Below are 144179 nucleotides of genomic sequence, written 5' to 3' on the forward strand. Positions count from 1 at the left end.
TCTAAGAAAGAACAATACAATAGAGTAGTTTGAAAACAAAGTCCTGTCTGTGAGAAAAGTCTGGTGATTTTTAAGCATCAACCATCAGCGTGTTGGTTAGTGGCTAGGGATGAAGAGAGCGATTTAAAAGAATATTGCTCTTATCATTTTATGTCATTACAAATTTTTTCCTATTGTTTTCCTTTACAAGCAAAACTTTGCAAAGCTTGAGATAGGAAAAAATAAGAGGTTATGTGAGAAGCTAAGAAAAAGTTTTTAGACATTTTCAACAATTATTATCTTTTATTAATGTACATGGATTCTCTCCTTGGCCAAGCTCTGGTCAGGCTCTCTGAACTTTCTTCTCAAGGAGACCCTGACTTTGAGTTTCCATGTTCATTTCTGCGTCTTCCAATTTTAGCAAGAATTCTGCTAAGGCAGTTTTTAGCTAGAATCCCACATCCTCCATATCTAATCACCCTTGAAATCTACTCGGGTTCCTCGTCATCTATTACCCCTAGTCCCTCCACCCCATTTGTTCCCATCTGCCTGCTTTTAACAAGAACGCTGTCAGGTTAATTGGCCAGAATTTTTCATGGCTCCTAACATTTCCTTTTAGTAATTTACTTATCCTCTGGTCCTTGGCTATACATTCCCATTTTTCCTTGCTGCATCTTGAGTTGAATCCATCTTCTCTGTCCCACTATAAGACCCCAGGGCAGTGGTCCCTCCACCTAACCAATGGTCCACCTTAAATGAAGTCTGCCTTACCATTTTTTAACAAATATCATGAATACTTTTTCTTTAATGTGATAGAATTCTTTGTATCTCTATGGCATATGTTGAGTTCAAATATAATGGTACTAATTAGAATCAACCTCCTTTTCATATTTCCTCTATTTTATTGGAAAAATATTATCTTCACTCCCTCCCACATTGACAAACATGATATATATTAAATGAAATTATTTTGTCATAAACGTATAGATACCATGGTCACAGAAACTATGGCAATTTGGCTTTAAGAAAGGAGATTAAAAGCATATGCTCTCCCACAGAGTTTACAGAGAATGAATTATAAGATTAATCTGGCTTGAGAAATAAAGTGAAATATTTGGGAATAACTATTTTCATTCTATCTATATTTTTAGGTATATAAAATCATTTATTTTTCTAACACAAAACTTTCAAATCTACAGCTTAAAATAAGCACATAGATCACACATGGCATTTTCAGAGATACTTTCAAAGAGATTGTGAAAAGCTCTCTTCCATTTGCTTATGTGATTGAAATGGAAATGGGACTTACTTTTTTTTTTTGAATACCAGAAAGAAGAAAAAAAAAAAATACCAGAAAGAGCAACTTAGTCTCCATGAACCAGCAGAAAGGAAGCATTCTTGCTTTTCTTCCCTTCTTCCAATTCTACTCTGACTCCATTCCCCAAAACCTAAGCCACAGACATAAACACCATTTGGCCAGCTATGGCACTGGGCCATTTTGATTCCCAAAGAGGCAGTAGATACATCTCACCTTGAAAGTAGCACACGTTTACCCCACTGGAAAGCATACATGAGCCGGACAGTCCCTTGGAAGAACAACCATAGTTATTTATCAGCCACCTCTTATTTAATTTATTTCTTTAAGTATGGCATTAAATCAGTCATTGTTTTCTTGAGCTTACTTTTTTCTCTATCTAGGCTGTATAATAGTGATTTCTGCTTATTGAAGTCTTTCTCATTCTTCAATGCCCCCCTCCATGAAAATTTATTGAAAATAATCTTCAAAAATCCATATAGTTATGATCAGAGAAATGTTTACATTGCACATTGGGATATGAAATTTTTAAAAGGGAAAATACAGAGACCATTATGTCGAAGTTGGCTTCTATTTTCTGAAGTCTGCAGGCTCTCCACATCCATGTTCATTACTTAAAAAAGAGAGCTTGCTATTAACAGCTGGATACCTCTCTGTTATGAAGCAACACAAAGATGCTAAAAGCAAGCCAGTGAAATCCTTGCCAGACACCCTCAGTGTGAATTAATCTCCTGCTCTCCTGTGACTTGAGAGTGTCTTAGCTTAATCCCTGGTTCATGACGATCCCACATGCCAAGGGGTAACTAAGCCCATGCACTGCACTACTGAGCCTGTGCTCTAGAGCCACAACTACCGAAGCCCACATGCCCTAGAGCCCATTCATAGGAACAACAGAAGCCGCCACAATGAGAAGCCCGTGTACCACAATGAACAGTAGCCCCCACTCACAACTAGAGAACGCCCGCATGCAGCAACAAAGACTGAGCACAATCAAAAATAAAATTAGAAAATAAACAGAAACAAGAAAGAAAAGAAAATAACATGCTAGGGATTAAGGCTGCACACAAGAAGTTATTAGTTGAAAGAAACACAGAAAAAGAAAGAATAAAGTGGTGATGCAAGTGAAAGTCAAGGCCCTGGTTAATATTTATTAAAAAAAGGATTGAATGAATGAATGAGTGCAACCATGACCTCTTTTTTGCAATCTGGACTTGTCTTTAAGAGCCTAGCAGACACCACTGTAGAAATGTCTTACTTCAAAGGCAGCAGGTCTCAAACTGAACTCATTGATTTTTTTCCTTTTCTGTTTTTTGATTTGGTTGTAAGTATCTCTTAGACTGGCTTCCCTGATGGCTTGACACTTAGAAAAATGCATCTGCAATGCAGGAGACACAGGTTGGATCCCTAGAGATCCAACAGTATCCCAGAGGAAGATCTCCTGGAGAAGGGAGGTGGCAACCCACTCCAGTATTCTTGCCTGGGAAATCCCATGAACAGAGGGCCCTGTGGGCCAAAATCCATGGGGCCACAAGGAGTCGGACATGACTGAGCACACAATACACATCTCTTAGACTGGAGATCACACACCATTTTGGCTTCTGCTCAACCTAACTTTGAGTCGTATTTGCCAAAGTCCTGCGGCGCCACCTGTCCCGTTCTGCTCCATCCCACAGACAGAGGCTTTTCAAAGCTTGGTCACATTGCTGGAGGGTCTTCATTGCTTCCTCTAAGTTTCCGGGCTCTTTGTGATTCATCGTCACCACCGTAACCAAAGTTAGAGTTCTCAACCCTACCTCATCAATTGTCCTTCTCATCTTCAGTGGCTGAATCTTCGTTCATGCTGCTGCTGCTGGTGCTGCTGTGCCCAGCCATGTCTGACCCTTGGCAATCCCATGGACTGTGGCCTGTTAGGCTCCTCTGTCCATGGGATTTCCTAGGCAAGAATATTGGAGTGGGTTGCCATTTCCTCCTCCAGGGTATCTTCCCAACCTAGGGATTGAACCCATGTCTCTTGCATCTCTTGTTTGGCAAGTGGATTCTTTACCATTGAGTCACCTGGGAAGCCCTTTCCTTCATAATCCCAAACAGATTGTCAGTCTCAATTCATCTCCTGCCTACCTTCTATCATCTGCATTCAGGCCAAGACTTTACACAGAATCAAAACAATCTGAGGCACTAGTTCTTGGACCCCGTTCCTACTCCCCTGGTCAGACTCTCTAGAGAAAATCTGGAAACTGCATTTGTAATAAGCTCTCAGGCACACAGAGGTTAGACTAGATTAGGTAAGAGTAGATTCTTTTAAATCAGAGTATAGTTGCTTTACAATGCCATGTTAGTTTCTGTTGTACATCAGTGTGAATCAGCTATATGTATACATATATGCCTTCCATTTTGAGCTTCCCTCCCACCCCCCCCCAACTCAATCCCACCCCTCTAGGTCACCACAGGGCACCAAGTTGAGCTCTCTGTCGCACTAGATGTTAAACTGCTCAAAGGAGCTGTCTGCTATTTCACTCTCCCTGATCACACTTTCTTTCTGCCTAGAATGCCTCCCCAGCTCCACAGATCAAGATTAGTGTGTTTCTTTTTCCATTTCCATGACTTTCAGTTACAAAACAGACTCACAAACACAGAGAACAGATAGGAAGCAGACTTGGTTGGTCCTGTTTATTGGTGAGAATATTGAGGCACAGGAGAAGAAGCAGCTTAACCGACTCTAGTTTATGCTATGCTATGCTATGCTAAGTCGCTTCAGTCGTGTCCGACTCTGTGCGACCCCATAGACGGCAGCCCACCAGGCTCCGCCATCCCTGGGATTCTCCAGGCAAGAATACTGGAGTGGGTTGCCATTTCCTTCTCCAATGCATGAAAGAGAAAAGTGAAAGTGAAGTCACTCAGTCGTGTCTGACTTTTAGTGACCCTATGGACTGCAGCCTACCAGGCTCCTCCATCCATGGGATTTTCCAGGCAACAGTACTGGAGTGGGGTGCCATTGCCTTCCCCAAACTCTAGTTTACTTTGGGGCAATTTAGTAAAAGCGCCCCTCTCTCTTATTTGGGTATTTCATACTCAAGGCCTCACAATTAGACCATTAGAACATCTGAGTAACAGCATGAATTGATTGTTTTTGTCATTGTTGTTCAGTCTTTAAGTCGTATCTGACTCTTTGCGACCCCATGGACTGCAGTACACCAGACTTTCCCTGTCCTTCACTATCTCCCTTAGTTTGCTCAAACTCATATCCATTGAGTCGATGGTGCCATCCAACCGTCTCACCCTACAAAGCCCCCTTCTCCTCCTGCCCTCAATCTTTCCTGGCATCAGGGTCTTTTCAAATCTTTCAGCTCTTCATCAGATGGCCAAAGTATTAGAACTTCAGCTTCAGTATCAGTCCTTCCAGTGAATATTCAGGGTTGATTTCCTTTAGGATTGACTGGTTTCATCTCTTTGCTCTCCCAGGGAATCTCAAGAATCTTCACCAGCATCACAGTTCAAACGCATGAGCTTTTCAGTGCTCAACCTTCTTTATGGTTCAACTCTCACATCTGTACATGACTACTGGAAAAACCTTGGTTTTGACTATATGATCTTTGTCAGCAAAGTGATGCCTCTGCTTTTTAATACACTGTCTAGATTTGTCTTTTCTTCCAAAGAGCAAGCGCCTTTTAATTTCATGGCTGCAGTCACCATTCACAGTGATTTTGGAGCCCAAGAAAAATAAAATCTGTCACTATTTCTATGTTTTCCCGATCTGTTCACCATGAAGTGTAATATTAAATATTATAAATGAAAAAGAAACTCCAAAGAATTTATTGAAACTTATAGGACATGTTGATCAAACTATGAAGAATAATTTTCACTCTAAGTTTGACTCAGTTTAAGCTACTTCTGCTGCCTGTAAACTTTGAAAATAGCTTTGCTTGTCATTTAGAGACTAAAACACATAGCAAATTTTTCAGTCCATTTTCCATCTTTTAAATTCTTCAGGAAAAATAGTCAACATTATTCCACTCTGTCACATCAGTGGCATTGGAGTAGAAGGAAATTTATGTTTATAGGATGATTTCATGCTCGGTGTATCTCAAAGTATGATTCAAAGTCATAAATTAAGTAGAAATTATACTCAATTTAAATAAAAGTAATCTTGTTTCTTCTAGAGAGAGCAATGAGTGAGAAGATTTTATTCCTTGAAGGATTTTGCATTTTACAATCATCGTGTTATCAGTTCTTAATTTGTTAAATTTATAGCACTGAGGAAGTTGACACTCTTAATAGTCAGAAACGTGTGCTTATTCAAGGAGCTTTATGCAGACCTGGTAATTTTTTTCAATTTACTCGTATTGAGTAAATTTAATATTTATTAGTCTAATAAATAATTATTTCTGTCACTATATAAATGTATATTTATCTACCTTTATATGTGTATGACACATCTTTAATATTTGTTTCAACAGGATGAAGCAATTGCCATTGCATAATTATTTAACTCATTGTATACTAACATCTACATAAATTATCAAGATGCCAACCTGGATTAATATATAGGAAGAATGAATCCTGAAATGACCAAAGGTCATTTCACAGAAAGGTATCCACCAACTGGCAAAGCTTTGCCATCCTTAAAAATGCAGAACCGTTTTTGAGATGTTCAGGGTAGTTACTAGTGCAGGTATTTTTGTACTGATGTGCACCATTCCATCACCCAACCGTGGTTCCTCTGACACAATGAATAACCCATGTAGAACACTGTGCTGTTTACAGAATGCTTTTACAATTCAAGATGCCAATCCTGTGAGCTAGGTAACACTACCAGTCTCTTTCACATGAGGAGTTTGATGTACAGAGAGAGATTGACAGATACATCTAGGGACCCATTCACGCTCCTAAGTCATAAACTGACATTGGCACCTGGGACCTCTGGCATCTGTGCTCTTTGCAAAGATTTTGCTGTTTATAAATGCTCTGTAACTGTACTGCCTTACATGTGTACCCAAACTAATGCTTGGCTTCAGGAGGAATAGTTCATAATATGAAAGTCTCCTAGTTGATTGCCTACAAATGGAGGCAGAGAGGAGCAAAGAACCTGGGATAAAGCAATATAGTGAAACTTGGAAATCTTTCAACAATGAGTAATTAAACAGTTTTTTCTTGCACAATTTCAGAATTGCTCACATGGTATTTTTGGCTAAAAAGATTAGCTGCAGACAAAGGGAATGCATATCATCAATGACTCAGAAAAATAAACTGCTCCAAAAATCTTTCCATTTTTACAGACCAGAGCTTATTGAATCAGCTTTTGTGGTCATTGATATCCATGCAATTACTTTCAGTTCTTCATCTTTCATAAGACTTCCTGTTTTCAGAACATTTACAGGATGTTCTTAAAGCATTCATGGCAGGAAAGACCCTGGGTTTAATTTCTTGTGGAGTCTTCAAGCTACAGTTGGCTTAAGTAGCTTGTTCTGGATGGTAAATTTCCAAATCATGAAACATCTTTGGGTGAAACAAGAATTGAAAACTTTTAAATGAACATCTTCTGGTCAAGGGAATTTCCCCGGTACTGTCAGAAAGAGTTAGCTCCCCACCAGTCTGATACCAGAAGAGCTCTTCTCATTTATTTTCTATCATCTAGCCAGTGTCATATTCATTTGGCTCTTAGCGATAAGTGTGAATTAGCACTAGGTCCTCCACCTGTCTGACTATTCTGAAGTGTCAAATCTTATTTTATCATTTGGATAGGTGTTAGAGACCAGTTCAATTATGTTATACATTTGGCAGTCTTGTCATGTCCTTTCCCATTCCCTTGTGTAAAATTACTGAGAATAAAGCATTGCATACGAATATGGCTTTGTATGTACAGTTAATTTTGATAGTGCTCTGTTCTTGTGACTCACCCGTGGATACTGACCTGTAATTGTTAGTAGTGAGTTACAGACTACACTGCCATGCTTTATATATGACAGAAACATAACTTTTTCTAACTGAAAAATGCCATTTGACCATTAGGCCAGTGAATGGCCATTCCTGTAGAAGCACAAGTGACAACAATGATAGAAAATCATTAACAATGACATTTGGGTCTCAAACTGTGTACTTTCTGAAATGTTCCCCTCAATTGAATAATTTCCTTCAAACAGAAAAAGACCAACTAGGATGAACAGCCTTTAAATTTTCCTATTGTAGACTTAAAAATACGCACAGCCTAAAAGCTGAGAGTTCTGCTTTACTCCTTGGCAGTTTCTAGCACTTCAAGCATGCTGCTGCTGCTAAATCGCTTCAGTCGTGTCCAACTCTGTGCGACCCCATAGACGGCAGCCCACCAGGCTCCCCCGTCCCTGGGATTCTCCAGGCAAGAACACTGGGATGGGTTGCCATTTCCTTCTCCAGTGCATGAAAGTGAAAAGTGAAAGTGAAGTTGCTCAGTTGTGTCCGACTCCTAGCGACCCCATGGACTGCAGCCCACCAGGCTCCTCCATCCATGGGATTTTCCAGGCAAGAGTACTGGAGTGGGGTGCCATTGCCTTCTCCGACTTCAAGCCTAGGAGGCAGTATCTCAAGTGACCCTGTGGAAATTATCTGAAGATGCTAAGTAGCACCCATGCATGGAGCTGCTTCTTCCAATTTTAAGGTCTTTTAGGTATGACGTAGAGATCTTTACCTGCATTTGAAACATATCTTTGCCATTCCTAGAACATAATGGGGCCATGATGGCTTAGTCATCCAATAAACAGAACTCTAAAAAAAGTGGAAGGTGTTGGAGGAAACCACAGACAGTATCTTCAGATGGCTCCTGAAAACAGTAATTCCCAGGTCTCACGGTTTGTTAAGGTCCAGGACCACACTCTTCAATTTGGCTTTCTTTTTTTAAAGCGTATTTTTTTTTTTAATTTATTTTAGGCTGCATTGGGTCTTACTTGTGGCTCTTCATTTCGGCGCTTGGGCTTCTCTCCAGTTGCTATGGAAAGGTTTAATGGCTCTGAGGCATGTGGGACCGTAGTTCCCCAACCAGGATCAAACCTGCATCCCCTGCACTAGGAGGAAGATTCTTAACCACTGGGCCACCACAGAAGTCCTTTGTGACTTAGCATGCATGCACACAGGATACAGTTAGCACATGGAAGCTGGTCAGCTGTCTCTCGCCAGCAGACTGACCTACCTTGAACCCAGAGCCCAAGTCGTGAGTGTTTGAGGGAATCACAGAGGATGGTGGCTCAACTGTGCTGCCAGGACAAAGCAGGGACACTTGTCATGTCTCTACCCCTTAACGCCCCCCCCCCAAATATTAATTAAACAGGAAAACATAAATCAAACCAGTCTTTAACACAACTATTATCCATATATTTCCAGCTAAACCTCTACTAATAGACCACTAGGGTCAGCCAAATTGTACATTAAACAACCACCTGTAGATGAGAAGACTGTTCAGGATGGAAGATCATTCTTAGGCTCAGAAATGGAGCCACTAAAGGAGTCACTTTAATGCCCTAGTCATCCTGTCTCTCTTCATGCCTTTCAATTTGGTGATGCCTCTCTACTTGTTATATGCTTTCTGTCTATCTTGCAGGCTTAATGAGTCATCATACAATTATTTAAACAGACTCTATTCTGATTTTCTCTCTAAATATAGGAGAACACATCTCTCTCAGTGACACAGTATTGCTCTGTCTTTACCATCTGCCAAAACCATTATTCAAATGATTCATTGCTTTATTCATTGCTCATTTATAGGGTGTCATTAGTAATAATAAATATCATTTTACCTAATCAGTCTTTAATTATGGCCATGTCTATCCTAGAAATGAAGTAATATTCACAAACCCCTCAAAATTTATCTAGAACATTCACAAAAAGCCATTTTCTATGTTTTAACACAAATTTTAAAAAAGTAACAGACTAAATGATGCCATCTTGCAGATGAAATCCTCAACTATGTGCATTTTGTTTACTGAGGTAAACAGGAGATCAAACCAGTCAATCCTAAAGGAAATCAACCCTGAATATTCATTGGAAGGACTGATGTAGAAGGTCCAATTTGTTGGTCATCTGATGCAAAGAGCCAAGCCATTGGGAAAAACCCTGATGCTGGGAAAGATTTTGTTCAGTTTGGTTGTTCAGTTGTGTCTGACTCTTTGCAAACCCACAGACTGCAGTACACCAGGCTTCCCTGTCCATCACCAACTCCCAGAGCTTGCTCAAACTCATGTCCATTGAGTTGGTGATACCATCCAGCCATCTCATCCTCTGTCATGCCCTTCTCCTCCTGCCTTCAATCTTTCCCAGCATCAGGGTTTTTTCCCAGTGAGTCAGTGGCCAAAGTATTGGAGCTTCATCTTCAGCATTAGTCCTTCCAATGAATATTCAGGACTGATTTCCTTTAGGCTTAACTGGTTTGATCTCCTTGCAATCCAAGGGACTCTCAGGAGTCTTCTTCTCCAACGCCCCAGTTCAAAAGCATCAGTTCTTCAGCCTTCTTTATGGGCCAACTTTCACATCCACACATGACTACTGGAAAAACCATAGCTTTGACTAGATGGACCTTTGTTGGCAAAGTGTCTCTGCTTTTCAATATGCTGTCTAGGTTGGTCATAACTTTTTTCCAAGGAGCAAACATCTTAATTTCATGGCTGTAGTCACCATCTGCAGGGATTTTGGAGCCCAAGAAAATAAAGTCTGTCACTGTCTTCATTGTTTCCCCATCTATTTGCCATGAAGTGATGGGACCAGATGCCATGATGCTTGTTTTTTGAATGTTGAGTTTTAAGTGGGCTATTTCACTCTCCCCTTTCACTTTCAACAAGAGACTCTTTTAAGGCAGGAGGAAAAGGGGGCAACAGAGAATGAAATGGTTGGATGGTATCACTGACTCAATGGACATGAGTTTGAGCAAACTCCAGGAAATAGTGAAGGGCAGGGGAAGCCTGACATGCTGCAGTCCATGGTGGTACAGAGTTAGACCTGACTGAGCATGTAGTCGGACATGACTGAGAGACTGAACTGAACTAAACTGAGCATGTGTTCATGCACTGAGGTGAGTGAGACAGGAGTTATCCCACCACCCCCATCTTCTAGATGAGAAGAGGAAAGAATGCAGCCTGGCCAATGTCACACAGATGTGATGTGTCTGCCCCCATCTTATCCTGCTAAACTGAGACATCACCCACTTTAACAAGGCCTCAGATTCTGAAATTGCTGTTCTCCACCCTTTACCCACTGCTCAGAGTCTCATGCTTGTTCTAATTCTGCTTTGGACTAGAAGAAAACACAGAATATCTCCTCTGAAAGCACTGTACTTATTTTCCATAAACTGTTTTTCGTGATGGCCTCAACATTTTCTGCCAGTTTCCACTTTGTCATTGAGATCATTTCACTGGTCTACATGCTGCATGGTGCGTCTCTGTCTTCAACAGCTCGTGAGATCCCTGTGCCTATTGCGAGAAAAATAGAGTAGTCAAATTTCCTCACTGAAAATCCATAATTAAACCAGAAGATTTAATTTCCTGCTCATGATCAGTTGCCCTTGAGGTGACATTCTTTTGCAAAGGAAGGTCAGTGTCTGTTTCTGCACACTCCTGCTTCCATCAAATCTTTATTGCCCTCCTGTTAGACAAAGTACTGGCCACAAGTCAATATGTCCCAAGGTAGAGTTCAAGTAGGATAAAACTACTGCTTAAGTCTTCAGGCTTGAATAACTCCAAAAGCAAGTTTCATCTGATTTCATAATCCCCAAGTATATTTTATCTACTGGACTTGGACTTACTGATAGAGGGAGAAAAAAATTAACACACTCAAGGAATGTAATAAAGACCAATTTTGGCAACTCTGAGTAAAGAAAACACCATTAGTCATTGGTTTTCTGGAACAAAAGTTTGATTTATTTTATTTTTAAAAAGTCCATCTACATTCCACACGAGGCTTAGAACTCTTTTTCTATGAAACATGGGAAAAGCTATCTTGATTACAAAGGTGCTCTTTCTCAATGCTCCCAGGTCATAAAATTGTCACTCAAGTGAAAGCCATGTCATTGTATATATTTATATAAATATGTCATATACATAGAATGTCCCATATATATATATATATATGACATTGGACTTCCCTGGTGGTTAAAATGGTAAAGAATCTGCCTGCAATGCAGGAGACTTGGGTTCAATCCCTGGATTGGGAAGATCTCCTGGAGAGGGGAATGGCTACCCACTCCAATATTCTTGCCAGGAGAATTCCATGGACAGAGAAGTCTGGGGACTACAGTCCATGGGGCCCCATAATGCAGGAGACACAGGTTTGATCCCTGAGTTGGGAAGATCCCCTGGAGAAGGAAATGACAACCCACTCCAGTATTCTTACCTGGAGAATCCCATGGACAGATGAACCTGGCAGTTCCTACAGTCCATGGGTTCGCAAGGAGTTGGACACGACTGAGTGACTGAACAACAGCTACCCTCAGTTAGGCATACATGAGGATCAATAAAACACTACAAGGCTTTCACAGCTCTACAAGGCCATGATAATATTTTCCATTCACTTTCTTTTTGTTCCTCAGACAGTAAAGTCTCAATTGTCCTATCTTCAAGTTCACTGATACTTTTCTTCTGACAGTTTAAATCTGCTGTTGCGCTCCTCTATTTTTTTTATTTCAGTTACTTTACTTTCCAACTTCAAGATTTTATTAGTTCTTTTATGTCATTTCTATCTCTTTATTGATAGTCTCTATTTGGTGAGAAATTCTCATACTTTCCTTTAAATTTCTAGATGTGGTTTTCTTGATTTCACTGAATGTATTTATGATGGCTGAATTAAAGTCTTTGTTTAATAAATCAAATATCTGAGTTTCTGTTTTTTCTTTCCAGTTATGATCCATACCTTTCTGTTTCTTTTCACATCTTCCAGGTTTTATTTTTTTGCTAAAAATTGAATATTTTAAGAAAAGAATATGTCAAATCTGTACATTGGTTTTCCCCTCCTTCCTAGGATTCAGTGTTGCTGTTGTTGCTGTATATTTGCTTAGTAGTTTTTCTGGACTAATTTTTATAAAGTCTGCATTTTTTGTTGTGTGCAGCCACTGGGGTCTCTGCTTGGTCTGTGGTCAGCTAAGTACTTCCCTGGTGGCTTAGCCATTGAACAATCTTCCTGCAATGCGGGAGACCTGGGTTCAATCCTTGGGTTGGGAAGATTGCCTGGAAAAGGGAACGGCTACCCACTCCAGTATTCTTGCCTGGAGAATTCCATGGACAGAGGTACCTGGCAGGCTATAGTCCATGCAGTTGCAAACAGTCAGACATGACTGAGTGACTTTCACTCACTCAATGATTGAACAGAGATTTGCTTAAATGCCTTGTGCCAACAAGTCCTTCAGTCTTTGTCAAAGACACCTTCAAGGCGCCAGCTGTTTATAACCCTGTCTAAACCTTCCTTTCCTGCTTGCCCAGAGTCTCACAGTTAATCGGAGTCAAGAACATAGGGCTCTCTCAGGCCTTTCCTGGGCGTGCACTAACCTTGCTCATGTGCACGGACATCTAGATAGAATTCCAGGAATACGTCAACTTAAAAAAAAAAGCCTTATAAACACTTCATTTCCTAGGTTTTCCTTTTACAGTTTTTATCCAGTCTCTTGTTTGCTACAACTGGGACTGCTGCCTGGAATAGCTGCTCTGTTCAACAACTGCTGTTGATTATTTTAAACTAACGCCCTGGGGCTAGGACTGTTCACCCTGCTTGAACCCTGAATTAAATCAAATAAAATCAAGCTTAGAATGGGCCTTTCCCAGTGATTTGCCAGACAGTATGAATAGTGGCAATTCTCTGGGGATGGAGATTTGGGACAGCACCAAACCCATTTTTACCCTCTCTAGGAGCTTCCAGGCTGCTGGTTTTCATAGCTACCATCTTTGCAAGGCAGTTGGTTTCAAGACTATTGCAGAGAGGGAGAGGGAGATTGGAATAGGGCAAATAAGAATTGGACCATACAGATGAGCGCCAAAGAATTGATGCTTCTGAACTGTGGTGCTGGAGAAGACTCCGGAGAGTCCCAGGGACAGCAAGGAGATCCAACCAATCCATCCTAAAGGAAACCAACTCTGAATATTCATTGGAAGGCTGATGTTGAAGCTGAAGCTCCAATACTTTGCCCACCTGATGCGAAGAGCCAACTCACTAGAAAAGACCTTGATGCTGGGAAATGTTGAGGGCAGGAGGAGAAGGGAGTGACAGAGGATCGGATAATTGGATGACATCATCACCGACTGAATGGACATGAGTTTGAGTAAAGTCCAGGAGAAAGTGGAGGAGGAGAAAGTCTCCAAAAGAGACTGGCCTGCTGCAGTCCATGGGGTCCCAAAGAGTCAGACACAGCTTAGCCACTGAACAACAATAGCAACTCACTTTCAGCTATATACATTGCTTATTTTCCCAAACAGGTTGTTGTAATGAGAAATCCTGAGGCCAGGAGTCACTGTTAGCCAGGGAAGGTAGCCCAGTGCTGCTCTGCCAGGAAAGATCCTCTTGTATACACATCACCCATCTTCAGATAAATCAGGGAAGTGGTCCTCTCATTGAGAGAAACAAGGAAATGGAAAGCGAGATGAAAGAATTTAATCTCAGGCTCAACCCATAGAGACTAAGTAGCTGAATAGGGAACTAAAGCTAATGTTTCCTCAAGTTCTCAAGAGTTCTTGGCCATAGACAGTTGAGAAGAAAGAAGATGAGGGGCAGACAGAATTCTGCAGCAACCAGCAGGACACTGTGGTCCCCATACCTTTGTGAGAGAATGGGGAAATGGAGGAGGAAGGAAGAGAAGAGAACTTCCTTCAAGAGTTCAGTTGAATACTTGATGTTTGCCCACAGAAAGCCACTTCCACCTAAGGGACACGGTTGGGTTGATTTTGTGTATGAAATTCTCCCACTAATTATCTTCAGACTTACTTTTCTTTTAATTCAATATATTTTTAAGATTTATTTTTAATTGGAGAATTATTGCTTTACAATGTTGTGTTGGTTTTTGCTGTTAAACAATGTGAATCAGCATAAGTATACACATATCGCCTTCCTCTTGAACCTCCCTCCCACCCACCTCCCACTCCACCCCTCTAGGTCATCACAGAGTACCTGGTTGAGCTCCCTGTGCTATATAGCAGCTTCCCACTAGTGATCTATTTTACACACAGTAATGTATATATTTCAATCCTACTCTCTCAATTCATCCCACTGTCTCCTTCCCCCACTGTGTGTGTGTGAGAGAGAGGGAGAGAGAGAGAGAGATGTGGACCATTTTTAAAGACTTTATTGAATTTTTTACAATGGTTTTTTGGCCAGGAGACACGTGAGATGAAACCCACATCCTCTGCACTGAAAGGTGAAGTCTCAACTACTGGAACACCAGCTCAGTTCAGTCGCTCAGTCATGTCAAACTGTGACCCCATGAATTGCAGCACGCCAGACCTCCCTGTCCATCACCAACTCCCAGAGTTCATTCAAACTCACGTCCATCGAGTCGGTGATGCCATCCAGCCATCTCGTCCTCTGTCATCCCCTTTTCCTCCTGCCCCCAATCCCTCCCAGCATCACAGTCTTTTCCAATGAGTCAACTCTTCGCATGAGGTGGCCAAAGTACTGGAGTTTCAGCTTTAGCATCATTCCTTCTAAAGAACACCCAAGACTGATCTCCTTTAGAAAGAACTGGTTGGATCTCCTTGCAGTCCAAGGGACTCTCAAGAGTCTTCTCCAACACCACAGTTGAAAAGCATCAATTCTTTGGTGCTCAGCTTTCTTCACAGTCCAACGCTCACATCCATACATGACTACTGGTAAAACAATAGCCTTGACTAGACAGACCTTTGTTGCCAAAGTAATATCTCTGCTTTTGAATATGCTACCTAGGTTGGTCATAACTTTCCTTCCAAGGAGTAAGAGTCTTTTAATTTCATGGCTGCAATCACCATCTGGAGTGATTTTGGAACCCAGAAAAATAAAGTTTGACACTGTTTCCACTGTTTCCCCATCTATTTGCCATGAAGTGATGGGACCAGATGCCACAATCTTTGTTTTCTGAATGTTGAGCTTTAAGCCAACTTTTTCACTCTCCACTTTCACTTTCATCAAGAGGCTTTTTAGTTCCTCTTCACTTTCTGCCATAAGGGTGGTGTCATCTGCATATCTGAGGTTATTGATATTTCTCATGGCAATCTTGACTCAGCTTGTGCTTCTTCCAGTCCAGCGTTTCTCATGATGTACTCTGCATAGAAGTTAAATAAACAGGGTGACAATATACAGCCTTGACGTACTCCTTTTCCTATTTGGAACCAGTCTGTTGTTCCATTTCCAGTTAACTGTTGCTTCCTGACCTGCATATAGGTTTCTCAAGAGGCAGGTCAGGTGGTCTGCTATTCCCACCTCTTTCAGAATTTTCCACAGTTTATTGTGATCCACACAGTCAAAGGCTTTGGCATAGTCAATAAATCAGAAATAGATGCTTTTCAGCGGATGTTGGCAATTTGATCTCTGGTTCCTCTGCCTTTTCTAAAACCAGCTTGAACATCAGGAAGTTCACAGTTCACGTATTGCTGAAGCCCAGCTTGGAGAATTTTGAGCATTGCTTTACTAGCATGTGAGATGAGTACAATTGTGCAGTAGTTTGAGCATTCTTTGGCATTGCCTTTCTTTGGGATTGGAATGAAAACTGACCTTTTCCAGTCCTGTGGCCACTGCTGAGTTTTCCAAATTTGCTGGCATATTGAGTGCAGCACTTTCACAGCATCATCTTTCAGGATTTGAAATAACTCAACTGGAATTCCATCACCTTCACTAGCTTTGTTCATAGTGATGCTTTCTAAGGCCCACTTGACTTAACATTCCAGGATGTCTGGCTCTAGGTGAGTGATCACACTATCGTGATTATCTTGGTCGTGCAGATCTTTTTTGTACAGTTCTTCTGTGTATTCTTGCCACCTCTTCTTAATATCTTCTGCTTCTGTTAGGTCCATACTATTTCTGTCTTTTATCGAGCCCGTCTTTGCATGAAATATTCCCTTGGTATCTCTAATTTTCTTGAAGAGATCTGTAGTCTTTCCCATTCTGTTGTTTTCCTCTATTTCTTTGCATTGATTGCTTGCTTATATCTTTCCTTTGCTCCTTTGCTTTTTGCTTCTCTTCTTTTCACAGCTATTTGTAAGGCCTCCCCAGACAGCCATTTTGCTTTTTTGCATTTCTTTTCCATGGGGATGGTCTTGATCCCTGTCTTCTGTACAATGTCATGAACCTCCATCCATAGTTCATCAGGCTAGTTCACACTGTCTATCAGATCTAGTCCCTTAAATCTATTTCTCACTTCCATTGTATAATCATAAGGGATTTGATTTAAGTCATACCTGAATGGTTTAGTGGTTTTCCCTACTTTCTTCAATTTAAGTCTGAATTTGGCAATAAGGAGTTCATGATCTGAGCCACAGTCAGCTCCCAGTCTTGTTTTTGCTGACTGTATAGAGCTTCTCCATCTTTGGCTGCAAAGAATATAATCAATCTGATTTCAGTATTGACCATCTGGTGATGTCCATGTGTAGAGTCTTCTCTTGTGTTGTTGGAAGAGGGTGTTTGCTATGACCAGTGTGTTCTCTTGGCAAAACTCTATTAGCCTTTGCCCTGCTTCATTCTGTATTCCAAGGCCAAATTTGCCTGTTACTCCAGGTGTTTCTTACACCAGAGAAGTCCAAATTATTTCTTTTTATATGCAACTTTATCAGCATCATTTTCAAATGTCCAGTTGTCCATGTGAATTGAGAAAAAAAAAAATCTCTGGAAACTTGAATAATGCAACAGATACCTCCTTAAGTTATATTATTATAACTCAGAAATAGGTGAGCAAAACAGAGAATATTTCTCCAGTGTCAGAGTTGATTTAACTAACAGTTAACTAACACTTTACAAATGGGGTGTGATTGCTTTTCATCCTTTAGTACACACTTCAAAGGGACTCCTGATGTTGATGTTGGTATAATTGTTGACTTTGTCCTGTGCAATTGATTTTCATGTGGATTTAAGCTGGCTGACAAGTGACATGACAAGATATACGGCTCACTTCATAAGAACTACTGATTAATGAGACTGATTAATGTTTGAATTTGATTTGTTTCAAAAAATTGGATCAGCAAGGGGTGACCAAAGACTTCTTAGTGTCAAGTATTTAATTTTACAGCACCCTGGAAATGAATGTATTTTATTTTGAGACTCTTGGTAAATATATCTACTGTAACCATAAGATAGAATACAGTTAATATTACTAAAGTCAAAGTGGAATGCAGGAAAGAGGGAGATGGATTTAAATTTTAAAGTTGTTTGTATCACTCAGATATAATGGGTAAAACATCTGTGACTGAAAAATGCTTGAGGATGAAATTCCTTTGGAAGATTCGTCCTCTTAAGACAGTCCCTCAGAGTCTGAGATTTATGCCAAAATCCATTCAGCCTGGAGTAAGGCAGTGAAAGAAATTTCACAGGAAACAGAGATACAAAAGCATTCTCTGATTTGGAAATAAGGAATTTTTTCAAAGAGATCAATTTTGCACATTCTTTAAGGAAATGTCTTTAGGGAAGAGGAGTACAAATTTTCACCCAAAGACAAGGCATTTTGCCAAAGTATGGGAAGAAGCCTCTAATTTATAGAAACTTAAGATCCCAAGGGGTTTCTTAGATGAAAAGAAGGGCCAGCTTCAAAATGGTAACTAAATGCAGAACATGAAGGTAACTATCTTTGTAGCCAGACCTAAGACCTATATACCTGGAGGAGGAATCGGGACAATTAGCAAATGTATATATTTTATTATAATTCTAAAAATTATATATTTATAATTTTATATATTATATACAGTATAATTTTATACTACAAAATTATAATATAATTATAAAATTACATAGATATAATTTTATTTTAAGGAATATAATTTTTTTTAATCTGGAGAGGTATTTTGCAACTATGTCAATATCTTATTTCTCATGACATTTTCAAGTTATTCCTTTATGATTTAGAGTTATATGAACTCAAGTTTTCCTATTTTATTTAATGAGTTTGAATCCATTATTATCATTACTTATTTCTATACCTAACTGTCCCTGATTTGGACAATGGAACATTGTTCTTTGAGTACTTCCTGGCATATGATATTCCAGGTTCGTCTTGTACTGTCTCCACCCCAGCTTTGGGTTCAACCATTTCTCCAAGGTGTCCTGTTTTCCTGGACTCATTAAGAAAATGTTGTATTGGAGTACAGCCAATTAACAATGTTGTGGTAGTTTCAAGTGAACAATGAAGGGACTCAGTCATACATTTACATGTATCCATTCTCCCCCAAGCTTCCCTCCCATCCAGGCTGGCACATAACAATGAGCAGAGCAGTGCTGTACAATAGATCTTTGCTAATTATCCATTTTAAATATAACAGTATGTCCATGACCTTTCCAAACTCCCTAACCATTTTTATATATTATATACAATATAATTTTATATTATAAAATTATATGGATATAATTTTATTATAAGGAATGTAATTTTATTGTAAGGAATTGGCTTGCATGATAATGCAGGCCGAGAAGTCCCACCACCTGCCATCTGCAAGCTGGAGAGAAGGCAGTTGCATGGTTGGACCACTCAAGGTAGCTGTCCTCTTGCTCTCTGACCTTCCCCTGCCCAACCAGTCTCTGCTTCACCCATGCCCCATGCACAGGACTCACCTTCCAACATACTTGCTCCTGCGATGCGCCACTCTGCTGGTTTCCCTGGTAACTATTAGGCCAGCCTGACATCAGTTCCCCCTATTTAAGGCAGGCTCCCCTCCCTCTTGGGATCGAGGACAGCCACCATGTCCTGCCAGTCTCTCCAGGACCCTGCTTCAGACGTGTAGGCTTCCCAGTCTATTAAACCATTGATGTCTCTTGCTGACTCCGGGCTGTTTCTTCAGTCTTCAGGCTGGGCGAATGCAGGTTTCTAGGGCCTGTGGGGTGCAGGTCAACAGCAGTGGTGTGGTCTCAGCCAGTTCTAAGGCCGGAGAACCAAGAGGGCCGTGGTGTAAGTCCCAGCCTGAGGGCAAGAGAAAATCAGTGTCCCAGCTTACTGGCATGGAAGAGAGAGAATTCTCCCTTCTGGTCCCCTCTTTGCTCTACGCAGATGCTCAATGGATTGGATGATAGCTACCCACATGAGGAGGAGGAGAAGGGGATGTTGGCTCATGACAGGAAGGGTGCATACTCTAAGCTGTGTGAGAGGCCTTGAGAATGATAATAGTAGTTAATAATCATTGCTAATTCATTGTTTATTGTTTAATCCACTGTTTGAGGGTAGTTTTTTGTGCAGCAGCACATTCTATCACCAGGTAGCCCAGTGGGAAAGAATCTGCCTGCCAGTGTAGATATGGGTTTGATCCTTGGGTCAGGAAGATCCCCTGAGAGATCTCTCCTCCCCTGAGAAGAGAGAATGGCAACCCACTCCAGTATTCTTGCCTGGAAAAATCCCATGGATGGAGGAGCCTGGTGGGCCACAGTCCATCTGATCACAGAGTCAGACACGACTGAGCAACTGAGCAAGGGTGATACACACAGACTAAGAACAATGAATTAGAGCAGGCTTGACATACAGAGAAGGAAAGGAGTCTTTGTCAAATGATACTGAAGGATACTTCTCTGCCTTAGATTTTGTTTCATCCACACAGCTCCTTGCCAGAAACACAGTAACAATGTAATATAACTTTAAACTAATGTGTCCAGGTTGTTGTTTAGTACTGAAATCTTTTGCTTTTTGATTCTTTGTTCTATAGGTTACAGCTGTGGCTTCCCAGGTAGCGCTGGTGGTAAAGGATCCGTCTGGCGATGCAGGAGACGCAAGAGACCCAGACTGGATCCCTGGGTCAGGAAGATGTCCTGGAGAAGGGAACGGCTACCCACTCCAGTACTCTTGCCTGGAGCATCCCATGGACAGAGGAGCCTGGCAGGCAACAGTCCATGAGGCCACAGAGAGTCAGACATGACTGAGCAACTAATACTTTCACTTCCGCTTTCCATTGTTTCCGTCTACACTGCAAGCTTTAATTGAGCACCAAATCCCCGGGATACCACCTCAAGGCTGGGAGTCCCTTGCCTTGAAAACATCTCTCCTTTTCTTTCTATCTTCATATACAATGTCTTTTTCTGAAAGTCACTTACTATCCAAGTCAAGATGCAGTGCAGATACCTAAATTCTTTATTCTCCTTAACACCTACAAATCTGAGGGCCGTTGGCTCTCCTGTGCTTCATGCAAATCTGGAGTGAGTCAGCATTATGAATTGAGCGAGTCCAGGGCCTGGTCCCACATGTCCCACCTGAGCTGGAACACCCAGAGGAGGAAGCGGGGAAGACAGCCTCCTGTTTCACTGTGATGCCACCTCGAAGCCAACCATCCCCTCCTGAGATACAGATTTCTTTGTGCTCTGATGACTAGCAAATATTGTGTTCCATGAGGCTGATGCATTTCTCAAACTCTGAATACCTCCCACTCTCCCAGGAATGACCATCCAGACTCTTCATTAAGGACCTTATTTATATGTGCTCTGACAATATTGTTGATTCCTTTTTTAAATGAGTTTAAGTAGACAACTCGAGATGAAGTATTTGCCTTAGCAATGCATATGCCTGTGAGCCTCCTACACACCTTATAATGCATGCAGTTTTCCATGTGTGGGTATCTGAAATTAAAGCTTTCTGTCTGTTATTTTATTGAAATCTTCATTAACTTAAAATTTCTGTGGCCTCTTCACTCAAGAAATATTCATCAAAATACTAGAATGACAGAACATAATTCTATTGACACCTGTGTTTGCCTGATGAGATGTTCCTGGGACGACTGTCCAACTGGTTCTCTGCCTTCAGCTGGACCTACACAACTCTCCCTCCAGCCTTCTGCCCTGTGTTCTTGACCATGTGACATGCAAAGTCCCTTCCTGACACTATCACACACACTCTCTCTTAGCTTGGAATGTGCTTTACTGACACCTCCCTTAGCAATGTTGTTTAAAGTCATTTTAAAAATATTCACTTTTTGGCTGCATTGGGTCTTTGGTTGCAGCTTGTGGAATCTTTCACTGTGGCACACGGACTCTAGTTGTGGTCTCATGAGCTAAGTAGTTGTGGAGTGTGGGCTTAGTTGCTCTGCAGCATGCGGGAACTTAGTTTCCTAACCAGGGATCAAACCCCTGTCCCCTGTGTTGGAAAGCAGATTCTTAACCACTAGACCACCAGGGAAGTCCTGCTCAAAATCATTTTGATTATTATCTTACACCCCTCAGAAAACAAAATGAATGTGCATTCCAGACACTGAACTTTCAAATCCAGAGGTGGACATATGCCTACTTTAAGTACATCCTATAAGACCAAAGAGAGACCTTGGAGTTAGTGAAGGCTTTGTGATTTGGATCTCTTCTTCAGGATGGATAAGTATCATGGGAAATTTACAGTTTCATCAGAGATATGACTACAATGATATGAACACATGAAAGCTTATCTAAACTCTGCCCAAATTAAGGTCACTGGGTCATAGAAACTTTAAAAATTTGTAAATAAGCTTTATTTCTACTCATTTGGTTGCACAGTATTCAAGTAATATTAGATAAGTACCTCTCTGACTTAAATGGTTAAAGACGCAATCGTTTGAATGAGTGCAAATCAAAAAACAATTAAAACTGCTCTGCTAAATGATCTAATTCAAAACTTAATAAAGTGTGGCTGCTGTTTTGATTTTTAAAATTACATGAGTAATTAAGAACAGTGCGTACTTGTCGCACACACAGACATACACACAAACCACAGGGGTGATGCATTCCTCAAACATAAATAATTCTCTCTTAAGACTGGTAACCAACCACATATTCTTGTAGTAACTAAACCCTCTGCTTGGTGGCAGAGGGTGTCATTGGAGAAAGCAAACCACTGAACAGATCCTCAGTCTGGTGAGAACTTGTCCAAGAGTGGACTGATTTTACCAAATCAGTAAAGAGGACTGGACACTGAACAAAAACGTATGTCTTACAAAGTCAGAAGCCTTCATTGCAGACAAATGGAAGGCTCAGATGATTTCAGGTGAAAGTGAGATTGGGAAGGAGTGCGATGCTGGAAAAGTAGGGTGATATGATAAGGATTTATGAGGCAGAATATGTGAATAGATGAATAGCTACCACCAAGAACTTGAAGGGAGATGTCTCAGAGACACTGGGCGAGGTGGCATAAGTTCATAAGCGCTCCTTGGTGTGGTACATCAGGAACTCAGGCCTCCGGGTTTGGCTTTAGTGGCATCTCAGTCAGAGATCAGTATCTAGTAATTCAGCTCCTGTTCCTTTCACAGCCTTTCTTTTCAGAACTCAACTGGTTCACATTCTAATTATGAAACTATTGAGACTATTGATAGGGGTGTCATTTTTATGAACTATGGAAAATAATAATAATTCCTGCCTTCAGCCTGTTACATCCCATCTGGAATTGCCTCCTGAAAACCGCTCAAGACTGGCGACCAGAATCTCATAAATTTACCCCGGAGGAGGCAGGCTTCATTATTCCTAATTTAAAATGGTAAGATTTTACACATTTGCAATTCTTATTCCACTAATCTTCACAGAAATTGGCAACAAACTCAACTGCAGCCTCCAAGAAATCTAAATGCATGTGACTTCTGTAGTTGTTGTGAATAAGAGTGTGGTGGAGCCTTGCTGACACAGTCCTGGGATGCACACTGAGGTCACATAAGCCAGTAATCAGCAAGAACAGTACTGACAAAGATGCGCTTGACTCTCATAACTTCAGAACTGTTATGTCTTGATGAGCAACTTCTGAGAAATCAGGTTTATGAACTAATACTAATTCAGAAAAAAAAAGTAAAAAGAAAAAAAAAAAAAACGAAACTTATTCAGGAGTCTTCGTTTATCAGCTGTGTACCCAGACTATGATTTGGAGCTTCAAAATCATTAATTGGAAAAAAAGAAAGAAAGAATGGATGAAGGAGAGAAAAAGAAGTCTGTTGTTTTCTAATCATCATCATTATCATCATTGGGGAAAATAATTGCTAGTATTTGAGATTTAGATACAAATACATTTAGATAGGGGCTTCCCAGGTGGCGCTATTGGTAAAGAACCTGCCTGCCAATGCAGAAGATGTTAGAGACCTGGGTTCGATCCCTGGGTCGGGAAGATTGTTCTGGAAGAGGACATGGCAACCCCATGTATTCTTGCCTGGAGAATTCCATGGACAAGGGAGCCTGGCAGGTATAGTCCACAGGGTCGCAAAGAGTTAGACACGACTGAATTGACTGAGCACACACACACTCACATTAAGATACAGAGGGGAAAATTAAGGCATAGAACACCGCCACTGAATGGTCTGGGACTCCATGTTTAGGAGGAGTGTGGACCTCCAGGGACGCTAGGAAGCCATCCAGGCAGAAGTGAACGAGGGCCCAGTAGTACATCACTGACTGTTGCAAAGAAGAGCGCTCTCCCTCTGGCATCAGAAAAGAAGTCCTTGGAAGTTTACTTACCCTGTGTTCTGATGCTGCCCCCTAAAAAGAATGATGTCTTTTGAGTCAAGGAGAAGGAAATGCAAATTCTATTGCTAAGAAATGAGATGATACACTTAACATGTTGACTCTTCATCACCTCATTGGGAAGAGCAATGCCATCCTAACAGGACTGCAGTGAAGACTGACTCAGATAAGGATTAAGAAGCATCTTCCAATTCCCTGGCTCACAGCCAATACTCAGTGCATGTGTTTCCTCCGCAAAAGTAATCTACTTAAGGGCAAATGCTTCTCATTAGCTATACCATTACTTTAGAGATAAAGGGTATCTCGATAAGTAATACTGATGATTATATAAATCCAGATCTTAAAAACTCTGAAGGTGAGGTTTAAAAAATTACTCAGATAAGAATATTAGATCATCTCTGAAAACAGTCTTCACTGTGCTATTGTTGTTGGTGTTCAGTTGCCAGTCATGTCCGACTCTTTGCGATCCCTTGGACTGCAGCAGGCCAGGCCTCCCTGTACCTCACCATCTCCCAGAGTTTGCCCAAGTTCATGATCACTGCATCAGTGATGCCATCCAGCCGTCTCATCCTCTGATGCCCTCTTCTCTCTCTGCCCTTGATCTTTCCCAGCATCAGGGACTTTTTCAATGAGTCATCTGTTCACATCAGATGACCAACACACTATGCTATACTTCCTGCTTAATTAAGATATTGCTGTTGTTGGGTTTTAAGATTGCTTTACTTCCAGGAATAAGATATTTGGCATAAACTTTGTTTTCATAATGTGAGAGATCCTGCCTGGCACACAGACAGACTCTGAATTTTTAAAAGTCATCCTAGCAAATGCTTCAACCGTTGAAACAAACTTGAAATTCTCCAGACTATTAATATCTTAATTCTGTGTGTATGTGTTATTTGCTAAGTCATGTCCAACTCTTTGCAACCGCATGGACTGCAGCATGCCAGGCTCCCCTGTCCCTCACTATCTCCTGGAGTTTGCTCAAACTCATGTCCATTGAGTTGGTGATGCCATCCAACTTCTCATCCTCTGTTGTCCCCTTCTCCCCCTGCCTTCAATCTTTCCCAGCACCAACATCAACAGAAATGCCACTGGAACCAGGGCTACTGTTGTTTTTAATACAGGTCCTAGAAAATGACCTGACACAGAAATGCAAGCATCTCACAAAATAGAATGGATGACCACAGATACAGATACTGTCATGATAGCTACTGTTTTTAATAGCAACAGGGTTTAACTGTTGTGTACATCTGAGGGTGTGCCTCTGTGTCCACACGAGATTATTGGAATAAATCCAGAGACCAACATATTTACCTGAGGGCACAGGGTTTGTAATGCATGCCATCTCAACCCCAGAGATTCCTTGGTATATTGATCTTGGCTCCTTTCCTCTACTCACTATTGATGCAAACCAAAACTAGAGAATTAAAGATGGAAGGAGCCATGGTGTCCTCCCCATCCCTTCTCTAATTGTTGGAGGTTGAATACATGTTTTGGCTGAGGTCACGAAAGGTTTTCCAGCACTCAGTCTCCCAGGACTTCTATGCCCATGAGTGAGTTACCTGCTGGGCAGTGAGATCTTCCCAGTCTCCAGGGTGGGTTCCTCTTCCTTCATGGGCCTTCTCCAAGAATAAAAATGTTCCCTTCTCTGAAGTGCTTATCCTTACCAGCACAACCCTATTTCTTAACTCAAAGTGAGTGGCTCTAACTCAGAAAACTGCTTTCAAATTTTAAATATCTTCCATGTAGCTCCAAACTTCCTATTGGGAGATAATTCTCCAAGAGTCTCTTGTGCTTCTTCTTGTCTTACAATCAGAAACACTGACTGTATTGGTTTCATACCATCTTTTAAATTATTTGTGTAGTGAAGAACCTTAGAATATTGAGATCGTGTCTTCCTCTAGGCAAAGGGCTGGGTTCTTTACCATAAGAAAAATACTGTCTCCCTCCCAGGACAAAGTTCCAGCAGGTTTATTGCCCATTATCAAAGATTTAGGTTTCCCAAGCTTGGAGTTTTTCCCCCCATAATGTGCCCCGTGGCATGTGCAGGGTCGCCTGACCTTCTTCATAGCTGAGAAACTGATGGGAATGCTGATGCATCATCTATTGCTCTTACTATGAGTAATACTACATAGTTTTTGTCTCTGAGTCAGAATCCTGTGTCATTTACCAGCATCCATGAAACTTGTTGGCTGACAAGTCAGATAAAATTTCAGACCTTTCATAGTTATTGACTTGACTTTGTCATGACTTAAAGTTATCTAAGTTACAAATGCCTTCATTAGGACATTTGGTTGCATATTTTTTGTAGAAATAAGAATGACTTATTTGATGTCAAATTCTAGTCTTGGATTTATTGATTTGGGATTGGATGTAGTATAAATAATTCTGTTTGATAATTACCCTTCCAAGGGCTTCCTTGGTGTAAATTCTGTAAAGAACCCACCTGCAATGTAGGAGACCTGGGTTTGATCCCTGGATTGGGAAGATCCGCTGGAGAAGAAATGGCAACCCATCCAGTATTCTTGCCTGGAGAATTGCACGGACATAGGAGTCTGGTGGGCTGCAGTCCATGGGGTTGCAAAGAGTTGGGAACACCTGAAGGACTAAGCACACAGCACGGGTCCTTACAAGGGGGAGGATGAGGGATAGTTAGGGAGTGTGGGATCAACACACACAGATAGGATTTTTAAAATGGATAACCAACAAGGACCCACTATACAGCACATGGAACTCTGCTCAGTGTTGTGTGGCAGCCTGGATGGGAGTTTGGGGGAGAACAGACGCATGTTTATGTATGACTGAGTCCCTTTGCAGTTCACCTGAAGCTATCACAACATTATTAATTGGCTATACTCCAATACAAAATAAAAAGTTAAAAATAAAGTCTACCCCCACTGAAATTTTCTTTGAAACTTTCTCCCTCATCATTTCTAATAGACTGTTCCCCAAATACTTGTCACCTCCATTACACAAACATATTCACCTCACTACTAGTTTATATGGAAAAAGCTTGACTTATAGCCTATTTCAGAGACTGAATCATTTTTAGCTTATTGCCTTGTCAAAGTCCCATTGAGGTTGTGAGTATTAAATCCACTTGTTCCCATCTCTGGGGACTTATGTAGTGGAAGCCACCTGGGTAATATTTTCTTCCCAATTAAATTCATTTACTTTATCCAGCATGAAAAATTTTTATTATAAGTAGTCAGAGACTTATATGCTATCAAGACACTCAAGGGACTTACAAAAAGTGTCAAGAAAAAAATGCCTCCTTTGAAAAACATTAGTTGGGGAAGCTTTATGACCCTTTTATATTTTGCCAGCCAGAAGTTCTGGCAGTTTTCCCATTAACTTATGGAGCCCAAGGCAAGTGGAGCCTGCAGATGCCTAGATCTAATCACTGCAGGGTTCAGTTTGTGCCCAATTAACATGAACAGTGTTAAAGGCTGGCCCTCGGCTGTACCAAAGTTGCAGTGTCACTGAACTGACCAGCACTGCACCAGTCCCCAGAGGGGACGTAGCCAGCCATGTGTGAATGGAGCTCTGTTTCTGGGTAGGATTATGCGTTGTTCCCGTGTTTTCATTGTGAACACGGAACTGGATAATGGCAGCAGTCTTTGTGCAAAGGGTAGGTTATAAAATTGGACTTTAATTTCCATTTTCCAGGTAACTGAGGCAAAAGTAGATCTAACTTATCCAGTTGTGATGGAGTAGACAGAGCAAAATTATCTCAGGAAAACAAATCACTATCTTGTTTTGAAAAGATTTCCAGAGAAAGAAATCCATCCATCTCCCTGGGAGTTGGCACTGCCTTATATAAGCAATCAAACTATCTTCTGTCTATTCGTTAATTTTCTAGTAACGAACACATCGTAGTGACATGTTTGTGACATTAAAACTGGTTCACCAAAAAGCATTTCAGCACATCCCCCAAATAAATGAAGGGGCTTCCCAGTGGTGAATTGGTAAAGAATCCTCCTGCAATGCAGGAGATCCAGGTTCAATCCCTGGGTCAGGAAGATCCCTGGAGAAGGAAATGGCAACAAATGCCAGTATTGTTGCCTGGGAAACTCCATGGACAGAGGAGACCAGCAAGCTACAGTCTATGGGGTCACAGAGTTTAACACAGGTACAAATGAAATGAAATGTTAAATATTAAATCCAATTACCATTGACAGAAGTAGTTTTGCCTGAGGCAAATGCAGACCAGCTATCCATTTACACTTCCTTGACTTAACCATTCTTTACATGATCCTGTACAAGACTAGTACACTAAGGAGGTTTTTATTTTTATTTTTTGTGAGTCACTGGTGCATCAGAGAAGGCAATGGCACCCCACTCCAGTACTCTTGCCTGGAAAATCCCATGGACGGAGGAGCCTGGTGGGCTGCAGTCCATGGGGTCGCTAGGAGTCGGACACGACTGAGCAACTTCACTTTCACTTTTCACTTTCATGCATTGGAGAAGGAAATGGCAACCCACTCCAGTGTTCTTGCCTGGAGAATCCCAGGGATGGAGAAGCCTGGTGGGCTGCCGTCTATGGGGTCTCACAGAGTCGGACACGACTGAAGTGACTTAGCAATAGCAATAAGTGCATAGTTATTCTTCCCTCGCTAGCTCAATCTTGCAAAAGTCTGAAAAAAATTCATTAATAAATCTATTAATCAATAAATATCTACCCAATGCACATGGTGTGCTGGATTCTGGGGACAAATGATGAACCGTATTGAAATGATTGCTGCACTCAGGCAGTAGTCAGTCTTACAGAGTAACAGTTGTCAGTGACCGAGCCCCTGTTAGGTGCCTCATTGGGTACCATGTTTACATCCCAGGCATTGAGGAAAGCTATCTGCCATCACCCCCATTTTATAGGTGGAAAAACTGAGGCCCTGAATTTACACAACCTTTCTAAGATTTCCCAGCTATTAAATATCAAAGCCTGGCTTTGAATTCTATTCTGTCTGTCTCACTGGGTGCTTTTCAATATTTTGATCCAGATGAAATAGTATATAAACTAAATATTAGTAAGCTACTCATTACCCCTACATTTAAGTAGATTAGTTACTCTAGAGTCCTTTGTCTGTGTTCTTTTTTTACAGAAAAAGTCACTGAACTTTTATAAAGTCGACTTCAGTCTCCAACAGTTCTTTCCTTAAATTATTGTTCTCCCTCCAACAAAGGACACAAACAAAAGGAAGGGAAAACAAAAACCAAAATTATCATTATGAGAAAATACATTTTCTAGTTTAACATCTTTCCTGTGCATCAACTCGAAAGATAGCCTCATGATTCACTTGTAGCTAAAACACTATTAATTTTATTGTGTTGTGTTTGTGACATTGGAATTTCCATGAAATTTTACATTATACACTTCTAGACAAAGAAGTAGCCATAATAAACACAGAGCAAGAATTTTTATGAGACAAACACTTTTGAAAGCAATTAGTATTCATCTGACTGAGGTTTAATTTAGAATATATTTCTTTCATCAAACATCATTTTCTTCAATATTTAGCCAAATTTATTTTCTCATGTAATTCATGAACATATTTTCTCCCCATCACAATTTTTCTTCTTCAAAACAATTTTTTCCCAAATGAAAGATTATTTTGTGGATGATGCCATTTTGGTTGTTATTTACTGGAGAATCCATGGCTTCCTTAGTAGTGATGAGTAGTGACATTTCACAGACATTTAATATATGACATCTTCTACTAATGATTATTAAGTAATGATGATGATTGAGATGCTTGCTTTTAGATGTCAAGTTCTCTAGTCCATGGAATGCCCAGATATTTGGTTAAGTATTATTCCAGGTGTTTGAGTGAGGGCATTTGGGATAAAATTAATATTTAAATCAATTAAATATTGTAAAATTAAGTGAAGCAGATTGCTCTCCCTAATGCTGGTAGGCCTCATCCAATCAGTTGAATGCCTGAATAAAACAAAAAAGTTGACCCTTCTCCAGATAAGAGAGAATGTCTCCTGTCTGACTGCTTTTTGAGACAACAGTGTTTTCCCACCTTTGAACTTGACTGAAGCATTAGTTCCTCATGCGTCTCAAGCCTGTTGTCTTTCAAAACTGGATTACATCATCTGTCATCCTGATTGTCAAAACTCTGGACTCAAGCTGGAACTGCACCACCTTAACATAAAGCTGGAGACTCAGGAACCCTGGTGATGTAGTTCCAGTCTCAGTACAAAGGCCTGAAAAATAGGAGAACTGAGACTGAGGAAGAGTCAATGTTTCAGTCCAAGTCCAAAGGCAAGAATATGAATATCTTTATTCAGTTCAGTTCAGTCGTTCAGTCATATCCAACTCTTTGTGACCCCATGGACTGCAGCATGCCAGGCCTCCCTGTCCATCACCAACTCCTGGAGTTTACTCTAACTCATGTCCATTGAGTCGGTGATGCCATCCAACCATCTCATCCTCTGTTTTTCCCTTCTTCTCCTGCCTTCAATCCTTCCAATCATCGGAGTCTTTTCAAATGAGTCAGCTCTTCACATTAGGTGGCCAAAGTACAGGAGTTTCAGCTTCAGCATCAGTCCTTCCAATGAATATTCAGGACTGATTTCCTTCAGGATGAACTGGTTGGATCTCCTTGCAGTCCAAGGGAATCTCAAGAGTTGTCCCCAACACCACAGTTCAAAAGCATCAATTCTTCGGCATTCAGCTTTCTTTATAGCCCAAATTTCACATCGATACATAACTACTGAAAAAAACATAGCCTTGACTAGATGGACCTTTGTTGGCAAACTAATGTCTCTGCTTTTTAATATGCTGTCTAGGTTGGTCATAATTTTTCTTCCAAGGAGTAAGCTTTTTTTTTTTTTTAATTTCATGGCTGCAGTCGCCATCTCCAGTAATTTTGGAGCCCAGAAAAATTTTCCACTGTTTCCCCATCTATTTCTCATGAAGTGATGGGATTGGATGCCATGATCTTAGTTTTCTGAATGTTGAGCTTTAAGCCAACTTTTTCAGTCTCCTCTTTCACTTTCAAGAGGCTCCTTAGTTTCTCTGCTTTCTTCCATAAAGGATGGTGTCATCTGCATATCTGAGGTTATTGATGTTTCTCCTGGCAATCTTGATTCCAGCTTGTGCTTCTTGCAGCCCAGAGTTTCTCATCATGTATTCTGCATAGAAGTTAAATAAGCAGGGTGACAATATACAGCCTTGACGTACTCCTTTCCCTATTTGGAACCAGTCTGTTGTTCCATGTCTGCTTCTAACTTGTTGCTTCTTGACCTGCATACAGATTTCTCAGGAGGCAGGTCAGGTGATCTGGTATTCCCACCTCTTTCAGAATTTTCCAGTTTATTGTGATCCACACAGTCAAAGGGTTTGGCATAATCAATAAAACAGAAATTGATGTTTTTCTGGTATTCTCTTGCTTTTTCAATGATCCAACAGATGTTGGGATTTGATCTCTGGTTCCTCTGCCTTATCTAAATCCAGCTTGAGCATCTGAAGTTCATGGTTCATGTACTGTGGAAGCCTGGCTTAGAGAATTTTGAGCATGACTTTGCTAGCATGTGAGATGAGTGCAATTGTGCAGTAGTTTTGGCTTCCCTGGTGGCTCAGACGGTAAAGCATCTGCCTGCAATGCGGGAGACCCGGGTTCAATTCCTGGGTCTGGAAGATCCCCTGGAGAAGGAAATGGCAATCCACTCCAGCACTCTTGCCTGGAAAATCCCATGAATGGAGGAGCCTGATAGGCTACAGTCCATGGGGTCGCAAAGAGTCAGACATGACTGAGTGACTTCACTTTGAACATTGTTTGGCATTGCCCTTCTTTGGGAGTGTGATGAAAACTGACATTTTCGAGTCCTGTGGTCACTGCTGAGTTTTCCAAATTTGCTGGCATATTGAGTGCAGCACTTTCACAGCATCATCTTCTGGGATTTGCAATAGCTTAACTGGAATTCCATCACCTCCACCAGCTTTGTTCATAGTGATGCTTCCTAAGGCCCACTTGACTTTACATTCCAGGATGTCTGGCTCTAGGTGAGTGATCACACCATCATGCTTATCTGGGTCATGAAGATCTTTCTTGTATAGTTCTGTGTATTCTTGCCAACTCTTCCTAATATCTTCTGAATCTGTTAGGTTCAAACAATTTCTGTCCTATATTGAGCCCATCTTTGATTGAAATGTTGACTTGGGATCTCTACTTTTCTTGAAGAAATCTCTAGTCTTTCCCATTTTATTGTTTTCCTCTATTTTTTTGCACTGATCACTGAGGAAGGCTTTCTTATCTCTTCTTGCTATTCTTTGGAACTCTGCATTCCAGTGGGTATATCTTTCCTTTTCTTCTTTGCTTTTCACTTCTCTTCTTTTCACAGCTATTTGTGAGGCCTCCTCAGATAGCCATTTTTCTTTTTTGCATTTCTTTTTCTTGGGAAAGATCTTGATCCCTGTCTCCTGTACAATGTCACGAACCTCTGGCCATAGTTTTTCAGACACTCTATCAGATCTAATCCCTTAAATCTATTTCTCACTTTCACTGTATAATCATAAGGGATTTGATTTAGGTCATACCTAAATGGTCTAGTGGTTTTCCCTACTTACTTCAATTTAAGTCTGAATTTTGGCAATAAGGAGTTCATGATCTGAGCCACAGTCAGCTCCCGGTCTTGTTTTTGCTGACTGTATAGAGCTTCTTCATCTTTGGCTGCAAAGAATATAATCAATCTGATTTTCGTTTTGACCATCTGGTGATGTCCATGTGTAGAGTCTTCTCTTGGTGTTGTTGGAAGAGGGTGTTTGCTATGACCAGTACGTTCTATTGGCAAAACGCTATTAGTCTTTGCCCTGCTTCATTCTGTAGTCCAAGGCCAAAATGCCTGTTACTCTAGGTATCTCTTGACTTCCTACTTTTGTATTCCAGCCCCCTATAATGAAAAAGACATCTTTTTTGGGGTGTTAATTCTAGGAGGTCTTGTAGGTCTTCATAGAACCATTCAATTTCAGGTACTTCAGCATTATTGGTCAGGGCATAGACTTGGATTACTGTAATATTAAATGGTTTGCCTTGGAAACGAACAGAGATCATTCTGTCATTTTTGAGACTGCATCCAAGTACTGCATTTCAGACTCTTTTGTTGACCATGATGGCCACTCCATTTCTTCTAAGGTATTCCTGCCCACAGTAGTAGATATAATGGTCATATGAGTTAAATTCACCCATTCCAGTCCATTTTAGTTCGCTGATTCCTAGAAGGTCGACATTCACTCTTGCCGTCTCCTGTTTGACCACTTCCAATTTCCCTTGATTCATGAACCTAACATTCCAGGTTCCTATGCAGTATTGCTCTTTACAGCATTGGACCTTGCTTCCATCACCAGTCACATCCACAACTGGGTGTTGTTTTTGCTTTGGCTCCGTCTTTTCATTCTTTCTGGAGTTATATCTCCACTGGTCTCCAGTAGCATATTGGGCACCTGCTGACCTGGGGAGTTCATCTTTCAGTGTCCTATGTTTTTGTTTTTTCATACTGTTCATGGGGTTCTCAAGGCAAGAATATTGAAGTGGTTTGCTATTCCCTTCTCTATCTTTATGACTATATCCTATTGATTCTGCCTTCCTAATACAATGATGAGATAAGCAAGATAAGAATGTATTTGTGCTGGGGTGATAACAGTAGTTGATTTGGGCTCATTAGACAAGTAAATTTTTAACCAAAATTTTCAGTTTTTTAACTTCTTGCCTCCTGGGAAAAAGTAATTAAGATGCTTACATTTGAGTTCTTGTAACCATCTTTCATCAATTCAACCGTATCTGTTACTAATCTACTCTTTAAAAGACATTTTTGCAAGATCTTTATATATGAGAATCTTTGCCTGCAGGTAGTATGCATTCAACAAAAATAAATAATACATTACACAGGAAAGCAACATCAAATAAGTAGTAGCTGAATTAAACAGCGTATATAGTAGTTGAATTAAAATGTGAATAAAGAAAAAGAAACAAGTGATCATATATAAAGAAACAAGAAATTTTTATTAGTGTAGACATCATTTGAGAACTGGGTAGGGCCAAGTGAAGAGCTATGAACATGTATGAATGTACACAAGATAAGATCGATTTCTCAGTAACCCTAGTTCTTTTAAGATGAAACTGTAAAACTCATATTGAAGTCTTCACAAGTTTATGGCTTCTGAAATGATGTATTATAAATTCAAAGGCAAGACAGTTTGCTTTTACCCTGGAAAATAAGGAGAGTTGACCTATTTGTCACGCATTCCTTCGTCACAGGAGTTGCACTCTTTTTAAGCTGTCAAAGTCTTTTTTTTTTTAATCATCTATAGCTAAGGATTCAAGGAGATGCAAGAGGTGTATACATCTTCATTTCAAGCTTGCACAGCCATTTTCCTGATCAATACAACTGAAAACGCACAGTTTGCAGACCCCGATGGACTATATCCACCAGGCTTCTCTGTCCACAGGACTTTTCCCGCCAAGAATACTGGAGTGGGTTGCAATTTCCTCCTCCAGGGGATCTTCCTGACACAGGGATGAAATTCACATCTCCTACAACTCCTGCATTGCAGGCAGATTCTTTACCACTGAGCCATCTGGGAAGCCAAAAGTATACAATGTTTCATTTAATAAACTTATCTTGCCAGAATTTCCAGGAACTTGCCCAGTGACAAAATAAATCTTTTATCATTGCCCCCTTGGCACTTCTTACAATACATCACCAACTTCATGTGTGTAAGAGGCAGTTTGCAGCAAACTCTCTGGATCATTCAATATCTAAGAAGCTTCTTTTCTTAAATTTTTTTTTAAAAACTTTAAAAATTATTTAATTTTAAAATTAAAATATTGTTTTAATTTAAATTTTTTTTTAAATGGGTTCCTTCTGTTTTTAAAAGTACTAACAAGCAAATGGTTTTTGAAAATTCTCTGAAAATTCTCTGCAATTTATAAAATTGCTCATAACCTTTGGAATGTATGTGCTATCACCATAGATGATTAAACCAATGTGATGTAGAATGCACCTTAAAGGTAATCCTTAAACTCTCCCTTAATTTAATCCTAGTGTTTATTCAATAATGACGTTTGTAAACTTCTAGATTTCAAGAACATTTTTTTAAAGGTCTGGAGTGTTCAGAAAATGTATTCTATATCACATTGGTTTAATCATCTATGGTAATAGCACATACATTCCAAAGGTTATGAGCAATTTTATAAATTGCAGAGAATTTTCAGAAAATTTTCAAAAACCATTTGCTTGTTAGTGCTTTTAAAAACGGAAGGAATCCATTTTTTAAAAAAAGTTTAAATTAAAAAAAAATTTTAATTTAAAATTAAATAATTTTTTAAGTTTTTTAAAAAAATTAAGAAAAGAAGCTTCTAGATATTGAGTCTTTACCTTCAAAATTGAAGCGGCAGAAGAAACTGTTCCTACGATGCAGCGTGATAGATACTAAAATAAAGATATGCACAAAGATATGTGTTCTGGAAGGCTAAAGAAAGAGCAGGGAGAACGATCGAATAATAGCCCAGTGGGAAAAAAACAGGGAAGGCTTCTAGAAAGGGTTCAGTTCAGTTCAGTCGCTCAGTCGTGTCCAGCTCTTTGCAACCCCATGAACTGCAGCACGCCAGGCTTCCCTGTCTATCACCAACTCCTGGAGCTTGCTCAAACTCATATTCATTGAGTTGTTGATGCCATCCAACCATCTCATCCTCTCATCTCATCTCTCCCCTCTAATCCTCTGTCACTCCCCTCTCCTGCCTTTAATCTTGCCCAGCATCCGGGTCTTTTCCAATGAGTCACTTCTCTGCATCAGATGGCCAAAGTATTGGAGCTTCAGCTTGAGCATCAGTTCTTCCAATGAATATTCAGGACTGATCTCCTTTAGGATGGACTGGTTGGATCTCCTTATGGTCCAAGGGACTCTCAAGAGTCTTCTCCAACACCACAGTTCAAAAGCATCAGTTCTTCAGCACTTAGCTTTCTTTATGGTCCAACTCTCACATCCATACGTGACTACTGGAAAAACCATAGCTTTGACTAGACAGACCTTTTTCACTTTGCCAACAAAGGTCTAGAAAGTGTTAGTGCTTAAGAAAAGATGCAGGAGATAAATGAGAAATGATGGAAGTACCAGCATTTCAGACAGGAGCAAGAGAAGTTAAATATATGAGCAAGTTGGCCCATCCAGCATAACCAGTTTCCCTTCATAACACCCTGATGTGTCATCGTGGTCTTCTTTTTCCAGCTCTGCACAAGTTCCCAGGCAGCACCATTTACATACTGCACAAGAAGCATGCAGGAAAGGCCACTTGATGTCCAAAAATCTTGAACAATGTGTATACATCAAGTAAGTCAAGTGTTCTCCATCATCTAGGCACATGGGAAGTTACCCAACGAAGAGCCCAGACAATTGGAAAGCACTGGTGATAACTGCATGGCATCAATTCCCCAGTGTTAAGAGGACTGGTCCTCCTCTTTCACAGACAGCCTTCTTCCGATAATATCTGAAATAACATTGTCTCAGCTTTGTCATTGCTTATAAAGTTTATTCATTTTGAAATTAAAATACTTGTCACATGGATTATAAATTCACATTTTAGTATAAGTTATTTTAAGATTCTTCTCTCTTAACAGCATTTGTGGGATTTTATGGTTTTTAATATTTATTTTTTTGGCTACATCAGGTTTTATTTGTGGGTGCAGGCTTGTCTTTAGTTGCAGCACATGGGGAGTTGCCCAGTGGCAAGTGGGATCGTTGTTCCCCAGCCAGGGATCCAACCCATATCCCTGGCAGTGGAAGGTGGATTCTTAACCACTGGACCACCAGGGAAGACCCAGAAAATGTTTTTAAAGACATACAATTTAATAGCCATAAGTGATTTTAAAACAATTTCATCTTAGATTTTTGTCTTAACAGAAAATTTGAAAATACTCCTTAGAGAGCAAAATCTTTCTCTCCTGGCCCAATTTCTCATCTTTCTTTCTTCTCACTACTTTTAGTGTGTGGATCATCTTAACTTCTTCCAAATAAAAAACTATTCTGAAACTCTTTTCAGATGTAATAGACAGTAAAGTATAATTTCCTCCAGGATTGAAGTCCTCATCTCCTTGACAATTTGGTCTGTGTTTAAAACAAAATAAAAGAAAAGGTTATAATTAAAACCTTTAAAGATTTATGAGAAGCGTACTGTCTGTTTGGAAAAACTGAAAGCTGTAAAATCAGATGAATTGAGGAAGGTGTTTTTATACCTCATATTTGTGCTTTCCAAACCCCCCAGGTTTGCCAGCTTGCGTGGAACTTCTCCTAACAAGCTTTGTGGTGAGAATTTTGACACTTTCACTCTGGTTCCTATTGGAAATACCACAGTATAAGCCTTCTGTGCAATATTTCAGCAATTGTCCTGCCAATTCAGGAATTATAGAATGAAAAAGTTAGCCAAACACTTCCAGAATGTTAAAAGGCTTTAGTATGAAAGTAATAGTCAAGCTGTAACTGCTCTCCAAAATCCCTAAATTGAAGATAAATATATCAGGAAAGAATGCTTTTAGCTGAAAGTAACAGAAAAATGGACTAACACAGACTTAAACAGGAGACATTTGCTGTTTACTTAACTTCCAAATTAGGTAATATTAGTAAATCATCCAGAACTGGGAGGGCTACTATACAACGTTGATGCTATCAGTCTCTCCTCTCTGTCACTATAAGCATCTGAAGCTTTCATGGAGACTGACTATAAATTTGTTGTCTAATTCAGAGCACTTTTGAGTGTGGAAGGGGGTCAATTATCAGTAATTACAATGAGGTGAAGAAGTGAAAGTCATTCAGTCATGTCCGACTCTTTGCCACCCCTTTGGAATTCTCCAGGCCAGAATACTGGACTGGGTACCCTTTCCCTTCTCCAGGGGACCTTCCCAACCCAGGGATCAAACACAGGTCTCTCGCACTGCAGGCAGATTCTTTACCAGATGAGCCACAAGGGAAGCTCATTACAAGGGAACTAATTACAATACTGATATTCTAATAATCAGTCATTACATTGTGCAGCACGATTCACTCGGGACTGCCTTAGGCAAATCAGAACACATGATTACACACACCCCTGCCCGCTTCGGGCCAGTTCCCTCCTTGTCTCAAAGTGGCTGCCACTGTCTCAAACACTGGTCCTCTCACCATATTTAAATGCAAGAAGCAAGGGGTAGAAGACATAATAGCAAGCTTGCTTTCCAGGCTGGCTCCTTTTTCAGAAAGAAGCTGCTTTCTTAGAGGAGCTCAGTAGATATATATACTTAACATCTCTTGTATCACCATCAGATACAAAGCTCCTGGCCCAGAGGGCGCCTCCCCGGAGGGTCCACAAGAGGTCAAGGTGGAGATGAGCTTTCAGATGCGCTGCTGTTTCTATGTGGTCTTAACAAAAGGCCTCACGCTCCCAAACTCCATCCTGGCTGGGGGAGCGGGGGTCAGGAGTCGGGGAGGGCAGCCTTCTTTATAGTCAAGAGCCAGGTGAAGGTGCTATTTCACTGCACTAAGAAACACCTACAACGACGGCCTATCTCAAGTAGTTCCGCAGTGCAAGCCCTTGCAGAGGCAGCAGGTGACCACAGAGCTTTCTCCTTAAAAAAGCTAAAAAATTAATATGAAAAAGAATGGCAATATCAACAGAAGTTTTAAGCACTGGTCCTAAAGTGCTTAAAAGCCAGAGCCTTAAAAGTCGAAGGAGCGTCCGGGGCTGTGCACGCACCTTCCTCTGCATCTCTGCGCTCCTGGTGCCAGGCTCGTGGCCTGGATGCTGCAGAACCACACAGTGTCTGCAAGCCTCTTCCAGACGCCGGCCTGCTGGCGAGGCCCTCAGTTCCGGAGACAGTCTCCCAGCAGTGCTGACCATGGCAGAAAAATATAAGAAGAGCATCTCTGCCACGTAACAGGAGAAAAAGATATCAACTGAGATGGGTCGCTCCAGCAACACGGGTGTCCTGGAGCCAGCGTGCACCTGCATCTCCAGAGCTCCAAAGCCACTGTGCAGACTTAAGAGTGGGAAGCGCTGCTTGACTTCACCTTCTGTGAGTCGTGCCCTGCATCCCAGAGGACAGACAGCTGTTTTCCTGAATCTACAGCAAAGGGGCTTGAATCGTCCTGCTGCAAAATCCAGAAAGAAAATACTGCACAGCTAGGGTTGACAAAACACCTAGGCTTAGCCCAATAAGAAAACTAATAATTAATTTAAATGATCAATTAATTAATTAAATGGAAGCCAACATAGATGTCTGTTATTGTCTAGTCTGGTTATAGCATTGTACGTTAAAATGATCACATTCAAGGTGAGACAACCTTACTATTTTCAACTTGTGATACTTAGCTCATTATATGATAAAAAATAATCTCAATAATAAGCTGTTATGAGGTCTGTGCTTGGTGATTCTTCAGGAAACAAAATGTTTACTAGACATTTATTCTGTGACTCACAAACCTCTCTCTGTGCTTTAGATTTTGTCTCATTTTATTATCATAACACTCACTATTCTTTAGGGTTTACTAGATTCCACACCCTGCATTAAAGTCTCTAGATGTATTATTAATTGATTTAATTATTATCGTAACCCAGTAAGACTGTTATATTAGTATCCCACTTTTTCAAAGTGAGCATATTGGGCACAGAGAAGTTAAGTAACTTGCCCAAGGTCACACAGTAAGTTCAGAGGCAGAACATTCATAGGAATCTGACTCCAGGGTGTGTTTGTTCCAACCACAGCTGCCTTCCCAATAAACCCCTAACACCATGCTCCCAATTCCTCCCACCCTCCCCTTCCTCACTGTGTCCACAAGTTATCTGTGTCTGCAGAGTAACATCTATATAAATACACTACCATGTGTAAAACAGTTAAGCTAGTGGGAAGCTTCCGTGTAGCACAGGGAGCTCAGCTCCAGTGTTTGCTGATGACCTAGAGGAGTCGGGTAGGAGGAGGTGGGAGAGAGGCCCAAGAGGGAAGGGATATATGTATACATATAGCTGATTCATTTACACATGGCACCACTGACTCAATGAACATGAGTTTGAGCAAACTCCAAGAAACAGTGAAAGACAGGGAATCCTGGTGTGCTGCAGTCCATGGGGTCACAAACAGCCAGACAGGACTGAGTGACTGAACAACAACAATACAACTGATTCACATTGTTGTACAGCAGCAACTAACACAACCTTGTATAGCAACTATGCTGCTGCTGCTAAGTCGCGTCAGTCGTGTCCGACTCTGTGCGACCCCATAGACGGCAGCCCACCAGGCTCCCCCGTCCCTGGGATTCTCCAGGCAAGAACACTGGAGTGGGTTGCCATTTCCTTCTCCAATGCATGAAAGTGAAAAGTGAAAGTGAAGTCGCTCAGTCGTGTATGACCCTCAGCGACCCCATGAACTGCAGCCTTCCAGGCTCCTCCATCCATGGGATTTTCCAGGCAAGAGTACTGGAGTGGGATGCCATTGCCTTCTCCGAAATAAAACAGTGAGAAACATCCCAAAAGAAGCAGCTAATATAGTATTGTAAAGCAGCTGTCTTCTGTGAACAGAACATAGACTAGGTGGGTGAACAAACTACTAATTTTTAGCAAAGGATTTCAAATATAAATATAATATTAAATTATATATTTTAAAAAAAGTTTTTCATAAAGCCCTAATAAATTTTCACCACGAAAAAAAAAAAAATTGTCACCACAGCCTCTGAGAAAGGTGACAGACCTTTACACCTTCCCACCAGAAGGATGTGCTGCTTCCTGTGCCCTCTTATTCTGTCCCCGCGTCCAAAGATGACAGTGTCTAGTAGATGTTACCTGAATAAATAAAATGTGAAAGTGAAAGTGGTAGTCACTCAGTCGTGTCCCACTCTTTGCAACCCCATGGACTGTAGCCTGCCAGGCTCCTCTGTGCATGAAATTTTCCAGGCAAGAATACCAGAGTGGCTTGCCATGCCCTCCTGCAGGGGATCTTCCCTACCCAGGGGTCGAACTCAGATCTTCTACATTGCAGGCAGATTCTTTACCATCTGAGCCACCAGGGAAGCCCAAATAAAGTATAAGTATTATTATTTTAATAATAATAAGGAAAAGTAGAAGCTGAGTCAGGCAGAACCACTCAGGAGGCAGTTGACTCTGTCTGCTTCTAAAGTCCAGACACTTGCCCATGTGTTGTGGGCAACATGGAATCCATGACTGCACTGTGCATTTTTCCAGCCTGCACTGCTGGGAGTGAGATTTCAAGACATTCTCCTCAATTCATCTAAGAGCTTCTTTGGAGGGAAAGGGGTGGGTGCTGGGGGAGAACTGACTGGGGGAGTGGGAAGGGTCATTTTATTCTCCTTGGCATCTCCAGCTCCCCACTGTTTGTAACAAACAAAGTACACCCGGGAAAGTTGGTTGGCAGCCTTATAATAGAAACTCCATGGTTTTTTTGTTGTTGTTTTTTATAGAAGTTTACCAAGATGAGATCATTTTTATTCTACCACTATAACTTTTGTTTGAGAAAAACACTAGCAAGTATCTCCTTCCAGAAACCTTGCAAATCAATTTGTGGAGTTGCCGAGGCCCTGTGGCCATCTGTTACGCAGATGCAAGAGTTGTTTATTCATACTTTCCCATTCATCTGTCTTGTGTTTCCTCTTGTCCATGTCTCACTTAAGGTAAACAAAAACCTGTCAGAGTGTGACAAAAGCCAAGACCTGAATCTGCCTGTGCCCAGAAGGAGAGTATCTGTCAAGAGAGGGAGGGAGCACAGAGTATGCTGGGCTTAGTCACTCAGTCATGTCCGACTCTTTGTGACCCTATAGACTGTAGCCCACCAGGCTCCTCTGTCCATGGAATTCTCCGGGCGAAAATGCTGAAGCCAGTTTCCATGCCCTCCTCCAGGGATCTTCCAGACCCAGGGATCAAATCCAAGTCTCCCACATTGCAGGCAGATTCTTTACTGTCTGAGCCACCAGGGAAGCCCAGCACAGAGGGTGAAGGCAAGAAAACCCCCTTCTTACTCTTCCAAGACAGAAGGTCATTTAAAATTTCTGATTACATAGTCCTCCATGTCTGACCTTCAAAATGCCCTTTGGATGGCAAAAAAAAATTAGGAGTGTCATGCAAAGATTTCCAACACTATATTACTTTTTCTATTATTAAAGAATTGCTAGTTCTTTTACCTAGGCAAAAAGGTTTGCTTCTCTAATTCAGAGAATGAGTTCATGGAAATGCATAGGATATCCAGGTCCCATCCCTAGGTTGGGAAGATCCCCTGGAGATGGAAATGGAAAACCACTCCAGTATTCTTGTCTGGAGAATTCCATGGACAGAGGAGCCTGGTGGGCTATAGTCCATGAGGTCACCAAGAGTCAGACATGACTGAGTAACTAACACTTTCACTTCACTTTTACCTAGGCAAAAAGTTTTGCTTCTCTAATTCAGAGAATGAGTTCATGGAAATGCATAGGTTTTCTAATAAAAGAAATTCTCTTATCAGCCCAGAAACCCTGGAGAAGATATTCTTAGTAATTTTCACCATCTTTTCCTAACGATAATTTGAATCCATTCCCTCCAGTTAAATATCATTAGTGACAGAATAACCAAAGCAAATTGAGTTAATCAAAGTGAAATTAATTATTCCACATACCTTAAAGATTTAGAACTTCTGTGATGGCCCAGAAGGTAGAGAATCTGCCTACAATGTAGGAGACCTACGTTGGTTTGATCCCTGGGTCAGGAAGATCCCCTAGACAAGGGGATGGCAACATGCCCAGTATTCTTGCCTGGGGAATTCCATGGACAGAGGAGCGTGGCAGGTCACAAAGAGTCAGATGTGACTGAGCAACTAACACTTTCACTTTTTCAAAAACTTTAGAGGAAGGACTGAATTCAGGAAAGGCTTGATCAGGACTTAAGCAAAATTACTATGTTATGGCTTCTTCTGCCTTTCACCCCTGCTGCCCTCTGCGTGCATCTCGTTCTCATGTGTCTCATACATTAGCCAGATGCACTCTGCAGAGGAAGAGGATGGCCCCTTTCCCATCCAGAAGACTCAGCAAATATCTGACTTTATATATATTCATTAACTCTGTTGGTGATACATTCATTCTCCAACCAACCACTGCGGCCAGAGGAAGCCAAGTCTCTGACTGACCAAGCCTGAATCACTCAAAATTTCTAGAGATCAAGCTGGGGATGGAGAGGTAAGTCTATCTGCTGGAACCACTAGTAGATCCCCAGGGGAAAAAAAATATCTGGAGCTATATGGTACTGGAGAAGACACTAGAGAGTCCCTTGATAGCAAGGAGATCAAATCAGTCAATCCTAAAGCAAATCAATCCTGAATATTCATTGAAAAGACTGATACTGAGGCTGAAGGAAATAAATTTCTATTTTTTAAGCACCCCTAGTCTGTGGTTCTTTGTTAATAGCAGCTCTACTTAATTCATCCAAGACAATAGAGCAATGGTGCAGCTTTTGCAGAATGCAAATGTATACAGTCCTATGGGATGGCAAGATATAGAGGGTCATCTGGAAGAATCAGAGAGCTGAGCTGACAGCTAGCAAGGAAATGGGGCTTTAAGAAAATGGATTTTGCCAACAACCTGAATATGGGCTTCCCAGGTGGCGCAGTGGTAAAGAACCCATCGCCTGATGCAGGAGACATCAGAGATGTGGGTTTGATCCCTGGGTGGGGAAGATCCCTTGGAGGAGGACATGGCAACCCACTCCAGTATTCTTGCCTGGAGAATCCCATGGACAGAGGAGTTTGGCAGGCTGCAGCCTATGAGGTCACAGAGTCAGACACCCCTGAAGTAACTTAGCAAGCACATGACAACCTGAATAAGCCTGCAAGTGGGTTCCTCCCCAGAGCATTCAGAAAGGAACCCAGCCCTGCCAGCACCTACTGTTAGCCTTAGGAAACTCTAAGCAGACGAGGCCCCTGGGATGCTCTCTGTCAGGCTTCTGGCATAACTGGGAGATAAGAGCTAGATATTTGAAAATATTATGTTTGGGCTAATTTGTTATGGCAGCAATGAAAAATGACTCTCCCTCCATCTCTCATCACCGCCTGCTTTTCCTCTGCACACCATGCACCCTGCCCTGTACGGCTCCCAGAAACAGATGTTCTCTCTAGTGTCTTGGGTTTGATTGCTTTGCCTGGAATGTTCTTTCCTTTGTTTCTGTTCTTTCCAAGGTGCAGCTTCTAATCTGCACCTCTTACCGCACACGCTCAGGGAGTCCTGACTGCGAACTCCATCAGGGTTTCATCTAGGCATCGTTTACTCCAGCACTGTGTGTTGTTCATGTAGGAGCGTGTAGTCCCCTCTTTACTTGCTCAGCTGTCCCTTGAGAATAAGGGGGGAGGCAGATTGGTGGAGTAGAAGGACATGCTCTCATTTCTCCTGCCAGGGCAGCTAAATTGCAACTAGCTGTTGAATGACTATCGACAGGAAGACAATGGGACTCACACACACACAAAAAAAGATACCCACATTCAAGACAAAGGAGAAGCTACAACGAAACAGTAGGAGGGGCACAATTATGATAAAATCAAATCCTTTACTGGACAGGTGGGTGACTCACAAACTGGAGAACAATTATACCAAAGCAGCTCTCACACTGTTGTGAAGTTTCTAGGCCCCACATCAGGCTCCCCAGCCTGGGGATCTGGCCAAGGGACTGGGAATCCCCAGGGAATCTGATTTTGAAAGCCAGTGGGATTTGATTACAGAGCTTCCATAGGACTCGGGGAAACAGAGAACGAGGGGTGAAATTAATTGAACAAGGAGGCCATCAGATGGAAGCGGTCAAATGCTAGGTCAGCTTATTTAGGTTAATTCAGAACCTAAGCCTGCACCTGCCTCAAGGTTACAAAATCAAAACCCAAGGTCACTCAGTCAAAAGCAGCCGACTTGGACTGTAGCTTTAGCTGATCAATAATTTCCTTACTTTGCTTCTGTTTTTTCTCTATAAAGTTTCCCAGCTCTTGTCCTTGGAACATTCTGGACCACTTTCTGTTCATCACTGTCTGATTGAAATCAATTTTTGCTCAAATAAACTTTTAAACGGAAAAGACCCTGATGTTGAGAAAGATTGAGGGCAAGAGGAGAAGGCGGCAACAGAGGATGAGATGGTTGGATGGCATCACCAACTCAATGAATATGAATTTGAGCAAACTCCAGGACACAGTGAAAGACAGGAAGCCTGGTGTGCTGCGGTCCATGGGGTCTCAAAGAGCTGGACATGGCTTAGCAGCTGAACAACAACAACTGTTTATCTTTTGACAAAGGACACTATCTTATTCATCTTTTCATCTCCAGTATTAGTCTCCTATACGGAAGGTGAGCAGTAAATGGGTAGAACTGATGGATCCAGACAGATAAAACTAGTCAAAAGCTTTCATTACAGGACTGAATCTAAAAAAAGATGAAGGCTGGAAACAGAGCTCTAGAGCCCCCTGAAGTGTGTAGACAGCACAGCTCACCCAGCACGGAGGTGGGGATAAGATCTCCAAAAATATATTGAAAAGTGTTCTCAAAAATATTTTCAGTCCCTGCAAATTCCTTTGCTCTAAGATTCCCTTCTGACTTAATAAGTCATTCATTTCTTCAGGAGAGGGAAAATACAGCCTAGAACAAACTACACTGCCTTGACTCTGAAATTCTTATTAGACTTCTTTTCTTTTTTTTCCCCCAATGAGACAATAGAATTGAAATCTGGGCTCTGGAGAGAGGAAAGGGAATTTTCTATATTCCAAAGGCTTTTCATATTAAGAGCAATGTTTCAAGCCTGCTGCTGCTGCTAAGTCGCTTCAGTCGTGTCTGACTCTGCACAACCCCATAGACGGCAGCCCACCAGGCTCCCCCGTCCCTGGGATTCTCCAAGCAAGAACACTGGAGTGGGTTGCCATTTCCTTCTCCAATGCATGAAAGTGAAAAGTGAAAGTGAAGTCACTCAGTCATCTCCGACTCTTAGCGAGCCCATGGACTGCAGCCTACCAGGCTCCTCCATCCATGGGATTCTCCAGGCAAGAGTACTGGAGTGGGGTGCCATTGCCTTCTCCGTTCAAGCCTGAGCATACACTTTTAACATAAGCTGCAGTGTAGCCACGGAGAAGGCGATGGCACCCCACTCCAGTACTCTTGCCTGGAAAATCCCATGGATGGAGGAGCCTGGTAGGCTGCAGTCCATGGGGTCACAAAGAGTCGGACACAACTGAGCGACTTCACTTTCACTTTTCACTTTGATGCATTGGAGAAGGAAATGGCAATCCACTCCAGTGTTCTTGCCTGGAGAATCCCAGGGACGGAGGGGAGCCTCGTGGGCTGCCGTCTCTGGGGTCACACAGAGTCGGACACGACTGAAGCGACTTAGCAGCAGCAGCAGCAGCAGCAGTGTAGCCAATAGAGACATTTTAGTAACCTATCTAATGTCTAAATCCAGTGATTTACAAGAAGGGAAGTTCAACCCAAATGTAGGTGACCTCCAAACCCATGCTTTCTCCTGCTAGAGCATTTTGCATCAAAAGAATTTACTGCTTTTGAAAATAGTGATTTCCCTGTAATTGGCCATATGCAAACAAGGCTTCATGACCTCCTGGCTTCAGTGATGCAGAGCAGATTCTGACATAAACAGGTGGCTTGTCAGGTTACTTTTCAAGTGAGATCTGACCCTTAGGACTCCAGAAAGCTATGAAAATGTTGGTTTTCTTATTTAAAAATTAGTTGCAAATGTTGTATCTGTCTCATAGTTTAAAATAAAATCTAAAGCTGAACCACTCTGAATAATTCAATCACACGTGTGTTTACATGCTAAGTCACTTCAGTTCAGTTCAGTTCAGTCTCTCAGTCGTGTCTGACTTTTTGCAACCCCAAGGACTGCAGCACACCAGGCTTCCCTGTCCATCACCAACTCCCAGAGCTTGCTCAAATTCATGTCCATCAAGTTGGTGCTGTCATTCAATCCTCTGTTGTCCGCTTCTTTTCCTGCCTTCAATCTTCCCAAGCATCAAGGTCTTTTCCAGTGAGTCAGTTCTTCATATCAGATGGCCAAAGTATTAGGGCTTCAGCTTGACCATCAGTCCTTCCAATGAATATTCAGGACTGATTTCCTTTAAGATTGCCTGGTTTGATCTCCTTGCTGTCCAAGGGACTCTCAAGAACCTTCTCCAACACCACAGTTCAAAAGCATCAACCCTTCAGCACTCAGCTTTCTTTATGGTCCAACTCTCACATCCATACACAACTACTGGAAAAACCATAGCTTTGACTAGATGGACCTTTGTTGACAAAGTAATGTCTCTGCTTTTTAAAATGCTATCTAGGTTGGTCCTAGCTTTTCTTCCAAGGAGCAAGCGTCTTTTAATTTCATGGCTGCAGTCACCATCTCCAGTGATTTTGGAGCCCCAAAAAATAAAGTCTCTCTTCGCTTCCGTTGTTTCCCCAACTATTTGCCATGTAGTGATGGGACAAAATGCCATGATCTTTGTTTTTTTGAATGTTGAGCTTTAAGCCAACTTTTTCACTCTCCTCTTTGACTTTCATCAAGAGGCTCTTCAGTTCCTCTTCACTTTCTGCCATAAGGGTGGTGTCATCTGCATATCTGAGGTTATTGATATTTCTCCCTGCAATCTTGATTCCAATTTGTGCTTCATCCAGTCCAGCAATTTGCGTGATAAGAGTACATAAATAAGCAGGGTGACAATATACAGCCCTGACATACTCCTCCAATTTGGAACCTGTCCTTTGTTTCATGTCCAGTTCTAACTGTTGCTTCTTGACCTGCATGCAGATTTCTCAGGAGGCAGGTAAAGTGGTCTGGTATTCCAATCTCTTTAAGAATTTTCCACAGTTTGCTATAATACACACAGTCAAAAGCTTTACTGTAGTTAGTGAAGCAGAAGTAGATATTTTTCTGGAATTCTCTTGCTTTTTCTATGATCCAATAAATGTTGGCAATTTGATCTCTGGTTCTTCTACCTTTCCAAATCCAGCTTGAACATCTGGGAGTTCTTGGTTCACACACTATTGAAGTCTAGCTTCAGTTGTGTCCAACTCTTTGTGACCCTATGGACTGTCGCCCACCAGACTCCTCTGTTCATGAGGATTCTCCAGGCAAGAATACTGGAATGGATTGCCATGCCCTCCTCCAGGGGATCGTCCCAACACAGGGATCAAACCCACGTCTCTTACATTTCCTGCAGTGGCAGGCAGGTTCTTTACTACTACTACCTGGGAAGCCAAATCCATTCAACTAACTGGGAAAATTATATTAGGAATATGAAATTTTTGACTGAAGAGTAGCAATTTAGTTCAAAGCAAGAAATGTTTTATGTGATTACTCCTTCCTCAATAGAAAAAATGAAATGTGGACATGGAAATACCATATGCATTGGAATTCCATATAGGTACTTAAATATGTAGTATAAATATCTACATTGTGAAATATCCATGATCAGCATGACAAATACAAGCAGACAAGCAGTATGTGAGGTGTTATTCTGTTTTTATTTGAAGTTATTTCTCATTATATAGAATATAAAAGCCTGAAGGTAGGTGCATGCATGCCTACAATAAATGCTTAGCTTAAGTGTGGTTGTTTTAAAAAAGTGGGAGTAGATTGGGAAAAGGAAAAAATTAGGCATATAATACATAGATAGATAGATATAAGGATATCAATTTAGTTCAGTTCAGTTCAGTGGCTCAGTCGTGTCCGACTCTTTGACCCCATGAATCGCAGCACGCCAGGCCTCCCTGTCCATCACCAACTCCCGGAGTTCACTCAAACTCATGTCCATATGGTCAGTGATGCCATCTAGCCATCTCATCCTCTGTCGTCCCCTTCTCCTCCTGCCCCCAATCCCTCCCAGCATCAGGGTCTTTTCCAATGAGTCAACTCTTCGCATGAGGTGGCCGAAGTACTGGAGTTTCAGCTTTAGCATCATTCCTTCAAAGAACACCCAGGGCTGATCTCCTTCAGAATGGACTGGTTGGATTTCCTTGCAGTCCAAGGGATTCTCAAAAGTCTTCTCCAACACCACAGTTCAAAAGCATTATATTATATGTAGAGGATCATGTCATCTGCAAATAGTGAGAGTTTTACTTCTTCTTTTCCAATTTGGATTCCTTTTATTTCTTTTTCTGCTCTGATTGCTGTGGCCAAAACTTCCAAAACTATGTTGAATAGTAATGGTGAAAGTGGGCACCCTTGTCTTGTTCCTGACTTTAGAGGAAATGCTTTCAATTTTTCACCATTGAGGATAATGTTTGCTGTGGGTTTGTCATATATAGCTTTTATTATGTTGAGGTATGTTCCTTCTATTCCTGCTTTCTGGAGAGTTTTTATCATAAATGGATGTTGAATTTTGTCAAAGGCTTTCTCTGCATCTATTGAGATAATCATATGGTTTTTATTTTTCAATTTGTTAATGTGGTGTATTACATTGATTGATTTGCGGATATTGAAGAATCCTTGCATCCCTGGGATAAAGCCCACTTGATCATGGTGTATGATCTTTTTAATGTGTTGTTGGATTCTGATTGCTAGAATTTTGTTAAGGATTTTTGCATCTATGTTCATCAGTGATATTGGCCTGTAGTTTTCTTTTTTTGTGGCATCTTTGTCAGGTTTTGGTATTAGGGTGATGGTGGCCTCATAGAATGAGTTTGGAAGTTTACCTTCCTCTGCAATTTTTTGGAAGAGTTTGAGCAGGATAGGTGTCAGCTCTTCTCTAAATTTTTGGTAGAATTCAGCTGTGAAGCCGTCTGGACCGGGGCTTTTGTTTGCTGGAAGATTTTTGATTACAGTTTCAATTTCCATGCTTGTGATGGGTCTGTTAAGATTTTCTATTTCTTCCTGGTCGAGTTTTGGAAAGTTGTACTTTTCTAAGAATTTGTCCATTTCTTCCACGTTGTCCATTTTATTGGCATATAACTGTTGATAGTAGTCTCTTATGTTACTAGAAATAATCAATGACTATAGTAAAGTTGCAGGATATAAAATCAACACACAGAAATCCCTTGCATTCCTATACACTAATAATGAGAAAACAGAGAGAGAAATTAAGGAAACAATTCCATTCACCACTGCAACGGAAAGAATAAAATACTTAGGAATATATCTACCTGAAGAAACTAAAGACCTATATATAGAAAACTATAAAACACTGGTGAAAGAAATCAAAGAGGACACTAATAGATGGCGAAATATACCATGTTCATGGATTGGAAGAATCAATATAGTGAAAATGAGTATACTACCCAAAGCAATTTATAGATTCAATGCAATCCCTATCAAGCTACCAACAGTATTCTTCACAGAGCTAGAACAAATAATTTCACAATTTGTATGGAAAAACAAAAAACCTCGAATAGCCAAAGCGATCTTGAGAAAGAAGAATGGAACTGGAGGAATCAACCTACCTGACTTCAGGCTCTACTACAAAGCCACAGTTATCAAGACAGTATGGTACTGGCACAAAGACAGAAATATAGATCAATGGAACAAAATAGAAAGCCCAGAGATAAATCCACGCACATATGGACATCTTATCTTTGACAAAGGAGGCAAGAATATACAATGGATTAAAGACAATCTCTTTAACAAGTGGTGCTGGGAAATCTGGTCAACCACGTGTAAAAGAATGAAACTAGACCACTTTCTAACACCATACACAAAAATAAACTCAAAATGGATTAAAGATCTAAACGTAAGACCAGAAACTATAAAACTCCTAGAGGAGAACATAGGCAAAACACTCTCTGACATACATCACAGCAGGATCCTCTATGACCCACCTCCCAGAATATTGGAAATAAAAGCAAAAATAAACAAATGGGACCTAATTAACCTTAAAAGCTTCTGCACATCAAAGGAAACTATTAGCAAGGTGAAAAGACAGCCTTCAGAATGGGAGAAAATAATAGCAAATGAAGCAACTGACAAACAACTAATCTCAAAAATATACAAGCAACTCCTACAGCTCAACTCCAGAAAAATAAATGACCCAATCAAAAAATGGGCCAAAGAACTAAATAGACATTTCTCCGAAGAAGACATACAGATGGCTAACAAACACATGAAAAGATGCTCAACATCACTCATTATCAGAGAAATGCAAATCAAAACCACTATGAGGTACCAGTTCACACCAGTCAGAATGGCTGCGATCCAAAAGTCTACAAATAATAAGTGCTGGAGAGGGTGTGGAGAAAAGGGAACCCTCTTACACTGTTGGTGGGAATGCAAACTAGTACAGCCACTATGGAGAACAGTGTGGAGATTCCTTAAAAAACTGGAAATAGAACTGCCTTATGATCCAGCAATCCCACTGCTGGGCATACACACTGAGGAAACCAGAAGGGAAAGAGACACGTGTACCTCAATGTTCATCGCAGCACTGTTTATAATAGCCAGGACATGGAAGCAACCTAGATGTCCATCAGCAGATGAATGGATAAGAAAGCTGTGGTACATATACACAATGGAGTATTACTCAGCCATTAAAAAGAATACATTTGAATCAGTTCTAATGAGGTGGATGAAACTGGAGCCTATTATACAGAGTGAAGTAAGCCAGAAGGAAAAACATAAATACAGTATACTAACGCATATATATGGAATTTAGGAAGATGGTAACAATAACCCGGTGTACGAGACAGCAAAAGAGACACTGATGTATAGAACAGTCTTATGGACTCTGTGGGAGAGGGAGAGGGTGGGAAGATTTGGGAGAATGACATTGAAACATGTAAAATATCATGTAAGAAACGAGTTGCCAGTCCAGGTTCGATACACGATACTGGATGCTTGGGGCTAGTGCACTGGGATGATCCAGAGGGATGGTATGGGGAGGGAGGAGGGAGGAGGGTTCAGGATGGGGGACACATGTATACCTGTGGCGGATTCACTTTGATATTTGGCAAAACTAATACAATTATGTACAGTTTAAAAATAAAATAAAATTTAAAAAATAAAAAATAAAATAAAATTCAAAAAAAAAAAAAGCATTATATTACCAATTTTTTTAAGGTTTTAGCCATAAGCTATTGATGCCCTAATTTATTTAACTAAAAATACATGTCATTAGCTTATATAGCTAGCAGACCTCTAGAAGAAGCAAGCGTCCTGATAAACGTCTCGCACACTCTAGAGCTGCAAACTCTGACAGCAGTACCTCTGTGATCTCTCTCCAGGCTCGCTCCAAAGCTACTTGGATCGCTAATCTTTCTTGTCAAAGATCCTCCAAGTTTCACAGGGAGAAGATCCTGGTGATTCCTGGGCTGTGTCTTTGGTCTCAGCTACTCAACATGAGTAGCTTATTTAACTTCTATGCAGAGTACATCATGAGAAACACTGGGCTGGAAGAAGCACAAGCTGGAATCAAGATTGCCAGGAGAAATATCAATAACCTCAGATATGCAGATAACACTACCCTTATGGCAGAACATGAAGAGGAACTAAAAAGCCTCTTGATGAAAGTGAAAGTGGATAGTGAAAAAGTTGGCTTAGAGCTCAACATTCAGAAAAAGAAGATCATGGCATCTGGTCCCATCACTTCATGGGAAATAGATGGGGAAACAGTGGAAACAGTGTCAGACTTTATTTTTGGGGGCTCCAAAATCACTGCAGATGGTGACTGCAGCCATGAAATTAAAAGACACTTACTCCTTGGAAGGAAAGTTATGACCAACCTAGATAGCATATTCAAAAGCAGAGACATTACTTTGCCAACAAAGGTTCGTCTATGGTTTTTCCTGTGGTCATGTATGGATGTGAGAGTTAGACTGTGAAGAAGGCTGAGCGCCGAAGAATTGATGCGTTTGAACTGTGGTGTTGGAAAAGATTCTTGAGGGTCCCTTGGACTGCAAGGAGATCCAACCAGTCCATTCTGAAGATCAGCCCTGGGATTTCTTTGGAAAGAATGATGCTAAAGCTGAAACTCCAGTACTTTGGCCACCTCATGCGAAGAGTTGACTCATTGGAAAAGACTCTGATGCTGGGAGGGATTGGGGGCAGGAGGAGAAGGGGATGACAGAGGATGAGATGGCTGGATGGCATCACTGACTCGATGGACATGAGTCTGAGTGAACTCTGGGAGTTGGTGATGAACAGGGAGGCCTGGCGTGCTGCGATTTATGGGGTCGCAAAGAGTCGGACACGACTGAGCGACTGAACTGAACTGAACTCAACACGAGTTCAGCAAGCACTTTCCATGAAAATGAAAACTCAAGGGAAGGCAGGAAGTCTGGGGAAGTTGTCCACAGGACCCCAGGGCAGGCAGGGGGATGCAGACGGAAACTTGAGTTTGTTTCGGTCTGGGTGGGGTGTGTTCAAGGCCTTGGGCAAGCTACTTGAATAAATAAGGTGGAGATTCTAGGCTTGGAGCAAAGCAGAGAAATCAAACGGGGTGCCCAAGGAGAGGGTAATCCGACCAGAGGGGAGTAGTGTTTTCTCTCTTTCAGGCAAGAAAACCTGGAGGGCATTCAACTCAGTAAGGACACGTCAGGAGGAAAGCAGAGAGTTGGAACCTGTGGCAGGAAGAGACTGCGGTAAAAAGAAAGAGTCCAGGAAGAGCAGGGAGTACTTTCGGCAGTGATGCTCATGATCCCGGAGGCAAGGGGAGGGAAGGTGAGCAGAGGGATGTCAGGGAGGATAAGAGGAGAGAACGCTAAGCTTCCGTCTTCTTGAAAGATGTGGATAGGGAGCTTGATAGCTCTAGAAACGCAATTATTCTTACTAATATGAAAAGCTATTTCAGATGATCTCCAGGAAGTCAAAAATAAAATATTCAAAGGCAATCAAATATACCACCATAATACTCAGTTAACCTATCATTACTTAAAGTTGTCAGTGCTAGCCCATAATGAACATTATTTTCTATCCCAGAGAAATACCTGTCAGTGTACTGAGGATAAGGGGAAAACCCTTAATCACGCTTTCCTTTGTCCTGGCTGAAACTGTTTTCCACCTGCTCCCTTGCTCTTCTGATTTATCTCAGAGATAATGTGAGCTATTTCACCATGACAATGGGAAGCATTCAATGTGGTTATCTGTTTGGGATCACCTGATAGTAAACAGTGGTTTCAGAGCTTACCTGCTGGCCCCTGGTACAGACAGCAGAGGGGCCCACGTGGTCATGACACGGTTTGTCCTGAGAACCAGGAATAGATGTCTCACTTGTGAATCATTTTCAGCAATGATGAATGAAATGACCCATCTATTCCAGTACTGTCAGAAAAGAGTCATCTTACTTCTTCACCCAAACCATCTTTTCTAAGTCTCTCAATTCAGTTCAATTCAGTCGTTCAGTCATGTCCAACTCTTTGTGACCCCATGGACTGCAGCGTGCCAGGCTTCCCTGTCCATCACCACCTCCCAGAGCTTGCTCAAACTCATGTCCATCTAGTTGGTGATGCCATCCAATCATATCATCCCCTGTCATCCCCTTCTCCTCCTGCCATCAATCTTCCCCAGCATCAGGGTCTTTTCCAATGAGTCATTTCTTCACATCAGGTGGCCAAAGTATTGGAGCTTTAGTTTAGCATCAGTCCTTCCAATGAATATTCTGGACTGATTTCCTGTCTGTAAAACATATAAAATCAAAAAAATTAGTACAAACAGGTATATGTCCTTTTAATTAGATTTATTTTTTTTATAAAGAAAAATACTAAATCACTCCTTGACCATCTCTGCAACTGATTCCTCTGCAATGTTTCTGAAAGAGAACATACTGAAAAGCTCACTTGAGAAGGGATCCTGAAATAAGGAGTTTGTGTGTTAGTCGCTCAGTCATATCTGACTCTTTGTGAGCCCATGGGCTGTAGCTCGCCAGGCTCCTCTGTCCATGGGATTCTCCAGGCAAGAATATGGAGTGGGTTGCCATGCCCTTTTCCAGGGGACCTTCCTGACCCAGGGAACGAACACAGATCTTCCACATTGCAGGCAGATTCTTTACCATCTGAGCTACCAGGGAATAAGGAGAGAACAGGGTAAGTGGGAGAGAAGCACAGGCAGGAAGGTGAAGAGGGCAGAGGTTTTGCATCCATGAAGGCAGGCAGGCCTCCTGATAGTAAAAACCAAACAGAGGAAATCCTGCCTTTGGTATGCCTACCTCCCTTCCTACCACTCTCCTTTCCTGTTTTCTGGTACCTGCTTCTCAGGGTGGTTCTATTCCAGTGGGCCTCAGCCTGGGTGAGCTTGCCCAGCCTACATGGGAAGCAAAGAAAGCATACTAAATTTTTTTCAAGTTTTTATTAGAATATAGTTGCTCTACAATGTTGTGTTATTTTCTACTGTACAGCAAAGTGAATCAGCCATACTGTTACTAGACCTAGAGATTGTTATACAGAGTAAAGTCAGAGAGAGAAAAACAAACATATGTGGAACCTAGAAAAATGGTGCAGATGAACCTATCTGCAAAGCAGAAATAGAGACACAGGTATAGAGAACAAACGTATGGACACCAAGGGGAAAAAGGGGAGTGGGATGAATTGGGAGACTGGGATTGACACATATACACTACTGTGTATGAATTAAGGGCCTCCCAGGCGGTGCTAGTGATAAGGAATCTGCCTGCCAATGCAGGAAATGCAAGAAACTTGGGCAGGTTACAGTCAACAGGGTCCCAAAGAGTCGGACACAATAGATCAACTGATACACTACTGTGTATAAAATAGCTAACTAATGCACATGATATTTAAATTCCCTTTTCCTTCCATTTCTGTTCCTTTTCCTCCCTCCCTAAAGGTCAGCTTCTACTCTGAATTTTTATGGTATGATTGTATATGGATTTTGTTTTTGAAATTTACTTCTTCATTTACCATTTTTTTCTTCGAGGGAAATATAGATCTATTTCATTCCTTTTAACTGCTGTATAAAAACCTGTGGCATGAATATAAAACAATATCTAACCATGGACTCCTGTTCATCTCCCTAGTGAGAGATGTTTAGGTTAGTCCCATTTTTCACTGCTGTGAACAGTGCTACTATGAATATTCATTTTCTTGTTTCCTATGCACATATTTGAGTGCTTCTCCGGGAAATGTACCTAGCAGCATAAGGAACGACATCCTAGGAATGACATGAGGATGTGCATTTGCAGTTGTACTGCATATTGCCAAATTGCTCCTTAAGTGTTTGGACCAGTTTTCACTCCCTCCAGCATCACATGAGAATTCTATTTCTACGCATCTTTCCATTCACTTGGTATTGTCATCCTTTTAATTTTTGTCAAATATATGTGAAGTGATAGCCTCATATTTTAAATTACATTTCCCTGAATAAGAAGGCACCCTTCCATGTGGCTTAACCTTAAAAAAAATGCATTTATTTCTGTAAAAATCTCTTCCCCTGTTGCTGCCCCATCTTCACTCAGTTCCCACGGTGATTTCTGCAAGTCGCTGCTACAGCAGTGGTCACTTTACACTCAAGTGCTTCCTGATGCGTCTGCCTCTCACTGCCCGAGTCTCCAGGATAGCAACTGTCTAGCAGCCTTCTCTCTAGATCCTGGCTGAAGCTCAGGAAATACTTAGAGAATTTAAATGCGTACTAAATGTTTTCCTTTGCTTTTAAAATTGTATGTAATTTTTATTATTTTCATTACTTTTCTTACAAGTTGCATGTATTGTTTTGCCCTATAATTTTTCAATTTTTAAAATAAAATAAGTTAACACCTCTTATGATATATTTGATATGATATGTTAAATTTTGTATGTCTTCTTTTTGGAATTATTTTCTGCAACATATGTGAGGATTTAATGTAATGAAAGTAATGGCCTTGAGAAGTCATCATTAAAGTGGAAGTCAATAAAAGAGAAATGCATAGGGACTTCCTTGAAGGTCCAGTGTTTAAGACTCCACATTTCCACTGCAGAGATCACAAGTTTGACCCCTTGTTGGGGAACTAAGATTCTACATGTGGCATGGGAAGAGAAAAAGAGAAAAAAAAAAAGGAGGGGGGAAAAAAAGAAATGCAAATTATGGTTAAAAAGAAAATGCAACTTTTCGGAATCGAAACAGTACCTATTCAACAGCCTATTTTCGTAAGCTGAAGTATCTTAAGGTTAAATCATGGGAAGTGATATCTTTGAAGTATGTGTTTAGCAATAGTAATCAACGCTTATGGAGAATATACTGCAGTATACTTCTTCAGTGTTGTACATGCATTTCATCCTTGTAACAAGCTTGGATGTTACGCTTTTGTCAGCACCATCCCAACACTCTAGATTGTGAATCAAGGCAGAGCATGGTGAAGTGATCTGTCCAAGCTGTAGGGCTGGGTTTTCACCCACGTCATTTCTCCAGGAGGAGCTGAGACATGAGTGATCAGCCAAGGCCAAGACAGACCATAAGAGAAAACACCTGTGCACTGCTCTAACCTACCACATACCTGCTTTGTCTTTTGTTTGATTTTGATTATGATGGATTAGATATAGTGAAGCTCTATCTATGGAGAAAAAAAACCAAGTAGCGTATTGTGTGGTAAGGAATATTCACAAATTCAGGGATTTGAAGAAAGACTAGGATACATTAACAAAATCTTCCAGTGGCTTCTTCTGAGTTGCATCCTTAGAACACCATGTGCCTTTATGGAATGCATTTCAAACTGAAAATCTACTTTCAAGCTAGAGCTATTCTCTAATATTTTTTAAATGAGCTTTTCTGAAGGAATCACTGTTCCAGGATTACATAGGAGTCCACACCTCAGTGAAGTAGCTATGGAAGATTATCTCCAGTGGAGAATGAGCGATGATAACACACAGGTCAGCAGAGAGTGTCCACCGGCGGGAAACATGGCTGGGGAGTCTGCCCGGGGCCACAATACCTGGGCACCTGAGAGAATGGAGTGGAGTTGGGTGGGGGAGAAAGCTTAATTTTTTTTTATAAATAGAGTTTCATAATGAAATATTCAAGGAACAGCTCCTCTGGCAGCTGCTGGCCTCATATGCTGAACTGGAATTAACCCAGTGCAAAATCTCAACAGTTGCCTTCAAGTTAATTCACCCCATGACTGCACATCTGGGTGCCTGGGCAGAATTAATGTGTTCATGTACACCCTAGATTTTACAAAAGTGAAGTGTTTGAGCACATGTGGCAATCTAACAGACATCCCCCCTAAATTCCAAGGCATCTGATTCTCCTTTGGTGGTGTTTAAGGGCATAGGCACAGGAAACAGACCAAGAAATGGCCATTAGTTGAGCTCTAGCAAGTGAGGACTGTTCGCACATTTGACCTATTTACATCTGAGAAAATGGGGAGGGATTTTTTTCTCTTTCTATTTTATGTTTTAAATTATGAAAGTATGATAACACATTTACAGGAGACTTCGAAAATACAGAACAAAGTTACATATAGTTCCACTACATGTTACAGTTATTTTTTAAGTGGATAAATTAGGATTTTTAGTTGGAGTTTCAATGACAAACTCTCAAAAATTAATAGAATCAATATACAGCAAAGCAGAAGGATGTAGTACACGTGGAAAGCACCATGAACCAATTCAAAACAATTAGATTTATAGTTTCACACAACAGTAAGATAGGAGGGAAGATTATGTTACCCCATTTTACTAGTTAAAAATATACAGGCTCAGAAAGATTCTCATTTATAACACGTCTCTTCCCATTTTAGACTCTCTTTCCAAAGTGACTCACACATGCAAATAAATGCTGCCGTGTTCTACGCCCTGCATTCTGCAGTCTTCACCTTCTCACTCATCCCTCCAGGAAAGACGAAAACAAAACAAGTGAGGTGTACTTAGAAGCCACTCTTAGAAGGACTTTGGAGCTGTCGGAGAGGCAGAGGAAAGAAAGAAGCCAGAGAAGCACAGAGAGGTCCCAATCGGGCCATCCAGAAAGTTCTCCAAACCCCAATTTACCCCTCTTTGGCCCTGAGACTTTATTTCCTTTTATTTTTCAGTTCAGAATTAGAATCAGAGTCCTGTAAATTTCACAGTTTCAAATCCATCATAAATCCATGGGGTTTTATATACCTGTATATTCATAGATCTCCTCCTCCAAAGAGCAAACAAACTTCGTCATTATTTTATAATATTGAATAAGCTCTTATTTCCTCTGATGAAGACACAGAGAGACAAGTAGAAAAAGATCTACTAGTTTAGGAGAAGGATTTTAAAGTGCAATGCTCATGTTTATCAAGAATTATCACTAAGGAGGAATTGTTACAATCTTGTAGAATGTTAACCTGAAAGTTATCTGTCCCCAATCACTGTTCTCTACACTCACATTTTTATAAAAATTTGATTAGTTGTATAGCTCTATAAAGTCATTCATTATACTTAGTTTTCTAAGTACTTCAGCATTCTGGTCATATTTTATATTGAAATTCATCTATTAACTTGATTATCTAGAGAGAATTATTTTCCAAAAGTATAGCAAAGTAAAATCCATTTGCAAAACATACAAGCAGAAATAGATGAACTTTCTGAAAGCATTATTAAATATTGTTGGGGACGGGCAGAAAATGGAAAACTTAATGTTCAGACTGGATTGCTGAATTATTTTTAACCAAGTAGGGGTAGCATAAAAGCATGAAAGATGTTTTTATGAAGTGACTGGCTGGGGCTTGCCTTCTTCTGTGTCTGTAAGTCCCTGGGGCAGATGGATGGAAGGACTCTTCTCTTCCAAACATGTAACTGCCAGACAATGAGAGATGTCAAAAGGATCTTTGGGGTCTTATATCAGGGTCCCCAGATATTAATACATACCTCAAGACAAGGCTTTGTCTATAAGTGGTCTATGGACCAGAAGAACCCAGCGCAAGAGGGGAAGAAGCAGGCAGGAGAAAGGAAAGAAAGTCTGATTCCAGGCACAGTTCCTGTGATGGCCCCACCAGCACAAATAGGAACATATAGGTACATTGCCTTACACAGTATCTCTAGCACATAATGATTGATTTTATAAGTGGATTTTAAAATTTTTATTTTTTATACATGTTAGACCACTTTCCTTCTACTGAATGGTCTTTGGCAATATGTATAAAATTGAAGGACAGAATACAGGAAGACAGCAGTAAGTAGGTTGAGTGCATAAATCCCAGGGACTTTTAACGTGATTCATCTATCTTATTTGTTTCTTGGGTCTGAATTTTCAAGATTAATTTTAACCTGACATCTCACTTATTCAGAATACACCGAGAATAAGAGTTCTAATTCAATTCAGAACTTTTGAGAAGGTGAATTTGAGCAAGACACTTATTGCCTTACAAGCCAAGAGCAAATTTATTGATCACTGTGCCCTCCAAACTCCTCATTAAATTCTATTATAGGCTCTTCTGCTGTTCCATGTGGGAGAACTGAAATGACTGAATCACCAAATCACACTAAATAAACTGTCTGGCTTGTATGCAAACTTATACATTGGCTTCTTCTGCATAATCCAGTGAAGATCTGAACTGAAAACATAATTTCTCCTCTCCAGTTTTAGTGATTACGTTTTCAATTACCACCTGTTTTCAGGCACTCTGTGAAATCTGAGGATTGATAGACCTGGAAAATCCACCTTGCTTGTTGTGGCAGGGGATTCAGCTTCAGTTCACACAATGGTCTATGATGCATTACAGATCTCTGCTACCCCTGATAAAATCACTAATCTTAGCTCTTGCTCAGCAGAGCATGCTGCTACTGCTTGTCATTATCAAAAACAATGAGTTTAGGTGAATTTTGTGACTAGTCACAGAGACCGATCCCTTCCAGGGACAATCAAGGACTTTTGATGGCCGTGTTAAAATAGTCCAGCCCAACTGCTATTCTCTAGCTTAGTGACAAAATTAATATATTTCAGAATCACTCTTAATTATTACCCAGAGACAGCTGTTCACTAAGTTCCTTATTCCCTTGTCTTAATTTATTTCTCTGTAGTTAGCGCTCATAAATTATTGATTTCAATATACAGGAGAGTTCATCTGACCTAGTCAAGTATCTGGAAAATTGTTTTAAAAATAAAAATAAGCCCTATGTTTCTCTTTGTTTTTTAATTTCTAAAGTCACCACTTTCGTATTTGCAGCAGGTTATTTGAAAACAAATAACCATCTCCAACTTGTTACATATTCATCCAAACAAGGTTTAGAACTGTTGACAGAACAATTACTCAGAACATTAGAGCCTGTGGCTGAGCAATTACTAAAATAAATGTCCAAAGAGAAATAAGGTAAAGATTTATAATGCTTTTGTCACAACTGTAAAATTAAAATGGGCACCCCCTGTTTTCACCATGGTGTAGTGGCAACATTAGAAAATAGTGGAACAAGAAAAATGGTTTTTATTTTCCTGTAGGAACAGTGTTGATATTAGGTGTTGTGTTGTTTAATCAAGAATCTAATAGGAAGTAAATCACAAATGATAAATTGTCCTTTCTAAAGGTTTATATATGACTCTAAACATCTATGATAATTCATATATTATTATAATTCTGGGTCTACAAAATATATGTAACTATTTCTCCACTTCCATTATACACTGTGTTTCAGTATCCTAAAAATGTGTATAAAGAGTTTTTAAATTATGCAAGTTTACTGCATAACACTTTGAGAAACATTAATAAATGTTCTCCTGGCATATTAAAGATAGCTTTAAGTCCTTTTATCAGTCTTCCATTGAGAGATGGGACAGTTTTACTTCCCTTTGCACCCAGATGATGCTACACCAGTTTAGGACTCATCCTTTAAAAGAGCTCACAACTTCTGCCTCCATCTCTTGGAAACTTGAGCCGCCTTATAAGAAGACTGACTGCCTGCAGGAAAAATCCCATGGGAAATTCTGGAGAATACTCAGAGAAGCAGAGAATACTCAGAGAATACTTAGTGAGCCCAGCCTTCCAGACAATTCCAGCACGGTGGTTCGCATGAAAGCAAAGATATTATGGTGTCTCTAGCAACCTGTGCAATCCAGTACGGCAGCCACCATCCACAAGTGTCAACAGTCCAAACCGAGATGCACTGTGAGATAAAATGCACACTGGATTTCAAAAAACATACCACAAACAGCTCATTAAAATTTGCATATTGATTAGATGCTTAAATAATAATATTTGATTGATTAGATTAAAATAAAATATGCTACTAAAATTCACTCTATTTATTTAAACTTTTTAAATATGGCTATAAGAAAACTTTCAAATTTATAAGAAAACTTGAAATTATATGCACACATGTAATTGGACAGCTCAAAGCCACCTCCAACATCAGCTGACAATTGCTGGGTGGCCGGAGGCAATGTCACATGAAGCAGAAGACCAAGTCAGCTGAGCTATTTCTGAATATTTAACTCACAAAAGCTGTGAGGTATTATACAGTAGTTGTTGCACTGTGACTAAATTTTGGAGTAGTTTGTTCCATAGCAATAAATATTATAATAATTGGAGTTACACATAAGAAATATTAAGTAATTGATAGTAATTATACTCAGTTTTTTAGAATTTAGAAGGAAGAAGTGTGGCTGATTCAAGGAACATTTTCACAATATTCTCAATGCATTTTAATCTAATGCCTTACTTTTTCTCTAAGTTATTTGTATCAAGAATGGAGCCTCATATTTATTGATTTAAGATTTTCTCCTTGAAAAACAAACAGCTCACATCTCTCTTTTGTTAGCTACTGAAGAGATCATATAGGTGGAGAAAGAGTGCAGAAAATGAAAACCAATATTTTAATTAAACATCCTCAAATGAACAAAGTAGGGATTCTCACTGCTTCACTTGTTAGTTTCATTCTCCATATTAGTACTTACAATTATCAACTGAAATATCAAAAAAAAAAATCATTGCTCAGGATTCTAAAGCCAGGAAGACTAAGATTTAAAGATCAGTTATACTATTTTCTAGCAACTCACATAGCTCCTATGAACCTCAGTTTTCTCAATTGTACAATGAGAATGACTACACCAATTACGTATTGGGATTATTATGCAGATTAAGTGAGCTAATGTGTGTAAAGCACTTATCTCAAAGACTGGCACAAAGTGACACTCTAACGTGGAGCTTCTAATAATGACACATGTAAAGCTTATATACAAAATGTTAAATATTACATATTGGGGTATGGTGTCACCATGATAGGGCTTCCCAGGTGGCTCAGTGGTAAAGAACCTGCCTGCCAGTGCAGGAGATGCAAGAGATGCGGGTTGGATCCCTGGATCAGGAACATCCCCTGAAGAAGGGAATGGCAAGCCACTTCAGTATTCTTGCCTGGAAAATTCCATGGACAGAGGAGCCTTGCTACCTGTGATCTAGAGGGTTGCAAAGAGTCACCATGACAACTCCAGGTATTATGAAAAATATCATAAACTTTATTACCTCTTATTTATCTCTGAGGTGCACAGATGAGCATCAGGCCTGGTTCCCACATGATCAATAGATATCCAGCAATGAACAGTCATCAGACCTCTGGAACATACAGACCAGAGCATCCCAGGGGCAGGAGAAGATGAAGTCACTTAACTGTGGTGATCTCTCTCTCTCAAACCCAGATGTTTGGCATCTCACCAACATCATCCAAGACACTCTGGACTGGGAACAAAATGAGTGCAGAGAAAGAGGAAGCAGTTTTAGTGAAAGCACCACAGGGAACAACCCAATAAAAAAGCAGGAAACTCAGCACAAGCCTGATTTATGTCACTGCATTTTCTGAGCTCTTAGCCTGTTCCCCCAACACACACACACACACACATACAAGCCTCCCCGCAATGAGCTTCCTTTCCCGTTCTTGCTCTCCCTTTTCTTTTCAAAGCATTTGGTAAAATCCTCTTTCATTTCACTCTCCTCCCTCTCTCTCTGGAAGGGCTGCAGAAGGGGAGTCCGAACAAGTGAGCTGAGGGCTCCTGAATATGAATCAGGAAGTTCTGACCCCTCGTCATTTCCCCAATGGTCACTTTCTCTTTTAAACAATCAAGAAAACGTGGATTTAGCCTCCACTGTAGTGTCTCTTTCTAGACATAAAAAAAAAAAAAAAAAAAAAAATTAGGAGGAAAGAAACAGAGATATATATAGAGAGAGATGCAAATAAGGCAGGCAGGAAGGAGGAAAATCAGCCTATTAACATAGACATATTATCCTGACCTACCCTTTACCAGGGCCTTCGGCGCATCTTGTTTTACTTTGTTTTGTTCTGCTCCTCTCTAGAAGCAGATGGTTCTCTCGGTGGAAACACAAGAGAAGCAAGTTGAGAGTGGATGTTTGGGGACCCGAAAGGACAGGCAGGTTGGTAGCCAGAAGCAGATTTTGATTAGAAACAGAATTTCTTCTAAGAAATTGCTTTATCATTGTAGTGTCCTGTCAACTGCAAAGTAAATCAAAGGATGTGCTGAACACTGCCTTTTGGAAAGAAAGAACAGATTGTTCACCTCAACTCTTTTCCTGAAGCAGACCGTTGAAGGCTGCACATCAGCCATCAGTGATGGCCACACCTCCGCCTTCCCAGGGCCCGGGGACCAGGGGCACATCAGTCAGCAGCTTCCGTGGATGCCCTTGCATCCTGGATCTGAGTGATGACGGCTGACCTCAGCAGTGTCTGGCCTCAAAGGGCATCTGATTCCAGCATCACTGAGTGAGCAGGGGACAGTGGAGCCATCCAGGCAAGTGTTAACTCACAATAACAAGGGCACTGCGATGTCACAAAGCCATATACACAAAATAAGTCCAAAAGACTAATTCCAATAAACTGTCACCATAGAATGTGCCCAAGATGGATTTCATGAAAGAGGGGACATTTTTAAGTTTAAAAAAATACAGTACTAAATCTCTATGGGCAGCTGTTGAGCTCCACAGACCTAAAATCTGTACTTGTTAAAAGATATTCTAGGGACTTCCCTGGCAGTCCAGTGGTTAAGACTCCACACTTGCAGTGCAGAGGGTACAGTTTCGATCCCTGAGCTAGGAGCTACCCCTGGGCCAGGAGCTATGATCCCACATGCCAGCCTGTCAAAAAACCAAAACATAAAACAGAAGCTATATTGTAACAAATTCAATAAAGACTTTTTAAAATGGTCAGCATCAAAAAAAAAAAAAAAGAATCTTAAAAGATACTCTGGAGCAGACCAAACCTGAGGGTCAGAGTTAACTTGCTTTGCATCGTGTGTTTGGTGACCCTTTGAGACTTTCTTTGTGAACTTTATATTAATTTAGGGTTTAGGCCAATAATATTAATACATCCAATCTCAGCTTTTCATGTTTCAATAAACTGCAACATTTGGTTTCATGAAATATTGTAAGTAGCTGAGCACCCTTCAGGGGATGGGATAAAATGCTTTTTACCATGACCACAGAAGACAGCTATGTCTTCCTAAAACCATAAAAATGTTCTGACGATTGAAAGCTGTTACCATGTAGTGATGAGTCTTAGCAATCAAAGAAGCTCCACTTACACCGTTTTGTCGGGTCCTCCTGCTCTCTGCTTTTGTCAGGGGAGATCTTCTTGTGACCTGGAAGGAGGATTCTCCCTCTACAAGGTTGATCTCTCTCTAGCCAACTTTTGCTGCTTTCTCTAGTGCAGTCAGAATTGCCTGGGAATAATTGACCAACCAACCACTCATCTGCTCTCTAGAGAACATTTTCCCACTATATAGATGCTGAAGTGGGAGTGGGGACTCAGGTGAGCTCCCAAGTGCTCCTGGAAAAATCCTTGCCTTGCTGTTTCAACCCAGGAAAGTAAACGTCAGGACTGCACCAGATAAGCAGGAAAAGGCTGAGAAGTCACAGGGCCAAACAAGTATGGGTTCATCTTCAAATCTTTTAGTCTACAAGAGCAAGTACCTCTTTTCCTTTCTTTAAACTTCCTGTGCAAAAAGTTATATTATCTCTAACACTGAGCTATGTGTTCTTAACCACACACACACAAAATACATCCCATATCTAAATATACATCCTGCCCAAACACACAAGAAATGGAGCTAAAATTTCTTTTTTTAGTAAATTACAGGCTCTGGCTCTCTATGACTAAGCCTGGGGAGATTGTATTGCCATCTCACAAGGCAGCTTTCTGCCCTTTGCACTGTAGCATATGGGGTGGCAAATGCTGTGCGTCCAGAAGGAAATGCTGTGATGCTGTGGGTGCTAGTCTCCTCACCCTGGCATCAGCGCTGCTCTCCCGGCCTCAGTAGAGCTCCGTGCCACATGGTATGCGGCTCCCCTGGGCTCTGAGCGCAAGGATAGAGGACCTTAGGACCTGGGAACCTGTTAACAGGCATTGCAGGGTGATGACAAGGTTACAGATGCCTACAGCTTTGAATGTGGTGATGACAGATGGTTCTTGAAAGGATCCTGAAGGAAACAAAAGATACCCATATTCCCTGGCTCCCTGAAGTCTTCCCCTGAGGGCTTTTGTGAACACCTATCTTTCTCTCTCCTTCATTACCCACTTTTAATCTGGCATCATTTTTTTTTTTTTGGCCAATTCCCTTTTCTAGCATTGCACTGCTCAATACAGTAAACACCAGCTCCACTTGCCTATTTCAATTTCAATTTAAAATCAAATAAACTTTAGGTTCGTCTCCATCATGCTAACCACATTTCAAGTGTTTAGTAACCACATGTGGCCAGTCGCTGCTGTACGGGACAGAAAAACTTGTGCTGTTCTGAAATATGACTCTCCGCTTCTATACCTTCAGTTATAATCCACACCAGGATCATTGAAATCATTGACCCAGTGTCTTATTCCTGCTCTCCAATTTAGAGCCCCTGTCTTTACTTCCACTCACACCCCCCAACTGACTAATCCAGACCACACATGTTTTTAAGTTTTGAACTGTCACTATTCATAGCATTTCATTTTTCAACATCCTGCAGTGTCCCTCAAGATCAAGATCTTGGGCAATAATTCAAAAACTTTACCCATTGTTTCAAAGACCACAATGTTGAGCCAGATAGCTCAAGAATTTGAGAGATGCTTTTTTGCCAAAAAGAGTGATTATAGTTATTCAATATTTAATAAAGAACCTACTACGTTTAGATTCTGCAACATTAAGCTATTTAAGGTCAATGTCCCTTTAATTTCCTTTGAGAAGTGATTAAGTTTTTGCAGCATGGCCACTCCAGGAAGGAGCAAATATCAGACAAATAACAGCCAGTGTTTATTGAACATATCAGAGAAGTGGTCATATCAGATGACCACTAAGTGTGTCATCAAATTATCTCATTTCCTGTGGCAGATTCATTATGATATTCGGCAAAACTAATACAATTATGTAAAGTTTAAAAATAAAATTAAATTAAAAAAAATAAAAAAATAAATTCACAGCAATCTTTTGATGTGGGCATCACCTCCACTTGACAGTTTAAGAAACTAATACCCAGATACACTAGGGAACATACTCAAAAATAACAGAATTTACTGACATGATTTAAATGCACCTCTTTCTCACTCCACAGACCAACTCCTTAAGTTCTATGCAGTTTTCACACCTCAACGGAGTATGTTCTGCCGATCTAGTTATTTTGCATTTTTATCTCCTTTGATTCTCCCCAGCTGTCTTATGAAGTCATCTGGGCCTCATATAAGTGCCTGGCGCATAGTGTCTGCTGAATGAAAGTGTATTAATGCTGTTTTTTCCAACTTGCCGATGAGCAAACTGAAACTCAGAGAAGTTAAAGGCCCAGAGAAATAGAGATGTTAACTGCTAGTGTCAGCGTTGAACTTCAGTAAATCTCTGGACCTCACTAGTGCTAACTCTGCTGTCATTTTTCTCGAAAATAAACAAATGAATGTATAAAATGAGAAGTGCTATCTCAGGAATTTTCTCCTAAATTGAATAGGATTTTTAGTGCTAGAGAAGACAGTAAGCTTGTGTGAGCTGCTGGCATCTTCTTCTGAAGCCACTCGGGAGAGAACACAAAAATGAGGTGGTTAAGGGACTTCCCTGGTGGTCCAGTGGTTAAGACTTTGCCTTCCAGTGCAGGGGGCACAGGTTTGATCCCTGGTCAAGGAGATTAATTAATGTCTGAATATATCAATATTCATAGCAAAGGACACCCCTGGAATCCTCTCCTCCCTCCATCCCTCTAACACCACTGTGTGGATTAAAAAGTTATCAGAGGATGACCTCATGTAGAAGAGCAGTACATGGCAGAGCTACCAGGGTTTCTCTAGGGAAAAAAGGTCCTCAGAGGAGGAGGAGAGGAAATGGGGATTGGTGGAGTTTAGATTGCAAGTCCAGGGAGGCCTCTGTCCTGAGACCCCACGCCCCAAACCCAAACCTCCTAGGAGAAAGAGCAAGCTAAGATTTCAGATTTCTTCCTTTTTCCCAGACCCATATCACTGGCTCTGGGTAACAGAGAATTCCAAGGGGAATAAGAACTCAAAAGGAAAAAGTAATAATACTTGAGAAGCGGCAGCACTTTGAAGAGCAAGAAAGTATACCTGGCAAGGGTCACTGAACTGACCAACTGGAGCAGGAGTTTCAGGTAAGCACAAGTACATATCTTCAGGGATCTAAGAAGGACACTGGAAACTTGAGTTCAAAGTAACAATGTTCAGCTGGGGGTATTGTTGTGAAGAACACAACCATTAGAATAAAGAATGTGATCAATGAGTTGAATAATAGACGATACCCAGAAAGCAGCATATTATCCCATGCTGGGAGGTACAGCCGGAGAAGGCAATGGCACCCCACTCCAATACTTTTGCCTAGAAAATCCCATGGATGGAAGAGCCTGGTAGGCTGCAGTCCATGGGGTCGCTAGAGTCGGACACGACTGAGCGACTTCACTTTCACTTTTCACTTTCAGGCATTGGAGAAGGAAATGGCAACCCACTCCAGTGTTCTTGCCTGGAGAATCCCAGGGACGGGAAGCCTAGTAGGCTGCCGTCTATGGGGTCGCACAGAGTCGGACACGACTGAAGCGACTTAACAGGCAGGCAGCAGGGAGGTACAGCTGAGGAAGTCTTAGGCGTCAGAAAAGGATTAAGGGCTAGAAGGAAGGAGGGAAACCTCAAGAGATAAGGGTAAAAGTATGAGTGTCAGTGGGTACCTAGCAGGAGTCCCAGAACAAAAGAATTGGCAAGTGGTCTGGGCAGGGGGACGGGGAATACAAGAAAACATTTCCTTAAAACTTCCCAGGTTCAAACAAAGAATGCCCAACAGGAGAGATAAGAAAACCTCAACTGCCAGACCCATTAGGGTAATGTTCAATGAAATCAATGACAGAGAGCATTCTACAATCTTCTGGAAGGGAACAGGAGAGTACTTCAAAAGGGCATCAGATTTCAAAACAGTAACACAGGATAGAAGAAAGAACAGAGCGATAGTTTCAAAACAGAGAAGACACAGAGCTAAACTCTTATCTAAAGTGAGGACAAAATGAAGATTTTATCGGATGTACTAAGCTTCACACAGTTAATCACACGGAGACTCTGGGAGGATTCTTGGCAGAGTTCTTCAGAAAGAGGAGGAAGTCGTGTGCAGTAAAACATGAGTGACTAGAAATTTCATTTCACAATTATCTAAGTCACCAATGGCTAACATATATGTCCGTGTGTGCTTCCTGAGTCGTGTCTGAGTCTTTGCAATTCCGTGAACTACAGCCCACCAGGCTCCTCTGTCCATGGGACTTCCCAGGCAAGAATACTGAAGTGGATTGCCATTTGCTTCTCCAGGGATCTTCCGGAACCAGGGATAGAATCTGAGCCTCCTGCATTGACAGGCAGATTCTTTACCACTTTAGTGCCATGTGGGAAGCCCCACTTTAAATTAAATAAAATAATAAATGTCCTCAAATAATTGAGAAATCTTTTCAGAAATAAGAGTAATAAGGTTAGTCCAGCACAAGAACATATAGATAAATGGAACAAGATTGTGATCTCAGAAACAGACTTGGAAACATGGTACATGTTCTATATGTCATTGTAAATATCAGGGAAAATATGGATTATTAAGCAGATGGTGTTAGTAACAACAGCTGATATATAATATCAAAATAAAGCTGGATTCTTACCTTAAAAAATCATTCAAAAATGTATGGTTTCTAAATATGAAAGGTAAAACAATAAGAGCTAAACAATAAGAGGATAGAATCTAAATAATAAGAAAAGAGGAAAAACAGATAAACTACTTTAGAATATATGAAATATTTTATAACTTTTACTTTGAAAGATATTTTAAAGTGAGGTTTAAAAATATATTGGTCAATTTACTCATGTATCTACTATGTATTACAATGATATATTTATGAATCAGTACAATAGTTTGATACGTTCTTAACTTGACTTTTGAAAAATATTAAGTTATTTCCCTCCAAGAGTCTATCACAACATACCATCAGCAAGAAGATCCATGCACAGTACAATTCAAGTAATTTTTTAAAGCACACACGCAAATATCCTGACAGTTTTTAAGGATCTACAATTACACGCATTGTCATAGACACATGGAGGATGAATTGGAGAAAGGCATGTTAAATACATTCCGGTGTAGATGGGAAGGAAGAAAACAACATATGATCAAACAGAAGAAGTGCTTGAAGAAACATATGACAAAAATCTGCTGTTTGGTGAAGTCAGTTCTATGCCCTTGAGGTCCAGAAATAAATAAAGTCAGGGGCAGAGCTCCCAAAGAGGAAAAGGCATTCATACTTAAGATGAAACCAGGGAGCCTTGACCAGCCTCAGGGCAGAGTCTAGACCCAGACTTCCCCGGTTGAAGCCTAGCTCTGCCAGGAAAAGTCTAGGAGACTTATTCCTAGCTTCACATCTTTGTCTCCTCATCTGTGCAAGATGAATACTGGTAGTACCTACCCCAGAGGACTGATGTAAGGACAAAATGAGTTGAAGGAGCATCAGAGTAGAGTAAGTGATGTAAAAATGCATAGGAATTTTGCAGCTTTTTTTAGTCGTGTTTTGCAATGTTTTAAGGCTGATATACAAACAGCTTACTGGAAATTGACTACATCTCAGAACAATAAAAAGCACACATGTTGAAAAAATAATTTACTTCATGCCCTCTGAACTTTCAGGATAAAGGGAAGTCAGCTGGAGAAGGGAATTGCCAGTGTGCCTCAATGGATCATCATGCTAAATGCTTTGTTCTCTTTTTTGTTTGTTTTTGACAGCCTCTAAGGAAAATGTGTCAAAAATATCACCTAACGAATCACTAACTGAGGTGTTTATAATTTACTATAGTTACTTCTGATTGAGCAAATCTGGTCTAACAACTTCTTATTAAATTCTAAGTTTGCTAACAATAGCCCTCAACTAGTAATGTTTAATTTATTTAAAAATCTCTTGCTATCTCTTGCTTCAGACCTGTCTTTATAAGTTTACCTCACTGATTATACATTTATTTTTCAATTAATAATTGACTGTCTTCTGACATTTCTAATGGATCTGAAAATCTTGTAGATGTATTGTCTTTGCCCACTTGCTTCCCAGATGATAAAAGGATTTCAGAGGGATTTAACTATTTCCTTCCAAAATGGCAACTGGGATCAAATACATTTCTGGTTCTGGGAAGCATTTGGCAGATTGGGAATGACTCATTTGTTTCATGATGCAAAAGTCAATGCAATGCTGACAGCATAATAAACTTACGTTGTGGTTTGATAGACTTGGGAAACTCTTCTCAACGGCAAAACATAATGTTCTTATCTTCCAGCTTCACCATTATCTGCATTATTTAAACAAAAGATTTAACTTACTGTTGATCTTATCTTTTTATGGTGTAATTCTACATCAAGTACCCTTTTAACAGAGACAATAATCACTTATTAAGTTTTATCTATGGGGCAAATACCTAGAGAAGGAAATGGTAACCCTCTCCAGTATTCTTGTCTGGAGAATCCCATAGACAGAGGAACCTATAGGGCTTACAGTCCTCGAGGTGGCAGAGTCAGACACGACTGAGCCTGCATACACACACGCAAGCACAGAACAAAAGACTTTTAAGTCATTATTGTTGACTTCTGTGACAGTAATGCCAGGGAGGTATTAATATTATCCCACATGGAGGTGAAAAAGCAGTGTCGGGAAGGTTAAGTCATTCACCCAAAGCCACACAGCTGGAAAGGGTCTGTGACTCCAAGTTACCGGACTAGTATTCATCACCCGGACTCTGCATCTCAGACCGGGCAATGAGAGGGCCCTGCTGTCCAACCTCAGGAGTGACTAGCCTTCTGAAACTGGATCTCTGTAGACACATATTTTGGTTCTCAGGGCAGAGGACAGCCAGACTCTGTTCTAGCACCATGCGTTCTCATTTTCTGTTGCTGGGTGGTCCTGCCTCTTCAGGACCTTCGCACACTCCGCCCAGTCTCCAAGTCAGTGCAATTGCTTTGTCTTCTTTTTGCCTAATTTGAGCTTGTATACATAGTCACACTCCAGTATTTGGGGGGCTTCCCTGGTGGCTCAGATGGTAAAGAATCTGCCTAATTATTTAGTGTGGGAGGCCCTAGTTTGATCCCTGGGTTGAGAAGATCCCCTGGAGGAAGGCATGGCAACCCACTTCAGTATTCTTGCCTGGAGAATCCCTAAGGACAGAGGAGCCTGGCAGGCTACAGTCCATGTGGTCGCAAAGAGTCGGACATGACTTAGCAACTAACACTTTCACTTTTATGTAGTCACAGTCCTGCCTGGAGAAGACCTCTGGAGGCCTGGAAGTCCTGACACTGACTCCAGACTTTGCCCCTTCCTTTCTGCATCATGTTGAACCTGGCTCCAAGCTTGGCTTCTCTTGGGGTCATACTCACTCCCGCCGATGCCCTCATCCTGTGACCAGTCATTGCTCATTATCTGAGTGTTCAAAACTTTCTCAGGGCTGCCACGTGACATTAATCCTCCTGCCTTTCAGTTTGGTTTCACTACTCACATAAGCTCTGTTGATAAGAGAACCACAAAAGTGAATTTGCTCTTTTGTAAAATTATAGTTCAAAAATTATGATTTCCCACCTTCCTAATCAAGAACTCTCACACATCATCAATATTTCCTGAGAGAGAGCTGGCGGTGTGGTCGCTATGGGTGACATCTGGGCTGCATGAAGGCAAGGATCCTTCCTCTCATCCTCTGTCACCTCCTTCTCTTCCTGTCCTCAATCTTTTCCATCATCAGGACCTTTTCCAATGAGTCAGTTCTTCACATCAGGTGGCCAAAGTATTGGAACTTCAGCATCAGTCCTTCCAGTGAATACTCAGTGTTGATTTCCTTTACGATTGACTAGTTTGAACTCCTTGAAGTCAAGGGACCCTCCAGAGTCTTCTCCAGCACCACAATTCAAAAGCATCATTTCTTTCGTGCTAAGCCTTCTTTATGAGACCTAGAATATGCCTAAATCTTAGGGTGAATCCCTTTCAGATTCTAGAGTGAGTACCCTCGCTATGTTAGAATAGTTCCAATCCAACAATCAGAAAACACTTTTCAGACAAAGATACTAAGAATTATTACCTTCCAGGTACAGATAAATAAAATTACTCAGGTAATAATTTGTAACATAACTAGAGGGCCATGCCTGGAATGATCTCTGAGACAGTTACATTTTACTGACCTTTTAAAAAGTTACATTTCACTCACTCCAGTTGTGAGCAGTTTCAATCCAGCCTGTGTTTATTAAGGAAATAAGCTTTCCTCTGGCTGGCTTTCATGCACCTGCAGACACACAGGTAGGCAGACGGGCATATGGTTGCTACAGGCAACTGCTGGTATTTTCTTCTTAAAGCCACGTGGGCTTAACTGTTTTGTTTTAAATGTTTGCAGGATTATCTTAAATTGGAATTCTTCAGTCCGATCCTTCCATTGGCACCATGTTCCCTCTTTCATTTAAACTTCAAGAGGATTAATTTCCAGGTGATAAGGAAATTGATCCAGAACTTCTAAGCGCTATATTCCCCACCTTCTCATGGACCTGGCCCTGAAACATACACACACACATGCCGTTCTCATTTTGCTGTTTTTCTGTGAGAACCTGGCTCTCACAGTGCAGTGGGTTTCTTATGTAACCTTAGTGGATTATGTAACATACAGAAAGCTATTACTGCCCCCAGAGAGACAAAACAGTCTCCTTTCATCACCACCTGGAAATCTGACCTGAGGGTTCATGATGTTCCTCTCTCAGCTCTCTCAGTTTTCTGTGAAACACCTACAAATAGGATCTCTACAGTTGCAGCTCAGTTCATACAAAATTTCAAAATTCAATTCTCTAAGCTTTTCATTTCACAGAACTTGTCTCTATCATGATTTTGTGAATACTTAAAATGTCAAATATTATCATTAAAAATTTAAGTAAAAGAAATACTTAAAAAACACAAAAGTAGTAACTCAAATCAATCTGATAATCAATCTTATCCCTTGTTTGAGTTGGCACGTGAGTCTTGGAAGTGGTTTTCCATCTTCCCGCTCTCCCCAGGATGCAGTTCATGCTCCAGCTTCATCCAGCATCTTCCCTAGACTGATCTGGATACGTCTTGCCTGGCCCAGGTGATGTCCAGGGAACTCTTGCATAGGATACAACCGGACTTTTGGAGATGAACACAAAGTCCTCTCAGACCCAGCCTCACAGAACTGCTCGCTCCCTCCCTGTTTCCTCCTCCCCCACCTTCCCCACATCCATAAGACATGTTTTGTTGCAAGTAGCCCATCCTAGCTCCACATGGTGGAGTCCATGCAAGGGCAAAGCCAAATTTGAGAAATATTTCTAATAATTAGTTCATCTCTGTTTCTATCCCTTCTTAAACATCTCCAACTTCCCTCTTCTGATATTTATCCCCAAAGATTCACTTCTCATCTTCAATAGACCACAGCGCCTCACTTATTTTCCAGGACCACATTGTAAGCCATGTATGACTGGCTGTCATGAACAATCTGTTATCATTGGATACCAACCTTAGAGCAGGATTCCATTCTTTGTGTTCTTTTTTTGCTTGTTTTCAATTTCCAAAATAGAATTCCCTCCACTTGGAACAATCAGTGCACTCATTAGACACCCTCACACCTTGGTCTTTCTTCTTGGCTTTCAGCAGTCAAGTGCTTCCCATTCCCTTAAGACTTTTTTTATTGAGCCCCCCAGTTTTCCAGGCATCAAAGAACAAATTTAATTTGCCCTTTCTCTCCACTCTGCATACACATGAGCAATGACTATCTTTCTTTTTTCATTTTTATTTTACATTGAAACATAGTTGATTAAAAATGCTGTGTTAGTTTTAGGTGTACAGCAAAGTGACTCAGTTATACATATACATGCCTCTATTCTTTTTCACATAGACAACAGACATAGACAGATGGCTTCCCTGGTGGCTCAGACGGTAAAGCGTCTGCCTGCAATGTGGGAGACCTGGGTTCGATTCCTGGGTCGGGAAGGTCCCCTGGAGAAGGAAATGGCAATCCACTCCAGCACTCTTGCCTGGAAAATCCCATGGACAGAGGAGCCTGATAGGCTACAGTCCATGGGGTCACAAAGAGTCGGACACAACTGAGCGACTTCACTTTCACTATTCTTTTTCAAATTCTTTTCCATTTAGATTATTACAGAATATTGAGCATAGTTTTCTGTGCTATACCTAAGTCCTTGTTTGTTATCTATTTTAAATCAATTTATTTTTTAATTGAAGGATAATTGATTTACAGAATTGTATTGGTTTCTGCAAACATCAACATGAATCAGTCATAGGTATAAATATGTCCCCTCCTTCTTGAATCTCTCTCTCATCTCGCTCCCCATCCCACCTCTCTAGGTTGTTACAGAGCCTCTGTTTGAGTTCCCTAAGTTGTACAGCAAATTCCCACTGGCTATCTATTTACATATGCTAATATAATTTTCCATTCAGTTCTTTCCATACATTCCACTCTCTTCTTCCTCCCCCTTCTCTGTCTATGTCTGTTCTCTATGTGAGCAATGACTATCTTCCGGTGAGTGCATGCCCGATACAAGGTAGGACCTAGATTCTTAAATCATTGCCTCTTTTCCTTCTTGAAACTACTCCAAAGCAAGAAGGAAAATAAGAAACAAAACTTGTATTGAGAAAAAATTAAATTCTTATAAAAACTGCACTTTAAATATAAAGATAGGAAATTTCAATATAGAAGAATGTTAAAAACATGCTCAGTTAGTTCAGTCGCTCAGTCGTGTCCGACTCTTTGCAATCCCATGAATCACAGCACGCCAGGCTTCCCTGTCCATCACCAACTCCCGGAGTTCACTCAAACTCACGTCCATTGAGTAGGTGATGCCATCCAGCCATCTCATCTTCTGTTGTCCCCTTTTCCTCCTGCCCCCAATCTCTCCCAGCATCAGACTCTTTTCCAGTGAGTCAACTCTTCGCATGAGGTGGCCAAAGTACTGGAGTTTCAGCTTCAGCATCATTCCTTCCAAAGAAATCCCAGGGCTGATCTCCTTCAGAATGGACTGGTTGGATCTCCTTGCAGTCCAAGGGACTCTCAAGAGTCTTCTCCAACACCACAGTTCAAAAGCATCAATTCTTCGGCACTCAGCCTTCTTCACAGTCCAACTCTCACATCCATACATGACCACAGGAAAAACCATAGCCTTGACTAGACGAACCTTTGTTGGCAAAGTAATGTCTCGGCTTTTGAATATGCTATCTAGGTTGGTCATAACTTTCCTTCCAAGGAGTAAGCGTCTTTTAATTTCATGGCTGCAGTCACCATCTGCAGTGATTTTGGAGCCCCAAAAAATAAAGTCTGACACTGTTTCCATTGTTTCCCCATCTATTTGCCATGAAGTGATGGGACCAGATGCCATGATCTTTGTTTTCTGAAAGTTGAGCTTTAAGCCAACTTTTTCACTCTCTTCTTTCACTTTCATCAAGAGGCTTTTGAGTTCCTCTTCACTTTCTGCCATAAGGGTGGTGTCATCTGCATATCTGAGGTTATTGATATTTCTCCCAGCAATCTTGATTCCAGCTCGTGTTTCTTCCAGTCCAGCATTTCTCATGATGTACTCTGCATATAAGTTAAATAAGCAGGGTGACAATATACAGCCTTGACATACTCCTTTTCCTATTTGGAACCAGTCTGTTGTTCCATGTCCAGTTCTAACTGTTGCTTCCTGACATGCATATAGATTTCTCAAGAGGCAGGTCAGGTGGTCTGGTATTTCCATCTCTTTCAGAATTTCCCACAGTTTATTGTGATCCACACAGTCAAAGGCTTTGGCATAGTCAAGAAAGCAGAAATACATGCTATATAAATGCTAATCAAAAAAGACTTGTATAACTCTAGTAATATTAGATAGGCTAGAAAATCTTCCAGAAATAAAAAGGATTATTTCAAAATAATAACAGAGTAGGAAAACAAAATGATCCTAAATTTTCATGCACTGAAGGTATGAAATAAAAATTTTAAAACTATGAAAGTGGAAATAAACAATCATGATGAAAAATTTTCAATTCAGTTCAGTCGCTCAGTTGTGTCTGACTCTTTGTGACCCCATGGAATGCAGCACACCAGACTTCCCTGTCCATCACCAATTCTTGGAACTTGCTCAAACTCATGTCCATCAAGACTGTGATGCCATCCAACCATCTAATCCTCTGTCATCCCCTTCTCCTCCTGCCTTCAATCTTTCCCAGCATCAGGGTCTTTTCTAATAAGTCAGTTCTTCGCATCAGGTGGTCAAAGTATTAAAAGGAGAAACAACTAGTAAATAAGAGGAAGATTTGAAAAATATGCTTAACAAATGAAATTCTATCCATTTAAAAAACATTGAGACCAATGACTACAGAGCACATATTTTTTCAGGTAGACATGTTTATCAAAATTGACTATATGCTGGCTCAAAAAACAAATAACAACAAATGTCAAAGAAGTGAAGTTTGGTCACTTGTGATTTCGGGCCACAGAGGATTAAGCTAGAAATCATTTGTTAAAGATAAAAATTCACCTCCCCCCATCCAAAAATAAACAACACTCTTCTGTATAACCTATAGGTCCAAATCTATATAGAAATTATAATGAAATAAAACATATATTCAACCAAATGATAATGAAAATAATACATATCAAAATTTGTGAGATACAAACAAACCCCTGTTACAGGGAAATTAACAGCCATCAGATATGAAAAGAGCATAAAAATCAAATATCTAAGACATTTTTTGCAAGAGCAGCTAAGTCAATGAAAATAAAGTAGAAGGCCTGAAACTAACACAACATTGTAAATCAATTCTACTTCAATTAAAACAAAAAGAAGAATGCACACTAGAGTTGTGTCAAGACATGAAAATAGCTTCAGGGCAAGCAGGGGCCACCACAGTGCTGTGAAGTGATTGTCCTCCAATTAAAATAAATAAATACATTTTTTTAAGCTATTCAATGTAGCATTTTTGTAAAAACAAAACATTTGGGAGCAATTCATGTGTCCATCTATAGGTAATATGTAACTGCAGCCATAAAATACCAAAAAAAAAAAAGAATTAGAGAATTCATTACATATCATTAGAGAAGGATCCTCAGGATAATGCTAATGTTAAGTTAAAAATCAATTGCAGAAGAACATTTATAGTATGCTGTCATCTGTGTACAAATTGAGGAAGGAAAAGGAATGTTGATATTCCTTTGCTGATATGTTGATATTGACTTTTATATACATGGAAATGTCTCAGGAAAGATGAAGAAAAAATTACAAGATGGAGGAGAAAAGCAGGAGAGATGGCTGGGAAACAGAGGGGACAGAGCGGGGAAGGAGTCATTTCTGTTCCTTACTGTCCCTTTTCGTATTTGAACTGTGACTTCCTTATCTGTGTATCTACGTAAACTGTAAATCATTCTGACCAGCATTGTATGGAAGATGATGAATATGCTGTATTCAGGAAATAAAAGACCCTGTCGTTGTCAGGATGCACTCTCCCAATAGGACTGCCTGGAAATGACAACAAAGGATTGTTTTTTGTCTCATCTGCATATTAGAGCAGCCCTGAGTACAGGAGATGAGAGACGAGCACAGAGAGCACAAAGCACCAGCTAATTATTGTCATCTGTGAAATACTGGGGCTTGGCAAACACAGAGGCACAGGAACGTGAAACAAAGAGAACACGGACTATCTGGGCGTTTCTGGGACACATGAAGTGTGCACACAATAGACCTGAAGGGGTGGACGAGCCCCGGTCACGGGGGACTTTGGATGCAAAACTTGGCGTGCACCGCGTGGTTTTCCGTGAGGCAATGAATATGTGGCAGGACATGTTTCCAGGGAAAACTTCAACTTGGCCCCTTTATCCTATCATTGTTTATAGATAAATGCCATGTTTTCATCCTTGACAGACATGCCTCTGGATGTCATAAAATAGCTGCCTAGGTGGCCAAGTGCTTTGAATGAATTGCCTATACTTTTCAAGAGTACTGCCAAAGAATAAAAACTCCAGGAATAATTTTCTGACAAAAATATTTTGAAGCTATACTGGAACAAAGTCCAGAGCATCAAGGTTGAGGAATCACTGTGAGTAAGAATCATGGTCCTACCTTGATATTGTATTTCTTGGTGCTGAGCAATAGTTGGATAAATTAATAAGTATTTTAATATGAAGAAGGTCATCACAGAGCACTGTCTTATCCTTTGCATTTCTGTAGAGAGCATTTCTGAAAAGCATCGGACTGTCTTCTTTTTCAAGTGGAGATGAAAAGATGTAAGAGACTCAGTGGCACTTTCTCAGGCCTGCTGACCCATCACCTTCCATGTCCAGGCATTAGTGTAATTTGGATAGACATGACCAACCACAAGAAACAGAAAAATAAGAGCTGAACACAGTGAGACATTCCATCAGGAAGGGATTTGTGGAGGAAAAAGGAAGAGAAAGGAGGAGCCATCAAAGGGTGCTGGTCACGGCAGCTTGTGCCAAGGACAGCCTGTGTCCTCTGTCTAAGGGCTGGGGGCTCACCCATTCCAGCCCTGGGTAGTAGGGAGGCAAGAATGTGCCCTCTGAGAATATTCCAAGAAGCTAAGTCCCAGAGAAAATTCACATGCTGACTTGATGTGACAAATACATGTGAGTTTTTTCAACAACCATGTAAGGACCATCAGGCAACGTTTGGCAGATTCCTCTGGCTTTCTAGACCTCAGAAAGGAAAGACAGGCAGCAGTGCTGGATTGAGTTTTCTTTCCAGGATGCCTAGGTATGGCAGCAGCAGAGGGAGCAAGTCACAGCCCCTCCAGAGGGCTTCCTTCAAGATATGGATCAGACGATGGTTGAAAGCTGCTGTGAAGGTGGAAATGACCTTCAGGCAGATTTCCAAGAGGATTTGTAACCAGCTCCTCAGCCTCCCAGCCTGATAAACGGGTCCCTGTAGTGGTGTCCCTGGTCACTGAAAGGCAGCCACCATCACGGTTCTTCTGTTTGGACCCAGCAGTGACCTTCTGGCAGCATCAGAGCCTGGAGCAGCCTTCATGCATAGAAATGGACCAGACGTTTGTTCACCTACAATAGTTGTCTGTGGAGTTAATCCTTCCAAAAATAGGTCAGCATCTTCTCTCCTTATCTTGAGATTAACTCCACAGCAACTCAGCTGGGAAAAGCTTTCTAGAACCAAATGTGCTGTTTCTGTTCCACGGTCCCTTTTGTTACTGGACACACTGGCCTGAGTATGTGTGTGCAGGGAAATCCGGTTTTTCATTTGGGTTTATTCTTTACAATTAAAGAACCGTTTCCTTGGCCTTATTCTTAGTCTCCACTGCTCAATTCAAGCACTTAGTGGGAAAAACAAGCAAAGGGACAGTACGGGCAGCCAAGGAAGTTTATGACCTCCCAGAGTCTGCTGACCAGAGATGGACTCAGAATTGCGCCCCTCCCCCCCACACACCAGCTAAGCCAGGGCTGCCCCATTGCATCCTGCCAACAAAACCCCACCGCGGCCACTCCTGACTTCAAAGGCTCTGTGGATTCAAATCCCAGAGGCTCAGCAGCACATTCAGCAATTTTGTGAAAAGATCTTTCTTTTCCTTCTTTAATCCTTGAGATTGCAGATTGTAGTTCTCCCTGCTCGACTTCTTTCGTCTGCACCAACAAAAAGTGCTCAGTCCTGAGGGGCACTCCTGCCTTCGCTGGGAGGATACGCAGAGAAGTGGCAGATGGGTCAACACGCAAAGGGAAGGAGCCTTGATAAGCATGGAAGGATGTTCAGCCCACGTACACAGTAGGGCAGGTGTAGGAGGCAGAGGTGGTGGGGCAAGGTGGGGGACTTTTATCTCAAGGGGAAGCATGGCCCGCCATCCACAAAGGTAGTTCAGTTCAGTTCAGTCACTCAGTCGTGTCCGACACTTTGCAACCCCATGAATCACAGCACACCAGGCCTCCATGTCCATCACCAACTCCCGGAGATCACTCAAACTCATGTCCATTGAGTAGGTGATGCCATCCAGCCATCTCATCCTCTGTCATCCCCTTCTCCTCCTGCCCCCAATCCCTCCCAGCATCAGAGTCTTTTCCAATGAGTCAACTCTTCGCATGAGCATGAGGTGGCCAAAGTACTGGAGTTTCAGCTTTAGCATCATTCCTGCCAAAGAACACCCAGGGCTGATCTCCTTCAGAATGGACTGGTTGCAGTCCATTTGGATCTCCTTGCAGTCCAAGGGACTCTCGAGAGTCTTCTCCAACACCATAGCTCAAAAGCATCAATTCTTCGGCGCTCAGCTTTCTTCACAGTCCAACTCTCGCATCCATACATGACCACAGGAAAAACCATAGCCTTGACTAGACGGACTTTTGTTGGCAGAGTAACATAAGCACAGGGTAGAATAAGCGTCATCACTAATATCCTATGACACTTCAAAAATCCAAAATCAAAAACTATTGTATGTTCTAAGATGAACCTGTGGCGGATTCATTTTGATATTTGGCAAAACTAATACAATTATGTAAAGTTTAAAAATAAAATAAAATTTAAAAAAAAAGAATAAATTCAAAGCAGGAGAGTCTTGAATTAGCACTTTCTGGAGAAAATCTCTCTGTTGCATTGCTGATACATAAAGTTTTACAGAATTTAGGATCACATAAAGGACATGTCTTGTTCTGGGACTCCAAGGTCTTTCCACCACATTCTCCCTGTTGTAGATTCTTTGTTGTTGTTTAGTTGCTCAGTCCTGTCCAGCTGTTTTGCAATCCCATGGACTGTATGTAGCCCACCAGGTTCCTCTGCCCATGGGATTTTCCAGGCAAGAATACTGGAGTAGGTTATCACTTTCTCCTCCAGGGAATCAAACCCATGTCTTCTGCATTGGCATGTGGATTCTTTACTGCTGAGATACCAGGGAAGCCCTATAGACCCTTAGCTTTCTCTTAATCCAATGTGACTAGTACCCATTTTCTCAAGGGTGAAAACAAGAATCTCACTGCACTTTGATCAAGGTGCCCATTAACTACCTCTGACTTTGTGCTTCTCCAGGACCAAGTCACTCAAAGGCATGAGTTGAATACAAGCCCAAGACTTCAGGGTAGCAGAGGTGACTGTCAGTGCTTACAGGTAGTTATGAACTCTCCAACACTGGATCTGTTTCAAGATATGTTTATTCTATGGTGCTAGATATATTTTAAACATTTGCTTAGATCAACAGTAAAAAATGTGGTATTAAACTATTTAGAAAATTCAAGTTACATTGCAATAAAAACACCAGTCAAATTCAGCAAATATGACAATCAGAGAACTTGGATGCTACTCAAATTAATCCTACATTTAACAGTGATGGCACATGTTCGAACTGGATGCCAAACTAATGAGAAAATATTAAATTGAGTCATTTAAGGGGCTTTCACGGTCCAACTTAGATTGGATATCCAGCAATTAAAAATGACAAGTTATTTCCATGTCTGTGCACCATTTGCTTTTTTTTTTCTGTGTATTTTATTATGGCCAATTTTTAGACAATATCCACACACTGAAATTTCCAGGTGGCTCCGTGGTAAAAAAAAAAAAAAAATTTGCATGCCAATGTAGGAGACATAAGAGATGTGGATTCAATCCCTGGATCAGGAAGATCCTCTGGAGTAGAAAATGGCAACCCAGTCCAGTATTCTTGCCTGGGAAATCCCATGGACAGAGGAGCCTGGGGGGTGGCTACAGTCCATAGGGTTACAAAGAGTCAGACATGACTGAGCGATGAGTATATATTACATCCACATGCTGCTCTTTAGAGGGTAAACAGGCACGTTTCTCCCTGGATCCCTTCCGCCCATGCTGTGTTCGGTCTGCTGTCCCCTCCCCAACAATGTCACAGAGATTCTACAGCTGTTCTGATCACTTTCGGATATTGAGGACAAAGTAATTTAGCGCCATCTAAAAACAAATAACAAAGTCAAACTCTTCCAATGTAAGCCTTCTCCCTTTGCCTAGTTCAGTCCTGGAGCAGAGAAAGGAAATTGGTTACTGTTCACTATTAAACCTTAATCTTCCATTGCTTCTTCTAGACTCTCCCTTCTGCCTCTGGCTTCTGTGGGATTAGAGTTGGGGAGAAAAATGAAGGGAGGGATGGGGCAGGTCTACTCTGGGGAAGGAGCTTCAGATCCTTACAGCAATGGCATGAAGATGAGTGTTGGCGTTTTAACAGTGGGACCTTTCGTGCATTCTCCAGAGACCTCCTCCACATGGACCTACACAGAAACCCTCACTGGCATGAACTTTACACTCTGCCTTGTGACTTCTCCAGCTTCACCAAGCATTTCAGTCTGAAGCACACCTCTGCTTTTTTCTACCTTGCCTGTGCAAGAAATCTTTGGAATTATTCAAGCCTGCCTGCATCCCTGGGGTCCTCTGACCCAGAAAAGCACTCTGCCTCCCTGGTTCTCCCACCAGTCTCTCCTGCTCCACCATCAAGAAGATGCCAAATCTTCTCACCCAGGGGCTTCTCTAGGCAAGGGGTATTCCCCACTTCCATTTCTCTCAAACTTCTGGGACTCAAGGGTGCTTTTCACTTCTCTCCCCAGCCCTTGGCAATAGCTCAGCAAATTGTGGACACTCAGAATGCTCTTTTTGGTGTCAGAGGTCCATGCTTGTCCTCTGGAGCACTCTCAATTGCCATCAGACTGGGATCCAAGACACAGAGCCAACCATTCAGGAACTCTTCCCAGGGAAAGCTTCTCTCCCCATCATCTCCTGATTCGTCTCCTTGAGTACCAAACATGAGGTGGATAATGGCTAAGGGCCCCAGATGATGGGATGTGCATGTGGGGGTGGGTGGTGGTCAACTTTGGCATGTTCTCCACGGGGGATCTGGCCCTTCTCTTTTTTACATGTGGTCATTTTATACCCTTTGGTCTCCATTTTCCTGTAGAGAAAAAGTCCCATTTATCATACAGTAGACAAGAAGTCCAAATGGTGAGGGATCATGTCACAAGCTCTTCACTGTGTTTCCCAGCTTCTTGCTCAGAACATTCTGTCCTTTCCTTGGGTACAATCCATCACGTTACAATGTGATTTATGTTACATAAACAAGGGGGAACCCACTCTATTCTCTACAGTCATTTGGATATCTCGTGTTAAGGCATGATCGGTTATGTAACAATTCTCTGACTTTAACCACCTCTTTTAGAATAATTAACAAATAGCTATTTCTAATTATACTGGAGAATAGTGTTTCTGCTAGATTTTTTTAACATTCAAGGAAATTCAAACCTTTTCTCTTAGTCATGTTTTCAAACTCACTTTGTTTACCAACCTTCATTCTATCGTTTTTCTTCATGGATGAATCTATTTCCATAAACTCAATAGTTATTAATAGAATAGTGTAACCCTAATCATTATAAAGATGATCATTACATTTGCAATAACAGCTACAAAAATTGACCTTTTCAACAAGGACTCATGGTAGCATAAATCTGCAGCAAATAGCACAGAACTCTAAACAAATACAAATCCAATTATTGATTTTTGTTCAGGACGAGAGCAAGGGTGGGGATGGTGATGGATGTCGGTAATGAAATCACACTTAATCTAGGCATCTTCCAACCTAAGCAAAGCCTGTTTCTAGGCCTGTTTTTCCAAATTTTTCTCTAACCTGTTCTGCAAACGTGGAATATAATATACTCTTCTCTTCACTAAACTCTATCCTCTATCCTTTCAATTCTCTTTTCAAGACAGTTCTGAGTTAAGCAAAAGCCCGGACATTTAGTCCTCCCTTCTCTTCCAAATGTGCATAAATAATAAACTATCACACATAAGGGAAGCATACATCAACTCAAAAAACCATGTGATTAAAGGTTTCAGGATTTCAGATAAATATAATGCTTAAGGGGCCAGACTTTTAAGACAATATAAAGATGACAAAAACCCTTCTTGGGAGAATGCATGCCTGCCAAGTAGCTTCAGTCATGTCCGACTCTTTGCAGCCCCATAGACTGTAGCCCCCAGGCTCCTCTGTCCATGGAATTCTCCAGGCAAGACGACTGGAATGGGTTGCCATTTCCTTCTCCTGGGAGAGTCAGGTCCTCAGAAGTCAACAGGAGACATTGTCACTTATCAGTATGATCAAGAAGAGTTAGGGTGAAGATGACCCAAGAACTATCAGAAAGGCAATGAGTGAGCCCTCTGCCTCTGAGAACTAGTAACAAAAACTAGTATATTAGAACTAGTATATTCAAAGCACTCATTAGGGTTTCCTAGTATGATGACCACAGCAATTAGATAATCATCTTGTTGTATATGGGAAGGGACCAAGAGTTATTCTTGGTATGAATAATCATACTAACTTTTGGTTGGAGGGTAGAGAGAAGGCCTTCTCCAACTATAATACCCAAACTGCATCTATCTATCTCTCAAGCCAGGCTTAAGCAATATGTGAACCGTGAACTTCCTGATGTTCAAGCTGGTTTTAGAAAAGGCAGAGGAACCAGAGATCAAATTGCCAACATCCGCTGGATCATAGAAAAAGCAAGAGAGTTCCAGAAAAACATCTATTTCTGCTTTATTGACTATGCCAAAGCCTTTGACTGAGTGGATCACAATAAACTGTGGAAAATTCTTCAAGAGATAGGAATACCAGAACACCTGATCTGCCTCTTGAGAAATTTGTATGCAGGTCAGGAAGCAACAGTTAGAACTGGACATGGAACAACAGACTGATTCCAAATAGGAAAAGGAGTTCATCAAGGCTGTATATTGTCACCCTGTTTATTTAACCTATATGCAGAGTACATCATGAGAAACGCTGGACTGGAAGAAACACGAGCTGGAATCAAGATTGCCGGGAGAAATATCAATAACCTCAGATATGCAGATGACACCACCCTTATGGCAGAAAGTGAAGACGAACTAAAAAGCCTCTTGATGAAAGTGAAAGTGTAGAGTGAAAAAGTTGGCTTAAAGCTCAACATTCAGAAAACTAAGATCATGGCATCTGGTCCCACCACTTCATGGGAAATAGATGGGGAAACAATGGAAACAGTGTCAGACTTTATTTTCCTGGGCTCCAAAATCACTACAGATGGTGACTGCAGCCATGAAATTAAAAGATGCTTACTCCTTGGAAGAAAAGTTATGACCAACCTAGATAGCATATTCAAAATCAGGGACATTACTTTGCCAACAAAGGTTCGTCTAGTCAAGGCTATGGTTTTTCCTGTGGTCATGTACGGATGTGAGAGTTGGACTGTGAAGAAGGCTGAGCGCCAAAGAATTGATGCTTTTGAACTGTGGTGTTGGAGAAGACTCTTGAGAGTCCCTTGGACTGCAAGGAGATCCAACCAGTCCATTCTGAAGGAGATCAGCCCTGGGATTTCTTTGGAAGGAAGGATGCTAAAGCTGAAACTCCAGTACTTTGGCCACCTCATGCGAAGAGTTGACTCATTGGAAAAGAGTCTGATGCTGGGAGGGATTGGGGGCAGGAGGAGAAGGGGACGACAGAGGACGAGATGGCTGGATGGCATCACTGACTCAATGGATGTGAGTCTGAGTGAACTCCGGGAGTTGGTGATAGACAGGGAGGCCTGGTGTGCTGCGATTCATGGGGTCGCGAAGAGTCGGACATGACTGAGCGACTGATCTGATCTGATCTGATCTCTCTAGTTTCTTTAAATTTTTCCTAGGAATTAGAAATAAAACACCTGATATCTTTCAGGAACCAGTCCAGAAAATAGGCTGAGGTTTAATATGGAGCCCCTACATACTTTTCTTCGCTAATATAGAGTAACAACAACAACAACAAAAAAAAACACACAAGGCTCAAGTAAAGTTTCCCTGCTTCAAAGAAAGGATTTACTTTGCACATTCATATTAGCTGCCTCCTTCTGAAATACTGATCTGTGGTCTCAACCAAAGACCTTACATTTTTACCTTTGGAATAAACAGTTGGGAAGAGGAGACAATGTGGACCAGGAATGCTTCATTCTCATTAAATGTATCAAGTCATTGGGAACAGTAATATGTTTGTGGTGGGCACCCATGGTTGTCATGTCTGTCTTCTCCTTCTTAACTGAATCCTACCCAACCCCAGCTGTACAGATGGTCCTGATTGTCTAGACAATCCTGTGTCCTGCAATGATGACAGAAAAGGTGTAGGGCAGGGCATCAGGACCTTCTGTGCGCGCACACGTGCACGCACACACACACACACACACACTTCTCTTTCTCTCTCTCTCTTTTGCAAAGGATACAAAAACTTGAGCATTCTAACAGAATCTCATGTGCCCTGGGCTTTATAAACCCAGGGACCTTCTAATTGAAGATTTCATATCAAGAATCACTGCAGCAACCTTCAAGTCTATGTATTTTGTTATAAAGCTGTCAGTTCTTCCAAATATGTAAGAGAAAAAAGCAATCAACCACACAAAAGGAAATAACACTTCTTTCTCTATAATAAGCCAGTTTTACCCCACCTATGTTCTTTGATATTATGGACTCCCCAGGTGGCTCAGTCATAAAGAACCCATTTGCCAATGCAAGAGATGCAGGAGATGCAGTCCAATCCCTGAGTCAGGAAGATTCCCTGGAGGAGGGCATGGCAGTCCACTCCAGTATTCTTGCCTTGAGAATCACATGGACAGAGGAACCTGATGGGCTACCATCATGTTTGATATTATAAGTGCCACAGAATCTTCACAAATATGCAAATGCCTGTCTTCAAAATGTCTAAAACACTTTTCTTCTTATTTTTAGTTTTCTTACTATTTTCTTCTTTTTCTTTCATTCTCATTTGAAATGAAATTACTCAAATTCAGTCATTTGGACCATGTATTTTTAAAACCTGCATCAACTAGATGAAAATTAATTGTTATTATAAAGTTATAAAAACAGAGAATTCATCACTTAAGGATGTGGTTCTGGCCCAATTTCAAACCATAATGGTTATGTCTGAAAGTTCACCTTTTTATATGCTCGTCTCACTCACCTTTTGGTTTTTCTATGACTCACTTCACGATTCCACTTTTAGTAAATGTCTCATAAACAGAGAAAGGACCTGCCGTCATTTAACAAATATGACCAATGTTCATGACTCAAAACGTGTTGGTATCATATTTTTCTGAAACTTATCTTATTTTGTGGCTTCCCTGGTGGCTCAGACAGTAAAGAATCTGCCTGCCAATGCAGGCGACTAGGGTTCGATCCCGAGGTCAGGAAGATCCCCTGGAGCAGGAAATAGCTACGCATTCCAGTATTCTTGACTGAGAAATCCTATGGACAGAGGAGCCTGGTGGGCTACAGTCCAGGGGGTCACAAAGGGTCAGACACAACTTAGCTACCAAACCACCACAAATCTTATTTTGTATGCTCCCCGAATAGCCATAAGGAAGGAAAACATGTAGTACATCCTGTGGACCAATGTCACTTTATTCTGTTATATGTTCTATGACGTCTGTGTTACCTTGAGGGAGCTTCAGTTCAGTTCAGTTCAGTCTCTCAGTCATGTCCAACTTTTTGCCACTCCATGAATCGCAGCACACCAGGCCTCCTCCCTGTCCATCACCAACTCCCGGAGTTCACTCAAACTCACATCCATCGAGTCGGTGATGCCATCCAGCCATCTCATCCTCTGTCATCCCCTTCTCCTCCTGCCCCCAATCCCTCCCAGCATCAGGGTCTTTTCCAATGAGTCAACTCTTCGCATAAGGTGGCCAAAGTAATTAGCTTAGCACCTAATCATTTCAAGGCAAAACAACCTACATATGAGAAGTGTGATTTTTGTGCAACTTTAGGTAATAGTTAAGAACTGCACATCTACTTTTATTAAATTTCAAGAGAATATGTTAGAAAGATTTTCATAAATTGTTGAAGATATTCCAGTTTCTAGCTCCTGACCAATTATAAGTTTTATAATCCTGGCTAGAAATAATTTACCACCTCATTAGCCACAGAATTATTTTTTAAATGTAAATCACAGAATCTTATTTTTAATATTTTACCAAACATTTGGGCTATCATCAAGTATCTCTTCCTAAGTCTTTAGTTTCAAGGGATTGAAATATTTCAACCCATGAAATGAGCCATTTCTTAGGATGTATTAATTTGCAATTTACACAAATGCATGGTTTTTCTTGAATTTTAAAATTTCAATAAAAAAGAGTTAACAATGCCGATCTCCTCTTTATATCTACCCTTTAGTTAACATCTTTTATTAAAAACAAAGTGTGTTTGGATAACATATGAATTGTTATTACATTGGATTATTTGATACAGAAACAGACTAGAAAATTAAGAAACTTAAAATGACTGGGAAAGCATGATTTATTAACATTGTGTAAATAATAATAGCATATTAAGCACATAGGGAAAGGGAAGGGAAGTCATTCAGTCAGGTCGGACCCTTAGCGACCCCATGGACTGCAGCCTACCAGGCTCCTCCATCCATGGGATATTCCAGGCAAGAGTACTGGAGTGGGGTGCCATCGCCTTCTCCACATAAGTGTACTTTTAAAACATATGCAAATAGCATTTCAATGGTGCCCCCTTGTCCAAAATCCTCAGTGAATGCTTGAAATCATGGAAAGTACCAAACCCTATATATATTATGTTTTTTCCCCTACTATAAACAGGTAGCATAGACAGAAAGAAGTATGATTCATGTCCCAGGCAGCACAGGGCAGGATAGAGCAAGTGTCATCACACTACACAGAATGGAATGAAATATAAAACTTTTGAATTGTTTATTTCTGGAATTTTCCATTTAATATTGCTGGACCATGGGTTACTGAAACCCTCAGAAAACAACACCAGGAATAAAGGAGGACTATTGTATATTTCAGGTTTTCTCGGTGGCTCAGGTGGTAAAGAATCTTCCTGAAAGGCAGGAGACGGGTTCAATCCCTGGGTCAGGAAGATCCCCTGGAGAGGGAAATGGCAACCCATTCCAATATTCTTGCCTGGAGAATCCATGGACAGGGGAGCCCGTAGGGCTGCAGATAATGGGGTCACAAAGAGTTGGACATGACTGAACGACTGAGCACTAAGCAGGTGTGCCTCCTGTTGTAACGCATTTAAGGACATAGTATCACTTAGACATGTGACCCTGCCCCAGACTAAACCCAACAAAACCTCTGAATCCAATGCTATGCAAATGCAGGAGGAAAAGGGACTTGTTTAAAGACAGTAAAAGTCTGCGGTCAACCAAGGATAGAGAATGAGAAATTTTACTGAGAAAATGATCTGTATGTTTGAACAGAAAAACTGGATGTGGGGTTCAAGAACTGGGACAGACCTACAAAACCTACCAACCAAATGCCATTGCATCTTTAGAACTTCATTTGAACAAAGTAACTATTAAAAGTCTTTTATGAGACAATTAAAAAAATGTTTAACACTGAACTGAACTTAAAAGTTATTTTTAAATTACTGTTATTTTTAGGTGTGATAGTTTTGTTTTTTACAGTCCTATCTTTTAGAATATATATAGATGTGTTTAGAATTACATGATTTCTTCAATTTGCTTTAAAAAATAAAATTTTAATCTATCATAATGATATTCTGGTAGTGTTAAAAAATGATTTTCTCTTCAAGATACATGCTTACATATTTACAAGAGAAAATACACAATTCTAAAATTTGCTTTAAAACAATAAGAATGTGGAGGAAAATATTAAAAGAGGAAATATGGATGAAAGAAAAATAGCCAAATATTGATCATTGTTGAAGCTGGGTTTTGACCTGATTATATTATTAACTCTATTTTTGTGTATATACAAATCTTTTACAATAAAAGAATGTAGAAACACTAAGTAATAGAAAAAAAGATTGAAGAAAAAGTTTTCTAAGAAGTACTCAACTTTCTTGTAAGAATGCCAATTAACTAAGATTATTCTTGAATTTAAAAAAATTGAAATCTAGAACCTGTCTTAAATTCATATTCTGAGGGCATGGCAACCCACTCCAATATTCTTGCCTGGAAAATTCCATGGACAGAGGAGCCTTTAGTCCATGGGGTGACAGAGAGTCATGCACAACTGAGTGACTAAGCACACACGCACAGCACATCTTTTAAGATACTAAATATACTTTTATCCTTTGAATACAATCTCATTCCTATATATCTTTCCAGGAATATATATAATGACAGAAGAACATTTAGTAGTAGGAATAAAAACCAGATAAGCTCTTAATGAGAGCTATTTACTTTATCATCCTGCATGCACAACAGGAATTGGAAATGCCTCCCAGTCTAAATGACAACATAAAGAGGGCAATTAAGGTAATACTGAGGATGACTTCAAAGTAAAGTACTCCTGAAGTTCCAATTCTGTAGAACTTGTACATTCTCAAGGCAGAGTAAAATTGCTCTTTAGTTGAAGGAGAGATTAAAGCTGAGCCTCTGTCAGGGGTGGTTTAGTTCTGCCTGGTGAGTGGGACATATTGTCCCTGAGGCAATGTAGTCCAGCCTGTTCTCTCTTCAATCTGAACACTAGTTAGCCCGGACCCTGAAGTGCAGTTTAAAATACTGTAGCATACATCTTCATTTGTAAAGCTACTTGTCAAGTACTTTTCAAAGCCTGAGTTGCCCAGAAAGTAGTCTCAGAGTCCAAGAGATCTTGGGAGATAGTTGTCCGCCTTTGATGCCTCCACTTCCACCCCCACAAGCATCCCACTATCATCCCCACCGGGACTTGCTTTGCCATCTCAGACCCCACCCTCTCAGATGCTCTACCCTGTGTCCCAAGTGAATGCCCACTTTCTACGGATTTATACTCTGTTGGGATGGAAGAAGCACAAGCTGGAATCAAGATTGCCAGGAGAAATATCAATAACCTCAGATATGCAGATGACACCACCCTTATGGCAGAAAGTGAAGAGGAACTAAAAAGCATCTTGATGAAAGTGAAAGTGTAGAGTGAAAAAGTTGGCTTAAAGCTCAACATTCAGAAAACGAAGATCATGGCATCTGGTCCCATCACTTCATGGCAAATAGATGGGGAAACAGTGGAAACAGTGTCAGACTTTATTTTTGGGGGCTCCAAAATCACTGCAGATGGTGACTGCAGCCATGAAATTAAAAGACGCTTACTCCTTGGAAGGAAAGTTATGACCAACCTAGATAGCATATTCAAAAGCAGAGACATTACTTTGCCAACAAAGGTTCATGTAGTCAAGGCTATGGTTTTTCCAGTGGTCATGTATGGATGTGAGAGTTGGACTGTGAAGAAAGCTGAGTGCCGAAGAACTGATGCTTTTGAACTGTGGTGTTGGAGAAGACTCCTGAGAGTCCATTGGACTGCAAAGAGATCCAACCAGTCCATTCTAAAGGAGATCAGCCCTGGGTGTTCTTTAGAAGGAATGATGCTAAAGCTGAAACTCCAGTACTTTGGCCACCTCATGCGAAGAGTTGACTCACTGGAAAAGACTCTGATGCTGGGAGGGATTGGGAGCAGGAGGAGAAGGGGACAATAGAGGATGAGATGGCTGGATGGCATCACCAACTCAATGGATGTGAGTTTGAGAGAACTCCAGGAGTTGGTGATGGACAGGGAGGCCTGGTGTGCTGCGATTCATGGGGTCACAAAGAGTCAGACACGACTGAGTGACTGAACTGAAATGAACTGAACTGGGATGGAGAAAATAGAGAAAAGAGAAAGAGAGGAAGGAAAGAAGAAAAGAAGGAAGGAAAGAAGGGAGGGAGGTGTTATTGAAAGCAGGTCTGGCTACTTGATGCTCAAAAGCCATTAAAGAGATAAGTATGGTGGAAAGCAAAGATGGCTCAGATGATAAAGAATCTGCCTACAATACAGGAGACCCAGGTTTGATCCCTGGGTCAGGTAGATTCCCTGAAGAAGAGAATGGCTACGCACATTCCAGTTTTCTTACCTGGAGAACTCTGTGGACAGAGGAGCCAGGTGGGCTATATATACCATAGGGTCACAAAGAATCAGACACGACTGAGTAACTAACACACAAAGTTTGCTTTATTTTGGATGCTGGCAACCATGATAAGGGGGTGGTCTTTTTCCAAAGGCCAACTCCCCCCGCCCCCGCCACTGACAAACAGCGGGCAAGCGTTTTTAAAAAGTTGAGGGAGCAGGTTATATGCAGAAACAGCATGGTCAGCTCTGACAGTCATCTTGAAATTAGTCATGCAGTCTGACAGTTTTTAGTTCCAAAGAAGTTTGTTCCCATTTCCTTGAGGCCAGTTCTCAGAATTGTGGCAGCTTATGTCAAGGAACCCACTGGCAAGGCAGAAGCTGAAGGAGATGAAGGTTTGATCCCTGGGTGGGGAAGATCCCCTGGAGGAGGAAGTGGCAACCCACTCCATTATTCTTGTCTGAAAAAACCCATGGGTAGAGGAGCGTGGCTGGCTTCAGTTCATAGGGTCTCAAGGAGTTGGACATGACTGAGTGACTGAACAGGCAAGCAAAGCATTTATTTCATTGCTACTTTATTTTGTGGCTCCCATGCATTTATTCTAATGGTATTTTCATCCATTAAAATTGATTGGATTGGATCACAAAATGCCAACACTTACACTACCAAGTTCAGCTCTTGAAGTCTCATATCTCCCTAGTTAGTCTTTCAATGACATGATTAAAAATGTTAAATTGGAAACAACTCCACTTACAACTGCCAATGATCAAAGAACTCTCCAAATGGCTGGAAGTATGTTGACAAACAGCACTAAATGAAGCAAAAATGCTCCTAAAGGTTGTTAGAGCCCACAAAAATATTGGCCAAGATGGTTTCCTTATGTATGGACCACAGTTTGAAAATCAATTTGAATGCACAAAATTAAAAGATGCTTGCTCCTAGGGGAAAAAAAGCTATGACAAACCTAGACAGAGTATTAAAAGGCAGAGACATCACTTTGCCAGCAAAGGTCCATATTGTCAAAGCTATGGTTTTTCAGTGGTCATGTACAGATGTGAGAGTTGGACCATAAGCAAGACTGAGTACTGAAGAACTTATCCTTTTGAACTGTGGTGCTGGAGAAGACTCGAGATTCTCTTGGACTGCAAGAAGATGAAACCAGTCAATAATAAAGGAAATCAACCCTAAACATTCACTGGAAGGACTGATGCTGAAGCTCCAATACTTTGGCCACCTGACATGAAGAGCTGAGTTACTGGAAAACACCCTGATGCTAGGACAGATTGAAGGCAAAAGGAGCAGGGGGGTGACAGAGGATGAGATGGTTAGATAGCATTATTGACTCAGTGGACATGCGTTTGAGCAATCTAAGCAAGATAGTGAAGGACAGAGAGGTCTGGTATGCTGTTGATGGGATTGCAAAGAGTCAGACATGACTTAACTACTGAACAACAACAATATTAAAAAGTGATCCTAACAAAGATTTCCTCTGGCATTTCAATGAGAAAATAGCCCAATTAAAAAAAAAAAAAGAGCTATGCGATAGTATGAGCTGGCAAAGAGCTTCTGAAAGAATCCTTTGGTTAAAAAGCTGACAGAGACCATAGGAAGTCCCAGTAAAATTACAAATGAGCTACAGCATCCTTTGTGTACTAACATATTTCATGTGTCCTCTAATATACTTCAGTGTAGCCATTGACAATAAATGTTTGAAAAGCGTTATTTAATGAAATTGAGAGACTAAGTTGCACAGAGTAGATGCCCTAGGTGTGATGATGTCACCACATATCCTTTGTAAGCATTCCAGTTAAATCTGCCTTGGTCTTGGATCTGACTGGTCTACCAGACATGCTCCAGGGAGGTCATATGTGTACAGAGACAAAATAATTTTCTCCATGTAAATATGTTCAAGTATTTAAGAAATGCCATGTGTCATTGCCCTGGAGGTTCAATGTCAATTTACAATCAAAATTGAATTTGACCCTAAAGCAATCTTTTTCATTTACTGATGATGGCAGCTGGTCTTTAAGTGTGTCTGGCTATTCAATGGTCATGAGCAATGGTTCTGACCGCTAATTTACAGGGCCCTTAGAAAGAATGAGCCCTGCTACAAAGAGTCTGTGGATGGGGTTTCTGCCTGGATCACCCCAGGTGTATTTGTGTTTCAGGTCTATTCTTCCTCTGCACAAGATGAGAAACAGAACTGCTAGCCCTTCATGCTCTGTACTTTGCAATCTATGTTTATAATGATGTCCCTGAGACAAATCTGGCTTTCTACAACCTCTGTACAACAATCAAGGGAAAACACAGGCAGTATCTACCTAATACTGGACGAATGTTTTCTGTTGTCATCGTTCAGTCGCTAAATCATGCCCGACTTTTTGTGACCTGTGGACTGCAGCACACCAGGCTCCTCTGTCCTCCACTGTCTCCTGGAGTTTGCTCAAATTCATGTCCATTGGTCAGTGATGCTATCTATCCATTTCATCCTCTGTCGCCCACTTCTCCTTCTGCCCTCAATCTTTCCCAGCATCAGGGTCTTTTCCGGTGAGGCAGTTCTTCACATCAAGTGGCCAAAGTATTGGAGCTTCAGCTTTGGCATCAGTCCTTCCAATGAATATTCAGGGTTGGTTTCCTTTAGGATTGACAGGTTGTACCTTTCAGAAACTGATGGCATTTGGGAGGCAAATCAACATCACACAAGAAAAATAAGAATCTTCCTCATGAGACTGTGTCATAAGAAAATTGGGTTCTTTTCATTCCCTCCCATGAATCATGATGTAAACAAATGCAGAGATATAGTGATATACTATAGATCGATTTACTATAAACTTAATATGTGTTCGCAGAAGGCGATGGCACCCCACTCCAGTACTCTTGCCTGGAAAATCCCATGGATGGAGGAGCCTAGTAGGCTGCAGTCCATGAGGTCGCTAAGAGTCGGACACGACTGAGCGACTTCACTTTCACTTCTCACTTTCATGCATTGGAGAAGGAAATGGCAACCCATTCCAGTGTTCTTGCCTGGAGAATCCCGGGGACGGGGAAACCTGGTGGGCTGCTGTCTATGGGGTCGAAGAGAGTCGGACACGACTGAATATGTGTTAGTTAAAATAAAGAGATGAACTGTCAAGTTATTCACTATTTCTCATATGGCTATGGGTTTCACTGGTGGCTAGGCTGGTAAAGAACCTGCCTGCCAATGCAGGAGACACAAGAGATGCAGGTTCAATCCCTGGGTTTGGAAAATGCCCTGGAGAAGGAAATGGCAACCCAATCCAACATTCTTGCCTGGGAAATTCCATGGACCTGGCAGGCTACAGTCCACACGGTCGCAGAGTCAGACATGACTGAGCACACATGCACTCACACATTATGTTAATATATTCTTACATGTTTATGTAGCAGCAATAAAATCATTTGTTGAGGGAGAAAAAAAAATCAGTATCTCCCACATTGGGAGTTATTTCCCTCAAAAGTTTCCTTAGAAGAATATTTGCCAAAATTAGCACATTCCTGAAGCACAACCCTTTCATTCATTACCAAGACACAGTCTCTCTTCTTTAAAAGTACCATCTCATTGACATCTCTGTAAAGTCATTTACTGCACGGTCACTGGTCAAAGTCCAGCCACAAACGGGAAGCATTTACACTGGCTGACAGAATATACTTTGCAGAATTTTATAACAAAGCTCTAAGATTAAATAAATATGACATATTTTCCGGCAAAAATTCTTATTTATTTGTAATTCTGCATTTTTGTTGATGTGTTCGGGCTTAACTCGGCCTAAATAAAGTTCGATATTCATAAACACTGAAGCCTGAGCCTACATAAAAGATTTCTTTCCTTCTTATGCTTTTTATCCTTTAAAAAATCTGAACAAATCATTTATTTTTAAATCACTACTATTCTATAGAGCTATTTAGCATTCAATAACTCTCTTGCTGAAAACAAAATTCCATCTACTATTAAGTAATTAAATTAACAAAAGCAAAAGGCATACTATAATTTTTTGTTGCTGGTGTAATAAACACAAAGGAAACAATACATTATTCTATAGTATCACTTTCTAGCCAACACAATTTAGAATTATGTTAAATTTCTTAGGAGAAAATGATACTAGGAAATAGTCTCTAGAATCTGTCTTTATGTCCATCAAAGGTACTGGAAAGTTGACATTCTTCTAACAGAAAAGTAGAAGTCCTGATAAAAACCAAAAAAAAATAATAAGTATCATAGAGATAAATAGAACATTCAAAAATGTATTGAAAAATGAATGAACTGAGTTATTAATAGCATCAACTAGATTTCTTTAGTTAGATTTTGGTTTTGTTCATATCTTTTTAGCATAAGCTTGCTCTGACTGTGGAATTCTTTTAGGGAAAAAACCCAGGAAGAGTCGTGGATCCCTGACATTGAGAGCTCTGTGGTCTGAGAAAAAGTACCCCTGAGGGAGAAGGGAGGAGAACTGGGCTGTAGGTCAGGTCAAAAGAGTTTAGACAAAGGTATAAAAAAGAAATACCATTTCAGAGTTGGCAGTACTCTCCAGAAAATGCCAGAGCCCCTGGTATTCTTCTGGAGGGCAGGGGGCAGGGAGAAGGTGTGGTCTGGCTCCTTTCAAACCACAAAATCACAGGAACCAACTTTCTTTACATTTTGGAAGGAACCAGCAGTCACACTGACAACAAGGACAATATTTAAGTCTAAATTTCATTTTAAATAAATACATATGGTTAAACAAAACGATCTGACCTAACAGACTGATACTCGGCACCAAAGAACATAGAGAACAACACAGGGGAGAGACAGTCCCCGCCTCCCTGGGACAGCAGGGCTCTTGTGAACACAAGGCCCTTATGGTCACTCAGCCTTGTTTCATGGTCTGGAATACAGCCAGCATGCAAAAAAAAAAGCGGGTGGGGGGTGAGGGGTGGCAAGGCTGGTAATGAATAATGGCTAGGTAGTTATGCGATTAACAGAAAGGAGCATTTAATTAAATTGTAAATAATGCAGAATACAGATTTGGCTTAGCATTAAACATGGATTAGGTAATAAGTAATTGGAAACAAATGTGTGGGATTTTACATATTTGGCTCTTTAAAGCTTGTGTGTGTGCATGCTAAGTCACCTCAATAGCATCCAACTCTTTGCGACCCCATGGACTATAGCCCACCAGGCTACTTTTGCCCATGGGATTCTCCAGGCAAGAATACTAAAACAGATTGCCATGCCCTCCTCCAGGGAATCCCAGGGGTTGAACCGGCGTCTTTCACTCTCCTGCACTGGCAGGTGGGTTCTTTGCCGCTAGCACCATCTGGGAAGCCCCTTTAAAGCGTGCTTTTCCCCTATAAGTATTTTTCTCTCTTGATACAAAAGATACTGAATAAATCCAGAAACTGGAAAAATCCTATTTTACCCTTCAGCTGTGACCTCATTAATGTCCAGAGCGTGCCTACCTATTGCACAAAATGTCCCTCCATTTCCAAACTCCTGAGTCTTGAAATACCAACATTTCATGATTAGGAGGACATAGTCACATTGCAGATGCTAAGAAACTCTGGCAACCTCATTAACTAGAGCAGGTTTTGGAGAACAAAACATTTCCTGCCACATCAGATCCAATTTCTCTTCTGTCTTTCGTGGGATCCTGCAACCCATTTAGCCAATCAGCTTTGTTTCTGTAAATTCACATCAAGGGTTTTTCCACAGTTCACTGTGTTTGGGAGATACGTCAGTGTTTGTTGAGGCCAAGTCTTCAGAAAGAGACTCACCGTGTAGGACACGTTCTGCAGAGTGAGAGGACATCTAAACTGAGATGTCAGCTTCCACCCTTCCTACCATGTACTTCACCTTGTCTTTTTTTTAAGTGAACTAGTTACTTGATTTGGCTGCATCAGATCTTGGTTAAGGCACGTGGAGCTCCACTGCATCATGCGGGATCTTTCATTGCAGCACTTGGCCTCAGTAGTTCTGGTACAAGGGTTTCCTTGCTCCCTGGTACGTGGGATCTTAGTTCCTGGATCAAGGATAGAACTTGTGTCTCCTGCATTTCAAGACAGATTCTTGACCACTGGACCTCCAGGGATGTCCCTAATTCACCTTGTCTTTTAATTCAACCTCCTTCTCACCACTAGCCCAGGACTGAGGGCAGGGTCTTCAGTTGGAAGATGGTGGACACTGGCTGCTCTGGTGGCAAATCCTCATCACTTGCTGGGGGAGGGAACCACATGGCCAAACAACTTTGCTCTCTGAAATTCCATTTTGCACACTCACCCCCAGAAGTGTCACATTGAACCACTTTTCCTGATGGGAGTGTGCCATATCTCAGGTGATTTAATGCATGAAAAAAAAAAAAAAAAAAAAGAGGAGGTAGAAATAGATTCAAGGGAAGGAAACCCTTTTTAGGAAACCCACAAAGAGTCAAGTCTTAGAGGAGTGCAGGAGTAAACCGTGGGCTACATTGGTTATTCAAGTGGGAAATGGTGTGGAGGTGGTAAGAAGCCAAAACCCAATATGTGGTGAATAATGAGGATATACAGTGTCTGGTTCTTAAGTCAACTGTTTCAGTTTTCATGCTGACCTGTTTCATGTAAATAAATTTAAAAAAAAAACAGATAAATTCAATTCAATTAATTTTAAATATTACTGTTTCAAAATGAAAGATCCTGTGGAAACTTGGAGAATTAAACAAAATAGGAGAAAAGAGTATGAAAAGTCAAAATAAGTTCCGATGCTGTTTGCTTTCTTCTCACATTCCATTTCTAGATACTTTTCATAGAAAGAATATTTAGTTTCTGACACATTTTTAGCATCTTCTATCCTTCTATGTCGGAGAAGGCAATGGCACCCCACTCCAGTACTCTTGCCTGGACAATCCCATGGATGGAGGAGTCTGGAAGGCTGCAGTCCATGGGATCACTGAGGGTAGGACACGACTGAGCGACTTCCCTTTCACTTTTCACCTTGATGCACTGGAGAAGGCAATGGCAACCCACTCCAGCGTTCTTGCCTGGAGAATCCCAGGGAGGGCAGAGCCTGGTGGGTTGCCGTCTATGGGGTCGCACAGAGCCGGACACGACTGAAGTGACTTAGCAGCACCAGCATCCTTCTATGTCCACCTTTGAAATCCTTCTTTTGCCACAAAACCTTTTCATGTGCTCTTTTAAAAGTTTTTTATGATAAAATATTAATTTTTTAAAGAAAAAGCACAGTGAGCAACACGTATTTTCATTTATGGAGTTCTGGCTCTGAGCTGTCCACAGACTATCTTGATTATTTGTTAAGAACTTGAGGCAAGAACATATCAGTGAATTTACAGCACTCTGTTCTCTGATGCCATGTAAAAATAACTGTAGTGGTATCTTTACATGGGAATGCTTTTGCTTTCAGATCCCCTCTAGCTTTAGGAAAAGAAAGTGAAGTTGCTCAGTCGTATCCAACTCTTTGCGACCCTATGGACTTTAGCCTACCAGGCTCCTCAGTCCATGGAAAGTTTTCAGGCAAGAATACTGGAGTGGGTTGCCATTTCCTCCTCCAGGGGATCTTCCCAACCCAGGGATTGAACCCGGGTCTCCCACATTGCAGGCAGACACTTTATCGGCTGAGCCACCATGGAAGCACCCCTCTAACTTTACTGAGGTATAATTGACATAAAAGCTTTCAACTCTTGTGATATAGAGTTCTGTGTTTGCAATTGGTTTTCAATACTTCAGGTTAATAGGATTCTAAAAAACATTCAATCTATTTTTGGACATTTTAATTTGTCAGAAATTGTCTAGGCTGTCCCCACTAATAAGACATAGGGCTTGGCAATCTGGGAGACTCTCTGAAATCTGAGAGTTGAGACAAGTTCTCAAAAATTGTTGTACTAACATGAAAAGAAAAGGAAAAAAAAAATTTCCAAGAATCTAAGAGGGAATCTGAATTACAATAAGCCTCAAATGACACAAGTATTTATAGACTGAATGAGAAGGGGCAGATGTCAAGAAAAATAAAAGAGAGAGAAAAAAGAAAATGTATGGAAATACATGTGGGCTTCCATGGTGGCTCAGTGGTAAAGAATCCTCTTGCAACACAGGAGACCATGTTCGATCCCTGGGTTGGGAAGATCCCCTGGAGAAGGAAATGGCTACCCACTCCAGCGTTCTTGCCTGGGAAATCCCATGGACAGAGGAGACTGGCAGACAGCAGTCCCTGGGGTTGCAAGCGTAGGACATGACTGAGCAACTAAACCACCATAAGAAAATACATAGAGGCTGTGGCAAAAAGAGGAAAGGACAAGTGAAATTACAGACAAAACCTAGAGGAAGAGCCCAAACAAAGGAGAGCAGCCTTGAGAAAGGAATAGATGTCACAATAGTTTCATGCAAAGGAGTAGGATGAGCAATTTGGGGACACACTCTTCATTTCACATGTCGTCTGGTTGTGGTGTGCCATTCAGAGCTTCTGGGTCTTTTCATCCCATAGAATCTCTTTTTCTTATGGGTTTGCCAAGTAAAAAAATAAGATCTCTTTGAATAAATACTTCTACCGATTTACTTAGAATCACAGTTTGAGAATCTCGTAGTTTTTTAAAGAATGAATGTCCTAGGGATAAAAAATTTACTTCCAAAGGGGCAAACATTGATAATTTAAAGAGAAAAGTTTAAATCCCATCTCTTACTTTGGGTTTCTACAACAGGTCTTGTAAGCAGGAGGTTGATAAGAAGAGAAGTGACAGGGACTTTCCTGGTGATACAGAGGTTAAGACTTCACCTTCCAAGGCAGGGGGTGTAGGTTTGATCCTTGATTGAGGAGCTAAGATCCCACATGCCTCAGGGCTTAAAAAAAAAAAAAAACACATAAAACAGAAGCAATATTGTAACAAATTTAAAAAAGACTTTAAAAATGGTCCATGTCAAAAAAGAAAGAAAAAGAGGACAAGTGAGGAACAGAAGGAACTCAATAAAGGAGGAGAAACCAGGAGACTGTGCTTGGGTGAGGGTGTGCCTATGAGAGGCCTCCCAGAATTTTCCAGCTGGGTACCACAGGATGGGTACCCACCAGCTACCACCACTCCCTGACTCCCCCCACCACCTGAGGGCTGTTCTAGGAGTGCTAAGTCCCCTGCATTTCTCAGCTGTATCTATATCTGGGCTGAAAAGGCTTCTGTTTCTCAAACAAATAAAAGGCCTGAGGCAGGAAAGCAGAGATGGACAGAGGGTGATGGAGATGGATGCAGTTGGTAGCCTGAAGACTGTTCTCTAGAGCTGCGCATAAAGTCATAAATGCCTTAGTTCACCCTCAGGTGGCTCAGATCTGCTTATGTTCCCATCAACTTATCACTGTCTCTTCAAGGTGGCAGTCGGCACCATCTCTAACAAATACACACACAGCAACAGGACAAACCTTAGTTCCCAGTCATGCAGCTCCTACCAAAGATGTATCATCTTGCTCCTGTGTTCCAGTCCCCTTCTAGATTTTTCTCATCCCCAGCCAGTCTTCAGCTGCTCCTAGATGGCTAGACGATTAGAAGACTCCACCTCCAGGGTCTGAGCACACTTGATAGCTTGGTTTGGTTCTGGTGACTATTATCACTGAGCATGGGAGCACCAGGAAAGGATCCCACCAAACCACTGATTTCCAGATACACGTCCCATACCTGTGTAACAGAAGCACCAGCTAATCGTAGTGAATTACCCTGGCCAGTGACTCCCTTTTTTGTTCATCTACCAGCCTGAGCATTCAAAAGAGACCCAAGTTGCAGTTGTAGGAATAGCTTCAATTTAATATATTTTTTTACTTTACTCCTTGAAATCTTAGCTCTCTAATCCAGAAAGATGCTCTCTTCCCCTTGCACCTTCCCATGAGACAGCAAACAAGCTCTCTCCAAATTGTGGAGTCTAGATTTGCTTTAATCCAGTCTGATCCTCTCTGTGGCAGTATGCATTGCTAACCTTTGGAAAAGAGCATTTTATGAATTGCAACATAGTTCTAACTGACTGAATGAAATAGAGGTACAGTTTTCTGGACAATTCTCTTTTATTTTAATCACGTCCCCAAGGCACATTGATTATATATAGAGAGAAATCTTAAAGAAATTCTCATCAATTCTTTTGTGCAGTATGGAGATGGTCCAATTTGAAAATATGTATGTATATGTGCATGTGCGCTCAGTCGTTTAAGTTGTGTCCAGCTCTTTGTGACCCTGTGGACCACAGGCCGCCAAGTTCCTCCGTCCATGGGATTCTCCAGGCAGGACTACTGGAGTGGGTTGCAATGCCTTCTTGATGCAGGGATCAAACCCTGTGTCTCCTGCATTGCAAGCAGATTCTTTACCCACTGACCCACCAGGGAAGCCCATGTATGTATACATGTACTGTATATCATAATTATATTTTGAGTCATTTTTTTTTACACTTAACTAATAATCCTCCCACAAACAAATGTAATTCGATTCTACTCTAGGAATCTGAGTAACAAAGAACCAACTTGAAATGAGAAATTTGGCACCTCATGAAAATAAAAAATAACCCAGAATACACAGATCATTTAGCTTTACAATTTGTTTCCTGGGTAAATGTAAAACTTCCTCATTTTTTGTTGTTTGAGCTCTTCTCTAGGCTTCAATTCTATTAAATAAGTATTTTTAAAGTGAGAGAATGGGACAGTTACTAGGAGTTTTAGAACTCAGGGTCGCGAAACCATTTTCTTGACTTCATACCCAGTTTATCTTTTGTGTGTTTTTTATTGTTCTATATTTCATTATTGACAAATCTAGCAGCAATATACTGCCAACTAATGTCACTACTTTCACTTAAATCATGGCATTGTTTTAAAGGAAATTCCGGTAGGACTGTCAATTCCAACTCTGATATGGGCTGTAAATGCAGTTCTTCAGCTTTAAATATACCCTACCATTGTCTCTTTTAGGGAAAAATATTCAGCAAATTGCATTTCAAGTGGTGGTAGGGATAATTAAAAGAAATAATAAGGCAAGTTTGGTTGAATATATGGAAACCATAACACAATTTAACTCTCTGTAGATAGTTTCATAAGCCAATAAATCACAGGGGATATGAAACAACTTGCTAGAGAAGAATTAACAGGAAAAGATCTGGAGATCATGAGTGACCACTAGTTTCCACATGTTTTATTAAAAGAGTTACATATTTTATTAAAGTGTGGCATGAAAAATAATATTAACAAAACTGAATTCTGGAGACTAATAATCATGAAAGAGATCAAAACCTGTAAAGAACTATCTAAAATATTCCCTGTGTACAGATGGTAAATTCTATCAAACCTCAAGGAATAGATAATTCTGATTTCAGTTAATGTGTTCTAAAGGATAGAAAATGATTTCAAGCTTCCAAATTTTTTTAGGACTTTGATATTAAAATCTGACAAAGATCAACCAAGAAAAAATTACAGCCAACTTTTGCTTATGAATATGGATGCAAAATTTTAAATAAAATATTGGTGAGTTAAGATATAAACATTTAGATGGATTAAAGATGGAAACACAGCTAACGTCTCGTTTTCACCCTTTCTCTGCCCTTCTAAAATGATGTATTATAAACATACTTCAGCACTGATTGGAGGCAACTGAAGCAAAGTTCTTGCTGTTCTATGGAAAGGGGAGGTCAAAGCCAAGTTGCTCACAATTCAGGCAGTGGAATTAATGGATTATAAATTCCTCCTGCCTGGCAAAGCCCCAGAGAGAAATAAATTCAAGGTGTGTCTACAGAGACAGGACCATGGACCTGGCTTTCTTAGCTTGCAAATGTTCTGAAGTCCCAAGACAGTCATGGAAGCAGAAAGCCACTGGATCAGAAAAGATCAGGGTTTAGAGGGTGCCTGACTGTAACTGTGGGGACAATCTGGGACCAGCATTTAGAAATCAGCCAACAGTAGTCTTCATATTAGTATTTTAAGGAGGATAATATTATAATTACCAAAGACATGCCAAAGAAGTAATTGCTAAAAGACAGCTTCAATTTATTGCTAAATATAAAATCTTTTATTTTTTCCAGGAATGGTAGGATATTCTTTTATCATAATAAAAACCCATTAGTTGCAACCATATTTTATAGTGTAACACAGCATCATACCCATTATGATAAGAATAAAACATTTTGGGGCAAGTTTTAGCCAATATAAAGCAGCAAGAAGAAAAAACAAGTGTGAATATTGAAAAGGAAGAAATAAAATTTGTGCTATTTGCAGATGATGTACACTGCTCTGGAAATCTAAGAGAGATCGCATTTTAAAACTGCTAAAAATGAAAGAGAGTTGGGAAAGTAGCCAGACATAGTTAACTAATTATAAACATATATTCTATTTTTAATAATGTTAATTAACACTTATATAACACATAAGTATTTGCAAGACCTAATCTAAAGTATACTGCCTTTACCGATCATATACCACATGGAACTCCACTCAGTGTTATGTGGCAGCCTGGCTGGGAGGGGAGTTAGGGAGAAAATGGATCTATGCATATATATGGCTGAGCCCCTTCACTCTTCACCCAAAACTATCACAACACTGTTGATTGGCTACACCCCAATACAAAATAAAAAGGCTTAAAAATAAATGAAGAATACTAACTTTAACATCACTATATTAAGGATAGAAAATGGAGATACAATCAAACTAAGTGATTTTTTACACAGCTAGTAGTAAGTGGAGGAGTCAAGATTCGATCCCAGGTGAACCGGCTCTAGGGACCAGCACCAAGACACATTGACATGTTGGAAAACAATAAAAAGATTATCTAAAAGCTGAACAGAAAAAAAAAAAAAGTATGTGAAATAGGCAGAACCCACAAGAAGAATGAAACCTTTTAAAACTATTCTTCAAAGTATTAGACAGTTTTTAATGGATAGATATTTTAATGGATGAACTTTCAAAAATGTACTTTCCAGAAATATTATGCAAAATATTGTGTTTGTGTATATGCAATTTTTCCCAGATGTCAGGGTTTTATGCTTCAAAAAATTTGTCAGGAAAGTTTATAGCTCCCAAAGGCTTAACTTTGGTTATAAAAATAAAAGATCTGAGTAATTCAAGAAATTTATATCTTTCCAGGTGGGCAGACAATATGGTAAAGATGACCACACTTCTCTTTCCTAGAGAAACATAAATGAAATGCATTTACAATAAAAACACAGGTCATATTTTTTTAGGAGAGAAAAAGTTGCCAAGAAGACTTAGAATTTCACAAAAAGGAATAAATGGGCAGTAGTGGGTTAGACAGTCTTAAAAAGATTGGAGGCAGGCCTTTCTATTATTCAAACTTACTCTAAAGCTACTGTAACTGAAAATCCATGGCACTTTTAGAGTAAAGCAAAGATTCTAAAAATGAGATCAAATACACACATGGACATACAGGAGATACATGTAAACAGCACAAACACTTACTATACTTTATAATCTGATAACTATGTCCTTCCAATAAGTGGAGAAATTATAAGTTATTCTGTAAAAGGCAATTGGAAAGTTGATAACTTTTTTTGAAATGAGAAGTTAAACCACTACTGAATACCTAAAATTTAATTCCAGATGACTCTTTTAAAATTTTTTTATATGAATTAAATTTTAAAAATACTGTCAACACTTAGGAGAAAAATGGACTTTTTTTGTCTCCTTTGTAACAACAAAGGTGGAAGAAGTTCACATGACAACAAAGTTAACAATTAAAAAAAAACTACTAAATTTGTTTATATAAAACTTAAAACTGCTTTATGATGGAAAGAACCATGATGCTCTGGCTGTTTTCCTACTAAAATAGCAAAGTTGAACAGAGCCACAGAGATCATATATGCCTCACAAAGATAAAATATTTACTCTCTGATCTTTTCCAGAATATCTTATCAGTATAAGGTTGAACAATTAAAAACGGAATTTTGAATATAATTTTTATATAAAGTCCAAAACCAAGTGAAACTAAACAACATATAATACAGCAGATAAATAAATAAATAAATAAACACATGGTAAGGCTATATTTTTTAAAAAGTATAAGAATGATGAATATAAAATTCAGGATTGTGACAAACTGGGGTGAAAGGAGTCGATGTGATACAGAAAAGAAACTCACCCTGTTTGCACCTTATCAGTAACTCTAATTTTAGCTTCTCCATGGGTTTGAGGTTTCACCAGTGTTTGGTTTTTATTTATTATGCTTTGTTATTTACATTGTTGTTGTTTAGTCGCTTAGACCTGTCCGTCTCTTTAGGAACCCCATGGACTGTAGCTCACCAAACTCCTCTGTTCATGGGATTTTCCAGGCAAGAATACTGGAATGGTTCCCATTTCCTTCTCCAAGGGATCTTTCTGACCCAGGGATGGAACCCTCTTCTCCTGCACTGACAGGTGGATTCTTTACGACTGAGCCACCAGGGAAGTCCTTATAATTTACATAGACGTCACATAATCTTGAAGGTGTTAAATATTATATATGAAAGAAAGAAATGAAAACAAGTTAGGTACTAACAAGCTGACTAGGGAGTCTGTATGTGGGTTGAACAGCTTCATTCACAGATATGATACTGGGAATGACCAGCATGATGCTGAGTGACCCAGAAATGCCAGACTGTGGATGTCTTTTCTTGATGCTATTAGATCTTTCTAGAGAAGGTTTCCTCTGAATTCCTGCCAGAGGTTGGGAGGTAGACCCTTACCTACTTATATTCTGTTAGGGTGCTGGATTTAATGTTCACATGTAGAATCCAGTTGAATCTAGTTAATCTTGGTCATTTTCTTCCTGAATACTCTTCCATCCTCTCTGTGATCTTAGATTTTTTTTTTAATTCTTTTGTTACAGTTTTAATGGCATCTCTGGGAAAAAGGAAATCATTGCCTGTTGTTAATCCACCATGTTTAGCTAGAAATAAATTAAGGCCAATTTCTCAATTTTAGATGATAATCTCATACCTTTCCACCATGAAAGATGAGGGTTTGCCCTGCTTCCATTTTCTTCCTAAGAATGTTTGATAAATTCATTTACACTCTTTGTTACGTTCCTAAACTTAAACAGTAGCTGTTCCTTTTTCAATTATCACCTTGATAATCACTGCTGCTGCTGCTGCTAAGTTGCTTCAGTCGTGTCCGACTCTGTGTGACCCCATTAGACGGCAGCCCATCAGGCTCCCCCGTCCCTGTGATTCTCCAGGCAAGAACACTGGAGTGGGTTGCCATTTCCTCCTCCAGTGCATGAAAGTGAAAAGTGAAAGTGAAGTCGCTCAGTCGTGTCCGACTCTTAGCAACCCAATGGACTGCAGCCTACCAGGCTCCTCCGTCCATGGGATTTTCCAGGCAAGAGTATTGGATCGGGGTACCATTGCCTTCTCTGTGATAATCACTATGTAAGCTCTATTAATTCCCTTTACCTTTCTTTTGATGCCTTAATGTAGTTTTTGTTTGCTTATCACCAACATTTTCCTTATTGACAAAAGAATAACGTTCGTTATAATACCCTCAAAACTTTCCATCACATCATTTATTCTAATTGTTGCTTGGAATCTTTATTTTTCCCCCATGAATACCTGTCTTGCAGAGTCCTACATCATCCAAATCCCATCTCTAGCTTAGTATTTTTGTACATTTTTTTGTTTTTTGAAATCTGAAAATCATTGTCCTTTTTTAAGTTCTATGAAATTATTTTTTTGATAATTTCCTCTCATTTTTCTATTCTCTTCTTAAAACTGGCCATAGTCTGATATCACACCTCCTGGTTTGACCCTGTAGATCTTTTTCCTCCCCTCTAATTATCTTCCTTGTCTTTCTAAATTTTTTTCTCTACATCTTGAGAAATTTTGCCACTTAGTTTTTGAGTCTTCTAATTAAGCTTTTTCTTTTTACAATAATATTTTTAATCTTTGAAAGACCTGTCACATTATTTGAGTATTCTCTTCATCTTATTCTCATTTTATAAGAAATCACATTAAAAAATTTTTTTCTTAGTATTCTAATTAGAAATTCTTCCAAGCTCTCTTTGTTTTGAAAGCATCTATTTCCTCCACTATTAGTTTTCTTTTAAAAATGAGATAAAATTGACATATAGCACTGCATAAGTTTAAGGTGTACTGCTTGCTGGTTTGATGTTTTTATATATTTAGATATGACTACCACTGTAGAATTAGCTATCTCATCTATTATGTTACATAATTATTGTGTCTTGTTTGTGGTGAGAACAGTTAAGATCTAGTCTCTTAGCAACGTTGAAGTTTATAATGCAGTATTATTGACTACAATTACTATGCTATGCATTAATCTCCAGAACTTACCTACTAGTTGTAAGTTCTTACCCTTAAACATCTTCCCAATTCGATTTTTTTATTTTATTAATTTTTTTACAATCTTCCACAATCAACATCCATGATTCTCTAAGTCCTCATTACGTGGTCATCCCAGGAATGTGTTCACACGTAAGAATGAAATATAAGCTGGCCAGTGTGGGTTTTCTTTGCTTTGTTCTAGGAAGATTCACGTTCTGGTAAGATCCACCTCTTTAATGTGAAGCTTTTCTAGAGTCCTGGGTATTACTGGGTGTCTTCTCTTGGATGTCTGTGTTGGGGGTGGGAGTGACCTGAGATTAAGCCTGTAGTCCCTCAAATGTCAGAACTAAAAGCTTTACTCTGATGGATAACCAACGAGGACCTACTGTATAGCACAGGGAGTTCTGCTCAATGTCATGGGGCAGCCTGGATGGGAGGGGAGTTTGCGGGAGAATGGATACATGTATGTGTATGGCTGAGTCCCTTCACTGTCCACCTGAAATTATCACAACATTGTTAATCAGTTATACCAAAATACAAAATAAAAAGTTTAATTAATGTAAGAAGAAGCAAAAAAAGCTTTACTCTGGAAATAGAAATTTGTCCATTTATTTCCTGACTTAGCAGCTTTAGATAACAGTTCTTCACCTTCCCAGAAAGAAGGTGAAAATCTGGCTGTTTTGACACTTCCTCTTTCTTTGTACAGTTACTAAATGGCTTAATTCTCTCTCTACTCCTATTTCAAAGTAAGCCCCCCTTGTTCTTGGCAATAACCCTCTTGCTGGTTCTTCCATCATCACTCAGAACCCCTAATGGAGTTCATTTCCTTACTGTTATAATAGTGATCCCTTCCCTTATATCAAATCTTTAATGTAAGCTAAGGTGACAACCACTTGACATTAAAAGATGCTTGAGTCAGCTTCCCTAGCAAATGGTTGCTTTTTGACTAACTCAGATCAATGGTTCAGTCCATGGTGCACTTCTATGGATGAAGAAGGATTTCATGATTTCAGATTCCAAGCAAGGTTTCAGAGAGAAGTACTCTGAATAATTGGATGCTAAAAATAAGAACAGTATATTTAGGATGTTGACAGTAAAAATAAATTAACTAATTGTCATGGACAATAAGATAATTCTACTTTCTTTAAGAAAAACCCCAATGCTGAGCTCCTTTAAAGTTAATTACTTCAATAGCTCACTGATGTCATCAAGGAGTAGGCTGGCCACATCTCTCTCCTCTGCCCGCCCCCAACCAGTATCATCAAGCTCTGAAGGTGGCTTTCCCAATTCCAATTCATCATGCTGTTTCTTCCTCCGTGTCTCTTTTTGGCTAAGAAACCCTCCAAAGCTCTCCAAGTTGGCTTCCTCTCTTTTCTCATTAACCAGCATTGAGGTGAAGATCCTTTTCTAAGTCATCACTGGCAAAGGGAATAAAATCACTGTGATTAGCTTAAATTAGTAAGAATTTACTCCTGAGCCTGTGGGTATTGGGTCAGAGGCTGAACACTCTGACAAATAAGGAACTCTGCTGAAGGTAAGAAGGGAGAAGTGATTCAGGGACAGCAGACAGCCATGGTGTCTCCTTTAGTCTTTTTTTATAGTTGATTTTACAATGTTGTGTTAATTTCTGCTGTAAAGTGATATTATATACATCTTCTTTTTCATATTCTTTTCCATTATGGTCTATCCCAGGATATTGGATATAGTTGCTATACAGTAGGACCTTGTTTATCCATTCTATGTAAGACAGTGTGCATCTGCTAATCCCAAACACCCACTACATCCTTCCCCTTCCTCCCCCTAGTCAAACACGAGTTTGTTCTCTATGTCTGTGAGTCTGTTTCTGTTTTGTAGATAAGTCATTTGTGTCATATTTTATATTCCACATATAAATGATATCGTATGTCATTTGTCTTTCTAGTTTAGACTTACTTTGCCTAGTATGGTTAACTCCAGGTCCATCCAAGTAGCTGCAAATGGCATTCCTTCATTTTTATGGCTGAGTAATATTCCATTACATACATCTTTGTCCGTTCATCTGTCAATATATATATAGTTTGTTTCCATGTCTTGGCCATTGTAAATAGTGCTGATATGAACAAATGAGTGCATGTATCTGTTTGAATTACAGTTTTATCAAGATATATGCCCAAGACGTATATCTGTCAAAGACATTGATCTGTCAAAGAACCTAAGGAAAGCAGCTTCCTTTTATCTTTCAGCAGCTGGATGTGGTGGTAAGATGTGGATATAGAGAAAACCATAAGAATGTTAACATATGATTGATCAGAGTCAGAGACAAACATTCTTCATAAAATTATATATTTAGTTCACAAAGGGGATCAACAAGTATTTTTCCCTCATCTGCAAAATGAATGTTCTCTCTTCCTCTCAACTTTTATGAATTCCAATACATCTTCTTATACAATGAATAGTGTAGACAGTGTCAGATACAAGTCTTCTGATATTTTCTAAGAACTCAGTATACCAGATGGTAACAGTCTGAAGCTCTTTATTCAGTGCAGGGTTGAAGGTATTCACCAGAAGCCTGTACAGCTTGATAAGAGTTGTCAAGGAGACAGGTGGCTGGTTCAATGATAGCTGATAACTGTCCTTTCAAGGGCTGCACACAGTCAAGGAGGGGAAGAAAAATGAGGTAGGAACAAACGAGGCTGAGATGAATAGGTGTATTGAGAGACTGTTTCTTTACCCTTACAACTCCCCCTCCCATCCGGGTACTAAATGACACAATGGTAATAAAACTCACATAGGAATGAATAGGTTATTGGCAGGTGCACAATGCTCCCTCACCAAGTTAATCTGTGTTCTGCTTATGTCAGCCAGTGCACAATACAATAAAAATTGTATGGGTAATGAAAGAGTGGAGCAAACTCTGGAGGGTCTTGTTCAATCACTTTCTCTACAGAACACCAGTGTGCATAAATTGACACCACCAGTGAAATGGATCCTGCCAAGACCACATGGGAGCAAAGCCTGTGGTGAACAGAGACTCAGATTCTCCCTGAATTTGCTCTTCGTGATGTGAGAAGTTTAATTTTTATGTCCTCATGTCTTTTGATGGCTTGTTATTGGTAGTTTCTGAGTACAGCGAATGCTATTTAATTAACTATTCTCAACGTAGGCTGAGAAGAAAGACCCTATGAGCTCATTTGTCTATTAACACAGAAGTGATACCCATTTGGAGATTTTTTTCTTTAAATCAGATATTGGATTATTTACACAATAGGAAGCTTAACATGTACGTACATTTTTCTAACTGACTTTATTATTATTTGATCTTAAGGAAATGAAATGAATAAGTCTGATGTTCTTTTCCATTTTTTTTTCATGGATAACACATTTCACATTTACTATCCCACAGGTCCTGGGTCTGGGATCATGAAATGCTTCTGTCTTCCCCATGGTCCCTCTCTCCAAAATCTGAATAATGAGCTATTTGGTGTCCTTACAGATCAGATGCGTCTTCTAAGTTCTCTTGAAGACACTGGAATAATTTCTCCGGAATAAGTTTGTGGACATATGCAGTGAACCTTGAATACCCTTTTGCTAGTAACTGATGGATTCAGTGGTTAGTAGGAGAGAAGTTTTGACTAAGTCTGTAGCCCACCCACAATTGAAAATAGGAAGTTTTAATCCTCCAAATGTGAAGGATTTTAATTTATTAAGTTTTGGAAAAACAACAAAGAGCATAACTTTTTAAGATTTACTAATCAAGTGAGGAACTAAAGAGCCTCCTGATGAGGGTGAAAGAGGAAAGTGAAAAATGTGGCTTAAAATTCAACATTCAAAAAACTAAGATCACAGCATCTGGTCTAATACGTGTGTTGTTTCATCTCATTGTTGTTTTAATTTGCATTTCCCTGGTGACGTATGAGGTAGGGGCTTCATTTTATATGTTTATTTTCTATCAGTATATCTTCTTTGATGAGGTGTCTGTTAAGGTCTTTAGAAAGTGAAAGTGTTAGTCACTCAGTCATGTCTGACTCTTTGAGACTCCCTGGATCATATCTCTGTCCATGGAATTCTCCAGGCAAGAATACTGGAGCATGTTGCCATTCTCTCCTCCAGGGGACCTTCCCATCCCAGGGGTTGAACCTGGGTCTCCTGCACTGTGGGCAGATTCTTTACTATCTGAGCCGCCAGGGAAGCCTGTTAAGGTCTTTAGTCTGTATATTAGTTGAGTTGTCTATTTTCTTATTGTTGAGTCTTGGGTTCTCTGTGTATTTTAATAACAGTTCTTTATCAGATATTTCTTTTGCAAATATTTCCTCCCAGCCTGAGACTTGTCTTCTTGTTCTCTTGGCATTGTCTTCCACAAGGCAGAAATTTAATTTTAATGAAATGCAGCTTATTAATTATTTCTTTGATGGATCATTCTTTTGTTGTATCTAAAATGTCACATGATACCCAGGGTTATCTATGTTTTCATCTTTGTTATTATCAAGGATTTTTCTAGTTCTGTATTTTTGATTTAGGCTTATGACCCATTTCAAGATAATTTTGTGAAGAGTGTGAGGACTGTATCTAGATTCAGGGTTTTGCCTGTGGCTGCTTAGTTGTTCACTCATTTGTTGAAAAACTATCTTTATTCCATCGTATTTCCTTTGCTCCTTTTCAAAGTTCAGTTGACTATACTTATGTGGGTCTATTCATGGACTCTCTATTTTAAAATTTAATTTTAAGTAGGTTTTCTTTTCTGAGTCTTTCATGACTTTTAGTTTCCTCTTTTCCTTTTCCTCTGTGCTCTGGAAGGTTTTCTTAATTTTTCCTTCATATCACAATTTAATATTTGTACCACTTTGCTTTCTTTTTCTCTAACTAGTCCCAATGCAAATTTTGATTCTGTCCTTCCAGTAAATTTTTTGCCATCCTTGTGCATTGCACTCAAATCTGTTTTAGTTTTAATTTTATCATGAATCTTTTCATGCTCTGCTGCACTGTAATCTTACCCTAAGTAGTGGGCCTCTGTTTGCCTCTCCAGTTTTCATTTCCACTGTTCCAAGCCAAGTCTCCTGGTTTACCTTAGAGATTTATTCAAGTCTTTGTGACCTGACAAGTCTCAGGGAAAGGCAGGAATCTTGCACCAAAGCGGCTCAGTGAAATCAGCCCCAGCAACTGATTTCTAGAAAGACAACCTGACCTGACCAGCCAATGAAGTTACAAGAGCGAGGTGCTGGGTGAGAGGCACTGCTCTGTTTCCATGGATACCGAACCTGAACGGTGTGACTGGAGCTCACAGCTATCCTTCTACCCAAAAGAAAGAGATTTTCTGATAGAACCCACAGAGAGGATGGTAGTTTTTCTCTTAAAGAGGAGCAAGACAGCAAGAAATCATTCTGTGAGAACACAGTTTGGAGTCTTCTATGCAGCAGCATCTAAAACCAGCACACTCCTGGGCATTTCATATAAGGGAGTTAGTTAAATCCTTTTTGCTGATGCTGGTTTGTCCTGGGCTTTCTGTCTATTGCAAAGGAATCATGATTAATACAACCCATTCTCTTATTGCCTTTTGGACCTATTTCACAGAGGTCTTTTTTTTTTTTTTTTCATCCTACTGATAGAGATTCATTTAGGAGCTATTCTAAATAGTCTGATGTTTCCTGTAGTAAGATATTTCAGGAGGTTTGCTGTTCTACTGACCCTTTACAATAATGTTTTGTGTTCTTAGGTGTCAGGAAAAGTGAAGGATGTTTTATTTCTGGAGAGATTTGGGCAAAATGTGTATTTCCTTTGGCCCCATTGCAAAGGTTAATTAGTATAATTTCAGCTGAAATCCCAGGGCCCAGTCACATTTATCCAGTGCTGCTCTGGAAAAGGACCTCCACTCTCTCCACGTGGACCACTGGCTTTGCACAATCTTAGAGTAGCTGTCACTTTCTAGCTGGAATTTTATTAACCTCTGCACCTTTTGATTAGAATCGTGTGGATGCAGAGGAAGTCAAGGGCTTCCCAGGTGGTGCTAGTGGTAAACAACCCACCCGCCAATGCAGGAGACGTAACAGACAGGGGTTTGATCCCTGGATCTGGAAGATCCCCTGGATAAGGGCATGGCAACCCATTGAAGTATTCTTGCCTGGAGAATCCCCATGGACAGAGAAGCCTGGCAGGCTACAGTCATGGGTCCCAGAGTCGGACATGACTGACTCTTTGCAACCCTATGGACTATAGCCTGCCAGGCTCCCCTCTTCCTGATCCAGGGATCAAACCCAGGTCTCCTGCATTGCAAGAAGATACTTAACCGTCTGAGCCACCAGGGAATTCCTGATAGATGTGTAGATTGTTATATATTGGCTACTATGAATAATACTGCAATGAATATAATAATATAATGATGATTTCATTATATTATCTCTTGGATACTGATTTTATTTCCCTTTAGATATATACACAGAAGTAGGTCTGCAGGCGCATATGGTAGATCTATTTTTAATTTTCAGGGGAAACTCCCTGCTGTCAAGAGACTGAATCTTAGCATTTCCCACCCTTTGAGAGTTGGGTTATCTGAGTCCTGAGCCCCTCCCGTACTTGCAGTTGAGCTGAAAACGAGTCTGCAGTTATAGGTGTTAGGCGCTTTCTTGCCAGTTGGCCCCAGGTGCGCTACAGAAAATTTCCCCTGCTCACCTTAGGAGACGCTATCACCTTTCCCACCTCACAAGCACCAACAGCCACTTCTACTGAAAGTTTTAAAAGGTTTTTGAGGAAAAAAGAATGCCAGAAGCCTTCAAAGCATAATAGCGGGTTTAAAACCATAGTATCGACAGAAGCATTCTAACATTATAAGCCCTACTAATAAATGAAACTATTTACCAAAATACCCTAAATCAGGTAAGATTGTACTAGTAATCTGAACTATACAAATAGATGGGCTTCCCCTGTGACTAAATAGTAAGGAATTCTCCTGCAGTGCAGGGGATGAAGGAGACACAGGTTCAATCCCTGGGTCAGGAAGATCCCTTGGAGAAAGGAATGCAACCTCCCAGTATTCTTGCCTGAAGAATCTCATGGACAGAGGAGCCTGGCAGGCTACAGTCCACAGGGTCACAAAGAGTCAGACACGACTGAAGTGACTGAGCATGTATGCTTACAAATAGACTGGATAAAGTCCCAGTGGCCCCTAGAGAGCTGGGGATCTCTGAAAATGAACAGGTCTATAACCTGATATTTCTGCCTGGCATTTTATTACATTTAGAAACTTCAACTGCTCTTGCTTTACCTTTTGGCATCTAAAAACAAAGACTAGTTTTATGGATGGTGCTTAAGTTTTAATGGTGATTATGAGTAATGAAAAGCATTCATGTTTAAAATTCAGAAGTTATGCCAGGATCAACATTAGGGTTTTCTATTAGCGCAATTGAGGGAGATTTCATGTTCGTAATTTAATTGAGACTCACCGTTCTAATTTCCTTCCCTATAAAGCTGTGGAAATCTGATGCAGTCGGACACAATAAACAGCTCCATATTTCAGTGCCTTTCTGTGCAGTAGCTTATGTGCTATTTTGGTGTTTACTGGGGTTACATAACTTTTCTGCCCTGGGACTGTTTTTTTCTTATCGTCCATAAAGTTTGCCTCTGAAAGTCTCCAGTTAGTCCCCTGGGAAGGGTTAAAGAATTGCAAGTACTTCTCTTTTAGGATAGCTACTGAAAGGGTTTTGTTCCATTGATGGTGATGTCTACATTCAAAACCTTTAATATCACTGACAGAAGACTTTGATGGAAATCTAAATTAATATAAAAATTTAGATGGTGCTGGAGCAAAAGACAGAAGAGCTGAAACAAGGCACTTATGGTATTGGATTTTACTTCAAGATCTTTTGTCAACTGCCAAGAAACTGAATTCTAGGAGGGGGCAGGGGGATCAAAGAAACGTGTTAAACTGAATAAGAAAATAAAAGGTTAAAAATGGGGAAAGCCCTGGTATGCTGCATTCTTCAGAGTACATGAGATGATATTACAGTCCAGACCTGCATATGACTCCAGTCAAGTGATGGCCACAGCATCTTCCCACCATCTGACTACATCCGAAGCCTGGGCATTCTCCCCATTGTTCAGTACCATCTGGAAGTCTGTTGCTGGTCCCACAGCTGATCATGTGCTGTCTATAGGCACTAAGTATGTGTCAACTACTGTGCTGCTTAGGTTTCATTACATATTGTTGACGTTATTCTGTCTCTAAGTTGTATCCAACTTTTTTGCGACCCCATGGACTGCAGCACTCCAGCCTCTTCTATCTTCCACTATCGCCTGGAGTTTGCTCAAATTAACGTCCATTGACTCAGTGATGCTATCTAACCATCTCATCCTCTGCCGCCCTTTCCTCCTTTTGCCTTCAGTCTTTCCCAGGATCAAATTCTTTTCCAATGAGAGCTGCACTCTAGCAAATGCTACAGTCTCATTCTTCTATGTCATAATTTGTAGACACGTGGATGGACCTAGAGACTGTCACACAGAGTGAAGTAAGTCAAACAGAGAAAAACAAAGATTTTATAATATCACTTATATGTGGAATCTTGAGAATCCCTTGGACTGCAAGGGACAGGAGATCCAACCTGTCCATTCTGAAGGACATCAGCCCTGGGATTTCTTTGGAAGGAATGATGCTAAAGCTGAAACTCCAGTACTTTGGCCACCTCATGCGAAGAGTTGACTCATTGGAAAAGACTCTGATGCTGGGAGGGATTGGGGGCAAGAGGAGAAGGGGACGACAGAGGATGAGATGGCTGGATGGCATCACTGACTCGATGGACGTGAGTCTCAGTGAACTCCGGGAGTTGGTGATGGACAGGGAGGCCTGGCGTGCTGCGATTCATGGGGTCGCAAAGAGTCAAACATGACTGAGCGACTGATCTGATCTGATCTGATCTGATATGTGGAATCTAGAAAAATGGTACAGATGAACTTATTTGCTAAACAGAAATAGAGACACAGACATAGAGAACAAATGTATGGACACCAAGCAGGTATGGGGGTGATGGGATGCATTTGGGAGATTGAGATTGACATATATACACTATTGATATAAAATAAATAAATAAAATAGATAATTAATGAGAACATGCTACTGCTAAGTTGCTTCAGTCGTGTCCAACTCTGTGTGACCCCATAGACGGCAGCCCAACAGGCTCCTCCGTCCCTGGGATTCTCCAGGCAAGAACACTGGAGTGGGTTGCCATTTCCTTCTCCAATGCATGAAAGTGAAAAGTGAAAGTGAAGTCGCTTAGTCGTGTCCGACTCTTAGCGACCCCATGGACTGCAGCCTACCAGGCTCTTCTGTCCTTGGGATTTTCCAGGCAAGAGTACTGGAGTGGGGTGTGATTGCCACTGTAGAGCTAATGGAAAGAAAATCCAAAAAGGAGGGCATATACGAATACCTATAGCTGATTCACTTTGCTGTATAGTAGAAATAATATGACACTGTAAAGCAACTATACTCCAATAAAAATAAAAAGTAATAAGTAAATATATTTTAAGAAATAAAACTTTAAAAAGTAAACCCATGCCAAATATCAGCTGGGATCATTAGTCACAGCATGTAAGTATGGTATTAGTTTCCTAGGGTTCTCGTAACCAATACCACAGACCGGGGAGCTTTAAACACAGAAACAGGACTTCCCTGATGGTTCAATGAAGACTCCACACTTCCTTGCATGGGGCATGGGTTCCATCTAACATGCCACGCAGCATGGCCAAAAAAACCATGAACAAAAAACAAAAATAGACTGTCCCACAGTTCTGGAGGCTAGATGTCTGAAATCAGGGTGTTGGCAAAGCCATGCTCCTTCTGAAACCTACAAACAAGGACCCTTCTAGCTCCCTCCAGCTCCTGCTGGCTCAGACGCTCCTTCACTTCGGGCAGCATAACCCATCTTTACTCACCTGTCTCCTTCCTTACTAAGCCTGCCTCTGTGTCCACATGCCCTCTTTGTATAAGGACGTCAGTCATATTGAATGAGGACCCACTCTAATGACTTCCCTGGAACTTGATTACCTCTGTAATGACTCTCCACATGAGGTCACATCCAGAGTCACTGGGGTAAGACTTCCACGTATCTTTTTGGGGAGCACACAGCTCAACCCCTAATTAGCACCTCCCATTCTCCTGACATTCCAACAGGACTCAGAGAAGACTGGGGAGAAGATCATCCAGACTGTAGCCTTGAAAACTGGAAATAGTGGTGAAACTAGTCCTTGGGGGGCCGAGTCGCATTACCAGCCACTCCAGCACTGGGACCACAGTGTCCACCTCAGACTTCCCCCAACCTCATGCCCTCTGAGGATCCTCCTCACTTTCCAAGCCAGTGACAGAAAGGATTGTACATTATACACTCAGATAAGTGTGTGTCAGTTTGCAGGAGGAGCTAAAGCACAGTCTTTGTTCTCTGTGACTGACTTCTTCCATACCCTGATAAAGAGCTAGAAATCTAAACTTGGTCAAACACAAAAGTGAAATTATATCACACAACACAGCTAAGAAAACTTCTAACTGAAGAGCCAAAGAGAACATATCTGCTTCCAAAGGCTGATTAGCATTGAAGGTTGACTGCTAATTATAATCTTGCGATAAAAATGCAATCAAAGGTTTGCATAGAGGAACAACAGTTTTAGTAATATTTGTAATAGGAAAAAGTTAAAACCCAAATGACTCTTAATTAGGAATTGACTAAACAGATTGAGTTGTGTTCACCACAGAGTGGGGATCTGATGCATTTTCTATATTACAAGCACATTGACAATGAATACTTAATGTCAAGAGAAACACTGAGTGTGTTCAAAGCTCAAAAACAGTGCATTTAATATGACCTGGATTTTGCAAAGATTCACTTAGTATACATTCTTATTATTTACAGGTCTATAAAAGAAACCAGAAGAAAATATATACACATACCATATAGCTCACATATGATATATAACTATATACATATATATATCAAAATGCATGTGTTTACTTATATGCGTGGAATAGACTGATGTGTAGGAGACATTCAAGGACTATGTGTTCTGGGTCATCACAGAGCGCCAGGCTGGGTTTCCCGTGTTATACAGCAGCTTCCCACTAGTTATCTATCCTACACATGCTAGTGTGTGTATGTCAATGCTACCTCTCGGTTCATCCCGCCTTCTCCTTCCCCCACTATGCCCACAAGTCTGCTCTCTATGTCTGCATCTTCATTTCTTCCCTGTAAATAGGTTCATCAGTGCTCTTTTCCTAGATTCCACATATATGAAGATGGGGAAGAGGAGGCTCAAGGGGGAGGGTATGTATATATAATTGTGACTGATTCATGTTGTCATATGGCAGAAATCAATACAACATTGTAAAGCGATTATCCTCCAACTGAAGAAAACAGTCTGTAATTAAAAAAAAAAAAAAAAAAAACACCAGGGAATATGTGTTGAGTGAAATGAGTGGACTTGATCCTTGATGATAGAAAGACAAGGGTGTGCTCTGAGCATATGTTGGGGGAGGGAGCCTAGGACAGAAGTGAGAGAGGGGAGACTTTCTGAGAGATGTCACACTGAGCTAAACCAGCCTCTTCTCACATACCTATCTATCTGCCCCCACACTGTGAGCCTCTTGAGGATAGAGACCATGTCTAAATAATCCCCATAACCCCAGCATCTAGCCCAGTATTTATTACTTAAGGAGATCCTAATGAATATTGGTTACCTGTGTGGCTTAGTCCTAGTTGGATATAAACTCAAAAAAATAAGCTATGTAATCTATTTATGAAGTCAATCATTTGGCTTCCTCATTTCTTCCATATCATTGAAACATTTTAGAGAATTTCTTCCCAGTGAGAGTTTAAAATGGAAAGAATGCCCATATATACGGTGAACGTGCTAAGTCGCTTCAGTCGTGTCCAACTCTTTTGTGATCCCATGGACTGTAGCCTGCCAGGCTCCTCTGTCCATAGGATTCTCCAGGCAGGAATACTGGAGTGAGTTGCCATTTCCTTCTCCAGGGGATCTTCCCAAGCCAGGGATTGAACCCAGGTCTCTTACGTCTCCTGTTTTGGCAGGTGGGTTCTTTACCACTAGTGTCACCTGAGAAGCCAACATATATATCCATACCATCATGTCTCAAAATAAAAGCCAAAACTTTTAATGAACATACAGTTTCTAGAAAATGTTGATTTAGACTGCCTCTTTCCTATCACTTTGGTTTCTGCGCTTGCCCCTTTCTTGTGCAAAAATGAAACTGCTGTCTCAGAAGACTATGGTGGACTCAAACCTTGGCCTTGTAACCAGACAACAATGTTGAAGGTGGAATCAGATGTCTGTACCCATCAGGAAACTGCTGATCCTCACATTATCCCCTAGTGCCGATGTTGGCAAGCTATCAATAAGAGTTATTAGGAATAGTGACAGCAGTTAGTAAATGCTGGTGGAAGCCAGCTCAAAGCCGGCCACTGCAAACACATTCTTCCAAAGACAAAAGTAAGTCAAGTTGATCTGACAGTCTTCTAAGACAGCCAAATACGTGTGGATGTGAATAGCTCTTGATACTAATCCAGATCATTACTAGGCCCAGTCTGTATCATTTTTATTGCCCTTCCTTTTTGATGTCTGTCTCACTCCCTGGAAGAAAGTAGAAAATTAATCCAGACAGTCTTAAATAAATAGCTATTCATCTTTTTATTTATCTTCTTTTCAATCTTAATGAGTTGTAGTGATAACCATGCTATTATGGAAAAAAGCAAATTTGTATTTATCAGTCTTGTATTCCTGAATTTGAAGAATCACTAGCAAGGTTGGAAACAGCAAGTGTGTTTTCAGTATTATAAATTATATATGCCAAATAGCTTCCCTTTCATTAAGTTGAATATCTATTATGTTTATGGAAATATAAACTACTAAATTTATACAATAAGTGAAGACTTTATTCATATGTTGTTGTAATGACCACAATAAAATCAGGGCATGGAAATAGCTGAACTGCAGTCCTATCTCAAATTTAGCAATAACTTTATAGTTTCTTTTTCCTGAGATTCTTCTGTTACCCATAAATGATATCAGAGGCAATAAATATATCAAACATTCAAACATTTAAACACTGAATCATATGAATATGAAAACACATAATTGGAGACTTCACTCCACAACTAACTTTTTATGCAGCACCCATGATGTCCTAGGAGCTGTTCCAGGGGTGGAGATGCAGTCAGGGCAAGGTGGAACAGGTCCAAGTTCTCATGAAGTTTGACTCTAGTGGCCAAAATACTTTGTTTTATGAAGGCTGTTTGTTCTCAATTGTACATTTAAAAAGACATGGACATGTTATTAACTCTCTTAGCAAGGAAAATTCAACATAAAACTATGCTTTGGAAAACAGAGTTTATTTCAAGACAATTTTTTTACCCTTTTAGCACCACATTTTGTTTTCTCGTTGCCTCTGTTCTGGACTGAAAACCTTGGTAGTTTGTAAGTACCGTACATAACCAAGAGAAAATTATTTTTCTTATGCTTACAGTTTTAAAAACTCTTAATTCTTGACTCAATGTAATTCAGAGCCTTGGTGAACATCAGGCAATTTAGACTATGTGCAAAAAAGATGATGGTCCAGGAACCACAGGTCCCATCTGCATTAGCCCAGGTACACCTAACCTGGGCATGCTCATAAAGCAGAGAACGTGGCTACTTGGTCCTGCTACCAAATCCTGCGTCCTGAATTCACGTGCTGTAGAAGTTTTTCAACTGCTGTTCGAAGATGGTGGCTTCTGCCTCTGAACTCAGTAAAGCCCCTTCCAGTCTTAACTACCAATCACAGGCTACCTGACTTCTTGAGCAGGAGGCAGTACCAGGAGCACGTGGAGGAGATATCCCTTCTTTCTATGTCTTCCAGAACTCATTTTGTTGTTGTTCAGTCACTCAGTTGTGTCCAATTCTTTGCATCCCCATGGACTGTAGCACACCAGCCTTCCCTGTCCTTTAACATCCCCCAGAGCTTGCTCAAATGCATGTCCATCGAGTCGGTGATACCATCCAACTATCTCATCCTCTGTCATTCCCTTTTCCTCCTGCCCTCAATCTTTCCCAGCATCAGGGCCTTTTCAAATTAGTCAGTTCTTCACATCAGGTGGACAAAGTATTGGAGTTTCAGCTTCAGCATCAGTCCTTCCAATGAATATTCAGGATTGATTTCCTTTAGGATTGACTGGTTTGATACCACAGTTCAAAAGCATCAATTTTTCGGTGTCCAGATTCCTTTATGGTCCAACTCTTACATCCATACATGACTACTGGAAAAACCATAGCTTTGACTATACGGACCTTTGTTGGCAAAGTCATATCTCTGGTTTTTAATAAGCTGCCTAGATTTGTCATAACTTTTCTTCCAAGAAGCAAGCATCTTTTAATATCATTGCTTCAGTCATAATCTGCAGTGATTTTGGAGCCCAAGAAAATGAACTCTGTCACTGTTTCCAGAACCCATAGTGGAATTCATAGGTGTTTCAGATGATAAAGAATCTTCCTGCAATGCGGGACACTTGGGTTAGATCCCTGGGTCAGGAAGATCCCCTGGAGAAGGGAATGGCAACCCACTCCAGAATTCTTGCCCAGAGAATTCCATGGACAGAAGAGCCTAGCAGGTTACAGGCCATGGGGTCACAAAGAGTTGGACCAGACTGAGTGACTAACACAGACACACATGCGTGCACACACACACACACACACACATAGAGGAAAGAGAAACTAAGCTTGTGCTACAAAAATATCTTCTATTCATGAGGCTCTTCTAAAATATTACACTATCACAAATCAGTCAGACTCCTCGCAGTTCACAATTTTAACAGAGAGAGACGTTAATAACACATTCCTCTCAGGAAACAAGAATGTGTTTCTACCCTTGGAAGTAAGTTCTAATTTCTAAGTAACACATTAGGCAACACAATTATTTTCTGTTTTAGTAACATAAAGGAATTATGAAGCATTTAGAAATACAGGCAAGTCAAATGAAAATAAAAGGTTTTTTCCATCCTAAAGTCTACTCTTCTATGTGATTTCATCACTGTGATTCATTTTTCTCTCTTACGGAAGATGTGAGTTACCTAGGAAAACAACAATATACTTAATAGCAAGGTATATCCATATAAACTCTGAGACTAGATTGTTTGAGAGATTTAATAGCATTATTGAAGAAATTATGTGCATAACAGATGAAAACCTAACCAACTAGGCCAATAAAAGATGTAAATTTTTTTGTTATAAACAGTTACAAACAAAGACAAATGCTCAGATTCAAATATCCAGCTTTCCAATGATTTTCTGGGGAAGCGATATCGATTGGCTAAGTCAACTGATACTCAAGCCCCACTTTCCTTGGCCTGTCTTCATTAGAGTTTGTGGAAATTAAATACTTTCCAGCCTCCCTTACAACTCATGGCAGCCAAGTGCTACAAAATAAGATGAAAGCCAATGTCTTTGCTGGGATGAAGGAAGGGACTTCTGGAAAAGTGCTTGGATTCTTGATAGAAGGTATCCATGTGACTGTTCCATCCATTTTCTTTCTTCCTCTTTTCAAGATGCATGTAATTCTTGGAACTCTGCAGTCTCATTGCCATTAAAAACAATGTGTAAAAATATGAATGACTAACACATTAAGGATAGTCTAACAGAAAGATTAAAAAAAAAAAGAATTTGAGTCCCTATGATATTGGTGAGAAATCTAACACTAAAATCTAACTCTAGCAAACATTTGCCTCTAGACTTCCTTTTATATGAGAAAAATAACTTCTTATCAATCAGTTCAAGGGACAGTTAGATAGTCTGCTTTTTTCAAGTTAAATCATTTCCAACCAATTTTTGATCCCAATCACTCACTGTGATTGTCTATGAGTCTCTATTGTCAATGAGAGGATTGTATCTTCACCTCTTGTCATGTAGTTGGCAATGCTTCCTCCATGTGAAAGGCAAAAACATTTTCCCACTGCTCTTGGGGTTGTCCATAATATACACTTTGGTCACGCAGGTTCAATCCCTGAGTCAGGAAGATCCCCTTGAGGAGGAAATGGCAACCCAGTCCAGTATTGTCGCCTGGGAAATCACATGGACAGAGGAGTCCTGCAGGCTGTGATCCAATGGGTCGCAAAGCGCTGGACATGACTGAACAAGAAAACAGCAAGAAGCATCAGGAATTTCTCCTAGCTATCTTGTTCTCTTCTCTCTGCCATGAACATGGTTTCTCGTTCAACTCATATCCCAAAGTGAGGAGACATGTGGAGAAGAAGCATGGCTTCCAACTCAAGACAACTCCTGTGCAATGTGAGCAAGATTCGGGAGTTACTTGTTACTGCAGCCTAGTATAAAGCAGACAAATACAAAACCAGTACCAGAAATGAGTGTGGTTATGTGACGTGCTTTGGCCAAGGAAATATGACCTAAAATGATATAAGCAAGTAAGAAAGCAAATCTTAGAGGATTTCATCCCAGAATGAGAAGAAATTAGGATTAAGCCATGACAATCAACCTGTATTTGTGGACAGGTCATGTGAATGAGAGATAAATACTACTGCAATTGTGGGATTATTTTGGTTTAGGTTATCAGAGTAAGTAAATGATATACATGCTCTTAATGAGTGAACCATGGTTGTTGTTGTCGTCATTGTTCAGTCACTAAATCACTTCTTACTCTTTGTGACCCCATGAACTGCAGCATGCCAAGCTTCCTGGTCTTTCACTATCTCCTGGAGTTTGCTCAAATTCATGTGTATTGAGTTGGTGATGCTATCTAACCATCGCAACCTCTGCCACCCTCTTCTCCTCCTGCCCTCAATCTTTTCCATTATCAGAGTCTTTTCCAGTGAGCTGGCTTTTTGCATCAGGTGGCCAAAGTATTGGAGCTTTAGCTTCAGCATCAGCATCAGTCTTTCCAATGAATAGTGAGGGTTTGTTTCATTTAGGATTGACTGGTTTGATCTCCTTGCAATGCAAGGGACTCTCAAGAGTCTTCTCCAGCACCACAATTCAAAGGCATCAATTCTTTGGCACTCAGCCTTCTTTATGGTTCAGTTCTCATATCTGTACATGACTACTGGAAAAACCATAGCTTTGACTATACGGATTATTGTCGGCAAAGTGATGTCTCTGCTTTTTAATTTGCTATCTAGGTTTATCATAGCTTTCCTTCCAAGAAGCAAGTATCAATTTCATGGCTGCAGTCACAATCTCCAGTAATTTTGGAGCACAAGAAAGTAAAACCTGTCACTGCTTCCACTTTTTCCCCTTCTATTTGCCATGAAGTGATGGGTCTGGATGCAATGATCTTAGTTTTTTGAATGTTCAGTTTTAAGCCAGCTTTCTCACTTTTCTCTTTTCTCATGGTAAAGCTACCCAAAGTGTGTTCATTGTTGAAACACTTGGTCTGGAAAGATCAGCAGAAACTGGCATGGACAGTATCTGCCAAACCATCCAGGTAGGAGTAGGGTAATGCCACCACAGCCACCCACATGTTTGGAGGATGGAATGAATCCAGCCAGCACGCTCTTGGTGGAGGTGGTAGCAGTTGTTACATGCTGAGCTCAGACTGCCAGCATCAACTTTCCTCATCCTTTAAGTTGGCTTTGAGGAGCAAAAGTCAGTGTTTCCTTAAATTCAGAGCTTCCAGAGGCTCCTGTCCAAACTGGTCACTATGCTTTATGTTCCACAGAAACCCTTACTGCCAGTGGTCTCAATCTCTTTTCCTTTTAAAATAAAATGTGCTTTCTGCATTTAATATCTCTCAGAATTCCTCTAAGGTGGAGTAGACAAAAAGCCATGGAAAAAGCCTTTAGGAAAACACTAGAAGCTCTCTCATACATAAGAATCTCTGAAACCCAGTCCATTTCTTGATTTTATCCTGAGTGCATCATACAACAGAAAAGTGCACATATTCCAAGTGAAGAGTCTGATAAATTTTCACAAAGTGAACTCACCCTGTAACAAACACCAGATTAAGAAAGAAAACATTACTAGCTTCCTAGTAAATCCCTCAAGTCTGCTTCTATTCACTCCTTCCCAGCAAGGATAACCACCATTCTTACTTCTATCATCAAATACAAGCTTAGCCTGCAATGAAAAAAAATGGTATTTTGTCTTGTATACTTCTATGGGTTTGGTTCTTTAAGCCTAACCCTATGTATACGAAAATCATTTTGTTGTATGTGTTCATTTATTCTCCTTGCTCTAGTCCATTGTAAGAATATAGCACAATTAATTTAGCCATCCTGTTACTATGGGCATTTAGGATGTTTCAGTCTGGGTTTATTACAAATGATGCTGCTATGGAAATTCCTATACATGTGCTAGATTCACAAATATACATAAGTATCTGAATTATCTAGGAGTGAAATTCCTATGTCATAAGATGTGGTATGGGCTGCCCTGGTGGCTCAGATGGTAAAGAATCCTCCTGCAGTGCACAAGACCTGGATTCTATCCCTGGGTCAGGAAGATCCCCTGGAGAAAGGAATGGCTACCCACTCCAGTGTTCTTGTCTGAAGAATTCCATGGATAGAGGAGCATGGCAGGCTCATGGGGGTCACAGAGTCAGACACAACTGAGCAACGAACACACACATACACAAAATGTGATATGTTCATCTTTTTATAAATACTGCCAAATGGTTTTGCAAAGTGGTTGTGTCAACTTATACACCATGAGTTGTAATACCACCATGTGGTTGGTGCCTAGCGGCATTGAATTATAGCTTGCATTTCCCTGATGGTTAATGGTAAAACTCAGCCACTTTATGGGGTTCTGATAGAATTTATGTCTTCATTCCATGGAGAAGGCAAAAGAAAAAAGAAAAGAAATCTTTTGCATATCAAAATATTATATTATTTCTTCCTACAGTAAAAGAAAGGAGAGAGTTTGTGAGGAAGATGAATAGTCCTAAAATGCACAGATTTGAAATGAAGTACGTGAGTGCTAGTCTTTACCTTCAACAGTCTTGGTGGGCGTTCTAGACCTGGGGACTAAGCTGTGGGGGCTTAAGTCTTCCATTCTCTCTGCTCTGCAGCCACTATCACTTTTGTCGTTTCCTCCACTTCCCCTCATCTGCAATTCAGGGACAGCACAGGAGGAGGAGCCTGCAATAAACCAGACCTAGCACTTTCCTTCGGAGAAGGCAATGGCAACCCACTCCAGTGTTCTTGCCTGGAGAATCCCAGGGACGGGATGGTGGGCTGCCATCTCTGGGATTGCACAGAGTTGGACACGACTGAAGCGACTCAGCGGCGGCAGCAGCAGCCCTTTCCTTGTGGCTCCGATGGTAAAGCTTCTGTCTGCAATGCAGGAGACCCAGGTTCCGTCCCTGGGTTGGGAAGACCCTCTGGAGAAGGAAATGGCAGCCCACTCCAATAGTCTTGCCTGGAAAATCTGATAGACAGAGGAGCCTGGTAGGCTACAGTCCATGGAGTTGAAAAGAGTAGGACACAACTGAGCGACTCCACTTTTACTTTCACTTTCAGCACTTTTCTGTCCTTGTCTCAAGGCTGCCAGGATGCAATGCTGTGATTTATCACTGCCGGCTGCATAAGAGAGCTGATGGAGGTCGGTTCAGCTCAGAGATCAGTCACTGAAACTTAAACAGCTACTTCTGAAACAACGAGGCAACAGCTAAATTAAGTGAAATTGCATTTTAGAAGTGACCTTATATTTGATTGCAATTTGCAAACAAACTGGCAAAAGAAAGATTGAATTGAATAGGATAACTTTCTGGAAGTCCTTGGAGGTGGGGAAAGAAAGGTACAAAGGCTTGAATATAACTGAGTAACATCTACAGGAATACAAGCTGAGTGGAGGGTCAGCAAGCATGGGATTAAGGAAATGTCTCGGGACAAATGCGGGAAAAGTCAGGAAGTCTAGACTAGTGTTTTGGTCTTTGAGAATCAATAATGGGAAAATAAAAAGGGGCTAAATAAAAAGTAAATAAATATGTGCCTCTATGGTTAAAGATTGGTCCCTTTTCTCTTTATTGATTTCCAAAGTCAGACCATTTCCCCTTAATGGATTTGGGCTTTATTTTTCCTGCTGATGTGGTCATATTTACTGGACTCTTTTTAAAATGTCTTTTTACAGCTCTTCAATAACAATGTTAACTCCTATCACACCAGAAAAATCCCTCAGCAGGCACTGCTAGCTCTTCTTTTTCTTTTCTCCACCCCTGTCCATACAGTCCTCACTTCATCTCCTTTCCCCTTTTGTCTTAACTTGCAGAGTAACAGCATACACAAGCCTGCTTCATGGTGCACAAAGCATATTCACATACATTACCCTCAATTCATTCAATTAGAAATCACTGGGACCACATTATGCTAGTGCTGTACTTGGCGCTCATCAGATAGAACCATCAGATCAGGTACAAGGATTGGCTTCCCATGTGGCTCAGTGGTAAACAATCAACCCTCAGTGCAGGAGAGGAGCGTCTGATCCCTGGGTTGGGAAGATCCCCTGGAGAAGGGAATGGCTAACCCCTCTAGTATTCTTGCCTGGGAAATCCCATAAACAGAGGAGCCTGGTGGGCTACAGTCCCTGGCATCACAAAGAGTCAGACACGACTTAGCGACTCAACAACAATATCAGGTACAAGGAGCAGGCCAGGTTGCCTGCATTTCATAAGCAAATAAACCATGTTGCAGATCAGTAATGAGATGAGGTGAATCTAAGAGGAGAAGTATGGCATTGATACAAAACCCACTCGAGACAGGTACAAATCAAAGGATCCTGAGTTCACGATTTCATCCCTCCAAATCTATTTTTTTTTTTTCACCTATGACAGAAGACAGGGATATTTACCTGCTGGTGTATTCTGAAGGTGAAATCAGACACTCCGTGCAAAGTGCCTCCTGCAGTGGTGGCTCACGTATACACTACATAAAACAGAGAGCTGAGTGGCCTCGTGAAAATTTTAAACACTGTGTTCCTGCAGACATGTGCTTGAATCCTTGCTCTGCAAACATTTTTGAAATATAATTGACCTATAACACTATGTTAGTTCCTGGTACACAACACAATGCTTCTGTGTTTCAAAATATTTCAAAAGGGTAAATTTAGTTACCATCTGTCCCCATCCAAAGATATTATGTAATTATCATCTGATTTCCCCACACTCTCTATTTCATACCTGGGGCTCACTTATTTTGTAGCTGAAAATCTGTACCTCTTCATAAGTTTCTTTTATCACCTGAAAAAAGAAATTAAAATAAGAAAAATCAGATATTTTCTAAAATTGAACTGAAAAGACAGAATAGAGCGTGCATGAGATAATACAGTTTCTCATCATTTTTTCCACAATGTTGCTTGGGTTCAATCACGTCAGCTGGCAAACCTAACTCTGAAGTCTCTTGGCTGGGTGTATGTATTCAAGTTTGAAGATCTCCATCAGTAGAAAGCAGGGAGCTATTTTAAGGATATTTTTGTCCCCATGTGAGCAAAGGAAAGGCTAGGCAGGGAGATAAAATATTGTGAAGTCATTGGGGGGAAAATGGCAGATCCATTTGGAAAAAATTCCGTCATTTCTGGAGGCAAAACTATTTTAAGTCATACTTCCTGTATGAGAAAATAAACGACTCTTTTTGAGTGGATACGACAATGGCCTTGTGCAATAATTTATGAGGCTTATGTTGTAGGTGTTTACTGTAAAAATATTTGACATCTACATGTAAGTTAAGGAAGGAACAGTTTGTGTCATAGAAAAGCGCAGCCTCCTCGCCATCCGGTTTTCCAGCAGGGTCTCTGCATGCCTGCAGTGGCTAGGAGATGTGCCAGCCATTCATCCACACCAAGGCAGAGAGAACTCATCAATCTGCCTGCATGTTCCATTTCCACACTCTGAAATGCTGTGCAATGCCCCGGCCACACTGAATGGCCCACACTAAGTACAAAAGGAAACCTGCCATCCTCTTCATCTCTCAAGCCCTGGGAGAGTATGCTCCTAATACACTTCTGGGTTTTCAAAACCAGCTGGGGTTGGTCCATAGGAGCCTTATCCAGTTTACAAGCACAAGCTCTGGGATTAATTCAGAAAGTGCTCTTAAATCGTTTCCTCTATTCTTTTTTCTTTGAAAGAGCATGCTTGTCTAAAACTATCCTGAGCATTTTATTTTATAGCAGAGGAAATATTTTTATCTTAAAAGGAGCATCTCTTCCTTAGGTCAGTAGATTCCTGCAGAGACTGCATTGGGGTAGTAGTCTAAAAATTAAAACAGGCTCAATTTGGCTGTTTGTTTTTTTTTTCCATAAGACAATCTACATGTTATTGTGCATGCATGCTTAGTCACTCAGGAGTGTCCAGCTCTTTGCAACCCCATGGACCATAGCCCACCTGGCTCTTCTGTCTATAGGGTTATCCAGGCAAGAATACTGGAGTGGGTTGCCGTGCCCTCCTCCAGGGGACCTTCCTGACCCAGGGGTTGAACCCATGTCTCTTGTGTCTCCTGCACTGGCAGGCGGGTTCACCGCCACTAGCGCTGCCTGGGAACTCCTATATGTTATTAAGGCAGGTAATCCTAATGCCTACTGGCTCTAAGAATCTGAGCCCCACAATAACAAGACCTCATGACTTTCTTCTCCCTCCAGAAATAATCTCCATTTATTTCTTCGAGAGCCCAGACAGGTTCCTGCCAGTGCCACAAACCAACTAGCATCATCTTCCCTATCGTCCCCTTCCTTCTGACCACACTTGCCACTTGGAAAAGCTTTGTCACCATCACATCACATAATGAAAATGCCACTGTTCATCCCAAAAAGCATCTCTGAGTGTCCCTAAAACATTTAGGCTTCAACATGCTAGAGGCACAGGTCCAGGGCAAAACTAAGGGAAATTCTCTTTTCCATTCGATGACAGTCCTTTCACATCAAACAAAGTGTCTTCTAGATAGTTCTGCTGACTCCTTGTCTTTGCCTCATTCCATATTTCTCAGGAAAATTAGTTTCAAACATCCTGGTACCTCAAGCAAAACTTGCAGAATTTAAAGAGGAAGAGTTGCCATCGTATCTCCTGCATCTTCTACCACTCAACTAAAACCCTCCACCCTTTCCAGTTGCACAAGTTCCCACGTGGGCATCAGTAGATCCCGGCAGACACTGGGTCGGGGGAGGAGGAGGTGAGGTAGAGGAGGAGGACAAAGACATCCCTATGGATAACATCCTGGTCTCAGCTCAGCCAGACCAGAAGCCCCTGATGTAAGGTTCAGGACTGTCAGTTTTTACCTGCCCCAGGAAGATGAAAGATTCCATTGTCAGCAGCATTTATCACACATAGCACTTGCCTTGCAGCTGAAATAACATACTGTAGAGTTCAGAGCTGTTGTTCAGAGTAAGGAAATGTTGATTCCAGTCCTGGATCTGCCCTTTTCTTGCCGGCTGCCCATGGACACACAGGAGGGAAAGCACTGTGTCGTGTCCAGACCTTTGTCCTCACAGCCAAACAACTGTTTAATACTTTTAGCTCAAATTCCTTGGAGCTCCCCACATCCTTATCCATAGAGCTGAGATGATAACACATATCTTATCTGCCAAATGGGGCTGTAAACTTAGATGTATTCTGTGTGAACATGTCTAACTGTCTCCCTTTGCCCTATGAGGCCAAATGTAATCCCCCTGGAGTCTGATGGGCTTAGGATCACGCGGCTGGACTTGCTCACCCAGGAAAAGGACCAGCGCCTGGCTTTTCAAATCCTTCCTTGCAAGTCCTCACATATCTCCTCCATAGCCTCCTTCACAATCTGAATACATGAACACTTCTTGCTCCAAAGAAGCCACCTTTGTTCAAGCACAAGCCTTCAAAAAGAATCTTTAATGTGTTTGTTATTCATTTTATCCCAAGTATTTTTCACTATAAAATAGCTTATGCCACCACCACCAAAAGGGCCACATGTGGCTGATAAAACAACCGAAAGGCCATGAACCCTCTGCTCACAAGGTTTCTCTAATGACTACAGAGACCAGGGCCCGTAGCAACCCCTGCCACCCAAAGGGAGAGAGGAGCCAACTTTCCTTGCATTCAATCACAGGAATTTCAAGGCTAGTCTCCGGTCTCAGGGTAGCCTAGGCTATCAGAGAGATTCAGGCTCCTGATAAAACCCCACTTTTGCTGGGCTTTGAAAATAGTTTGTAACCAATGCATGAGTTGAGAACATGCTGTGAAGCAGTGATCACAGAAAAAATCTTGTATACTAGGGGTAGGACCCCAGACTCCAGACCCACCCGGACCACTTATTGTTGTGTGGCTCTGATATCTCATTATATGGTATAGGCCTCATTCTCTTTTTTAATAAGTAAGGAAAGAGCACTAGATGGTTTTTATTGGTTTTCAGGTCCTGGTAGCTCAGATGGTAAAGAACCTGCCTGTAGTACAGGAGACCCAGGTTCGATCCCTGGGTTGGGAAGAGCCCTTGGAGAAGGGAATAGCAACCCATTCCAGTATTCTTACCTGGAGAATTCCATGGACAGAGGAGCCTGGAGGGCTATGGTCCATGGGGTTGCAAAGAGTCAGACACAACTGATGCAACTAAAACTTTCAGGCCCAGCATTCGATAAATGACCTTCTGGGTGCTTGTCTAGGAACCTACCCACTGTGGCACTGTGTGTGTTTAAAAGTAAAAAAACGAAAACAAAATCTGGCAATTGTTTGGAACACAGCAAATTTATAAGCATAGGATTACATTAAAGCAAAAAATCTCATTTACTGTCATATTGCATATGTGCTCAGTTGCTCAGTCATGTTGGACTCTGCGACCCAACAGACTGTACCCCGCCAGGTTCCTCTGTCCATGGAATTTTCCAGGCAGAAATACTGGAGTGGGTTGCCATTTCCTACTCCAGGGGATCTTCCCAACCCAGCTCGAATCCACATCTCTTGTGTCTCCTACATTGGAAGGCAGATTCTGTACCACTGAGCCACCTGGGAAGCCCATTGTCATGTTACTTATAATAAATCCTGTACTGGTATGGAAGAAGTTCTACCTTATGAAGCAAGCTTTGTGTGTGTTTCTGTGTTTGTATGCTTGCATGTGTGTGTGTTTTAAACACTCCTACAATTTGTGCAATTAGCCAGTTCAGTTGCTCAGTCATGGCTGACTTGTTGCAACCCCATGGACTGCTACGCAATTTGAGCATACAAAAATCTAACTCTACAGAATCCAAAATTAGCCGCATGATCAGTGAGTGAACTAACAAAGTGATGATAATCATATTCAGAGCAATAAAGGAGAAGATACTCTATAAAGAAGCATTAATGAGAAATGATGAACCTAAGCTGTTGTCAAAACAGATGGAACCAAGCCTGTTGGGTAGTTTCCCATATGACAGGGAAGCTAGACTTTGAATTCCTAAGGTCCAGCTCTGGCTTCTGTTTATTATGTCACAGAGCTTTAGGAGAACTTTAGAAAAATTGGATTACAACACAAGCACAGACGTTTCTGGAAAGGGTGTGGGAAAGCCAAGCCTCTTTATTTTAATATGAATTAAGTCTTCATCTCTGGTTTTGAGTTGAACTTGCTCTTGTTCAGGTTTTCCCGCTAACACTTGCCTTGGCTGCAAAACTAAGCTTCAAGGCATCAATTAACATCTCACACTTTGCCTCATCCGTCTCCTGCTTGTCACCTAACATTTTGCTTGAATCACTTTCAAATTCTCTCTCTGAACAAACCTGTACTTATCCCATGATTGGGCTCTGACTTAATCAAGTCATGCTTGTTCATTTATTCTTTCTGTTTAGAACTGTGTCTGGGAAAATGAATACCTTTTACTTTTAAATTGTGGATTAAAAAATACAAATGTGTACAGGTTAAAAATAGATATATATTTTGCTTTCTGACACTACTTTATAAAAATATGGGTAAAACAAGGAAAATAAATATTTGAATGTGTCATTCCAGGTGTTATACATTTTCCTCATAGACAATTTTGAAATTACTTTTAAAGTTAGCATTATAATTTTTTTATGTTTTGCTGTCATAGACACAGATGTCATATTCTACAACAGGTTTGCGTTTGAATATAAGAAGCTTTTGGTAACCTGCTACATTACAAAAATTTTAAATAAATTTATTATTTAAAGTAACTTTCCTTTTACTCCTTGAAGTGTTCTAAATATATAACCACATCATCTACAAGTGCAGACAGTTTCACCTTTTTCTTTCCAATCCTTATGCCTGTAATTGCTCTATTTTCATCTAATTGTATGAGTAATTCTTCTAACACAATGTTAAATATAAGGAGAATTTTCCCCCATATTTAATAAGAAAGCCCTTAGAGTTTCTCCATTAAGTAAGATGAAGGCTTTGGAACTCACACACACACCCACACACAGAATGGATATAAGAATCTTTAAGGATGTATTCATCGATTCCTACTTCATTTAGTCTTTCTCACATGAGTGGGTGAATTTTTCCAAATGTATTTTCTGTGTCTATAGAGACAATCATATTATTTTTCTCCCAAACTCAATTAAAATGATGGATTATACCAATGGATTGCCTAATATTGATCTATCCTCGTATTTCTGAAATAAAAAGTATTTGGTCATAGTTTCTTAATTTTAATTACTATTAGATGTATTTGCTAATAATTTATTTTAAATTTTTACATCAATACTAATAGGTGAAATTGCCTGTAATTTTCTTTGTATTGCAATCATTGTCAAGCATAGGGAACAATGTTAAACCCACTGCACAGAAAGAATCTGGAAATTTCCTAACTGAAACTATCTTATTCTTAACAGTTGAGTTGATAGACCCTCCCTGGAAAAGGAAATGGTAACCCACTCTAGTGTTCTTGCCTGGAATATCTCATGGACAGAGAAATCTGGCGGGCTACAGTCCATAGGGTCGCAAAGAGTCGGACATGACTTAGCGAGTGAACAGCAACCAAGACAGACCCTATATGCTATGCAGACCAGTTTGGAAGGGAGAACTCTAACTAATTTCTTTATTCTATTGTAATTAGTTTGTTTAGACTCTATATCTCTAGTGAAGTCAATTTTTATAAGTTGTATTTTTCTTTAGAAATTATTATGTTTCATTTATTCATCATTTGGTTATTTCATTTACTATGAGATTCATTCCGGACAATGGCATTTGCCAATGTGACACCAGCTGAGGCTAGAAAATCACTTGTGCACTGAGGTTTGCTCTCTGGCTGTGGTTGAAGTGCTGTGACCACCAAGTAAACAAGCCTGAGCCAGCCTGAAGGAGGCTGCAAGGCCACATGTGAGAACCAGGATGCCGCTCCGTCAGCCTGCCAGCCGTCAGACACCCCAGTGAGGCCATCTTGGACCCTCCAGACTCCAGCTGATCAGAGAGCCCCAAGAAGATTAGGCATGGTGGTTAAAACCAGAGGACCATCCTATCTTTCACACAGAGTGAAAGATAGGTGATCATTTTCAGCTGCTGACTTTGAGGTGGTTTGTTTTGCATCATGAGCTTAAGGATATAGAAGTCAACATCCAACAGAATTGCAAAATTCCAGGAGGAGGGCTGTTTAAATAGAGAGTCCCTGAAGAGACTACATTCTGAAGGGTGAGAAGAGGTGAGGTTTTGAATGAGGTGAAAGTGGGGTCGGTGATGAGGATGAAGAGGGAAGAGAAGAACAGAAGCTGAGGGTAGAGCCGTGACACTGTGCAGGGGAAGGTAAAACAACTTGGAGTTTGGGTTTACGGTGCACTAAGAAGCCATTAAAAGGGGCGTGAGGAAGAATGTAACATGGGGTTTCTTTGAAAACTTACAGATGATTCCAGTGTATAAATCAAAGTTGAGAATCACTGGTTTAGATTATAGGAAAAGCCAATGACAAGACTCTGAAATACATTGCTAGCTACTTTAACCTTCTTCTCTTTCTTTAGTCACTTACTAGGCTATCATTTGAAAGTGTATACTCTGCAGGGTGGATAAACCCAATGCCAAAAGTGTAGGAGCCAAGCAAATAAACAAAAGAATAAAGCAGGAGAGATTTTTAAGTTGGGACATTCTACTTAGTCCTACTGGTTAAAAGCAAGACAATAAGCCCCAGATAGAGTTGCTTATGCTAACCAAGCCCCACATAACCAAATTGAGACTTAGTTAATTATATACTTGCAGTTTTTCCAGAAATGGAATCTTCAACCACTTAATCAGGAATCACTTGATCAGTTAGGTCATCTGCCTGAGAGACCCTGTCTTCCCCTAAAGGAAAATAACTTTGCAATAACCAATCTGCTTTTTAGCCTGGTATAACTTCCTCGTTTCCACTTACTTCTACCAATAGTCTTCTGTTCAGCTCCTCAGAGCCCCTTTCATTTGCTAAATTGTATGCTGCGTAACTCGAATCAATTTTTGCTCAAATAAACTCTTAATTTTATAAATATGCCTCAGTTTATCTGTGGACATACTGATTTGTATTTCCCATGTTTCAACTCTGGGTTGGAGGGTAATAGAGAGAGGTGGAGATTGTAGCAACAGAAACAGACACCAGTAACTCAAGACCAAAAGCCAGATGCAATGTTACAGCTTTTGAATTTTTAAGAAAAGCCAGGAAGGAGATAACTAAAAGAAATCCACAGTTTTTATTTTTTAAAATACATTATAATTTTTTAAAAGTTTGATTGCTCACCTTCCCCCTGAAAATAATGCACAGATAATACAACCTATATGACAAATTGGACCCTCAAGGCCCCAATTTAAGACTGGCTGTCTGTAAAAATTTCAACTGAATAAGAAAAAAGGGACAGAGTATGACAAGTTAGATTTTCAGTAAGAAACAATTCCTGCTGCTCCAGGGGACAGAAAGCAGAGGTTTGGGACCTAAAACTGATGGAGAGGTAAGAACTGCATAATGGTGTGATCACTCACCTAGAGCCACACATCCTGGAATGCGAAGTCAAGTGGGCCTTAGGAAGCATCACTATGAACAAAGCTAGTGGAGGTGATGGAATTCCAGTTGAGCTATTGCAAATCCTAAAAGATTATGCTGTGAAAGTGCTGCAGTCAGTATGCCAGCAAATTTGGAAAACTCAGCAGTGGCCACAGGACTGGAAAAGGTCAGTTTTCATCCCAATCCCAAAGAAGGGCAATGCCAAAGAATGTTCAAACTACTGCACAATTGCACTTATCTCACACACTAGCAAAGTAATGCTCAAAATTCTCCAAGCCAGGCTTCAACAGTACGTGAACTGTGAAATTCCAGATGTTCAAGCTGGATTTAGAAAAGGCAGAGGAACCAGGGATCAAATTGCCAACGTCCACTGTATTATCAAAAAAGCAAGAGAATACCAGAAAAACATCTGCTTCTGCTTTATTAATTATGAAAAAGACTTTGTGTGGATCACAACAAACTGTGGAAAATTCTTCAAAAGATGGGAATACCAGACCACCTTACCTGCCCCCTGAGAAATCTGTATGCAGGTCAAGAAGCAATAGTTAGAACCAGACATGGAACAACAGACTGGTTCCAAATTGGGAAAGGAGTACGTCAAGGCTGTATATTGTCACCCTGCTTATTTAACTTATATGCAGAGTACATCATGAGAAACGCTGGGCTGGAAGAAGCACAAGCTGGAATCAAGATTGCCGGGAGAAATATCCTCAGATATGCAGATGACACCACCCTTATGGCAGAAAGTGAAGGAGAACTAAAGAGCCTCTTGATGAAAATGAAAGAGGAGAGTGAAAAAGCTGGCTTAAAACTCAACATTCACAAAATGAAAATCATGGCATCCAGTCTCATCACTTCATGGCAAATAGATGGGGGAAGCAATGGAAACAGTGACAGACTTTATTTTCTTGAGCTCCAAAATCACTGCAGATGGTGACTATAGTCATGAAGTTAAAACACACTTGCTCCTTGGAAGAAAAGCTATGACTAACCTAGACAGCATATTAAAAAGCAGAGACAATACTTTGCCAACAAAGGTCCATCTAGTCAAAGCTATGATTTTTCCAGTAGTCATGTATGGTTGTGAGAGTTGGACTACAAAGAAAGCTGAGCATGAAGAATTGATGCCTTTGAACTGTGGTGTTGGAGAAGACTCTTGAGAGTTCCTTGGACTGCAAGGAGATCCAACCTGATGTGAAGAACTGACTCCTTAGAAAAGATCCTGATCCTGGGGAAGACTGAAGGCAGGAGAAGGGGACAAAAGAGGATGAGATGGGTGTATGGCATCACCGACTCGATGGACATGAGTTTGAGCAATCTCCCAGAGGTGGTGATGGACAGGGAAGCCTGGCATGCTACAGTCCATGGGGTTGCAAAGAGTCAGACATGACTCAAGTACTGAACTGAAAGTCTGCATTCTTGATAATGTCAGTCACTGCTTTGGGGGTCACTAGAATTTAAAAGCATATGTTAGATATAGAAACTTAAAGGAAAAAACCCTCAGATTGTTTTGATTTTAGGAATCTCTTTTCTCTCTCTCTCTCTCTCTCTCTCTCTCTGTTTTTCTCTGGCTTTTTTAGCAAGTTTTCTGTCTCTTGCTTCTTTCTAAATCCTTCTAGCTCCCTAATCAACTAAGTATATTGTATTCTTTGCCCATTCCAGAATTTATTGCTTCAAGATTCTTTAAATGAACTCTTTTCTCAACCGCAGAAGTACATCCCATGGCAAATAAGAACATTAAAAGATGTTTAACATCTTTAGTATTCAGGGAAGCTGAAATGAAAACCACAATGAAATATTTCTATGCACTCATCAGTGTGGCTGAAATAAGGAATCGTGACAAGACCGAACACTGGCAAAGATGCAGAGAGACTGAATCACGTATGTTGTTATGGGGAAGCAGAACGGTACAACCACGGTGGAAAATAGTTTGACAGTTTCTTATAAAACTAAGCATGGAATAACCCTGTGATCCACGCATTTCACTTGTGGGCATTTACCCTAGAGAAATGAAAACTTACATTCATGCAGAAACCTGTATAAAAATGCTCATAGCCACTGTATTCATGAAGTGATGAAAGAAAGCGTTAGTCGCTCAGTCCTATCCAACTCTGTGGCCCCACAGACTGTAACCCACCACCAGGCTCCTCTGTCCATAGAATTCTCCAGACAAGAATATTGGAGTGGTTAGCCGCTTCCTTCTCCAGAAGATCTTCCCAATTCAGGGATCAAACTGGGATCACTTGCATTGCAGGCAGATTCCCTACCCTTTACTTATAATAAGCCCCAAACTGAAAGCACACCAGATGTCCTTCGTGAGATGAAGAGTTAAATTAAGGCACAAATTAGAGACTTCCCTGGTGGTCTAGCCACTAAGATTCCATGCTCCCGATGTAGGAGACCTAGGTTCGATTCCTGGTCAGGGAACTAGATGCCACATACCACAACTAAGAGTTCGCATGCAGCAGTTTAAAATCCTGCACGCCTCAATGAAGACCAAAGATCCCACGTGCCACATCTGAGACCCAGTGCAGCTGTATTTTGTTCTCCCACTTGACTTCAGCCTGTCTCCTTTGTGTGACCCCCAGAATTGGGGTACTAGTGGCTTTTTGCTCACTGGTCTCCTCACTATATTGCACATGGCATTCCATCCACTGTGTAACAAATTCCCTGCATTAAATTTCCTCTGTTGTAAGTATTAAAGTGCTTTCTGTTTTTCTGTCTAGACCCCTGGAAAGTTGAATAAAAGTAAGAGCCTTCATATGGTTGATAAATCTCCTTCTATGGCTAGTTTTCTGTAAGTGTTTTCAAAATAATAAGCAAATATTACATTTTGTCAAATATTTCTTCTGCACTATTTGAAATAATCATACCCTTTTTCATTCCTAGTCTATGAGTGTAGAGATTATACTAACAATTTCTGCTATTGAATCATCAAACCATTTGGTTACCTGCTTTTTTCATTTAGAATGATGGAATTCTCCTGCTATGTCTGATTACCTGAGTTGTATCTAAGCTTCTGTGCTCCTTGGACAAGGCTGTCCAGGACAGCCTAGCAGCTCTTCTTTGTTAGCCTCTGCAGCCAAATCCATCCTGGCAAGGACCTCCTCATAGGCTTAGCCATCCATTTTCCCCACCCCCATCCCATCAAAGAACAGAATTCTACCTAGAAACAAGCTTCCTTTATTGATGGACCAAATTTGTTTGGTCCATCATGAATTTCCTGGGCTTCCCTGGTGGCTCAGCTGGTTAGAATCCGCCTGCCAATGCAGGAGACTCAAGAGAACTGGGTTTAGTCCATGGGTTGGGAAGATCCTCTGGAGGAGGAAATGAAAACCCACTCCAAAATTCTTGCCTGGAGAATTCCATGGACAGAGGAGCCTGGTGGGCTGCAGTCCATAGGGTCACAAAGAGTTTTATGCAGCTGAAATGACTTAGCACACGTGCACATGGAAGTTCCTTAAAAAACTAAAAATGCAGGTTTTAACTGAAAGCCTGACTCCAAATTCTTTTTCCATTTCAATACATATGTTTTTAAAAATTATTCTCTCTTCAGTCGATTTTTATCCAGGAGAATAAATGCAAGCAGGATTTTATTTAACACCACTGATAACGTTGTAAATGATTTTAAAGCTTGCCCTGAGAGGAAAGTAAACCTATAATCAGCACAAGATAAATCATCTTTATCTTTCACAGAAATAACTATAATCAAAGCTGTTCTCGTATCTCATGCATGCTGACCTCCTTTTTAATGGCTTGTATTTCAAACTTGAGCTCGGGCACAAATAGAAGACAAAATGGAATATGAATACATCTGAATCAGTAAGAAGAATTCTCAGATTACCTAGTATCAACCATTTTTTTTTTTTTTTTTTGGCTTCCCTGGTGGCCCAGATGGTAAAGAATCTGCCTGCAATGCAGGAGACACAGGTTTGATCCCTGGGTCTGAAAGTTCAATTCCTGGGTAGGGAAGATCCCCTGGAAGAGGACATGGCAAATCATGCCAGTATTCTTGGCTGGAGAATCCTCATAGAGAGAGGAGCCTGACCGGCTAAAGTCTGCTGGATCATTGGATTGCAAAGAGTCAAACATAACTAAATTAAGTTCCTTTTCATATGCGTAGAGGCCATTTGGATACCTGCTTCTGTGAAGTGCCTGTTCAAGTCATTTACTCATTTTTCATTGTAATGTTTTCTTCATACTAATCTATCGGCATTTTTTTTACACATTTGGAGGATGAGTAGGAGGGACATGTATTGTAGACATCCTCTCAAAGCCTGAGCTTGTCTTTTCACTCTCTTCCTGTAGTCTTTTGATAAACTTAAGTTCTTCATTTTAATAAACCCCTTTTTCAGGTTTTGAGCCTATATTCTTATAACCTATATGATTGGAAATTTTAAAAAATATATATAGATATAGGAGAACTGAAGGGTGCTAATTTTACCTTCTAGATAAATTATCTAAACTATAAAATCCACACTCAGTTTTTTAAAGGAAGAAATTATTATTTTTAAGGGAAAGGAAGTCAATTTCTTTTTCATTTTGGACAAAAATGTCCAAGGTAAGATGAAATGATTACAGGGAAAAGTCCCACGTACAGCTGAGAAAATCTGGGTACACGTATGATTTTAAGAATGTATAGTGATTCTTGTCAGAGATGGGGTGGTAGGCCCCATAGGCCATGCCAAGTTGGTAGCTTAGCATCACTGAAACTTAGGAAAGGAACTGTCTTAGTCATTTGTTTTGAAGTCCTAGCAAGATCTGGTTAAAAAAAATAAAGTGCTTCAAAATATTTTTTTAATGGATCAATAGAAATGAGTCCCAATTCAAAATGGAATATGCTCTTCCAACAAAAAGACCTCCTTTAGCAGGGAAGATGTGTTTTGCTGAGAAAGGTGAAAATTTAAAGGGAAAGGTAATTTCAGCGAAATGCATATTAAAACAGCTCTTACACATAGATCAATACAACAGAACATAGAGCCAAGAATTAAATCCGCACATACACGGTCAATTAACTTATGATGAAAGGAGCCAAGAATATCTGAGAGGAAGAGACAATCTCTTCAATAAATGATGCTGGGACAGCTGGAGAGTCACATGCAAAAGAATGAAATTGGACCATATCTTATACATTTTATCTCACAAAAATCAAATTGGATTAAAATGGATTAAAGACTTGAATGTAAGACCTGGAGCCGTAAAACTCCTAGAAGAAAGGCAATTAGTTCCTGGATACCAATCTAGGCAATGATTTTTCAATTTGACCCCAAAAGCAAAGGCAACAGAAGCAAAAACAAGCAAGTAGAACAACATCAAATTGAAAGGCTTCTGAACAGCAAAGGAAACCATCAACAAAACAAAAAACAGCCTGCCATATAGGAGAAAATACTTGTACATCATATATCTGAATAGGGGCTAATATCCAAAATATATTAAAAACTCAACAACTCAGTAGCAAAAAATAAATTAATTAATTAAATAAACCAAGGGGATTTGAATAGATATTTATCTAAAACAGACACAGAGTCAACAAGTACACAAAAAGGTGCTCATCGTCATTCATCTTCAGAGAAATGCAAATCAATATCACAATGAGACACCAACTCACACTTGTTAAAATTGCTGTTATCAGAATGATAAGAAATACTGCTGGTGAGGATATAACGAGAAGGAAACACTCGTGCATTGTTGAAAGTGAAGTCATTCGGTCCTGTTGGACTTTTTGCGACCTCATGGACTATAGCCTACCAGGTTCCTCTGTCCATGGGATTTTGTAGCCTACCAGGCAAGAGTACTGGAGTGGGCTGCCATTTCCTTCTCCAGGGGATCTTCCTGACCCAGGGTTGAACCCAGGTCTCCTGCATTGCAGGCAGATGCTTTACTGTCTGGGCCACCAGGGAAGCCCTGGTGGGAATGTAAACGGATGCGACCACTATGGAAAACAGTATAGAGCTTCCTTTAAACAATTAAAAATAAAACTACCGTGTGCTCCAGCATCTCCACTTCCGGGTAGTTACAGGAAACAGAGATCTTAATTTGAAAAGATATCTACATGGTCATTGAAGCATTATTTACAATAGCCAAGATATGGAAACAATTTAAGG

This window comes from Bos indicus x Bos taurus, chromosome 14, assembly GCF_003369695.1.
Source record: "Bos indicus x Bos taurus breed Angus x Brahman F1 hybrid chromosome 14, Bos_hybrid_MaternalHap_v2.0, whole genome shotgun sequence".
NCBI lineage: Eukaryota > Metazoa > Chordata > Mammalia > Artiodactyla > Bovidae > Bos > Bos indicus x Bos taurus.